General features: G+C 36.7%; 2 pseudogenes; one reads left to right on the top strand and one right to left on the bottom strand.

Moving 5' to 3' along the window:
• Positions 1-65,794: 65,794 nt before the first annotated feature.
• Positions 65,795-112,184, top strand: LOC149251587 (1-aminocyclopropane-1-carboxylate synthase 7-like; annotated as a pseudogene).
• A 2,001-nt stretch (positions 112,185-114,185) lies between these two features.
• LOC149251586 (65-kDa microtubule-associated protein 3-like) lies at positions 114,186-116,835 on the bottom strand (annotated as a pseudogene).
• Between the last annotated feature and the right edge of the window lie 27,344 nt (positions 116,836-144,179).

The following is a 144,179-nucleotide window of genomic DNA, read 5'->3' as shown; positions in this document are numbered from 1 at the left end:
CTACTCTGACATCTCTGGTTTTTCTGATGTTTGTGGGTGTCCTGATGCTGGAGTACTTGTTCCCTCGTCTTGTTCTTGAGGTGGTTCTACTAGGGGAGCACTAGTTTCCTGTGTGTGCCTTTGAGAAGTCTCTGTTGTAGAGGCACTAGGCTCTCGTGTTGGCCTTTGAGAAGATTCAGTTGGTACCTATTCAAAATAGTCTAGATCAAATCTCTTTTCTAAGTCTTTCATCACATTCTCTACCTCAACTTGATCACTATCAATTTCAACTAGAGTTCCTTCCCTCCATTCATCCATATTTTCATATTGTTCTATCTCAGGGATTTTGTGATGGATATAGGGTGAGAGCTTATGTTTCATTATCCTATCACAAATGAAACCTTGTGGGTCATATCTCCAAGCAGAGCTTTTCTTTAGACTCATTTTTGTTTCTATGATTTCTTCTGCTCTTTTCCCTGCTTCTCTATTGTTGCACACAAATGGACCTAAGTGATATTTAATCCTCAATTGGGCTTTCTTCTTTGCCTTAGTGAAATGAATTTGATCAGAGTTTAACATTTGCCTATAATATTCCAGGGCAAACAATCTCATAGGAACATACTTAGGCAGATTGAAAGGAGGGAGTTCACAACGATAGATTCGGATCTCAGTGTGATTTTGGTACAAGTACCAGTCACCTGTCTTGTACTGCTTTGATAGTTGAAAGATTCTCTTGATTTAATCACTAATCCTAGGAGGAGGACTTCCTGTAAGCATGGTGGTCACAGGGTGGACAAACTAGTCAATGAATTCATTTTATGAATAGGGAGAAGTATATGAGTAGTGGACTATGGAATTCCAAAGAATTCACTGATCTGGGATTACCCTTTGTATCAAGTTTACTTACATAGAATGGGAACTTGTCAGATTGATAGTAAAGGAAAAAGTGATATATGTCTATAGAATACTTGAATACCTTTCCATTTTCTAGCCTCATAAACTCATCATGGATTTTCTCAGCAATGAAAGAAACATAGATATTTGAGAGTAGGAGGCTAACCAGGGGTAAAAATGGACATTAAAACTAGAGTAAATTCATCCACATACTCACTAGTATTGAAACCCATGACTGCAGCTATCATATTGACTATATTTTTGCCTATCTCTGTGAATAAAGATGCCACATATGGAGGAGGATCTTTGGGTTGATGTTGTTAATCCATAAAAGCCTCGCAAAGGCGACTGAGTCCAAACTGGGACATTTTAGATCCTTTCTCTAGTAATTCCCCAAGGGAAATGGGGGTGAGGTCTTGAACAGGCTGAAACTGTAGTAGTTCATTGATTGAATCTGCAGTAATTGTGAAGAGAATAGTTTGATTGGGGGACATTATTGCTCTGAGGGTGGGATTATAATTGGCTTGAAATTGATGGATAATGTCAGGGAAAACGCGCATAGAGGGGAGCATGTACCTTGGGAGATTTGATTCCCAAATTCCTGTGGTATCAGAGCCATTCATGTAATTGTCCCGGCATTGACAAAATACTTTTAAGAAGCTTTTATTAGTTTCAAGGTCTTTTATTTGAAAATCTTTATCTGCTAAGGGTAGATAATCTAAATCTCTATGAGGAGTAGTGATAGGAGGTATATTGAGGGCCACGGGGGTTTCTATTTCTGGTTCTTATGGATTCAGATAGGAAAATGGGGTTTTCAAATAGAGTTTGTGAAAACAGAGGGTCTTGGGAGTCTTCAATCCTAAATTCCGCAACCGAATTGTAATGAATTTTGGGTTTTTAAATGTACTCACAGAGGAAATAAAGTATTTACAGTGTTTCTAGAAGGAAACTGGTAAATACCTATATTTAAATGATAGGTAGTGGAGTGCAGGTTCACTAGGTGCAAATAATGGACTGGAGCAGTGTCGAATTGCAAATTTCAGGGTGGATGACGGTTGGAGTACGAGTTGGTCGACTTCTACGTTCTGGTTGCATGCATGAGTTTTCAGAATAAGGATGGAAAACGGTTTTAACTTTGTTTTTATGCAAAGTCAAAGTTTTTGGCAGGTTCGTGATATGGATAGGTGGCGTCAGCAGGGAGGTGACATGACGTTTTGTGTTTAGTGGGAGGCGGTAAGCGGGTTTCATCGCACCGCTACTGGAGGGTAAGTGGTATTTAGGCGGGACCACGCGATTCCATACGCTGCTTGACATGTAGCAATGGTACAATTCATGAAATGACTCACCATCGCACGCTAAAAGTCGACCACAGAGGTCCATGCGATATGCGCGATGACAGTCGGATCTGCGGGATCCAATCGGACGATCGTTGGGGAGATGAAGTGACTAGCAAATACGAAGGGCGGGCCCGATATAAATTAAGGAAATTAATCATATCGGGGGTAATTCGATTGGTTATCGAGTTATTAATTAGTCTGAATGACGTAATTAATCCTCATTAAATGGTGGCGGGGTCGGGTTCTTAATTAACTACGGATTAGTTAATTAATCCCGTTTATTTTATGTGTTTTATGGTTATATTTAACTAAGGGGCGGGATATATAATGATTTAGGGTTCTGTAAAATAATATAATACAGGCGTGGGTAATTTTTTTTTATAGGGGAATTATATAATAAACATTAGTGGTTAATATGACAAAAATGAATGGGAAAGCGTTAAGTCCAATGTTTTCCAAAAGTGCTTCATCGTATAACATATTACTTAGGCTAAAGTGTACAAAAGCGCTTTTATGCAGATTTGTTTCAATTTCCCTAAGTAAAATAGGATTTTACTTAGGAAAAGTTTTATCAAAGGAATGAGTGATCTTATGGGGGGGCAATGTTGATGAAAGGGACTTAAGTACTTTAGGCATTTCCAATTATTGGGCCGAGGGTCCGGTCCCTCCAAAAGCCAGAGAAATGCTATGAGCCCCTCTAAATCTGGTAATTACCTTTAGTACTTAAGAAATTAGCGAATATCTTTAGGGGAATGGGTAGGGAAGTTAATTATTTTGACTTTGAATGTTGATGTTCCATTCCATGTGATACATGCCTTTTCTTAGTGATGAAAGTAAAAGATTTAAACATTTAAACTATCATTCACCACAAATTTATTGTGCAACCATCATCTACTTACCCTATCTACTTTATCCTAGCATTTTCACTTCTTTATTAGGGTGCACTTAGAATGGAAAATCCTTATCAAACGTTCTTTTCTTTCTTTTTACATGGTGATGCCTATCTAAGTCTACACTTATTACATCCAAGGGCTCAGATTAAACTGTTGAGCTCTTTTTTCACTCTACCTATCTAATTATATGCCAAGTTTGCACTGTTTGATCAGATCTTTATTCTCTATTTCTAAAACATGAAATTGAAAATATGAAATAACCAAGTTTAAAATGTTTGGTTACCATGGATTGTGGCATAGGTAACAAGTTGCACACAATCATTATTGGAAAAAGTAAAATAGTAGTGGCATTTGGTCTTGCATACTTTCCTGGTTTTTTATTTTTGTTGGGGTTCATTTTATTTCATTTTTTGACCTCTTTTTTATTCTTTTCACCCTTTTATTATTTTTCTAGGGTATATCCTCTTTACATTTTTTATTTTTTTTATTTTTTTATTTTTTATTTTTTATTTTTTACAAATGTGGAAAACCTTTGCAACAAGTAAAGGTATGAACATATTTCAGAGCTAAACCAATTCAATCGTGATATATGACACCTATTGGTATAGGGGCATAATAAAATCCAAGGGATAAAATAAAGGGATTAATATTATAAACTCTAGGTATATAAACCCTAAAATAAGCATCACTCACCATGTTTTACCATGGCTGATTTTCATATTGGGACAATCTTTGCCAGAATATGGCATTTGATCATGGTTGACCATCATTTATTTTCATATTGAGACAATCTTTGTCACAACATGACATTGGACCATGGTTGCACATGGTTGGCCACGATTATAAACAAGAGATTTATATTAAACACTAGGATTAATATTATAAACTTGATGAATAATATTATACCCTAGGAATATGAACCCTGAGATTGATAAACCCAAGGGATTGATATTATAAACTATTTGTAAAACCCCATGGTATTATAAACCCAAGGAAATAATATTAAATCTAAGGGATTAATATTAGAAACCTAAGGTTATAATAAATCCAAGGGATGGTAAAAACCCAATGGATTAATAGTAAAAGCCCAAGGGAATAATATTAAATGCAAGAAATAAATTTTATATACCCAAGTTATATAAACCTTAAGATAAATATTATAAACCCTAAAATAAACATGTTTGACAATGGTTAATCACACAAACCATTGATAAATATATGATAATAAAAAAAATTATTAAAAAAAACTATTACAATAAAATTATTATTATTATTAAATAAAAAATGGTAAAAATATTTTATTATTATTATAATTAATAAAAAATCTAATTAATATTTTTAGTAAATAATTAAATAACAAATAATAATAATAATTGCAGCGAGAGGTGCTCTACAGCCCAGTATGTGAGGGAGATGTTGTCATGTAACATAACATTACATTAAAAAATATTAAAAAAATATGAAGGATATGTTGTCATGTAACGTAACGTTACATTAAAAAAAGATATTAAAAAAATATGAGGGAGATGTTGTCATGTAACGTTACATCAAAAAAAAATATTATAAACTCAATTTTGAAAATGATATATATACAGTTTATAAAGAGATCAAAGGAAGCTGATGATTCAATCGGGCATATCTTGTAATAATAACCACATAAATATCGCACCATTTAGGTTTTCTTTTGTGTGATTTCTATACTAATAATAACCTGGTAAATTTATATTTTTAGGAGTTCAGGTTTTCGGTTGTATGATTTCTTATACTCTAATAATAATATTCAGGTAAATTTCAGGTTTTCTGTTCTATGAAGGTAAACTAAATATAATGGAAGGTGCTCAATAAAATTAGTAGGAGAGAGGGGAAACATTGAGTAGAATGTAATATTTAGGGTGGGGTGTGACCTGAAATATGGAGAGAGGTATAAATATAGATGGCAGGGGGAGAGACGAAAGAAGAGAAAGATAGAGAAATTTAGGGAGAGGCAGATAGAGTGAGACGAGGGAGAGGGAGGGAAAGAGAAAGAAGAAGTCGGGGAGGTAGATAGACACAAAATGGAAGGTAGAGAGAGGGAAGAAGAAAAAGTCTCACAGAGAAAGATACAGACATAGAAGTTAGATCTAGAAAATCATGAATACTTTAGATTTTCACTAAAATAGATGTATTAATTTTAATGTAGTTGTTTATTTCTAATCCTATTTGATCACATGCACTATATGCATTGATTTCAATGTAGATATCGATTTATAATTCTATTTAATACCTTACACTAGATGCATTGATTTCAATGTTGATGTTGATTTCTACTCCTATTTGATTACTTGCACATGATGCATTGGTTTCAGTGTAGATATTGATTCCTAATCCTATTTGATCACTTGCACTAGATGCATTGATTTCGGCATAGATTTTGATTTCTAATCATATTTAATACCTTACACTAGATGCATTGATTTCACCATAGATGTTGATTTCTACTCATATTTGATTGCTTTCATTAGATGCATTGGTTTCACTGTAGATATTGATTTCTACTCCTATTTGATTGCTTGCACAGGATGCATTGGTTTTAGTGTATATATTAATTTCTAATCCTATTTAATCGCTTGCACTAGATTCATTGATTTCAGTGTAGATGTGATTACTAATCATTTAATACCTTACACTAGATGCATTGATTTCAACATAGATGTTGATTTCTACTCATAATTGATTTCTTGCATTACATGCATTGGTTTCAATGTAAATATTGATTTCTAATCCTATTTGATTTCTTTCACTAGACGCATTGAGTTTTGTATAGATGTTGATTTCTAATCCTATTTGATTGTTTGCCCTACATGCATTGATTTTAGTGTAGATGTTGATTTCTGATTTGATGCAACAAGATGTATGATGTACATTAATTTCAAAGTAATTAGATTAATAATGTGCATTGATTTCAGTGTAAGTACATCTCTACCTCCTCCATCTATATCTCTATCTCCCATTGTCTCTCCTTCTCTATCTCTTTATCTCGGCCCCTAAACATACACTCTCTCTCTCTTTCTCTCTCGTTTGCTATATATATATATCCCTGCCTCCCTTTCCCCTCCCTCTCTCAATCTCTCCCCCTTCTCTCTCTCTAACATTTATCTCTCCATATAGATAGATATATATATATATATATATATATATATATATATATATATATATATATATATATATATATATATATATATATCTATATATATATCTATATATCTATATATATATATATATATATATATATATCTTCCTCCACCCATGTCTTTGACTTTCTCTTCTTCTTTCTCCCCCATCTATATCTGTATCTCCCATTGTCTCTCCTTCTCACCCCCAAAACACACACACTCTCTCTTAATGTAAGAACATAAAAATTATTCAACCATAAATACAACACTTGAATATTCATTCTAAACAAAATGTTCGCTTACCCAAAATGTTTGCTTCTTGAAACTATAAACTATTTATAATTGACTACATTCTTATTATTCCCATTTTCCATCATTCAACATTGTTAATTACTTTGCATTCAAATGCAGTAATAGAAAGTAACTACCATTGAAAACTATTTGTGGTTTAACACTCCATAAGTCACAATAATTGACTTTTGAGAAAAGTATTATTAATATTCGAGAGCAACAAAGACAAGGTATGTTGTTTATTAAAGTAGCTCAAGTTAAATATTTGAATGCTCTGTGATTCCAACTACTCTTTTCATATGATCGATATGAGAAAATGGAATACTAAAGGGTGTGATAATAGGAACAATAGAAGAAAATAGTTTCATATTGATTGCAATGAATATTGTTTGTAATTGACTATATTCTTAGTATTAACATTTTCTATCTATCAAAATTGTTACATTGACACTTTGCACTCAAAATTTGTATTTCATCATTTTTCATTATTCAAGTTACTAACAGTCTCTCTCATCCCAACAAACTGAGGTAACTAAGCAAATTTTAAATTAAATTGACCAAAACAATCTTAGACATATTTAGCATATTTAAAATGATCAAAATAATTAGATGTTCAGAAAATTTTGTATGACTGCACACGATTGAACCCAGTCTAGATCCATCTTAACACTGGATCTATCAAGCGTTGAGAGAGATCAAATCTTTTGAGGTGCAAACATTTGCACGTCAAGAGATTTGATCCTTCAGGGCGTTTGATAGATCCGGTGTTAAGATAGATCTAGGCTGGTAATAATAATAATAATAATTTATGGTATTAAATAATTATATAATTATATAATAATACTCACAATAATATTAAATAATTTAATTAAATAATAATACTTACTAAAAATATTTATTGATTAATTATTTAATTATATATTAATAATAAATAATGATTATTAAATAATTTATTTATTTATATTGAAAAACAAACAAAATAATAATTATTTATTTTTATATATTTTATAATAATAATTGATTAATAAATTTAAAAACCCTTGGGATTTTAATATTATAAATCTAAGTGATTATTAATATCATAAACCTAGGGCATCAAAAAACTTAAGGAATTTATATTATAAACCCTAGAAATACATTAATAAATCTAAGGGATTGTAAATATAAACTAAAGGGAATATTATTAAGCCCAAAGGATTAAAATTAAAAACCCAAGGGATTATAAACCCAAGTGATTAATATTATAAACCATAGGTATATAAACCTTAAAATAAACATGGTTAACCATGTTTTACCATGGTTGTCTTTCATATTGTGACAATCTTTGTTACAATATGACATTTGACCATAGTTGACTATTGTTGATTTTCGTATTGAAACAATTTTTGTCACAATGTAACATTGAATAGCATAAGGGCAATCTAAACCTATATATCAAATTTAAAATATTTAATAACATTTTTAAGTGTTATATTATATTTATGAAAAAGTCTAAAAAATAATGTTTATATTTTTATTAAAACCCTTACTATTTAGAAAATTAAATCAAAGTTTAATTGTAACTATCATTTTCATTAAATGTTTATAATTTGTATATTTAACAAAGAGCCTTGTTTGTGAACTTTGTATTTTGATGTAGTTATATATTTTTGCATTGGGTTTCATTGAAAAATAGATTTTGATAAATATATTTTTTTCAATGTCATATTACATTTATGGGGAAGGGTTTAAAAAATATGATCTCTTAAATTTTTTGTTATTATTCTTGCGACCAGGTCAGATGGTATTGATCCATTAGTTTAATCAAATATATGAAATATTTTTCAATTTAATAAAGTATAGTTTTATAAATTATTTTCTCTATTTTTAAAAATAATAATAATAAATATTAACTTATATTATTTTTTATTTAAACAAATTAATAATAATAAATATTAACGTATATTTTTGTTATTATTGGTTGTGAATTTAAAGATGTTATTGGGAAATACATATTAACAAATGTATTTGGTAGCTTGCAACATGATGGGAAAATAAAGTTATCGAGTTTAGGCTTCTGTGATCTATATCAAGTTAGAGAAAGATTTCGGCGAAAATCACATGGAATCTCATTTGTCGACGCGTTTCGAACCAACCAGTGTGGTTCATCGTCAGGACAAGTTGAAGAAACAGATCCAGCTTAGCATGTTAAATAGACTGAGCAGAGCCTCCAACGACTAGTTTGACCAACCGTAAATATTGACCAATGGACCGGGATCAAAACATTTCTAATAAAAAAGGAGAATAGTTTATTAATAAATAGTTAAAAATTATAGGTTAAATATTTTTAAAAGGAAAATTAGATGCAGAGGACCGCTTCTATGAATAAATTAAATGTGAATACGAGCTAAATGGGAGTAAAAATAACTAAATGAATAAAATAATAATAAAAATAATAAATAAATAATAATAAAAATAAATAACAATAAAATAAATAAATAACTAAATGAATAAAATAAAAATAAAAATATAAAATAAATAAATAAAAATAAAAATAAAATAAAACGATAAAATAAAATGTGAATACGAGTTAAATGGGAATAAAAATAACTAAATGAATAAAATAATAATAAAAATAATAAATAAATAATAACAAAATAAATAACAATAAAATAAGTAAATAACTAAATGAATAAAATAATAATAAAAATAATAAATAGATAATAATAAAAATAAAAACAAAATAAATAACAATAAAATAAATAAATAACTATAAATATATATATATATAGATATAATAAATTAAAAATAAATAAATAACTATAATATATATATATATAGATATAATAAATTAAAAATAAATAAATAAAAATAAAAAGATAAAATAAAATGTGAATACGAGTAAAATGGGAAAAAAATAACTAAATGATTAAAAATAAAATAAAAATACTAAATAAATAAATAATAATAAAAATAGTAACAAAATAAATAACAATGAAATAAATAAATAAATGAATAAAATAAATACAAATAAAATAAAATAAAAATAAAAAAAAAATTAATTAATTAATTAAAATAAAATAAATAAAAATAAAAATAAAAATAAATAAATAAATAAAAATAAAATAATAAATAGATAGAATAATAAATAAATAAAAATAATAATAAAATAAATAACAATAAATAAATAAATAAAAATAAAAATAAAAATAATAAAGGAAAAATTAGATGTATAGAGTAATGTATAAAATTAATTTTATTTAAAAATATTATAAAAATTGTGTGTTAATAAAGGTAATAAAGAAAATCAAAGGATTATAAGATAGATCTGAAATTAGTTAAAAATATAAGTAGTAAAGAATTATAAAGGATTAGTTATACGGAGGCCTTTAAATAAAATAATCAATAAAATAATAGGAATGGAAAAAAGGCATCAGAAGAAATAGGTTGCTATATACACGCTAAATAAATAAAATAAATAAATAAGTGAAAATAAAGATAAAAGAACACCAAAAAACCAAAGAGGACGACAAAACGACTAGGAAGAAAGGGCTGGGACCCAACACCTACTGACTTTCCAACCATCCTCTCTATTGAGATTGCTTGGTCTCTTTTCGATCTCAAGCGCTTCCTTGAATTTTCGATGATGGAAATGCGAAACCTTAGCAATGACACTGGCTTCTTCAATACAAACATGATGATTGGTTTTCTCACCATTTAGATCTCCTATGCTTCAGATTCGCGATTCGCTGCGTGCTCGGTAATCCTCTGATTAATGGAACGACCAGTCTCCCCAATATATGTTGTGGACATTTAGTTTATCATTTTTCTGGAAATATGTGAGCTTAATTTAATTAGATTATAGGCAAAGAGACATTTTTTAAGAATGTTTTGGCCGGAGCTGTGGAATAATCGCCAAAATAAGCTTCGTTGACCATCATTGTAATTCTTTGCATCTTCTTGATGGGATCCACACCACCTCACACAGTTACCTTCTCTTTCCTCACATCCACAACATACTCTCGCAAATATGTCGATCATCACGTCATGAACACATTTAGCAAAGTAAAAAAATAAAATGAATGTCAACTAGCAAACATCTTTTTTTGAGAAATTGTGATATATATTTTTTATAAGAGGAAAATTTGTAAAAAAAAAAATATGCGATATTTCGTCTAGTTAGACTCATTTATGTAATCCAATTAGCTTAACAGACTAAATATTCAACCTAATTCAAAATTGTTAATTCTTGAATTAAAGTAAAGAAATAGAGATATTCCTTTCATAAACAGTTAACCTAGGGTCAATTTTAGAGAGCACTTTAGAGACTCGGTCGCGATAATCCCGAAAGCCCATATTATTATTGAAAACAATCATCTGAATCTGCAATATTATAATTAATATCATAGATTAAAGTGCCATGTACGAGGTAGTCTAGTACTTATATGGTACCAGGTACAATGCAGAATTAATCGTAAATCCATCTAACTGAAGAGAAGGAAGTGGACCGTAGATTAAACATCCTTTTAACAAAATAAATTAACAAAAATCCAAATTTAAACCACTGTTACATCATAATTACATAGGTACATAGCTACGCCATCATGATAGCTACATCTTACTGGATTTGAGTGGTATATTACTTTGAGAGTTATCAAAACCCTGCAAGCTCAAACTGTCAGCACGACTTTGGTTGTTGAGTTTTATTTTGAACTGAATTGGCAGCATGAATTTGGTTGTCCAAAAAAACCTAAATAGCTATTAAAGGATAATAAATAATAAATAAACAAAATCACGCTAGCAATACGAAAAATAATTTGGTAATCAATTGAAAATGTATACAGAAAGATAAGGAGGGTTTGCCCGCTTTAAGAAAGAAAATATTCATGCAGATTAATACATTGTTGTCGCGGCTTGTATGGCGAAAAACAATACTCAAGGCAACTTTCACTCAAAATTTTAATAACTTGAGGGTTTGCCCGCTTTAAGAAAGAAAATATTCATGCAGATTAATACATTGTTGTCGCGGCTTGTATGGCGAAAAACAATACTGAAGGCAACTTTCACTCAAAATTTTAATAACTTCTAAAGCCTCTTGAACATAAAAAACTTAGACACTGCTTACAAGGTTGTAAGGCTTTAAGACGCGAACTTTGGGAGAACACTCTAAGCTTAAAACATTAAAGTACACTCTGAGAACACTTGTGTTTTTCTGTACCACCCAACCATATCAAAGGGAAACATTTTTCCTGGAACCCCCTAGCCTTATGAGCTCACAAACAGTGCCAAATTCAGAAATAGTAAGAAGCATTGGGAAAACTAAGTTATCTTATCTTCCTCTCACACCACTCAGTTTCCATCAACTAGGAAAATTTATTGAAATTCTTTATTAAGGAATTTAGTAGTCGTGTCAGAGGCATCTCCCTACTCTTCCTAGAATCCCCCTCCATGGGGAAAATTCTTTCAATATTTATAGTCATTGAGTGGAGCGACACCTCACCACCTTCATGCAAAAATTAACTTATATTTAATTTATTATAATTCATATTATTCACCACCCTCTCTAAGGTGGAAAGCTCTAATTTTTTCTTAATTATTTAATTACTTTAATAATCTAATATTCATTCCCGCACGTGTCCTTTCTCGAAAACTTTCTATTATTGATTTTTCAAAAAAAGGAATTAATATTTTAAAATAATTTTTATTCAAATGATCCTCTAAAGTGGGTAAATTGGAATTAATTCAAGTTAAAGTTTAACTTAGATTAATTCACCTCGTTGATGTACTCCCTTAAGTGATGTTTATTTTCAGTCAGATAATAGGGATTCCACACCCCTATTGTGCATCTCTCTCGGCTCGTTATGACTTCACACCCTTCCCCCCACCTAGGACTCCACCTACTAGTAGAATCAAGACTCCAAGACTTGATCTATTGCAAAGATCCAACACTCCACATCTTGATATTTCAAAAAGTTAGGATTTCATGCCCTAATATTTTCTATATATTCTAATCTATGCTTCTTTGAAGCTCCATGCTTTTCCTCAAGGTGCTAGTTGTGAACTCATATTCACATGATGATCTATTCGCAAGGTCTTGTTTCCCCATACCTGCATGCATCATAACCTTGTTTATTAAACACAACAACTAAAATTCATAATGATAATCAATCACATTTTAGCCAATTCAATCATATTTTATCCAACTGTATACATGACCTCCATGGTCATTTATTATTTGATAATCATAGTATACATGTCCTCCACATTCATTATTATATAAGCATCATTCTCCACAAGTCACCAAGTTCCCTGCCAATTCCTGCTAAATACATGGTTAAGCATACACAATCATGTAATTCAAAGATCATCAACAAGATTATTCTTAGTTAACTACTCCACATAGTAGTTTTTTTTCATGTGTCACAATCATAGACCATCATTCATGTTATGCACCAAATTCAAAATAGGATTCCAAAAGAGAAACATATTTGTATGCACTTAACCAAAATACACAACCATATATATTAACATAAGCATGCAAAAACCATGTGACCCATACTAGTTCTATAGTGTAAAAACATATACATAAGTCTGACATATATAATCTTTATACACTCCATCAAAATCACCCTCCAAATGTCACCAAAACTAATCAAGAAGGGACACCACAACATGCATGTAACTTGAAAAAAAGAAAATGTTGAAATCATAGGAATAAAAAAGTTTACCTCAACCGCTAGTCCATGTGGTTATACATAGTGACTCTCCTCCACATGATTGTTATGATGTAACACCCCTCCCTTGTGTACTACATTATTGTAAACCTAAGCTAAGTTAAAGCTAGGTGTGATATCCTCCCTTGTGTGTCAAATTTTGTAAACCTAAGCTGAGGAAAGCTAGGTGATATGTAATATAAAAAGAAAATGTGTTATTAAATAAATTAATAAAATAAATCACTTGGAGGGTGGAGCACCAAGAGAGAGGACATGCTTCCCAAATACCATGAGGAATGGGATAGAGATGAATCTTTCATGATAAGCTTCTAAATGTGATTTTAGATAATCTTAGATGGATTGGATATCCATTGGATGGATGGGAGATAAAGATCCATCGGACATAAAATCTTTGTGGGGGATAAAGGCAAGTTTTTATGTGGAGAAGCATCGTAGGAGATAAAGACGAGCTTTTTCAGATAAGACCTAAGCAAATGGAAAAATCCATAAAGCAGGATGCTGCTAATGGTAACTAAATCATGAATGGGGGTATTAAATACCCAGTGCATCGATCAATTAAGGACATTTGATCCTTGGCAAGCTCTTCAGCTCAGGGGGAATAAGAAGTGATTCATGGCTTGGTGGTGGTGCTCCTCCCTCCAAGTGAGATTTAGTTGGTGTCATTTGCATGGAATGTTTGTATGTTGACTCTTACTCTCTCTCTCTGTTATTGTTCCAATTTTCTTATGAGGTGTTTTCTTAGTTCTAAGAATATTTGAATGAATTACATGTGCTTGGATATTAATAGATTTAATGGTGTTTCCCTCTATTCGGATGAGATTTACTTGCATGGTATGTGTTTCATGTTTAATCCTTACTTGATAAGATGTTAAATCATACAACTCAATTATATGGATTGCTTAATTACTTCTTTGACGGAAATGATAGATGAAGTAATTCATGTGACTCACATATGAATGCATATGCATGTCAAGGTTATTATGATCATAATTACATTTGATGGGGAGTGATAGTATGATTGGTATTATGCAAAGGTTCATGCATGTGGAATAGTTATGCAAGAATGTCTCCCATAGAATTGTCGATGAATCACCACTATCTATGTCATGCATAAGGAAGCTTGATACTCTTGCATGCTGCATAGAGAACTGATGGTTCCATGTCGCATACGGGTATTAGGATTTTAATCGTTGTTCCTAACCTTATTAGCTATAGCAAAACTCAACATTTATTCCAATTATGCTGGGGCAGGGATATCAAAGAGTTCTAATAAATATATTCTATAATTTAACCCTTTGTCCTAGTTGCATCTTAATGACTAAGGGTTGATCTAAAGAGTATTGTAATCACTGTATCTGTAATGATTGAATTAATACACTTGTGATGGCCACTAAAACTCAGTTGTAAATGAAGAAATCTTTAATTTAATGGAGCCTAAGAGAGAAATTTCCAGGTAGGCTAAGGAGGTACATTACAAATGGTATCAGAGCATCAAGTTAAAACCTTGCGGCCTATGGACTCATCTATCTCCGTAAAGTTTATTGACAGATTTGATTAAAACATTTCTATAAGAACTATAACCCCAAAAGGGGAAAATTAAGCGTATGAAATTCATAATTACTTCTCACCAGCATAACCGTGGTTATTGAGGGATCAATAATTAATATAAATTTCACTTGTATATAATGTTTTTTTTAATATAATAAGGATCTTAATGGTTAATTGGTGACCTAATTGTGCATAATAAATTGTGCATGAGGAATAATTGAAATATTAAAGTGTTTAAAGAGGACAAAAGAATGAAGATCCAAACTATGCGTGAAGGCCAAGAGCCACTTAGAAAAGATCAGAATACACATACTTCCATGTACATTATCAAGGAGTCTTCTATGCATCAGGTTGTATACTGAACATGATTTCTAGAAAACACCTTGTGGGTAAAAAATTTAGATCAATACAACCACTTTTACCTCAAAAATATATCAACGTAAAGGTACATGGACTTATTAAAAATCAAATGGGATTTAATGAGCATGACCGAAGCTTTCTAGTTCCGTCAATGGGATGTGCAAACTACCAATCGCAATGGCAATGAACCGATTGGGTACTTCACCTAATCGTTTCCTAGTACGTACTTCATCATTGACTTTAGTAACTCATTATCAAGCCTGATTGCGCTTTGTCTTTAGTAAGCCTTAGTGTTTGACTGCGCATTGTATACCATAACATAATAATATATATTGATACTATATTGTTCCATTATTGGCTACGCGTTGTATTCGCCTAGTATACGATAAGGGGTTTCTTTTCCATCACACGCTGTAGTTTATGAAGCTATTAAAACAAATGTTTCTACCTCCTGAATATAACAGTGTTGATGCAAATGTAGTGTGTTTAAATTAATAGATTGGGGAAATCTAGAAACTTTGATCCCAAAGTTCAGTTGCGGTTGGTAAAGGACTCCGAGGAAATGCTGAGAAAAAAATCTACATGTGCAAACGTTGTATGGCGAACAGAAGATGAAGGGAGTTAACCCTCTATTCAAAAATGAAACGCCAAGCACCACCTAACTATGATCTATGCCAACTGAAATTATATCAAGAACTTGGCTCCTCCCATGTCACTTGGATATGATTAACAGTATAGGTTGTGCTAGGCATACGAGAATGGCAGAAGAATTCACCCAATAGCCAAACATATCACTACCAACGTTGGAAAGGGTAATCCATAACACGGGATCATAGATAAAAAAACCCAATAATATTATTCCCTGCAAGGATTAAGGAAAAGCCGTAAGACTTGGCAGGCAAGCCTCACATGTGAGATGACAACATTTTGGCTTATGAATATGGCAATGCTATCCATATAAAGTTGGTAAAGAAGAACGTATCACTGTAGTAATATAGTCTCAGACGGCTATTTATAATTTAATTTTGTTTGTTTAATTAGATGGGTACCTATCCGGTCGTGATAGGGTGATTATCTGCGGATAAGGATGATCACATATTGTGTCTTATCTCTGAGGCATGAATGGATAAGTATGGAAGATGGGATGATGCTTACCCTCACAGTCAAGAGTGTGATAATAGAGCGCATAAATAAACAAGCTATCCCGATTTCTAACCAAGTATATGTGGCTCCTTCACAAGATCTTGTGTTGCCTTGCAGAGAAAAATAAATGAGGGCAACAGGCGAGAAGATGCTCCAAATGGCAGTATGCCACTTCAGAAATAAATGGAAATGTAGTAAATGCTACAAAACCATTTTATTTCCTTAACTTTGGTACCCTGTGGAAGGTGATAGGATGTAGCAACTGATGCTCGAAATTTTCTAGTGCGATCTCATAGAGTTGGAAAAGTTCACCTGTTTCCAATTATTGTTACCAAGTTGAAGTTGTAAATTCTGATCCTATAACCTAATTATGGGATAAATTTACTTTTGTTATTATGTTAAATATGTTATCTGGAGTCTTCTATAAATATACAGTGGTTATGTTCATATCAATCAAATGTCTATCAATATTTGACAAATTCTGAATAGTAGATGTCATATTTATGGACTTTCAAGACATAACTATGTTAAATACTGAGTCTCGACTATTCTGATCATGGGTAATTTTGCATATTCCTGAAGATTGGCGTGGAGTTTGAAAAACTGTGAATTAAATCTGAATGTGTGTGAGGTTATCCATGCCATCTTCTGAGCAATTTACCTCTCATGGACAGTGCGTTGTGGATTGATTTCTTGTCATGAGGGCATGTGGAATAGACAACAGGTGTGTAATAGAGATTGACCAAAACTAATATGTGTTTGGTTCTAATATGTAATTTAATTACTCCCATGCATGCATGCTTGTACGGAGTGAGGTCACTTGAGTTCATGCTGATGCCATTGTCGATATAATTCAAGAGTGTGTTGTTGTGTTGATGGACTTCTATATTACTTGTTTTTCTGATCTGTGGTATCAAGTAAATATGGGAAGAAGAAATCGATCTTTTCGAAATGTCAACAATTGTTATTTTTCGATCCACCAAATCGCTCCCATTGATATTCAAAATCCTTCGACTCCTTAAAGGAAATTTAGGGGAAAAACAGTATCCTCACTTACTTTGTCAATGTAATATTTTGGGGATCAATAGATTCAGTTGAGCAAAGCGTAGAATCACTCGCACAACCTTCATGATGAATGATTTTCATTCAGTGGGTCTGTAAGGACTATAAGGTTCTATAATCTATCAAAACTGCAATGTATATGTTGATATTCTGGGCTTTGTTCATTCGTAACTAGCATCTATGCAAAACCAGTTTTGTTTTATTTTGGTTCTTTTCTTGAGACCGATGTGGGAGTTTCCAAAACCTATTGCCAGTAGCCCAGCATATCCTAAAGGCTACAGTGTTCAACTGATCCTCTCGATCCTCGTCACTTTTGAAGTAAGGCTCATGGTTATATTACTGATGATGATACTATCTTATGGCATTATATCACTGATGTCAATACTATCTTACGGTGTTATATTACTGGTGTCGATACTATATGCTAGATAGATATAATAATATTATGATGAAATGCCTACTAGTGTTGCTTAACTACTGCATTTAATTTTAGTAGACAATCAGCTTAGTCAGCGATTAACATTGTTAAAGCGCTGAGTTAACACTCTTCACATAATTATAGTTTGTCAGTCATATTATGATGAGACTAGAGATATTATTGCAAACTCACATGTGTTTTTCGTAGCCACAATAGGTTTATTTCAATTATTGACTTTTAAGCATCTTGTGTCATGCTAGAGCATGAAAGAACTTAGATTACTATTTCAATAACTGAGTTCTGGAGGATGCAGAAATACATGCTTAAATATCGGAAATATTGTGACAAAATAAATAAATAAATAACAAATGAAATTACAGCTAAAATTGGTGGAGAGGAACGACTTCGTTTTAAGCACCCGAGAAGATCGACGTTAAACCACCAATCATTATGTAGTTAACAATATTATGCAACAACAACCTACTTCTTATTGAAATAATAATGAGCATACATATGCATTGAAGAGCTTGTGAACAACATGTCAATGGCGAAGCATTGAGAGTTGGCACTATTAATAGTGTAGGACATATTTTTAATTTTTTATATATGAGGCAACATTGAATGTTATTATAAAGAGCATGTTAGAGTGTATAATAATTTATTTTGGAGTATAATTTGTCATATATATATATATATATATATATATATATGGGGAATCTATTTTAACATGTTATTAGATACCATGATCTATGCATTGGATATGCATATTGTACCTATAAGTAATTTTGTGTACCACAAACAAACCAAGGTAATTAATAATAAGCAAGCCCAAATAGTATGAAACTATGCAACTTAATAGCATACCTTAATGTATATGTCTAATAAGGTTCTGGGGAAATATCTAACCAATATGAACCCTTCCAAATTGGAAATGAAATTGAGACATGACGAACATACTTCTTAGCAAGAAAAATAAATTAAGTCTTAAAGTTTAATTGGGGAATAAAATAAAATTGGTACAATGGATATGTAGATCCTAAATAAGTCACCTAATGCTTGAAAGGAGGATTGTATAATAAAGAGTCCATAATTGTACCATCATATTATTCTTATGTAATGATACATATGCCCATGCATTGTCATGAAATGTATGTGTTACCATACTCTAGCTGAGTGGTCATTCAGATAAACATGTCTTAAAAATTATCATGCTTAATATCTGTGCATAGTAAAGAATCACATGAATTTACCATAATAGCATTGAAAGGAGAAAGTCCATGGTTGTGTCATTGTTTAAAGGTTGTGTAAGGATGCATATACCTATGCCTTGTCATGAATAGTTTTACATGTTGTTACCATAGTCTGGTTAAGTAGTCATTAAGATAAACATGTTGAAGAGGGACATTCTTAATATCCATGCATATTAATGAGTTATATGAATTTACCATGTAAGCACATGTCTGTGTAGTATTATAGACTGGTAAGAATAATGTCTTTATCAATTGGTTAATGATAGGATGGTCTTGGTGTCGTGCATGCATATAAAGAGTCTTGGGTCTAAATCAAGCTATACATGCATGAGCTTTTATATGCCAAAAATATTATAGCATGCAATAGGGAGAAAATGCCTTAAAAGTAATGTTGTTTGATTTTGTTAAAATTAACAACAAGTAATGCATATGGGTGGAATATATCATTATTTGAGTGGCATACTTACATTTGTTTCCTTCATGAATGCAAGAATCACAATTCTCATAAAACTAGACTATGATTATGATTAGAGATTAAACTATGCTCATCATGTTATAAAAACAACTTATAAATGGTATAATAGCTATAAAAGTATTATACCAAAGGATGGTGAGAGCATGTTATAGTATAAAGACTATATAAATGTAGAAATTGTGGTCAAATTAATCCTTTGATTAATGCATCTTCTTTCAATGTGACTCATTCTTCGATTGGAAGAAAGTATTATTAAGGCAAAACTTAACCTTAACAGGTTTCAATGGCATATGCATTTTTTTTGGATATGCATAATAGAACCTATAAGTATCCTTGAGTGCAAAACCATAGTAATTGATGAAGTAACACAAATGGTATGGACCACGGGGTCAATTAAATGATATTTAACAAATCTATTTAAATAGATTGATATCATAATTTGTACCAAGCAATTTTGAGAGGATCTCTTATTGGATTGCATTGATGAGGTGTCCCGACAAGATAAGGAAATGTTCCATGACTCAAACAAGAATTCATAAAATAGATAATTCATTTTTTGGTAAATAGTGATTTAATGTTAAGAATGAGCTAACATTTAAATACCCTCAAATCATAAACACTTACAACTACAAGGGATGTAGGATAGAAAGTAGTAAAAAATTTCATGCATAACTACACTGAATTATACATGGTCAATAGGTTGTTGAGGCATAAAAAGGGAAGAAGTAAAACATATGAGGTGAATTAATGATCTATGAGTTAATAGTATGCTTTAGAACATTAAGCAGAAGGTACGATTAAGATGAAAATATGCATGAACCCAATAATACATGATTGATATTGTGACCACATGACATCTGGAATTAATTTACACATGGCATAAAATTTTTCTTAATTACATAGATGAACCATGATAAATGAATGTTGGTATGAGATTAACATGATGGAAAAATGTGTGGATAAGGTTTATGTCATGCAGGTGATATCATGAGGATGGTATTATAAGTGGTACCACAATTGGACTATGTACAACAGTACATATGGGACCATATCACTACAAATGCTACAAGGTTGAAAAATGAAATGTGTATTAGTGTGTATAACATACCTTGTGTGCAAGTATGTAGTAGTCATTTGATGGATGTCTACCCAGGTAAACTATCCTAGAGGTTACCCAGAAGAAGGAAAGTAAGTATGGTATAAATAATTATTGTTAATCGCAGTTTGGCATACATACAAGATGAATATATATTGTGATGTGAAATACTTTTTTATGACCTTGCAGGCATATTAATGTGGAAAATATGCTAACTGATGTACTCTATGCAGAGAGGCTGTAAGAAGTAGGTGTTTAACAAGAACAAAAATACTTGAAAGAATGCAAGCACATAGCATGCATTCCTTAGATAAAACAACTATAAGCAATAGCTTCTTTAATAATATTAAGTAAAAAATTATGATATTTATGATAGTTAAACTTATGCATCTATAAATTCTCACAAATGGTTTGAAAAAAAAATGTTACAGGTAGCTATGAAAGGAGAGAACTCCCTGAGACTAATGTAGCTATGGAAGGAAATGCGCTGGGAGCACTCCTTATGACAGGTGGACATCAAAAAAATTGAATCAGATGGCAGAGCCATTAGAGCTATTGATTTAGAAACTAGTGACCTATGAGCGAGGACATGATGCAGTAATACATCGAGGACAATGTAAAATTTTAGGGGGGGAGTATGTAACACCCCTCCCTTGCGTACTACATTATTGTAAACCTGAGCTAATTTAAGTCTAGGTGTGATATCCTCCCTTGTGTACTACATTATTGTAAACTTAAGCCAAGTTAAAGCTAGGTGTGATATCCTCCCTTATGTGTCAAATGTTGTAAACCTAAGCTTAGGAAAGATAGGTTTGATACCCTCCTTTGTGGGTTAAACTATTCAAAACCTAAGCTGAGGAAAGCTAGGTGATATGTAATATGAAAATCAAACGTGTTATTAAATAAATTAATAAAATAAATCACTTGGATGGTGGAGCACCAAGAGAGAGGAGATGCTTGCCAAATCCAACGAGGAATGGAATAGAAATGAATATTTCATGATAAGCTTCTAGATGTGATCCTATACAAGCTTGGATGGATTGGACATCCATCAAATGGATGGGAGACAAAGAATCATCGAATATAAAATCTTTACGAGAGATAAAGGCAAGTTTTTTGTGGAAAGCGTCATGGGAGATAAAGATGAGATTTTCCAGATAAGACCTAGGAAAATGGAAAAATCCATAAAGTGGGATGCTACTAATGGTAACTAAATCATGAATGAGGGTATTAAATATCCAGTGCATCGATCAATTGAGGACAGTTGATCCTTGGCTATCTCTTCGGCTCAGGGGGAATCAAAAGTGATTCATGGTTGGGTGGTGGTGCTCCTCCCTACAAGTGAGATTTATTTGGTGTCATTTGCATGTAATGTTTGTACGTTGACTCTTACTCTCTCTATGTTACTCTTTGATTTTTCTTATGAGGTGTTTTCTTAGTTCTGAGAATATTTGAATGAATTACATGTGCTTGGATATTAATAGATTTAATGGTGTTTCCCTCTATTCGGATGAGATTTACTTGCATGGTATGTGTTTCATGTTTAATCCTTACTTGATAGGATGTTAAATCATACAACTCAGTTATATGGATTGCTTAATTACTTCTCTGATGGAAATGATGGATGGAATAATGCATGTGACTCACGTATGATTGCATATGCATGTCAAGGTTATTATGATCATATTTACATTTGATAAGGAGGGATATTATGCTTGGTATTATGCAAAGGTTCATGCATGTGGAACAGTTATGCAGGAATGTCTCCCATAGAATTGTCGATGATTCACCACTATCTATGTCATGCATAAGGAAGCTTGATACTCTTGCATGCTGCATAGAGAACTGATGGTGCCATGTCGCATATGGGTATTAGGATTTTAATCATTCTTCCTAGCCTTATTAGTTATAGAAAAACTCAACATTTATTCCAATTATGATGGGATAGGGATATCAAAGAGTTCTAATAATTGTATGCTATAATTTAACCCTTTGTCCTAGTTGTGTCTTAATGACTAAGGGCTGATCTAAAGAGTACTGTAATCACTGTATCTATAATGATTGATTTAATACACTTGTGATGGCCACTAAAACTCAACTGTAAATGAAGAAATCTTTAATTTAATGGAGCCTAAGGGTGAAATTTCCGAGTAGGCTAAGGAGGTTCATTACATAGGAGGTGGAGGTGGGGGTGGAGGAGAATTCATGGAAACAAGCAGTGGAAAAGGCTACTAGAGTTTATCAACTTCCCCTTCGAATGACCTCAGAAGCTCATCCATGTAGATGGGTTATGTCTACATGTTATCATGAACTTATTAATATAAGTGTAATCTAATACGAACTAAACTAATATAATTATCTATAATTTTAAACTAAGATTCAAATTTTTTGTGTATATATACCTGTTCTTTTTCACGCAAGCTATACACCCTCCATGTGTTACGAACTAAATTAATATAGATAATTATGTATAATTTGAAGCTAAGATAATATATATATATATACCTGGTATGTGTCACACAGGATATGTAACCTCCAAGTGTCACGGATGGCATCATGACACATACATTCATATGACAAATGATGGTCAATAGGTAGACTCATGAGATGTGAATCATCATATAATGGAACTGGCAGGTCACGAGGCAATAGTGGTGGTCGACACACCTCTCCACACAATGTGACATGCGCATTGGCCAATGTCATCCACATGTTATATGCAATGGTATGCTTGGTCTCAACACCGAGTTATCACGAATCATCCAACTCTGTTAGTAATACCACACTATGATACAGTAGTGGCAATAATCTTGGAGGTGGTGGTACATGCCCTAGGTCCCTATGAGCCCCGACATGATCATATCTACATCCCATATCAGGTCCATAAAACTCAGATCCGGTGTTGGTGTGATTCATCCTCATATGTAGCACAAACTCCTAATATATTCTTTGAAAATTAAATGGGGATCTAATCATGGTGGGGAAACTAGACCCAAGCTCGAATGAATTGATCATAAAATAAAGGGGTGGCATCAACATTCTTAAAATATTTGAGTAGAATTGGAACTCAATGTCTTGCATGGAATTCAAGAGGGATATCGAACAACTCACCATAAACATCAATGTCCTTGGTGGTGTATTTCACAAACTCCCAAGTACATGGGCCTCTAACCTCAATCCTCATAATCCTAAGTATGGAATATAGTAGGCGTCCCTATGGTTCTTCCCTATGGTTTGTCTCGATCAACCTATTAATGTTGTTCAACATCGAAGTAAAACCACACCTAGTAGGTGAGATAGAAGGGATTTAACCTAGCTCTCATTTGATCCATGTATATCGGCTCCTAATATTCTCTAGTGTGATATTGGTTATAGCATTGTCCCATGGAGGGATCAACGTTGCACTATGATCCTCAGCTTTGCCCTGATGAGGGTGTGCAAATCATAAACATAATTTAACATATATAATGTCAACTAAGAATAATAAGATATACATTAAATTCAAACACATCAATTGAAGATGAATTTAAAATTAAAGAAAATTTCAAGACATAAACACATAAAATCTAAAGAGGATTTAAAAATACACTTGTAGCAAGGGAAGATGGTCAATTATCTGTAACATGATCATCACAAAAATAGAAACAATGCCCATGAAACTCTAATTGATGTTGGAGCTAGGATCTACGAGTTAAACACACACTCTGGTTGGGCTACATGATATATGACGAGCCTAACCATATATAGCATATCCCCCACACTCTAAAAACTCACGTTTGGGGGTTGTATAGCATATGGCTCTGCATATTACATATAATACACATAACACACATAAACTAATCTAAGAAAAAAATGTTGACTAAACTATTGCATATAATACAAACCTATTACATATCATACATATAAACTAATCCAAGAAAAAAATGTTGACTTAGAAAGAATGTTGACAAGGAAACTATTTCTAAACTCAAGTAGAATAATCTAGCATGGAGTCCTAAACTTTAGAGTCCCCTTTTTATAATTTATAAACAAAAATATATATTTTCGTGTAAACACAATCGAAAGAAGTGATCAACTCTACCTACACGATTTTTCCCATTTCTAAATAGTGAATTTTATTCATAGAGAATAAATATGTAAATATATGTAAAAAATTAAACTTAAAAAATCGCAAAACTAATAAAATTTCACGCCAATCAAATACTCCATAAAGTTGTAAGTTTTTATAATGTTTTACTTTCACACATGACATGTACGTGGCTCTCACACATGACATGCACTAGGCGCAAGCACATGAAGACAATATTTCTAGTAGAATGCACTAAAAATGAAACAATATGGTACAAATTAGAAAAGAGTCAAAATGCTTTATTTACTTTAAATTTACTTTTCATCATGGATTTAATGTATGTAAATGATGCATTATTGAAACTTGAATACATACACACACACACACACACACACATATATAAGTTAGTTATGCTATGTTAAATGTTATATAAAACTATAGTTAAATGTCATAGTTATAGTTATATTATGTTATAGTTACATGTTATGCTATGTTATGTTATACGTTTATAGTTATGTTGTAGCGCTACAACCACCCTCAAAACTTTTGGCTCGCATTCAAATTTTGGAGCCTACCTTGGATCCTGCGATCGATCATCCTTGGTCACTTGTTGGTAAGCTGATGATTTCAAGCTACCCTCCTTGATCTAAACAGTTGTCTGTGTTCCCATATTTATGCCGCATGTGTCATCTTTGGGCATATGGGCGGTTGTTTGTCATGTAAATGGAATGTTGTTTTTATTCAAGAGAAAGTATGTGTGCATTAGTGGTTTTCATCACATAGACATGTTTCACACTCACTTCACACACTCTTGTCACGAAGGTTGTTGCATGAAGAAAAGTATGTTTTATGCATTCTGGATGGTCTACATTGTGTCACTAAGTGTCCCTGTGCAATCACAGTCAAGCCTTGTCAATGTTTACATATGTTTCACTGATCTCACACTTAGTCATCTTCCTGAAAAACCTAGCATCATCTAGCTTCCCAGATATGCACTTTTCTTCTACAACCATCAACCTTCCTCCCTTGCCTGTTGAAACCCAAAAGTGTGTAGAGAACCTAGCCAATAATACTCTCCAAAAATGCGCAGAGCAGACAGGAAACTAGCATTGTTAACTAGAAATGCGCAGAGAATTCTGGCTACACTGCACTCAAAAATCACGCAAAGGTGTCCTCCCAGGACCCCCATCCTGCAGTAGTGTCATATTATTCAAAAAATGTAGTGTTGTCCAAGCTTCCTAGTCTATCTTGGATGCAGAAACTGCGCAGATGGGCCTCCCAGGGCCTCATTCCAGCAACAATCATTATCCGTTGAAATTGTGTAGATCTACATCTCAGTGACTACAGGAAAAGGTGACATGCTAATATCACTCCCAAGGAGTTGAGGAGAAGCACCAAGAAACCAAGTGATGGAAAAGATCAGGACCATAAGAAAACTAAAGAGGACGCATGATCATCTAGAGGGTAAGTATGGTAAGTAAAGAACACCTTTCAAAGTGCACCCCTTAGTTAAGTTTGTAGGACTTCTTGTCATTATCATATCATCATGTCCTAACTAACATGCATGTGTGCAAATGCAAAGGTTCATTTCATGTGTTTCCTCTACATGTCTTTCTTTATTTTCGCTTGTTTGACCAACTGTCGTCTTCAGCATGTTGATTTTTATGTCATGCTTTTGACCTCATTCTTGTGATGTTGAAGGTTTTTTTGAGTTGTTTTCGCTATGTAGACATCTATCACACTCAAACACGATGTTATAAGTATTCTCGTGCAAGTTTCATCACATTCGTCCAAATGTCTATTCGAAGTATCACAATTTTCGCTCTCACCATTAGATAGTCCTAGAGTCAATCACACTGAGCATATCTTTTCTTGTTGGTTTGAGGTGTCTTGTCATCGAGTCATGTTGGGTGTGTGTTCACAAGGTCATATATTCATGAGTTCACTCACTCACACACTTAGTCATTTTTCTAAAACTCTATCGACTCGATCAACCTCCAACATTATACCTCCACTGAGTTGCACTGTGGAGTCTCTGCCCATAGTGCTCATGTAATGCTTCCCAAAATTGCACAAAGCTTTAGGTTGACTCCCAGGCGTCTGCACTATGCAATCCTCGAACAAACTTGACTGATTGTCACCCAGAATAGTACAAAAGTTTCTTAGCGATTCGTGTTAGGAAACCAGCTCACAAAAAGATAGAAAAGATAGATCAACGCCTTATAATTCAGCCTCTTCGAGGTGGAAACCTCCTTTACATTACACAAATAAAAAATTCTTGGATATAGAAATGCCTAAACCTCCCTTCTATATATAGGAGTCTAAGGGGTCACAATATAATCAAGCTGACATAACAGTGATAACATAAGGGCACAAAAATAACAATAGTGGGTTTCTATGGGGCATACTAATAACAATATGGGGACAATAGGGGCACAATAATAACAATAAGGGATACAATGATAATAGTACTGGGGGAATCACTAGTATTATAGGTGCCTAACATGCCCCTCTCCTTCTGAAAAGTGTTGTCCTCAATTCTTGAGTAGTTGGATGCTTTTGTATAAAATTCTCATCCTCCCATGTGGAATCTTCAATAGGTAAGTTCTTCCACTTGATGAGATACTCTGAAATTGATCGATTTCATATCTGTCGATTTCTTGTTTCTATGACTGCTTCTGGTTCCAATATGATTTTTCCTTCCTCGTCAAGTTCTGGTAATATTGTTTGAACTGGGAGCTTGTCACCTATAACCTTATTTAAACATGAATCATGGAAAACTGGTTGCACTCAGGAAGTTGCAGGAATCTCCAATTTGTATGCCATAGTACCAATCTTTTGAAACACCTTGTACGAACCATAATACTTTGGTGATAATTTATTATCCTTCTTAGCTTGATTGGGGGACATTTGTTTATATGGTTATAGCCGTTGGAATACCCAGTCACCTACATCATAACTTCTTTCCTTTCGATGTTGATCTACTTGTTGTTTCATTCTATTCTGCGCCAATGTGAGGTTATCCTTTAAGAGTTGGAGAACTTGTTGTCGATGCTCAATGTGATGTTCCATTGCTTGAACCTTAGAATTTTCTCTTAAATATGATGTGATGGATAGTGGATGATATCCATAAAGTGCCATAAATGGGTTCATTTTTGCTGCAGTATGGAAGGAAGTGTTATACCACCATTCAGCCAGGGGCAACCATTTGAACCATTGTGTCTGTTTATCAGATACAAAGCAATGAAGATATCCTTCCAAACATTTGTTTACCATCTTAGTTTTCCCATCAGATTGAGGATGGTAAGATGAGCTATGAGCTAACTGAGTACCAAGACAAGAAAATTATTTTGTCCAAAAAATTCCAATGAAAATGGGATCTCTGTCGCTTTCAATAATATTTGGGTTTCCATGTAGCTTTCGAATTGTTTCCATAAATGCAGTAGAAACTGTGTTGGCTTTAAATGGATGTGCTAATGCACAAAAGTGTGCATACTTGGTAACTCTATCAACTACCACCATGATGACACTCTTTCCTTCGAACTTGGGTAAACTTGTGATAAAATCCATTGAAACCTCCTCCCAACGTTGGCTTGGAATGGATAAAGGTTGTAATATACCTGAGGTCTTAATTGCTTCAACTATATTTTGTTGGAAAACCAAACATTCTGCCACAAACTTTTGAATATCTGATTTAAGGCCATCCCAAAAAGTTCCTTCTTAACCCTATGGTAAGTTTTTAAAAATCCTGAGTGCCCTCCTAAGGGAGAAGTGTGCAATTCCATAAGAATGTTTTGTTTGAGTTGGGCATTCTTATATAGGTATAAGCGATATCTGTACCATAAAGAATCATTTTTATAGCTAAATGTATCAGATGTACTGGGATCTTGTTGTAACTTTCAAATGAGTGCCCACACTTCTTCATCATTCTTCCATTCCTCCCTTGCTTCATTTATCCAATTTGGTTGGATAATAGAAATGGTGCACAACAATGCTCCCACATCCTCATCCTTTCTTGAGAGTGCATCTGCCACAACATTTTGCTTCCGTTTTTTGTATATGATTTAAAAGTCATAACCCAACATTTTTGTGACCCATTTCTGTTTCTCTTCAGAGGATAATCTTTGTTCTAAAAAGTATTTAATACTATCATGATCCGTTTTTACCTTGAAGTGTCTTCCCATTAGGTAGGGTCGCCATTTCTTAAGTTTATGTAGTATTTCCAACGTTTCCTTCTCATAAATAGCTTTGTGTAAATACTTTCCCTTGATTGGATGACTTTCGGAAGCAATGGATCTTTCATCTTGCATTAAAACAACACCAATTCCATTTCCTGAAGCATCACATTCCACAATAAAGGTTTTTGTGAAGTCCGGCGTAGCTAAGGCCGGTGCTTGGCACATTGCCTCTTTAAGATGTTCGAAGGCCTTTGTTTCTTCTAGAGTCCATGAAAATGCATCTTTATTCAATAATGTTGTGAGAGGTGCTACTATTCTACCATAATTCTTAACAAACTTGCGATAATACCCTGTCAACCGAAGAAATCCTTGCAAATGCTTTATGGATATGGGGATTTTCCATTCCTTAATGGCTTTAATTTTGCTAGGGTCTACCTTAACACCTTCATGAGATACAATATGACCCAGATATTCCACCTCTTGTACTCCAAAGAAAAATTTGGAGCTTTTTACATTTAATTGTTTCTCCTCCAATAGTTTGAGCACCCTGTCAACATGTTCAGCATGATCCTTCCAAGACTTGTTGTAGATTAGTATATCATCAAAAAATACTAACACAAATTTTCTAAGGAAGGGTTTGAAAATGGAATTCATCAAACCTTGAAATGTAGATGGTGCATTGGTAAGGCCAAAAGGCATGACCAAAAATTCATAATCACCCTCATGAGTTCTAAATGATGTTTTCAGAATCTCTTCAGTCTTCATTCTAATTTGATGATATCCTGAACGAAGATCCAACTTGGTGAAGTAAATTGATCCATGCAATTCATCCAATAATTCATCAATGACAGGAATGGGAAATTTATCCTTAATAGTGAGCTTTTTGAGTTCCCTATAATCTGGACACATGCGCCATGATCCATCCTTCTTTTGCACCAATACTACTGTGGTAGAGAAAGATGTTTGACTAGGTTGAATTATACCAGCCTCTAGCATTTCTACAACCATATGTTCAATTCCACTTTTTTGGGCATAGGGATATCTGTATGGCCTGATGTTTGGACGAACAATTACTGGAATCAAATGAATAGCATGATCATGATCATGAATAGGTGGGAGACCTTTAGGAGTCTCAAATACCTTGGAATGATCATCCAAGACTTTTTGGAGATCTAGAGAAATAGATGATTTCGATGTGGGAACCTCTAGCAAACATAATTGTGCAATTATACCTCATTGTTCCTTCTTTAGAAGATTTTTCATACTGTTAGAGCTGATTATCTTTCCTGGTTTCCCTGCAATACCCCTCAATTCAACTTCCTTTCCTTCCACATAAAATTTCATGAAAATTTCTTGAAAATTAAAAGATATTGTATCCAAGGATTGTAACCATTGGACTCCTAGAACAACATCAGCACCACCCATTGGAATGGAAAGCATTGGGCTATTCAATACATATTCTCCCATGGATAGCATGATATTATAGCACTTTCCAGAGCAATTTATGGTTCCTCCACTTGAAACCATCACTTGACACTTTGGTGTTGTATATAGGAAGCTTTCAATTCCTTTGCTATCTTACAATGAATAAAATTATGGGTACTTCCTGAATCAATCAACACTATTACCTTTTTCATCTCGATATGTCCTTCTATCTTGATAGTTTGAGGAGTGGTAATTCTAGCCAATGCATTACAAGATATGGTCTGATTCATTTCTTCTTCATCTAGGGTTTGTTCCTGGAGTATATCCTCTTCTTTTGACATTTCTTGTTCCTTTGCTTCCTCCTCTTCACAATTTATGTAGAATAATGTTTTCTCGACACACTTATGACCTTTAGTGTATTTTCTATCACAACTATACAAAACACTTTTTCTTTTTTTCTTCTAATTTTTGTGGTGTCAACCTTGTAGGTTGTGGAAGGTTAGGGGAAACAACACTTCCATCTTTATAGTTGTGAGTGGTAGGCTTCCTGGTTGCCATAAATTTACTTTCCATTTTTCTAGCTAACCTGAATGTCTTGTCTAATGAATCAAGTTCCCAATGGCGAACCTCATGTTGGATATTATCCTTTAAAGTCCCAATGAACACATCTATCCTATAATCCTCTGGAATATCTTTTACCCTTATGTTCAATTTTTGGAAGTCCTCAATGTTCTCCATCATTGAACCCTTTTATTTGAGATTTATCAATTGGCTAAAAAATGTTTTGCTTTTTGTATCCTGATAATGTGCTATCATTTATTCTGTAAAAATTTCCCAAGTGATAATTTTTTATGAGAGAAAAGCCATCGATACCATACAAACTGATTTGGTTCAAAATATAAAATTACAATACGTACCTTTTGTGTGTTTTGCACATTATGGAGATCGAAAAATTGCTCCATATGTAGTATCCATGTTCCGGGATCCTTGCCATCAAACTTCTTCATATCAATTTTTGGAACATGGTGGGTCTTCAATCCAACATTAGAGTCTATGAAATCATGATTAACATTTATTTTGTTCTTATCACGAGTTTCCTTTACTACCCTTTCAACATTAGTGACCATTTCTTGTAGCAACTTATTCAAATTCATCTTCAATTCTTCCATCTTATTGTCCATGCCACCCATCTTAGCTTCCACGCCATCCATCTTAGCTTCCATGTCGTCCATTTAACTTGCATGCCATTCATATTAGCTTTCACTCCATCCATACTAACTTGCATGCCATTCATATACGCCATTCATCTTGGCTTCATTTACCTTTAGTGAGAGTGAAATTTGTTGTACTTGGTCTTGTAATTTTGATATATCATGTTGCATTTCTTCCTCTTCTTCACAAGTCATGCTAGAGCTTTCAAGTTGCTTACTAGGTGTTTCCATTTTCTTTTCTCAGGGCATTAATTAATGCTAATAATTCTTCACTATTCCCTTTTAATTCCTTCAAACTAATGTTTCAAGTCAATCTTATGCAAAATTTAAAAACAAACTACACACCTTTTTTTCACTTTGTCAGAGCTCGATATTTAATCTGTTCTATCTCTGTAACTATGGATCTCGAATATCTGAAATCTCTTATTGCGGTATCCCTTTGAGTCCTCTTTCTAACCCCACAAGTCTGATAAATATTGGATTCTCCAAGGAAGAGTTATGCCAAATCTCCCACAGTGACCTGATTATAGACTAATTCATTAGAGCGAACTTGTACGACGTACCACGTGTCACTGTTTCAACCTTATTACCTAAACCTGATACACAAAAAACTAAAGCTTCTTCTATTTCTGAAACTTCTTACGAAATTTCAATCTGATGCTCGAAACAAAATTTATGACGATTTTCCCCAGGTCACCTGTTTGGAATGTAATTCGGGAGTCTGCGAAAACCCTAATTTCCTCACATCATATCTCCATAAATATAGTGATACAAGCTCTAAAATTTGGATCCAAGTTCAAAATGATTTATGATCAAATGGGATTTTTTTGTAGCTTCTGAAATGTCGTAGAGAGAAAATTATAGCGAAAATTCCACGATGACCTATTTGGAGCATCAAAACCCTAGAATCCAAAGCTCTAATACCAAATGTTAGGAAACTAGCTCACAAAAAGATAGAAAAGATAGATCAACGCCTTAGAATTCAGCCTCTTTGAGGAGGAAACCTCCTTTAAATTACACAAATGAACAATTTTTGGATGATACAAATAACTAAACCCCCCTTCTATATATAGGAGTCTAAGGGGTCACAATATAATCAAGCCAACATAACAGTAATAACATAAGGGAACAAAAATAACAGTAGTGGGTTTCTATGGGGCATACTAATAACAATATGGGGACAATAGGGGCACAATGATAACAATAAGGGATATAATGACAATAGAAATTGGGGAATCACTATTATTATAGGGGCCTAACAAGTCATCTCAATCTTCACTCCCTGCAAGAAAATTTATCAAGCCTCTCGCTGGTCAACTAGAGAGTTTAACCGGGCAGTGACCCCAAGATTCACTCCTCCAAAGAATTGCACAAAAGCTGCCAGCATGCTCACTTCTGCTGAATGAAGAAATTGCACAAACATGAAGGACAAGCGGTCGCTGCCTATCAGTGCACTGTCCTCTAAATTCACGCAATTCTATCAGCCAATCACCCTATTGGCCAGCCTACTGCTCCTCTTGAAAAATTGTGCAGTTTTCATGGGCTATCCTCTAGTTGCCCAACAACCTACTAAACCTAGAAATTGCGTAGAGATGTCCTACAGCTGGCCTCCAAAGTCTACGCAGTTTTGGAAATCAAGCCTCCACAACCCACTGCCAACCTCCTCGGAGAATCTGTGTTGTTTTCACTTCCAGTGTCCTCCCTGCAGCCTGCACTACCTCCCTGGAAAATTTGTGCAGATCTGCACTTCAGCCAAGCCAAATCCCACAGACAGTCACTACTAATATGGACTGCCCATCTCAACCTCCTAGTGGCCTCTCTGCAATTTCCCTTGACAATGCTCGGAACCTGCATCCCAACCTGAAATGTTCTTTGCGTAGTTTCAGAGCCTTGTCCTCTCTCCCGGCGACCTACACCCAAAAATGAATGATGGTGCATCATGGTAGAATAGGATATTTTTGGATTTGATGTTGTCTCATCATGATTGACTGCAGATACAGGTACATGGATGAGACATGGCGCATGACGAACATGATGAACAAGGAGCGCATGTTAGGAGACTTGTTCCCGAATGGACGAATACATGAAGTGTATCAAGTAGCAAGAGAACAATACACATGCATGCATGAACTATCAAGCAAACACCAAGACCATTGAAGACTCTAGACACCTTGCCATGCAGAGGTGAAGCTATGATACACCAAGAGCATACTCATCACTCAGCAACTCTGCAGCTAGACATGGACACCACCATCAACATGAACATACCAACACCATCGTGTTGAGTCATGTCATGAGTCATCTCAGCCACATCACTACTGTGGGCCATATTGTTGTAATCAATGTAATGTAACGTGGAAGTCCAATAGACCCACATGTAAATTTGAAGATTCATGTATGTCAAACAATCATGAGGGAAGTTGAACAATCACAAGGGTCAATTTCAACCTTGGCTATATATACGCATCATTTGTACATGCAAAGGACTTTTCACCTAGGCTCCTCACGCATAGCCTTGAGAGTTTCTAGTATTTTCATTGAGCGAATAGTGGCTCCAATGCCCCATTATCGGGGTTAGTGATGTAATGGTGTATGGCTGCGTCTTGGAACTTTCACTTAATTCATAAGCCTGTTAAGAGGCCAGCACGTTTTCATGCATGCATTGTATTTGTTTGTAAGACTATACTTTGGACGTTCGTAATGCATACCTCTTTAACCTGTATTAAGACAGTTAAACTATTTTGGTTGTTTTAGTGCATATGTTGTTGGAAATATGTTGTATCAATTGTTAACATTGCCTCTCCGTGTGGACTATTCCACGAGACACTCAACAGGTTCATTCTTGTAAACTTGTTATAAGGATTGTCGCACTCTTGTGGACAATTTTGTTGGGTGTTGTACATGCTTTTTTTTCACCTTATGTTTGTGATTGCCACATTTGTGTGGACTACTCCATTAGAAGTTGCACATGTCCTGTTGTGTTGTGTGTCTCTATGAGAGTTGGGACTATTCCCTTTCAACATGAGACTCACTTCCATCCTCTCCCTCCACAGTGAAAGAAATTTGCCACAAGAAACACTAAGCACTCACCATGCACATGAACCTCGTTGTTCGAAGACAAAGCAAACCACTCTCATATGCTAACAAGCAAGAGCTAAGGCAAATCTTTAAGTTAGTGGAAACCAGGCCATCACACTGGATGCAGGGACTCCTACACCAAACCGTGTGAGTTCTATTTGGGACTTCATACAGGGGAGATCGCCTGAATGTTAGCGGGTCCAACACTATTAACATTTATGGTGCTAGAAGGAGGGATAGATCACAAGCAAAGTCCTCACAATCTATTTTGAATGTCTGCATACTTATCATGACTAAACACAAAATTTCTCTTCCGGGGTGTATTTCTTATGGAAACGACTTTGAAATCTCAAAAGAGCTTTGGAATAACTTGTCATGTAAAACATATGATGGTGGAGGCCACGTAGCCTTGGTTAGATATGCGCTTGGCATTATAGGTTCCTGTGAAAGGCATGAAACCTTTGAATATTACATTACCTGTGTGTTGTTTACATACACACTTCGAGGGTACCCACTGTATTGGTGTGCCATGCTGCCCAAAAAATATATTCACTCTTTCCATCATCCAATCGCAGAGATAGACTATGATTTCAATCATTTTGACTGTAAAACACTATTTAAAAAAATGAAATTACGAAAAGAAACCGATGAATCCGTTGAAAAATTTTACATGTTCTTTCGTAATCTTGCATATCGATTTCCTGAAGATGAAATTGATTGGGAATTCCTCAATGAAATATTTAAGTATCTTCTTTACATATATGAAAATCTGCAATTCTTAGAATCATTCGAACCGCTCCTAGCATACCTTGGTGTTAGAGCTGCCAAATCTATGATGGACGAGGTCACTCTCACAAGTGAATGTCCATCCTCTTCTCATCAAATAGCTCTAGCTCTATAATGCGAGGTGGGAGAAGGTGCACGCACTGTTCAACTATAAAATCCTCCTACCCCACCTAGTCCTTATATCTATGCATATTTGGCTTGCAAACCTATTGGTTGTCATGTGGATTCGTTCCCTCGACCTTTATCCCCATGTTCCATTGATCCTCCAGATTGTACTACCATTTATTCTTCCATTCTGAACTCCACACTTGTTGTGAATGAGGATCAAGTTGTCAATGTAATTGTGTTGTGCAACCAACCTAAGTTATCATTAAAGATGAGTGTGTGTGGGAATCTAAAGAAGAACTCATGGTGAAGGATGACTCCCTTACATCTACACCTCATCTACTCTATCCTAACATCCCTTGTGATTCTACCACTTTTGATCTTCCCTGTGAAAATGCATTTCAAGGCGTTTCTACTTCCAATCCTTCACATCACACACTGGATGTCGGTCTGTCATTACATCCTGAAGAAGACACATCTTCCTCTTGAAATCCATCCCATCTGTCATTTCTGAAAATATAGAGGGTGAACATTCCTTCTTCTCATTACCCATCTGCACGTTTCATCAAATCATGAGGATTCCGATGAACATTCTAAATTTTTTATCGTGGTTGTCATGATCTCTGTACTTCTTCATTTGATCATGATGTTGATTCACTTGTTATTAATCTATCTAATCCACTAGTCTTCAATGATCTACCTATTGACGGAGTGGAAACCTCGCAGGCTGTGAAGGCACTTCAGCCAGGGCTGATGGTTATGTCAGGCCCTCCCTGTCTTGAGGTTAGTTCCACTTTAGATAAGAAAAATTTTAAAACACCCAAGGCTCCTCATCACTCTCTACGTCACATTGAAGATCAACCAAACACACAGATTTCACTTCCTCCACTAAAATCACATGATCCTATCATTTATGCACTAGAGGAATCATACATAGAAAGTACACTTACAAGGCATAAGTTGTCTCTCTTTATCATGTTTTTTTGTTTTTCATAGTCAAGAGAGTGTGCATGTTTACTGTCTGCACACAGTGTCTCATGACACCATGTCGAGTCTGCAAATTGTTTGTCTTGTGCATTCGCTCTTTTATTTTATGTAGATGTTTTATAACTCGGAGCTTGTTGGTCTTCGTTGATCAATCTTTCTAGTTTATTGGTTTACATGCATATTTTTCATGCCTTCTCCAACATGGGCCAGCCAATGCGCTGGTGGATGCATTATAAATATCACTTCACATGAGTAGGCCCATGCACTGATTAGCGTAGGAGTAGGAGTAGTATTTGCTTCTTGCTTTGCTTTGCTTTTTGGTTTCCAGGTATGTTTTCTTGTTTACTTGGTTTGGTTTGTTTGCTTTCTTTATTTTCTTACTTGCTTTGATTTCACGTTACTTCCTTTTCCTTTTTTATTTCTTTGCTTGCTTATACCCATAGATTAGCCTCTCGTGAAACCATGTTTGTCTCTCGAGACAAGATGGGAGAATCTAAGAGGACTTGTATAGCTATCAAAATCTGGTTATCTAATGCCCTCTCTCATTATGAAGAACATGTTGTCTTCACTCAATGATGCCTCGATGGAAAATATGTTCTTTTCAGAGTGAGTCTTGGTGAAAACACAAAGCTTGCATTGTTAACTAGTACTGCCTACTCTAATCGATTCTTTTGGGTTAACCCTTGTCAGCTCAGTCAAGTAGAGTAAGGTGAGGGGGAAAAACCTTAACAAATATGTCATAGGTATATATAACATACTTCTCTGAAGGAACAACCTCTACTACTTTCAATAAGTCAGGAACCATTAATGTTTTGAGTGATTAGAATAGGAATTAACTAGATAGTGTGAGGATATTTGTAAATGCTCTCAAATGTAGGAGAACATGGGTGATTAATGATGATGAGAGAGTTAGAAATCATTTGTAAGTCTTGGACTAGAAAGTGGTTTCATGATTCAAGGAGCTAGAGAGGATTCTTAGGGATAAGTAAGAGTCAGAAGTGGACTTAGAGGATATTTAGGATTCAGTTTAGTAGATTTAGGATCTGAACCAGAATTAGTTCAACAAAACCTTTTGTATAAATGTAAGCCTAAAAGGCATAAAGAGAAGTAGTTAGAGGAGTAGATAGAGAGTAGTTAGAGAACTCAATCAATCATATTGTAAGTTACGAGTAGGAGAAGGAAGGTCACTAATCAGAAAGTCAGGCCAGAGAGAGAGACTCTAGTGTAAATACTTGTTTATTAATACAAAGAACTTGATTCTGAGTTCATGTGTGTGTATTTAGCAATTGAGACATATATTGTGTATGATTTTGAGTTATTCTACATAACTTAGGTTGCAGGTGCAGAATCAGAGGCGAAATACAGAGAAAAGTAACAAAAAAACTTCCAACTATGGTTGGGTATAATTTGTTGAGGAAGCTCCACAGTTGTGATTGTGGGTAGAGTTGTCTTAGAAATAACAATTCCAGCAAAAGAAGTGTTGGGTAGAATTGTTATTCAGCAAGAGGTTCGGGAAGAGAACCATAGAGCTTGTGTTACTTCTTTGTACACATCAAAAATTCAGGAGGAACATTTTAGTGTTATAGTGAAGGAGGAGGAGCATAAAGGCACAAGTGGAATTAAGTTAAGGGGAGAGTTGTGGTAGAACAACAAAGGACCAGAACCCTGAAGAGAGCCGAGTCTACATAAAGACATTGAAGAAACGGCATAAAACCAAAGTAAAGAGTAGCGAGGGTAAAGAGTGTACAGAAGCTTGATCATTGTTGAAGTCCCACAATTGATCTTGGCTATCGATCGCAAAAGTCAATGCTCATGTCACAGTCAACTGCAGGATTAAGTGAGTTGATAACCTGTGTGCTAGTTGAAGGGTTACAGATCATAGGATTTAAGAGCCTCATCATCCAATGAATATCATGCCATAAAAAGATCGAACGTTAAATTCAAGGGCGGAACTGAACTTCTATAGATCTAGGGCTTATAATTATCATCAGCTCTGTAAAAGCGTTAAAGGTCGTGCAAGTGATCCACCTGACATCGTTGTGGACCGTCAGATCAAGAAAATCTTGATCAATTGTTATAAAGCATCCGGTTAGCTTGTTGATCACGAAAAGATATCAACCATCAGTTTCAAGCTAAGATCGATGGTGGAGGAAGATAGCGATAAGGAAATTGGAGAAGGCGGACCCGAGAACGTTATAGGTGTGGCTTTAAATTTATTTGAAGTCCAATTGTGTTATCATGTTGTCACGTGTCGCATGCAATAGGTGATGAACTCACATGATGGTTTGATGTGATATTGTGATAGCCATTGATCTAGTGAATGAAATCAATGGTGGGGAAGGGCAATCACATATCACAAGTTGGGAGTTCTGAAGGCATGGTCTATTGAGTTGAAAGGTTTCGCGATAAAGGATGAGATGGCATGTATAGTTGGGTTTGGTTAACATGCACGGTTATAGAATTAACCGAACTTTCCATAAAGGATGAAGGGTTGAGTTATAAAGTCTCGATAGAAAGATTAATGAAGGGATAGACTATAGAAAGTCTAATAAAATGTCTCCGCATGAGAATAAATGAAGGGGCCCTAAAACTTAAGAAATGAAGGTTTGACCAAGCAGGTCAATGAGATTCCTTAGATGAATGAGATTATGCATATTGTGGGTAGTGGGTTTTGCCTGTGTCAGAGTGGTATTAGAGCTCTAACTAAAGCAGAATTGTACAGAATACAAGTGTAATTGCAAAAGAAAAAGGAGATTAAGTTATTTGAATCTGATAAGTAGAAGGCATGAGATAAGATGAGAGTAACTGATACTCTTAAGAAGACATTGCAGAAGCATAAAGAAGACACAATGATGTTTGTTTTCTTGAAGAATGTGGAGGTTCACTCAAATGTGAAGAATGGATGGAGACTGCTTGTGAAGCCATGCAGTGGCAGTGAGCTTGAAGAATCCAAATGAAGGTTGGACAGAGAGGATAAGAAGTGTTCTCAGAAGGAAGCTAAGAAGAAAGCTTTTGAAAGCTTGGAAATAATCTTTGGTTTGAATAACATTGATATGCAGGTGACAGCAAAGGAGGCTGAGAAGATTGCAGCAACCTAGAGCAAGGAGCACTCAATTGGTTTCATAGGAAAGAACCAGAGAAATGTTAAAAGACTGAGATCAGAGGAGAGAAGCTTAGTGAGGCATATGTAGCAAGAAGGAGACCTGTTACTACAGAGGTATTGTTGCAGCTCACAAAGGCAATTCCACAAAGGATGTGGGTAGAATTTCTAATGGATGAAGAAAGCTGGTAAGCGTTTTTGAGTGAAAGAAGAGGTGGTCAGAACCAAGTACTTCATTGTGATTGAAATACAAGAGGACAGTTGTGTTCTTAGAAGATGTAGATGATTTGAAGCCTAGAAGGAGTAGAGAAAAGTGCTCAAAGAGGTTCGAGAGAATAGAGAACCAAGTGCTTGCCAAAATACCAAGTACAAAGGAAAGCTTGGTGAGGTAAGTGGGAGCAAGGAGGACTTGTTGTTTCAGAGGCTTTAATGCAGATCATAGTAAGTGAGTGAGGAAATCATGAATATAGAGAAGAATATGACTACTGATAGTCATAACAGAGATAACAGAGGTTCTGAGGAAGACCACAGTAGAAGAAAAGTGAAGAAGGAGGATGCCAAGGAAAATGGAAAGAGGATGAGTCAAGAGGAGTGTGACAAGGAGATTGTTGAGATGAAAGAACAACTCAGTGTATTAAGGATGATACTAGAGGGAAACCAAAGACAAGGTTGGGCCTTGAGGAAAAATCTAGTGAAGTGGCATAAGTTACAGAGAAGGCTATGGCAAAGGCAAGTGAAGAGCCTGGTTGAAGAACTTAGAAAGGCTGAGTTGGAAATGGAAGTGTCCATTTGTGAAGCAAAACAGGGTGAAGTTCTCGGTAAAGATGAAGACTAGAGATCTGTGGAAGATCTTATGAATCATATGAAGGATTCAGAACAACAAGGAGATATGATGACTAAAGCATCAAGTGAGACCATAGGGTCTTATGTTTTTAAGACTAATAGTTTGTTTATGATTGCAAGTATTGCAGGAGAAAAGAAACCTTTTGAAGATGTCTCCAAAATAGATGAAGATCTAGAAGTAAAAGGTGACAAAGAAAATTTCTTAGAAGAGGAATAATTTGACAAGATACAGCAGGAAGATTCTATGGATGAGTTACTCAATGAGTGAAGACAGTCATTTAAAGTTGTCATAGAGTTAGAAGATCGGGATCTTATTCTGATGAAGAATGAAGGAATATTGTCTCGGAGAGGTAATCTAATGAATTTGATTAATGTTTTTGATGAAGAAAAAATGCAAGAGAATATTAATGCAGATGATGAGATAAGGATAGCTCTGGAAGAAGGGTTACAGAGGAAACAACAACAAAAAAGTGAAGGTAACCAACAGAAGATTAAAGGAAAATTTAAAGAAGAGACTATATTAGCTGAAAACATAGTAAAGGATCATCATTCCATCATGATGATAGGCACAGTGGAGATAACTAGGGAAACTGTTGAGGTAGTCAAAAAAGAATAAGGACTAAACTCTGATCAAAGGATCAATGAATGGGAGATAGAACTGGAGCTATTGGAGAAATGGTTGAAAGCACCAGTAGGGAAGAAAGAACCTTATTAATATTGCAAAGGATATGCAAGAGAGGAAGAGGAAAGAGACTAGCAAAGAAGGGAGTTGGAAAAGAAGAGGATATATACTCAGGATAGATTGCTGAAAAAGGAAGACACGGAAATTGTCGTGAATGGAAATCATAAGGAAAAGGAGATGGTAATGAAAGTTTAGCAAATTGATATTACAGAAGGAGGAGTTCATTATTGTGAACTAGAGTAGAGAGATATCATTCAAACAGATGATACGGAGGAGAGTTTAAATCAAGATACTGATGTGTTGACAAAACAACTGAAGGAGAAATCAGAGAAGCATACTAAGATGTTGCCAAAAAAGGAAAGAGTAATGAGGCCTTATATTTTTAATTATTATAATTGTCTTATGATTATAGGATTTGTTGAAAATGAGACAGACATGCTTCAAATTGAGGAGTCAGTTTTAGAACTGAAGAAGACTGGAAGTTACCAGGACAGACATGCTTATGAGGAAAAAGAAAAGCATGAAGATACTATGCTTGAAGAAGTTAAATTGATTTTTAGAATAAATCAAGAAAGTGAAGGAAGATTACTGAGGGTTGTCAAGGAAGAAGAAGGAAAATATGTTGGGACTGATGAACAACATAGTGATGTATTTGAGGGGAATCAAGTATAAAGGAAATTGGAGGAAAATGTACTTTTTGAAAGTAAATTTACAGATATTGAACAGAGGTTGTTTGGAAAACAGCAAGAGGGTAAGCATGAAAGGGTTGTAGTAAGTGTTATACTCCTATACCAATAAATGTCATATTTCATGATTGACTTGTTGAGCTCTGTAATATGTTCATTCCTTTCCTTGTTGCAAAGGTTTTCCATATTACCAAAAAATGTAAAAAATGTAAAGAAGGTATGCTCTAAAAGAAAAATCAAAGGGTAAAAAGAATAAAATGGTCAAAAAAGCGAAAGAAATGAACCCCAAACAAAGAAATATCGGGAAAGTGTGCAAGTCTAAATGCCACTACTATTTCATTTTCTGCAATAAGAAATTGTGTGTTGCTCGTTAACTCATGCCATAATTGATGAAGAGTCAAACAGCTTAAACTTGGGTCATTCATATTTGAGTTTCATGTTTTAGAGATAAAGACTAAAATCTAACCAAACTGTTTAATATTGGCAGATAAGTTGATAGGTAGAGTAAATAAAAACGAGCTCAACAGTTTAATTTGAGCTCTTGGATGTAATAAGTGCAGACTTAAGTGGGCTTGCCAGGCAAAGAAAAGAAGATTGATAAGGGCTTGTCAGTCTAAGTGCACCCAAAGAAAGAAGAAAAAATGCTTGGCCAAAGTAGGCAAGGTAGCTAGATGGTGTTGCAGAATGATACTTGTGATAGATAATGTCTTTAAATGTGTTAATCTTTATCTCTATTGCAAGTGTCAGGCAAACATTATACTTGATGCAGCTCAAGCAAGACAAGGTTAAATAACTAACTCCCCTTCTTGCATTTCCCTAATCATTCACTAATTCCCCCTAAAGTATCAAGATCAGTGCCTAATATCCATCAAATATTCATTGCATTTCATAAATTTTTTCCTAAGTAAGATCCTGTTTTACTTAGAAATAATGCATGATATCACCTCAAAACCCCTTTTTCAATCCTAAGCCTAAGTTTAACTACAACAGTCAACTGCTTTTATAACTTGGCTCTTTCCATTTCGTAAATCATATTGACCTTAACTTTTAGTATTAAATCCCATATAAAAGTAACCCTTCCCGTAATATTTAATTATGTGTAAAGCCCCAATATTATACTTATCCCGCCCTGGTCGAAAAACTCTATTTAAAGGGAATTAATGAATTAATCCGTAGGTCATTAAGAACCCTCCTCGCCGTGTGACAAAGGAATTAGTTAACCCCCAGTTAACTAATAACCATTTCCCCGACCAATCAAAATAGCCCCGAAACAATTAAAACACGTTTTATCATGTCGGGCCCGCTGCATTAACTCTCCGCCATGTTCCCTGCCAGTCCGTCTTCCAATCTCCGCCTTCACATCCAATGGTCGATAACAATATCACGACCCCCCTTTTGACCACGCATTAACTCGTGATCGCCGGCAGTTTTCCGCCCGTACCAAATCCACGTGTCACGCAGCCGATGTGCTCGCTCGCCCTCCGTCCAAAACCACCCAGCCCCAAAAGCGGTGCGAGCAAACCGCTTACCACCCTCCGCTGACGTCAGTCTAATTCCGCCTACGTCATCCACCCAATGAAATCCAAAAAATCCCGCCAAACCTTCATTTTGTCAAATAAAACTGATAAAATGTCATTTTTGCTATAGTTTGTTGCATACCGCGCTCTTATGCAAGCAACGTCCTGCTCCAGTTTTTCAGCTGCCACCTGACCAGAAAGACTATAGCGAAGAAGCTCCGCAGCCTGTCAGCCAACCTGCTACTGTACGGTTTCCTTCTTTAACACAGTCGGTGTTGCCATGAAGAGTTCCCAAACCATCTGTTGGTCTATTTTTCCTCAGAAGGCCCGAATTCCAGTTTCAATATACAAAGAACTAAAGATAGAAACCCCTTTTTTCGCCCCTCGACGCTCCTCACACCTGAGGAAACTTCAGAAGCATGAATTACCAGAGAAAAGTGGTGAGAAGACACGTTAGCAGTTTTGTAAATTTACCCTTGGTGAAATGTAAAATTTGAGCTATTTACCAGAACACGATGGACAGAGATGAACAGGGTAAGCAGGTCGAAGTGTATCAGACCAGGGTTAAAGAGTATCCGTAAAGACAGGGAAGCCAGCACAGAGTGACTGAAGAAGACAACTACAAGCCGAATCCTAGGGCCTGCCTCTAGCACATTCAACAAAAACAGGACCAGCACAACATTAGTTTATCTTTTCCCTATTTTCAAGACTAGTTGTTTCTATTTACTTGTAAAACTATTTTTAGTCATCCTAGATATTATCTCACTATGTTATGAGATATTTGTTGTATAATTTTCTTCATAAATACCCCCTCAATTGGAGTATTGTGGGTGTGGATTCCTAGACTTTGTTGTAATATTTATTTTTTTGGAATAAAGAGCTGTTGGAATCAATTGTTGCATGGATTACTAGATGAAGAATTGAAGCAGAGGACCTGTCACAGACTTCTTGAATCAACCACCAGATCAATAAGTCCTCTATATCTTGTGTTTTAAAGTTTTCTTAGTTTATTATATCATCTGTGTTTCACAATCTGAATGATAAAGAAAAGATTAATTTCAGAATATGCTTGATTGCACTCTGTTTTCAGTAATTATTGTTCTCTGTGTTTTCTTCAGAATTAGGATAAGCAGTGAAATCTTAATTGCTCATGTTTCCTAATTCTTTCATGTTGATTATTTGCTAAAGAATACTTAACTGCTCCTTATCAGCAATCATCCAATTTCCCTCTTTAAATAGGTTGAAGAATCCTTAGCTACCCTTCACCCAATTTGAACCCATTCCATCTGTTTCAAGTCTTTATTTGTTCCTTGTTTGACTACCTCGCTCTGTGAAGCCATCCTCTATTAAGAAACCCAATCCAGAGAGCCAACTTCCTTTACTCCATTAGCCCAATGGCCTGAACTACTCAATCTTACATCTCTGCTCTATTGAATCTCACCATTCAAACTCAAACAAAACTCTTGAACTTCATAACTAGCCTAATACCTTTCAAAACAAAGCTAAATCATAAAGAGAGAGCCCTCTCTGGATACAGATTAGCTAGATTTTGTATCTAAAAGATTGGTTTGTGGTTACCTCAAGCTCCTGTCCCTTTCTTACAACTTTTCGGAGAACCTGAGTGATAACATCAATGGCGACTCCACTGGGGACCTGAATAATTTGTTTGTTACTACTGTTTTCTATATAAGCTACAAACGGAGCCTGGAGTTAGCCAGGTAGCCTTTGAAATGCTTTTTCTTTGCGGTTGCAAAAGTAAATGAATGTTGCTTCAGTCTATCTCTGGTCTAGCTTATAGAATGAACATCTGGTTCCAAATACTTGATCAGTTCCTCTTTTCAAAAAAGTCTTTAAGAAATTTCAAATCCCATATCTAAAGCCTCTTAAAGAAATCATGGAAGTTGTTTTGAAAATTCATAAAAACAAAATAATCATATAATAATAAAAAATTTGGTTCCCTGGAGAACTAACTTTTTCTTCAGAATTGTTTTACAGGTTTAGATATGATCTATGATGGTCGACAGGGCTTAGACACACAAAGGTTAAAATCATCCACCTGGCGACTCCACATCAATTTCACAACTAAGACTCCACTGAAGGGACGAACCTGAAAGAACAATACAAAAAGATCAGGCTTTTAACTTGGATTGTTATCCAAGACCTTATGTTCTTTCTAAATTGATAGATTTTTCCAATGTATATTGTATTTTAGAAAAATTTCAGATTGATTTTTGAGTATTTTCTTTTGAAAATTGTAAATATATATCATCCTTTTGAATCTTATGATGATCACTTTTCAATCAAGAAGCCTCAAATACTCAAGACTCCACTACTAAAAGAATCCAGAGTTGTTGAGAACCTATGGTAACCCAATTTTAGCATTAAGTGTCTTCAAGATGAATTTAACAAATCAACGCAGGTATGCTCCTTTGGACAGGTCAAAGGTTCCAGGTTTTCCAAACCCTTTGCCCAAATTTGATTGGTCAAAAAATATTCCATTGTTTAAAGATGAAATAGGAGATGATGTTGCTTTACATTTATTAAAATTTCATATGCACATTCAAAAGTTTAAACTCAAATTCCATGAAGATTGTCTTATGAAAATATTTATGGTAACTTTAGAAGAAAAAGCTATATCTTGGTATGAAAATTTACCAACCTCTAGCATATGTTCTTTAAAGCAGTTTCATGCTAAATTTCATGAAAAATACAAGGAAAGGTATTCATCTCTATTGCTAATTCAAAACTGTTGTGACAATTTTCAAAGTTTTATTCAATATCTTTAAAATTACTATGATGATGATGATGATCAGTTCATCGATCATGAAATATTAGAGGTTTTAGAGAAAATCCTTTTCAAAAAGTGGAAGCCTTGCTTGAATTATCTTCCTCTCAGAAATAAAAAAATAATGTATGTTGTTCAGAAACCCATGAAGTTTCCCCAAAGGAAAAAATTCTTGCAGCACTACAAACTGATCAGAATAAAGAAGAAATGCAGTTCCCTGAAATTGCTCAAATATAAAATAGCAATGAAAACCAAAAACAGTCCAGAGATCTGGAGGTAGAGGCAATAGAGCTTAAAAATATTGAACCACAAGACCATCTTCAACAAGTAGTGGTTTCTTCAGAGATTAAAAACCAGTCAAAACTATTTTATGAAAACCATGTCACAAATTTTCTTTCCTTGCATGCAAATGAAATGGGAAAACATACTTTGATAGATCATGATCTTTCATCTAAAATCAATGAGAGTTTGCCACTCCCTTGCAAGCTTCTATATGACAAAGACAATGACGAGGATATTCCTATTGTATGTGATAAGGTTGTTATATTTGATGAAGATCAAGAGTGTTCAGAGCACTTGGATATAGTGGAGAATAAAGACGAGAAACGATTGACCAATCACTTAAATCAAGCAGCAGTTTGGAATGAGGTTTTATTCCTGATACCAATCATCCAGAAGATCTTATATGGCAGGACTACCATTATCCTTTAGTCAATATATTGCAGCCATAAGTGCAAGAAGAGATTAAGAATCATGAAGAAATTTCTGCTAATTCCAACTACCATAGATCAAAAGATAGATTTATAAAGCAATATGTGGAGGAGAAAGCTCTTGATCTAATGTGTGCGTTTGATGACATTACTTCTTTTTATTATTTGCCCAAATATGATCAATATGATGATAATTATGTTCTTCAAGTCCAAACTAACTTTACAGAGCAATTAGAGGCTAGTTTGGGGAATAAGGACATCTCGTTTCACCAACTTGAGAATAGTGATCAGCTTGTTCATTTCAGCTATGAAAGTGAGGAAGAAAATGCAGAAAATTTGGAAATAAGTGTAACTTCTTTACCCCTTTGTTTTGAATAATTTCAATTTTTAAAGGAAATGTGGTGTAAAATTTTTAAAGAAAAGGAGGAGCGGCTTGTAGAAATCTATGAAGTTCCATTTGGACCTACATGTAATAAGTCCAAGCAATCCTTCCAAGTTATTTATGATCCAATAGCTGATAGGTTGGATGATGAAAGAAATCATAATTTTTCTCCATTAACAAACTATGAGAGTAAAAATCAAGATAATAATGGTTTCACCAGCTAGACATTTCAATCAATAGGAGTATCATCATAATGCTCATCTGAAAGTCTGCAGGGTAATAAAGATAAAAGCGATTTTTCAATTTCATGGCATGTAAGCCATACACAATAGATGTACAGTTGTTTGAATCAGTTCAAGAAAAGTGTATATATTTTACAAGATCCTTTTGCACAGTTTCTAGATCCAACAAAGGAGATCAGGAATTTACTTATCTTCTCAAAGGTTAACAAAGCTATATTTGATTGCAAGATGTCAATTGTAAACACCAACAAGCACAAGCAACAAAAGTCACCAATGTATATGATGCTTGAGTGGTTGCATTGGTTGTTTGATTTTACCTAACCAGTAGTCCGAAAACTGATTAGAGTAAGTAGGTAGGATTTTAGTTTGATTTAATTCAGTTTCAGTAGATTATGAAATAAATCCTAAAAGATTTGAATCTAATCAAAAGGCCTTAAGGTCTTGATGATTTACTAATTTGGTTTGAGGATTGCAACACCTTTTAGTTTCAGGTCAGATCTCAAGTTGTGCAGGAAAAGGGTAGAAATATTTTTTGATAAAAAGACCAAGACTGAAGATTCCTACCTAGGTTACAAGGTGCTCAAGTGGGATTCAAGTAGGAAGAATAAAGGTTTGGTGTTGATTGGATAGTAACTTGCTGAAGTTGAAGCCCGAAGAGAAGGCCCTAACCTTCACAAGAATTACTGTCATACATACAATAAAGCAACCAGAAAAAGGGGATTTCAGAGCACAGTCAAAGTTACCCAGAAGGCCATCTGACTTGATGTTCTTGACTTTCTACTAGGGAAAGCCATCCCCAAGTGGAGCCACTGTTATACTCCTATACCAATAGATGTCATATTTCATGATTGACTTGTTGAGCTCTGTAATATGTTCATTCCTTTCTTTTTTGCAAAGATTTTCCATATTATCAAAAAATCAAAAAATGTAAAAAATGTAAAAATTATATGCCTTAAAAGAAAAATCAAAGGGTAAAAAAAATAAAATGGTCAAGAAAGTGAAAGAAATGAACCCCCAAAAAAATAAAGACCAAGAAAGTGTGCAAGTCTAAATGCCACTACTATTTCATTTTCTGTAATAAACAATTGTGTGCTGCTCATTAACTCATGCCACAATTGATGAAAAGTCAAATAGTTTAAACTTGGGTCATTCATATTTGAATTTTAGAGATAGAGAATAAATGTTATGCTCTTAACCTGCAAAGCGATACCCAAACAGAGAATTTGCGAAGAAAAGATACCGAGAACACAAAATATGCGAAGAAAAGATACCCAGAGCACAGAATAGCAATGATTTTATTATCCAGAGAGAAATGTTCACAGGCCTCTTCGAGGGGGCAACCTCCAATAGAGCAGGGCTCGATTACAAAACAAGACACAATACTCCTCGCAGGGAGTCTCTATCCTTTATATATGACTCATACATGCAATACCACGAGCCAATATCGTGGATTTTATTAATACCATCTATCTAATACTACCGCCCATTTACCATCTAACTAATACTTCCGCCCATTTGCAACTAACTGTGGTCCCGTCATTAATTGCGGGTTAACCACTTACAATTATTGATATGGGCTTTATTGACTCTTGACTATGACGTGATCCCATGACATAAATAAGGGGGTTAGGGTGGGAGCCTAACATGCCCTCCCCCTTAAGACTAGCCTTGTCCTCAAGGCTGAAGCTGCGGAAATTGCTGAAGAATAGCGGCTGGTTCCCAAGTTGCATCTTCCGGCGAGGTGTCTTTCCATTTGACTAGGACCTCCTTAATCACGCGGCCACGCAGGTGCTTGTCTCGTGTGTCTAGAACCTGTTCAGGTTGAAGCCAGATTGATCCTTCTTCATCCAATTCAGGTAGACTGGTTTGAACTCAGCAATTGTTCCCAATCACTTTCTTGAGGCACGATACATGGAAAACTGGGTGGATTTTTGCTGTAGGTGGCAAAGCCAGCCTGTAAGCCACTTCTCCAATGCGCTGAAGTACTTGATATGGTCCGTAGAATTTTGGAGAGAGATTTTGACAGCCCTTGTCTTTGAGTGATGTTTGCTTATATGGTTGTAGCTTCAAAAAGACCTGATCCCCTTCTTGAAATTGGCGCTCTGAGCGATGTTGGTCAGCCTGTTGCTTCATACGGTTCTGAGCTTGATGAAGATTCTCGCGCAAGTGGGCCAGCATGGTTGCACGGTGTTGTAAGAGTTGATCCACTGCTTGTACTTTGGAGCACCCCGTGAGATAAGAAGTAGGGGACGATGGAAGTTGTCCATATACTGCTTCATAGGGAGTCATTTTGGTGGTGGCATGATAGTTGGTGTTATACCACCATTCCGCCAGAGGTAACCACTGTGCCCAAAGGTGTTGTTTTTCTGAAGTGAAACACCTCAGGTAGGTTTCTAGGCATTTGTTGACGGCTTCGGTTTGACCATCTGTTTGCGGATGATATGAAGTACTGAGTTTGAGTTGAGTGCCTTGTAGTCTGAAGAGCTCCTGCCAAAAATTACTGGTGAAGATTGGGTCGCGGTCGGACACAATCGAAGTGGGCATGCCATGCAATTTGAAGATTTGATCCATGAAAGTTTGAGCAACCAAAGTAGGTGTGAATGGTTGGGGTAGAGCACAGAAATGGGCATACTTCGATAGTCGGTCCACAACCACCATGATGACTGATTTGTTCCCAGACTTTGGAAGACCTGTAATGAAATCCATGGAGACCTCCATCCAAATTGACGCCGGAATGGGCAATGGTTGTAATGTGCCTGGTGTGTTGACGGTTTCCCCCTTGTGGCGTTGACAGACGTCACATTCTGCTACAAAAGTGAGGATGTCCTGTTTCATGCCGGTCCAAAAAAATGATCTTCTGGTGCGAGCGTATGTCTTCTGAAAGCCCGAATGTCCTGCAATGGGAGAGGAGTGCAATTCTGCCAAAATGCGACTTTTGAGGGTGGATGTTGGTGATATGACGACTCTGTCCTTGTAGCGAAGAATATCATTCTGCCACGAGTAGCCCTTGCTGGAATTAGGATCTGCCTGTAATTGAGAAATGAGTTGGGAGAGCTCAGGATGTGAAAACCATTCCCCGCGAGCCTCTTCAATCCAGTCTGGAATGGGGAGGGATATTGCGAGCAGAGTACTTTCCTCCTCAAATTGGCGTGACAATGCATCTGCTACCCTGTTGTCTTTCCCTTTCTTGTAAATGATCTCATAATCATAACCCAGCATTTTGGCTAACCATTTATTTTGTTGGGGGGAAGATAGGCGTTGCTCCAAAAAATATTTAAGACTGTGATGATCTGTGCGGATTTGGAAACGTCGCCCCAACAAGTAAGGTCGCCAGGTCTCAACTGCATGTAAGATGGCCATCATTTCCTTCTCATAGGTAGATTGGCCCAAGTTCTTCCCACTTAGTTGTTGGCTGGTGAAGGCCAATGGTCGCCCTTCCTGCATTAAGACTGCTCCAATACCTGTTCCCGAAGCATCAGATTCAATGACAAATGTTTTGGTGAAGTCTGGTAGTGCTAAGACCGGAGTGGAACACATGGCGGTTTTGAGAGCGGTAAATGCCTGTTGTGCTTCTTCGTTCCAGAAGAAGGAATTTTTCTTGAGAAGTTGCGTCAGGGGCTTCGCTATGCGGCCATAGTTGCGGACAAATTTACGATAATAGCCTGTGAGACCCAAAAATCCTCTCAAGCTTTTCAAGGTCTTAGGTTGAGGCCATTCTTGCATCGCCTGGATCTTTTTGGGATCAGCCTTGACACCTTCACGGCCCACAATGTGGCCTAAATACTCAACTTCTTCCATGCCAAATGCAAACTTAGACATTTTTACAAATAGTTCATGCTTGCTGAGCAGTTGCAAGAGGATATCTACATGCTTAAGATGTGCCGCCCAAGTGCCACTATAGATGAGGATGTCATCGAAGAAGACTAGGACAAATTTTCTGAGATATGGTCTGAGGAGGTGATTCATAAGGCTCTGAAAAGTAGAGGGGGCATTACAGAGACCAAATGGCATGACCAAGAACTCATAATGGCCTTCATGAGTTCTGAAAGCTGTCTTGGGAATGTCAACTTCCTTCATGCGAATTTGGTGGTAGCCTGAGCGAAGATCCAATTTAGTGAAGAATTGAGCCCCATTGAGTTCGTCCAGCAAATCGTCAACCACTGGGATGGGAAATTTATCTTTGATTGTTAACTTATTGAGGGCCCTGAAGTCTGGACACATCCGCCACTCCCCATCTTTCTTGAGGACCATGACGACTGGAGATGAGTAAGGACTAATACTAGGACGAATGACACCTGCTTCCAACAATTCCTTGATGATTTTTTCTATTTCATTCTTTTGGGTGAACGGATGTCTGTATGGCCGCACATTTGGGGGTTGGGCCCCTGGGACCAATGTGATGCTATGATCATGTTCCCCTCGCGAGGGTGGAAGTTCATGAGGTTTGTCAAAGACCGTCCGATGTTTATTCAAAATCTGTTGCATCTCAGGATGAATTGGCGAAGACATGGTATCTACTACCTGGATGGCATTAAATTGAGCTACTACTCCATGATGGCCCTTTTTTAACAATTTTTCCATACGATGCGAGCTTATGATAGAAGGGGCTCCCGCTTGTAGCCCACGGAGGGTATGTGTGTAGTCATTCTGCTTAAAACTCATATATAACTCCTGGAAATCCATTGTGATTGGCCCAAGAGTGCGGAGCCATTCCGCACCTAGGACAATGTCGCAACCCCCCATGTGTATTGCAAACATGTGGGTTTTCAATTGATAATCCCCCATTTGAATTTTGACATTTTCACAGCGACCTTCACATTTCATTGTTCCTCCATCTGCAATCTGGACTTGGAAGTTAGAAACTGCTCGTACATAACAATGTGCTGCTTCAGTGATCTTTTGGTGGATGAAATTATGGGTACTTCCACTATCAATCAAAACTATTACTGGCCGATGTTTAAGAAAACCCCTGATTTTGAGAGTTTGAGGTGAAGAAATTCCTGCCAATGCATGTAGCGAAATCATTGGTTCATCAGATACCATCTCCTGTTGGTTATCTTCTTCGGTCGCCTCTGGTTCCTCAAGTGGTGGATCTTCCTCGGTGGAGCTGTAGTCAGTGGCATCTATTTGAAAAAACTTGTGCTCTTTGCATTTATGACCCGGGGAATATTTTTCATCACGGTAGTAACATAGTCCTTGCTTCCTTCTTTCGGCCATTTCTGCAGGTGACACCTTTTGAATCTTAAGTGTTTGGGTCATATTGGGAGCCTGTGAGGGACGACCTTTAGCGGGAAAGTTGGGGCGGCTGGACTAAGCTGCTAATGCCCGTTCCACCTTACGGGCTACCTGGCAAGCCTCGTTCCATGTGGGGGGATGGTGGAGTAGAATCTGAGCTTTGATGGCTTCTTTAAGACCGCTGATAAAGCATTCCATGTAGAATTCATCTGTGAGACCCTTAGTGCGGAAGGCTAAGGCTTCAAAAGCGGTAATATATTCATCCACTGTACCCATCTGTCGGAGCTTAGTGAGACGCCCCAAAAAAGAGTCTTCATGTTCAAAGCGATTTCGAAGAGCTTTGGTAAATTGGCCCCAATTCTTAAATTGTCCATTGCAACGCTGATACCATTCCTTCCATTGCCATCGTTCACTGTCCAAGTACATGGTGCCCACCATAAGCTTAGTCCCCTCATCTATGATATGATTCAATTGAAAATACTGCTCCATTTGTGCTAGCCATGCGGACGTGTGAGAACCGTCAAATTTATGCATATCCAACTTGGGAGGTCTCTGATTGGGTGGTGGATGGGTGTGCCAGACGTGAGGAGAGTGGCTAGACTCCCCCTCATGGTATTCATGACCCTTATACGCCTCCTCGTGGGCTGGCTCCTTGCCCTTGTCCTGTAGTAGGCAATCTAATCCTTTAAGATGATTTTCGATCCTTTCCACCATAGAGTGGAGGGAGTGCACCTCTTCTTCTAGTTTTTCTACCCTTTCATTGGCCATTGCTTGAGCGCGAGTTTCTACCATACACCCGTCTGACGAAAATTTGGGACCGCCAAAAAATTTTTACTAAGAATTGAATGGTACCACCTTGCTCAGCTCGTCGTCCTGATTCTGATGGGCTAGGTCACCAATAAGCGCCCTGGAAGATCTCAGACTTTTTTTTTTTTTTTTTGAAAACTCCTAACGGAGTTTTACTCCTTTCTGATCAATACTGCAGTCGCCAAATCCTCAAAATGTCAATGCCACCAAAAGTCCTGCGAAAATTATATCCAGGTATAGGAACCCTTTCCCACTACTCCGATCTGGCGAATCTGGGAGATCTGAATGGTGGAACAACTGCTGCTGCTGATCTGGAATGTCCGATCTGGCGAATCTGGGAGATCTGAATGGTGGAACAACTGCTGCTGCTGATCTGGAATGTCCGATCTGGTGGATCTGAGAGATCTGAATGGTGGAACAACTGCTGCCGCTGATCTGGAGATGATGTGTGATCCCTCGAGAGAAAGGGAACTATGGTCTTGGGGAGTGTCAGGTGCTACAGATCGCAATATACGTAAGGGTCTGACAGTAGTACTCGGCCCAATGTTTCAGGGCTCTAACTAAGGAGGATCGACCGTACCCTTAGCCGTACAACCCGACTACCCTATCGTACGGGCGAGTAATCTCTCCGAGTGCTGTTCTCGGTGTACTGTAACCACAAGACGGCCGAAGTTTTTATCTATGGCGAGGTTTCAAGGGAGCTAGGGGGCTTCCTATATACCCCGAGGGTACGTGGAAGACAGTCCGTGCGCGGTTCTGTCTAATGCGCTACTACTCGAAGGGGTACCCACAGGGGTTACAAGGGAGTCCAACAGACGTGACCACCTCTTGTATTTCCTGCGTGCATGCCTCCCCAAATCCGCAGGTTTATGCGCTTAACGACAGATCCCGTGGTTTAAAGACGCCGGAACACGTCTCTAGCCTAAAAAAATTTTGCTAAAATTTGGAGATCCCACCGAGCCCTGGAAAGTGCTCTGATACCACTTGTTATGCTCTTAACCTGCAAAGCGATACCCAAACAGAGAATTTGCGAAGAAAAGATACCGAGAACACAAAATATGCGAAGAAAAGATACCTAGAGCACAGAATAGCAATGATTTTATTATCCAGAGAGAAATGTTCACAGGCCTCTTCGAGGGGGCAACCTCCAATAGAGTAGGGCTCGATTACAAAACAAGACACAATACTCCTCGCAGGGAGTCTCTATCCTTTATATATGACTCATACATGCAATACCACGAGCCAATATCGTGGATTTTATTAATACCATCTATCTAATACTACCGCCCATTTACCATCTAACTAATACTTCCGCCCATTTGCAACTAACTATGGTCCCGTCATTAATTGCGGGTTAACCACTTACAATTATTGATATGGGCTTTATTGACTCTTGACTATGACGTGATCCCATGACATAAATAAGGGGGTTAGGGTGGGACCCTAACAATAAAATCTGACCAAACTGTTTAATCTTGGCAAATAAGTAGATAGGTAGAGTAAATAAAAAGGAGCTGAACAATTTAATCTGAGCCCTTGGATGTAATAAGTGCAGACTTAGGTAGGCTTGCCAGGCAAAGAAAAGAAGATTGATAAGGGCTTTCCAGTCTAAGTGCACCCAAATAAAGAAGAAAAAATTCTAGGCCAATCTAAGCAGGGTAGGTAGAAGGTGTTGCAGAATGATACTTCTGATAGATTATGTCTCTAAATGTGTTAATCTCTATCTCTATCGCAAGTGCCAGGAAAAAATTATACTTGATGCAGCTCAAGCAAGACGAGGTTAAATAACTAACTCCCCTTCATGCTTTTATACTTGATGCAGCTCAAGCAAGACGAGGTTAAATAACTAACTCCCCTTCATGCTTTTCCCTAATCATTCACTAATTCCCCCTAAAGTATCAAGATCAGTGCTTAATATCCATCAAATATTCATTTCATTTCATAAAGTTTTTCCTAAGTAAGATCCTATTTTACTTAGAAATAATGCATGATATCACCTCAAAACCCCTTTTTTCATCCTAAGCCTAAGTTTAACTACAACAGTCAACTGTTTTTATAACTTGGTGCTTTCCATTTCATAAATCATATTGACCTTAACTTTTAGTATTAAATCCCATATAAAAGTAACCCGTCCCATAATATTTAATTATGTGTAAAGCCCCGATATTATACTTATCCCACCCCAGTCGAATACGACCATAAAATGTTGTTTAAAGGGAGTTTATGAATTAACCCGTAGTTCATTGAGAACCCTCCCCGTCGTGCGACAAAGGAATTAGTTAACCCTCGGTTAACTAATAACCATTTCCCCGACCAATCAAAATAGCCCCAAAACGATTAAAACACGTTTTATCGTGCCGAGCCCACTGCATTAACTCTCTGCGATGTTCCCTGCCCGCCCGCCGTCTCATCTCCGCCTTCACATCCAACGGTCAATAAAAATATCACGACCCCCCTTTTGACCACACGTTAACACGCGATCGCTAGTTATTTTTCACCCGTATCAAATCCACATGTCACGTAGCCGATGTGCTCGCTCGCCCTCCATCCAAAACCAACAGTAAGAAGATCAAGGAGCAGTGGAAAGAGAAAGATAGTAGCAGACTGTGAAAGCATAACTAATGGAGAAAAGCAACATAAAGTGTGGGAACCTGGAGAAAAACAACAAACAACATCAACAACCAAAGGAAAATTACAGAACAAAGTATGGGATCCAAGGAGACAAAGGACAAAATCACATGATCAAGAGATCATGATTATTTTAACCTTGGGAGTCTAATGCAGGAGCATTCAGCTCAAAAATCTCATCATAGTCTAGTTAACTTAGGGGTCTCAAGTTTTCAAGGAAGTTGGATTCTTATGTATGTAACCATTAATGTCTTCAGTGATTAGAATAGGAATTAACTATATAGTGTGAGGATATTTGTAAATGCTCTCGGGAGAACATGGGTAATTAATGATGATGAGAGAGCTAGAAATCATTTGTAAGTCTTGGACTAGAAAGTGGTTTCATGATTCGAGGAGCTAGAGAGGATTCTTAGGGATAAGTAAGAGTCAAAAGTGGACTTAGAGGATATTTAGGATTTAGTTCAGTAGATTTAAGATCTGAACTAGAATTAATTCAACAGAACCTTTTGTATAAATGTAAGCCTAAAAGGCATAAAGAGAAGTAGTTAGAGGAGTAGATAGAGAGTAGTTAGAGAAGTCAATCAATCACATTGTAAGCCTACGGCAGGAGAAGAAAGGCCATTGATCAGAAAATCAGGCCAGAGAGAGAGACTCTTCTGTAAATACTTGTTTATTAATACACTGGACAACTCAATTCTTATTTCATGTGTGTGTATTGAGCAATTGAGACATATATTGTGTATGATTTTGAGTTATTCTGCATAACATAGGTTGCAGGTGCTGAATTAGAGGTGAAATACAGAGAAGAGTAACAGAAAAACTTCCAACTGCAGTTGGGTAGAAGTTGTTGAGGCAACTCCACAGTTGCGATTGTGGGTAGAGTTGTCTTAGAGATAACAATTCCAGCAAAAGAAGTGTTGGGTAGAATTGTTAGTTAGCAAGAGGTTCAAGGAGAGAACCATAGAGCTTGTGTTACGACTTTATACACATCGACAGTTCAGGAGGAAGCCTTTAGTGTTATAGCAAAGGAGGAGGAGCATAAAGGCATGAGAGGAATTAATTTAAGGGGAGAGTTGTGGCAGAAAAGTGAAGGACCAGAACCCTGAAGAAAGCCGAGTCTACAAAAAGACATTGAAAAAACGGCATAAAACTAAAATAAAGAGCAGTGGGGGTAGAGAGTGTACGGAAGCCTGATCGTTGTTTAAGTCCCACAATTGATCTTGGTTGTCGATGGCAAAAGTCAATGCTCATGTCACAGTCAACTGCGAGATTAAGTGAATTAATAACCTGCGTGCTAGTTGAAGGGCCACAAATCATAGGATTTAAGAGCCTCGTCATCCAACGGATATTGGTCTGTAAAGAGATTGAACGTTAACTGCAAGGGCAGACCTGAACTTCCATAGGTCGAGGACTTATAATTCTCATTGGCTCCGTAAAAGCATTAAATTTCATGCAAGTGATCCACCCGATGTCCCTGTGGACCGTCGGATCAAGTGGATCTTGATCAACGGTTATAAAGCATCGGGTTAGTTTGTTGATTGGGAAAAGATATCAACCGTTGGATTCAAGGTAAGATCGACAAGGGAGGAAGATCACAATAAGGAAATTGGAGAAGGCGGACACAAGAAGGTTATAGGCGCAACTTTAAATTAATTTGAAGTCTGGTTGTGTTGTTGCATGTCGCATGTGATAGGCAATGAACTCACATGATGGTTTGATGCGATATTGCGACAACCGTTGATCTATTGAATGAAATCAACAATGGGGAAGGGTAATCTCATATCACAAGTCGAGAATTCTGAAGGCATGATCTATTGAGTTGAAAGGTTTCACGATAAAGGATGAGCTGGCACGTATAATGAGGTTTGGTTAACATGCATGGTTATAGAATTAACCGAAGTTGGCATAAAGGATGGAGGGTTGAGTTATAAAGTCCCAATAGAAAGATTAATGAAGGGCTAGACTATAGAAATTCTAATAAAATGTCTTCGCATGAAATTAAATGAAGGGGCCTTAAACCTTAAGAAATGGGTTTTTCTTGCGTCACTACGAGAAAAGGTGACATGTTGAGATCACTCCCAAGGAGTTGAGTAGAAGGACCAAGGAACCAAGTGATGGAAAAGATGAGGACTGCATGCAAACTCCGTCAGATGCATGACCATCTGGAGGGTAAGTATAGTAAGTAAAGAACACCTTTCAAAGTACACCTCTTAGTTAAGTTTGCAGGACTACTTGTCATTGTCATATCATCCTTTCCTGAGTAACATGCATGTGTGCAAACGCAAAGGGTTATTACATGTGTTTCCTATACATGTCTTGCTTTATTTTCTCCTGTTTGACCACCTTTTGTCTTCAACATGTTGATTGTTATGTCATGATTAGGATCTCGTTCTAGTGATGTTTAAGGTTGTGTTTGAGTTGAGTTTTCTATGTAAACATCTATCGCACTCATACACGATGTTATAAGTACTATCGTGCAAGTGTCATCAAAGTCATCTGAATGTCTATCCGAAGTATCGCACTTGTCGCTCTCACCATTAGACAGTCCCGCAGTCAGTCACACTGATCATATGTTGTCTTGTTGGTTTGAGGTGTCTTGTCACCGAGTCATGTTGAGTGTGTGTTTGCAAGGTCATGTATTCATGAATTCACTCATTCACACACTTGTCATTTTACTTTGTCAACCAGATCACCCTCCAACAATCGAACCTCCACTAAGTTGCACTGCACAGTCTCAGCCCGTAGTGATCATGTACTCCTGCCCATAATTGTGCAGAGCTTAAGGATCCTCCCAGGCAGTCTGCACTATGCAATCCTGGAATCAACCCAACTGAGTGTCACCCAGAACAATGTGGAAATTTCTCAACAAGTCATCTCAATCTGTGCTGCCCACAAGAAAATTTATCAAGCTTCTTGCTGGTCAATCGAAGAGTTTGACTAGTCAGTGACCCCAGGCTTCACTCCTCCACAAAAATTTCACAGAAGTTGTGAGCATGCTCATTGCCGCTGATTGAAGAAATTGTGTGGACATGAAGAACATGTGCCCACTTCCTGTCACTGCACTATCCTATAATTCATGCAGTTTTGTCATTCAATCACCCCGTCAGTCAGCTTGTTGCTCCTCCTGAAAACTGCACAGTTTTCATGGGTTGACCTCCAGCTGCCTGACACCCCTCTCATCCTAGAAACTACGCAGAGATGTCATGCAGACTAGCTTCCCAATTCTGTGCAATTTGGGCTAGGGAGCTCCCGCAACCCACTGCCAGACTCCTTGGAGAATCTGTGCATATTTCTCTACCAGTGTCCTCCCTATTTCCTGCACTTCCTCCCTAAAAGATTTGTGGAGATCTTCCCTTCAGCTGAGCTAGATCTCGCAAATAGTCATTTCAGATTTGAACTACCCATCTCAGCCTCCGAGTGGCCTCTACGCAATTTTTCGTGATAGTTCACAGAGCCCGCATCCCAATCTAAAATGTGATCTACACAGTTTCAGAGCCTTGTCCTCTCTCCTGATCCCCTGCACCCAAAAATAAAAGATGATGCATCATGGTAGACTAAGAGATTTTTGGATTTGATGTCACCTCATCATGAGTAATTGTAGATATAGGTACATGGATGAGACATGGCTCGACGACGAATGAGATGAACAAGGAGTGCATGCTATGATACTTGTTCGTGAACAAACGAACACACGAAGTGTACCAAGTAGCAAGCGAAGGAGACACATGCGAATGCATGAACTATCAAGAGAACATCAAAGACTCTACACACCTTGCCATGCAGAAGTGAAGCTATGATACACCAAGAGCACACTCATCACTCAGCAGCACTGCGGCTCAACATGGACACCACCATTAGCATGAACATACCAACACTATCGTGTCGAGTCATGTCATGAGTCATCTCGGCCACATCACTACTTGTGGCCATATTGTTGTAATCAGTTTAATGTAACGGGGAAGTCCAAGAGACCCACATGTAAAGTTGAAGAGTCATGTAAGTCAAATAGTGATGAGGTAAGTTGAACAATCACAAGGCTCAGTTTCACCCTTGGCTATATATACCTGTCATTTCTACATGCAAAATACTTTTCACCTAGTCTCCTCACACATATCCTTGAGAGTCTGTAGTCTTTTCTTTGAGGAGCGAGAAGTGGCTCCAATGCCCCACTATCAGGGTTAGTGATGTAATGTTGTACAAATGTGTCTTGGAACTTTCAATTAATTCAGAAGCATGTTAACATGCCAGCACATTTTCATACATGTATTGTATTTGTTTGTAAGACTATTCTTTGGATGCTTGTAATGCATGTTTCTTTAACCTGTATTAAGACAGTTGAACTATTTCGATTGTTTTAGTGCATATGTTGTTGGAAATGTGTTATATCAGTTGCTAAGGTTGTCTCGCTTGTGTGGACTATTCTGCCAAACACTTGACGCATTCATTCTTGTAAACTTGTTATAACGATCGTAACACTCGTGTGGACTATTCCACTAGGTGTTCTACATGTTATATGTTCAACTTGTGTTTGTGACTGCCCCATTTGTGTAGACTACTCTGCCGGAAGTTGCACATGTCTTATTGTTTTGTGGGTCTCTAGCAGAGTTGGGACTATTCCTTTTCAACCCGAGACTCACTTCCACCCTCTCCCTCTGCAATGAAATAAATTTGACACAAGCGACACTAAGCACTCACCAGGCTTGTGAACCTTGTTGTTCGAAGACAAAGAAAACCACTCTCATGTGCTGACAAGAAAGAACCAAGGAAAATCGTTAAGATAATGGCAACCAAACCATCATACCGGATGGGACTCCTACACCAAATGGTGTGAGATCTAGTTGGGACTTCATACTGGGGAGATCCCCTGAATGTTGGTGGGTCCAGCACTGTCAACAAGTTATTTATAGCTATATTACATAGTTAAAAATATAATTATATATTTAACTTTATGTTATATAGTATGTTATATAGTTGTATAATTGTGTATATAGTTGTGCTATATATGTGTGTGTAAAGTAGTTATAGAAATATGTTTTATTATATGTTATATATAGTTATGTGATGTTATAGTTATAATAGTTAAATACATATAATTATAGAGTTATATTATGAACTACAATATAGTTATGTTACAAGCTATATATATATATATATATATATATATATATATATTATAGTTTGTGGAGTTCTAATTCAAATAATATTTTATTATGCAATTAACTTTTTAAAGATAATTGTATTATATTTATTATTAAAAAATATTTAAAATATATATTAATTTAAATTTAAAATTAAAAAAAAAAAAAGAAATAAAACTTTGTATTTGATAAATAGAGGTTCACTATGAGCAACCATATTTATTATGTCAATATTAAGCTCCTAATTTGTTTATTTATTGGTTTTAGTTTGGTGTTTTATGGTTTGTAGTGTTTGTGGCATATTTTTTTGTCAAATTTGTTAAAACTTCAAGGCATAAATGATTGCAAAATAAAGTTTTTACCATTCAAAATCAGAAAGAAAAAAATCATAATAAACATGTTACTATTACAATTATTAAAAACTTATACCATGAAATGAAAATAAAATTAAAACCTAAATTATCTAGATTTTTTGTGGTTTCCAAGGGTTCTCTTGGTCCTTTTGTGGTTTTCAAGGATTTTCTTAGTGGTTTTCGTGGTTTTTGTATGATGGATTTTTATTTCAAATTTATTTATTTATTTATTCGAAAAAAAAAATCAAATAGAGAAAAACTGATAGGAAACCTACCTTGGCCTTTCGATGATGGTTGCTTTGATCTCTGAGGATGTTGGTGGGAACGTTGTGTAGCTAGATCGAGGTTCTCCATCTCCCAAACCCTTGTTCAGCTTTAAAAACCTTGTTCAAGTTGCTTTTTGCCTCGAGGTCTGTAGAAAATAACTTTCACAAATAGAGGTCATGGATTTTAATGACAAATAGAGGCTTGATTAAGCCCTAAATCTCATTCTAGCCTATAGCTTGATCAAACCCTATAGCTTGATCAAGCCCTAGAGCTTGATTGATCTTATAACTAAATCAATTTCATGTGTTAACTCAGGTTACATAGGAGCTCGACCGAGGATTTATTTAAAGGCTTGATCAAGTTATCTCTAAGCCCTTGAGCAGATCAATCGAGTGCTTAAAAAATGTTCAATCAAGCTGTTAAAATGACTCGATCGAGCTCCCTCTTTTCACGAAATGTGTCCTTTATTTGTCAAAAAGTGTAACCCCACTCTATGCATAGACACGATTACTACTAAAATATTCTACAATATTTTGTGGAAGTTAGATCCATACCATCTGATAAATTATTGATAATTAATTTTTTTAAAAATGATCCCTATTAAAAAATAGACATGCCTATCCACATAATTACTATTTAGTGGACACTAAAAATGATCACAAAAATATATATATGACATAAAATACAAACCAACACAATGACATTAGTAATTGTGGATGATATACATCAATCAACGTCATTTCCCCCCTTTTATTAACCTATGTATCCGCATGATGACATCTCATATTGATAATTTGCATGGTAATTTCATAATTCTATTATGTAAATGTCAAAATGAAAACATGGATTTAGAGATGCAAGATAGTATGTGCTTGACATCTCATCCATAGATGTAGAGGAGACAATAGAAATATGCGTACATCTTTTATTTATAATCATAAGATCACTAATAGAGCCATATAATATAAATTGAATGGCTGGTAAACACCCAAAGGAATCTATCCATAATAAACATCAAAACAATTACCTCATTATACATCTCACATTACTAAAATTTTAAAAAATCATAAAAACTAACATAATTATAAGTTTATTTTAAATTATTATTTTTCTTATGTTGAGAAGTATTCCCTAACCCACTATAGAAAAGAAGTGATTCTATGTTATGTAAACAAATTAATAAAATAATAACAATAACCCAAAGTTAAAATAAAAATAACTTCCAACCAAAACCATGAAAATATAATTTTTACCTTTATTATTATTATTTTAATTAATTTTTAGTAATTTATTTGTTGATTAATAAAATATTGTAACACATTTTGAAAATCTTAAAATTGTATATGGTTATGTGAATATCTTAGCAATTATAATTTTTAATATTAATTATATTAACATGATTAATTTTATATATATATATATATATATATATATAACCATATATATATATATATATATATATATATATATATATATATATAACTACTCTAGATCTATTTTAACTCAGATCAATTAAAGTGCCAAGAGGATCAAAATTTTCAATGTGAAAATATCTTTTTTTAATCCAAAATTTAAGAGATTTGATCCCTCTCTACCCTTGATAGATCCAAAGTTAAGATGGATATAAGTTGGTTTAATTATAAATGTAAAAAGACCCTTGATTTTTAGCAATTTTTAGTAAAATTGTCTTTTTGTTCCATGTTATAAATGGTCTTTTTAGGACCATTTTCTGGTAATGGAGATTTATACAACTTTATCATGTAGAATTTTAATTTTTAAATAGACTTTGTTATATTACCATGGGCCAATACCATTGTTTATCAATACCACATCCCAAAAAATCATATTTATATATACTACCATGAAATATTTTATGGAAGTTAATTCTCTACCATCTACTTAATAGTGATTGATAATTAAATTAAAATTATAAAAATCATATTCCAAAACAAACATATCTCTTAACATAAATATTTGAGGAAAGACTCTTATTTCAACTTAAGGTGGATGAGGATCTGTTGACTTTTTTCATTTTTTAATTAATAGCCTTATTTGATTCCCAAGGGAATATGCTCAACATATGGTTAGTCTTAATGATTATCAATGGTTGTAATGTGTTATAGATTTTGTTAGGTTGCATTGATTTTTAATAAATTAAAAAATTTAGATTCGTGTCAACTTTCCCACCAATTTCCTAGGGATTTGAGATTATTCCAATTCTAATAAGTTCAAATTCTAATTAGATGGAGAAATTAATATATAGGAAAATTTTATTTGGCAAAATAGTCCATTTTTAAATAAGATGTGTAGTCCTTTTTTTTAGCCTCATGCCTTTCCATAATATATATACATCAAATCCGTTTCACCCATTAATTTGATTATGCTAACAGAGATATCACTAAGTGTTTTCTCCGTATATGATTGAATCTGATTAAGAAAAGCAACAAATACGTTTTCCAACTTGCCTCAATAGTCCATCTCTCGTCAGTTTTGACGGGTACACACTGCACTTAATTTCAAATTCCAAGTCTGACCACATGTGTGTTTTAAACTGTCAAGAATGTACGCTAGTTATGATTTTCCAACTGCATGGCAACCAATATATCCCATGCTATCGGGCCATAAATGAACGGCGGCTTTATATGCCCACCGTTCGATTTTGCTGAGGCCGAAATCGAACGGTGGGCTTATACAGCCGCCGTTCATTTATGGCCGGATAGACTGGGAAATATGGCTCGCCCAACTGCATGGTGGACATTTAATATGGTGACACTTCGGGGAATTTTCCCACCTTTGAAGATAGAGAGGGAATAGAATTCTATCTAGTCTCATTGGAATATTGTCTTTTCTCTACATTGAATATAGAGAGGAATTAGAATTCTATCAGAGTATTGTCTTTTCTCTAGGTTGAATATAGAGGGAATTGAATATAGAGAGGGAATAGATAGAAAATATTGCCTTTTCTCTACGTTGAAGATAGAGAGGCAACATAATATAGGGAGAGAATAGATAGAAAATTCAAATTCCAAGTCTGCCCACGTGTGTTTTCAACTTTTGAGAAAGTACACTTGTTATGATTGTCCAACTGCATGGTGGACATGTGTGTTTTCAACTTTCGAGAATGTACGCTTGTTATGATTGTCCAATTGCATGGTGGACATTTAATATGGTGTAAACTTCGGGGAATTTTCCCACCATTGAATATAGAAAGGGGATATTATTCTATCCGAATATTGTCTTTTCTCTACGTTGAATATATAAGGGGATATAATTCTATCTTGTGTGTCGTCTATAGATGTTATAAATTTGTTTGTTTGAAATGTGATAAGGAAAAAATTAAAAAAATAAAATGGTGGAGTGTTTAAATGGTTTTATGAGGTAGAAATGAAATTTTTGTTTTATATGGTGGAAATGAAAACTTTTAAAACATAAGATGTTTTTCCAAACCTTATAAAAAAATTAAAATGCTAGAATGTTTGGATGGTTTTATAGAGTGTAAATGAAAACTTTTGTTTTATATGGTGGAAATGAAAAGTTTTGAGGCACATAAGATGGGTGTTTTTTAAGACTACACTTTCTATTTTATCATTGAAATTTTGTGTAACATTGTTTTAAAAGTCGGTTATTTAACTGGGTCGTTCGCACGTCCATCTGTTGAAACTCTGCTGAATTTGACTTTTCAAATGCATGTATATTTCCAATGTCTAGCCTTTGTTTAATTGTTGGCTCTCTTGATCTTCAAATTTCCAGCTATCAAACATTAGATATTAATTTCTCTGCACGACACTCATGACATTATAAATGCAAAGGCTCCCCTTCCATCCACACAAACACGTCGCTTCTAAAAGCTATAATCGTCGCTTCTTCTTTATTCTTCATTTAAAAACAAAGGAATCGCCCAAAGCGGCTAATTGGGATATACTTTCCATAGAGCCAATGAGAATTGTAAATTGAGATTCTCGAGTAAAGATATAGATGGAGAACCCAACTTCACAACAAAAACAACAAACTCCTAAGCGATTGCCCGCAAGGGGAGCTCAACTTTCATCATTAGCAACGTCTAAAGCCCATGGGGAAGACTCTCCTTACTTTGATGGCTAGAAGGAGTATGATGCTAATCCCTACCATCCAAGAAGCAATCCATTTGGAATCATCCAAATGTGCTTGACAGAGAATCAGGTAGATAACATCACATATTTATTCATAAATTTATATCATTTCTCACACACATTTGTGCTGGAAAACAACTTTGAGTGCATCGAATTGGATGATACTTAACATGTTTGAAATTACATGCAGTTGTCATTCGATTTGTTGGAGAGTGTAACATATCCATTAAAAAGAACGTAAGAGGAATCTTTTACGACATGTCTCTAATGAGTGTAAGAGGAATATTTCATTCTTTGGTGAGTGCATAAAAGAGAGTGTAATGTATTATTAAAAGAGAGAGAGGGAGTTACATAGATCCATGAGAATCATCAAGGAGAGAGGTGTGAAGTGATTGAGGAGATGAAGGTGACTTGTAATTCCCTTTTAATAATAATATCATAGTCTCATAAAAGATAATAATAATATTAATAATGTTAATAATATTGAGGATTAAGTCGGGGTTGAACTATTAGAATTGATTAATGATAATTTAAGTGATTTTCCTTCAACTATTCTTGATTACCCATTGGTTGAAGGTCATTTACTATTTCTGGAAAATCATACTTGAGATGCTAGACATGACTTTCTATTTTTAGAAAGTCACTCCAGAATTGTCAAAAATGAGATTTTATTAAGAAAATTCATCCCTAAGCCACCCATGAGTAGTATTTCTCTTCCGGAGAATAGGTATTTTGCATCCCTATTACATACATCTTCATGCCTTAGTAGATTGAGGACTTTGCACCCTGATCTACTCCAAGGATCCAAGATTCCACACCTTGATCTTTTAAATATTTAGGACTCCGCATCCCAATCCTTTTATTATATATCCAAGACTCCATGTCTTTATGCTTCATGGATTTAGGACTCCATGCCCTAATTCTTTTATTATAGATCCAAGACTCCATGTCTTTATCTTTCATGGATTTAGGACTCCGCACCCTAATTTCCATGGCATATCATCTACTATACTTTGAAACTTCATGCTTCACCTTAAAGTACTGACTGTGAGCTCATACCCATCTAGTGGTTCGTTGGTAGGGCCTTGTTCCAAGACCTGCACACATCACAATCTCATGTATTAATGGAATCAAATGAATTTCATAATTAACTTATTCACATTTTACCAACGATTGTGTATGACTTCCACAGTCATTTTGGTTATGGAGAAATGACTTCCACAACCATTTATAATTTGAACATCCTTGGTTTGCAAATAACCACGTCCCCTGTTACTTCCTGATCAATAAAATATTAAGCCGATATAATCATAAAAATCATGATTCATGACTTCCACAATCATTTATAATTTGAGCATCCTTGTTTGCAAATAACCATGTCCCCTACCACATCTTGCTCAATACAAGATTAAGCATATATAATCATACAAATCATGTATCATCCATAAATCATAATTAACCATATGCTCCACATAACCATGATCATCTTGGATATATGTGTCTCAATCCTAGATCACCATACATGTCATACACCTATGTCCAAATTAGGATACTTAAAGAGAAAACATCGATAATATGCTCTTAACTAAAATCAGTTCTTATACACACAACCATAGATATTATCATAAGCACATAGCAACCAGGTGACCCAAACTAGGTCTATAGCATATAAGCATGCACATAAGTCTATCATGTGTAATCTTATATCATTACATCAAAATCACCCTCTCTAAGTGTCACCAAACTAACCTTGGGACACTACACAACCGGTGACAACATCTCCAATCATGAATGTGATCTGAAATGTCAGTAGATGTTAGGTCCCTATAATACTAGTGATTACCCCATTACTATTGTAGTTGTATCTCTTATTAATATTGTTGTGCCCCTATTGTTCCCATATTGTTATTATTGTGCCCCATAGAATCCCTCTATTGTTATTTTTGTGTCTTTATATTATTATTTTTAGGTCGGCTGGGTTATATTGTGACTCCTTAGACTCCTATATATAGAAAGGAGGTTTTTTCATTTGAATCATCAAATAATCATTCATTTGTGTAATGTAAAGGAGGTTCCCCCTCGAAGAGGCTGAATTCTAAGGCGTTGATCTATCTTTTCTATCTTTTTGTGAGCTGGTTTCATAACATTTGGTATTGGAGCTTTGGATTCTAGGGTTTTGCTACTCCAAATAGGTCATTATGGAATTTTCACTATAACTTTTTTCTGCAACGTTTTAGAAGCGAAAAAAAAAAAAAAACCAAAAAACAAAAAACAAAAAAAAAAAAAAACAAAAACAAAAACAAAAACAAAAAAAAGCAAAAACAAAAACAAAACAAAAAACAAAAAAACAAAAACAAAAACAAAAAAACAAAAAAACTCGTTTGAGACGAAATCGGACTGAACCTTAGGTCTGAATTTCAGATCTTTTCGCGCTATATTTACGGAGATATGATCTGAGGAATTTGGTATTTTTGCAGACTTCTGAATTACATTCCAAAGAGGTGACCTGGGGAAATCATCATAACTTTCCCTCTGAGCATCGAATTGAAATTTCGTAAGAAGGTACAGAAAGAGGACGAACTTTAGTTTCTTGTATATATTTCTTAGAGCCAAAGGTCGAAACAAGGACACGTGGCATGTCGTACAAGTTCGTTATACTGAACTGGTCTATAATCAGGTTACTGTGGGAGATTTGGCATAACTCTTCCTTGGAGAATCCAATTTGGATCAGACTGGTGGCATTGGAAAGAGGACATAGAGTGCTACTGCAAGTCAAAATTTCAGAACTAGATGATCTGAAATTACAGAGATACATCAAAGGCAATATCGAGCTCCTACAAAGTGAAAAAAGGTGTGTAGATTTTTTAAAATTTTTGCTTAAGCTTGGTTTGAAAAATTATTTTGAAGGAATTCAAAGGGCATAGTAGAGAATTATTATCAGTAACTGATTCCCCGTGGAAAGAAAATGCAAACACCTAGTAAGCAACCTGAAAGCTCTAACATGACTTATGAATAAAAGGAAGAAATGCAACATGATATATCAAAATTACGAGACCAAGTGCAACAAATGTCACTCGCACAAAAAGTAACAGAATCTAAGATGGATGGTTTAAAGAAAGATGTAGAAGCTAAGATGAATGATGTGGAAGCTAAGATGGATGATTTGAAGATAGATTTAACAAATTTTCTACAAGAAATACTTACTAATGGTGAAATGGTAGTAAAGGAAACTCATGATGCAAACAAAAGAAATGTTAACCATGATTTCATAGACTCTAATGTTGGATCGAAGACCCACCATATTCCAAAAATTGATATGAGGAAGTTTAATGGCAAGGATCCCGCAACATTGATATTACAGATGGAGCAATTTTTCGATCTCAATAATGTGCAAAACAAACAAAAGGTACATATTGAAACTTTATATTTGGAACCAAATCATTTTGTATGGTATCAATGGCGTTACTCTAGTAAACAAATTATCACTTGGGCAATTTTTACGGAAGAATTGAGAGCAAATTATGAGGATACAAAAAGCAATACTTTTTTTAGCTAATTGATAAGTATCAAACAAAAGGGTTCAATAATGGAGCACATTGAGGAGTTCCAAAAATTGAAGATAAGGGTAAAAAATATTCCATAGGAGCATAGGATTGATGTATTCATAGGGACTTTAGAAGATAATATCCAACATGATGTTCGCCTTTGGGAACCTGATTCATTAGAGAAGGCATTTAGGTTACCAAGAAAAATGGAAAGCAAAATTATGGCAACCGGGAAGCATACCACTCACAACTATCAAGATGGAAGTGTTGTTGCCCCTAGTCTTCCACAACCTATAAGGTTGACACCACAAAAATTGGAAGAAAAAAGAGCAAAAGGGCTTTGTTATAGTTGTGATAACAAATACATTAAAGGCCATATGTGTGTTGAGAAGAAATTATTCTACATAGATTGTGAAGAGGAAGAAGGAAAGGAGCAAGAAAGGTCAAAAGAAGAGGATATACTCTAGGAACAAGCCTAGATAAAAAATAAATGAATCCGACCATATCTTGTAGTGCATTGGCTGGAATTACCACTCCTCAAACCATCAAGATAGAAGGACAAATCAAGAAGAAAAAGGTAATAGTGTTGATTGATTCAGGAAGTGCCCACAATTTTATTCATTGTAAGGTAGCAAAAGAATTGAATTTCTTCCTATATCCAGCACCAGAGTGTCAAGTGATGGTTGCAAATGGAGGAATGATAAATTGCTCTAGAAAATGCCATAATATCAAGCTATCCATGGGAGAATATGTATTGACTATCCCAATTCATTCCATTCCAACGGGAGGTGATGATGTTGTACTAGGAGTCCAATGGCTACAATCCTTCGGTACAATAGATTTTAATTTTCAAGAACTTTTCATGAATTTTTCTGTAGAAGGAAAGGAAGTTGAATTAAGGGGTATTGCAGGGAAACTAGGAAAGATAATCAGCTCTAACGGTATGACAAAGCTTCTAAAAAAGGAACAAAGAGGTGTAATTGCACAATTATGTTTGCTAGATGTTTCCACATCGAAATCATCTATTTCTCCATATCTCCAAAAAGTCTTGGACAATCATTCCAAGGTATTTGAGACTCCCAAAGGCCTCCCACCTATTCGTGATGATGATCATGCTATTCATCTGATTCTAGGAAGTGTTCCTCCAAACATCAGGCCATACAGATATCCCTATGCCCAAAAGAGTGAATTTGAACGTATGGTTGCAGAAATGCTAGAGGCTGGTATAATTCAACATAGTCAAAGTTCTTTCTCTACTTCAGTAAGATTGGTGCACAAGAAGGATGGATCATGGCACATGTGTCCAGATTATAGGGAGCTCAATAAGCTCACTATTAAAGATAAGTTTCCCATTCTTGTCATTGATGAATTACTGGATGAATTGCATGGATCAATTTACTTCACCAAGTTGGATCTTCATTCAGGATATCATCAAATCAAAATGAAGACTGAAGACATTCTGAAAACAGCATTTAGAACTCATGAGGGTCATTATGAATTTTTGTTCATGCCTTTTGGCCTTACCAATGCACCTTCTACATTTCAAGGTTTGATGAATTCCATTTTCAAACCCTTCCTTAGAAAATTTGTGTTAGTATTTTTTGATGATATACTATTCTACAGCAAGTCTTGGAAAAATCATGTTGAACATGTTGATAGGGTGCTACAACTATTTGAGGAGAAACAATTATATGCAAAAGGATCCAAATGTTTCTTTGGAGTACAAGAGGTGGAATATCTAGGTCATATTGTATCTCATGAAGGAGTTAAGGTAGACCCTAGAAAAATTAAAGCCATTAAGGAATGGAAAATCCCCACATCCATAAAGCATCTGTGAGGATTTCTCAGGTTGACAGGGTATTATCACAAGTTTGTTAAGAATTATGGGAGAATAGCAGCACCTCTAACAACATTATTGAAGAAAGATGCATTTTCATGGACTCCGGAAGCAACTAAGGCCTTTGAACATCTTAAAGAGGCAATGTGCCAAGCACCGGTCTTAGCTACGCCAGACTTCACAAAAACCTTTATTGTGGAATGTGATGCTTCAGGAAATGGAATTGGTGTTGTTTTAATGCAAGATGAAAGACCCATTACTTTTGAAAGTCGTCCAATCGAGGGAAATTTTTTCACACAAAGCTATTTATGAGAAGGAAATGTTGGCAATACTACATGCACTTAAGGAATGGAAACTCTACCTAATGGGAAGACACTTCAAGGTAAAAATGGATCATGATAGCCTTAAATACTTTTTAGAAAAAAGATTATCCTCTGAAGAGAAACAAAAGTGGGTCACAAAGATGTTGGCTTGTGACTTAGAAATCATCTACAAAAAAGGGAAGCAAAATGTGGTGGTAGATGCACTCTCAAGAAAGGATGAGGATGTGGAAGCATTGTTGTGCGCTATTTCTATTATCCAACTGGATTTGATAAACGAAGCAAGGGAGGAATGGAAGAATGATGAGGAAGTGTGGGTACTTATTCAAAAGTTACAACAAGATTCCAGTACATCTGATACATTTAGCTGGCAAAATGATTCGTTGTGGTACAAAGATTGCTTATACCTCTGTAAGAATTCCCAACTCAAAAAAAATATTCTTATGGAATTGCACACTTCTCCCTTAGGAGGGCACTCAGGATTTTTAAAAACTTACCACAGGGTTAAGAAGGATTTTTTTTGGGATGGCCTTAAAATTGATATTCAAAAGTTTGTGGCAGAATGTTGGTTTTCCAACAAAATAAAGTTGAAACAATTAAGACCCCTGGTCTATTACAACCTTTATCCATTCCAAGCCAACGTTGGGAGGAGGTTTCAATGGATTTTATCACAGGTTTACCCAAGTCTGAGGGAAAGAGTGTCATCATGGTGGTAGTTGACAGACTTACCAAGTATGCACACTTTTGTGCATTATCACATCCATTTAAAGCTAGTACAGTTTCTACTGCATTTATGGAAACAATTAAAAAGCTACATGGAAACCCAAATATTATTGTAAGTGACAGAGATCCCATTTTCACTGGAAATTTTTTGATAGAATTATTTTCTTGTCTCGGTACTCAATTAACTCATAGCTCATCTTATCATCCTCAATCTGATGGGCAAACTGAGATAGTAAACAAATGCTTGGAAGGATATCTTCATTGCTTTGTATCTGATAAACAAACACAATTGGTCAAATGGTTGCCTCTGGCTGAATGGTGGTATAACACTTCCTTCCATACAACAACAAAAATGACCCAATTTATGGCACTTTATGGATATCAACCACCATCCATCACATCATATTGAAGAGAAAATTCTAAGGTTCAAGCAGTGGAACATCACATCGAGCATCAAAAGCAATTTCTCCAACTCTTAAAGGATAACCTCGTGTTGGCGCATAATAGAATGAAACAATAGCATATCAATATCGCAGCGAAAGAAGTTTTGATGTAGGTGATTGGGCATTCCTACAGCTACAACCATATAAACAAATGTCCCTCAAGCAAGCTAAGAAGGATAATAAATTATCACCAAAGTATTATGGTTCGTACAAGGTTTTGCAAAAGATTGGTACTATGGCATACAAATTGGAGCTTCCTGCAGCTTCTCGAGTGCACCCAATTTTCCATTTTCCATGTTTAAAGAAGTTTATAGGCGACAAGCTCCCCGTTCAAACAATATTGCCAGAACTTGACGAGGTAGGAAAAATTATATTATAACCGGAAGCAGTCACATAAACAAGAACTCAACAGCTACAAAATCGATCAATTTCGGAGTATCTCATCAAGTGGAAGAACTTATCCGCTGAAGATTCCACATGGGAGGATGGGAATTTTATATAGAAGCATCCATAACTACTCAAGCATTGAGGACAACACTTTTTTGAAGGAGAGGGGCATGTTAGGTCCCTATAATACTAGTGATTACCCCATTACTATTGTAGTTGTATCCCTTATTAATATTTTTGTGCCCCTATTGTCCCCATAATGTTATTACTGTGCCCCATAGAATCCCTCTATTGTTATTTTTGTGCCTTTATATTATTATTGTTAGGTCGGCTGGGTTATATTGTGACTCCTTAGAATCCTATATATAGAAAGGAGGTTTTGTCATATGAATCATCAAAGAATCATTCATTTATGTAATGTAAAGGAGGTTGCCCCCTCGAAGAGGCTAAATTCTAAGGTGTTGATCTATCTTTTATATCTTTTTTTGAGTTGGTTTCATAACAGTAGAGTCTGATTGTTTGAAGTTAGTAAATAGTTCTGTTCCAGTTTCATATATGATGGGAAACAGGAAATGTGTGAGGGAGGTAGTGGATAAATTGTTAAAGTTGTGAAACGACGCTCTAAGTAATTCAATATACCATTTAGCTATGAGACCCATAAGTGTTCGTTGGAAAAGACAGAGTCAAATGGAATCATCATTAAGTGAATTGGATGAACACCACAGATGATATGTCATAACATGCGCTGACAAGTCTTATCCAGGATTCCCATTGAACTTTGGGATATCATAAGTTAACTTAGTGGGAATAATTGGCCACCATGGAAAATGAGTTGTTACGCAGTAATTTGTCACCGTTGGTCACCATCCCTATCGCCCCATTTCCATACATTGGAGGACGCATTCCGGGACCTGTGAGCACTGACATAACCCAAAAACACTTGCATTATGTTCCCCTGAGTATGTACTTCATGTTCCCTGAAGACACCTTCTGCAAATTATCCCTGGAAAGTACTCTTTTTCCATTGGCGCAGGTCCATAGTATCTTACCCGCGCCAATCACTGAGATCCTCAAAAGATGGCGCGACCATTGGCGCTCTGTCACAGAACAACACCCGTGCCAGCCCAGTTTGGTAATGATTTTTGCCAAAAGCACGCCCTTCTGCTTTTTCCCTTCAGATCACGAAGCCTTTTGAGGGAAAAATCCAGTTGATAGAGGTCGAGAGTCATCATTTATCCTTGACATCTATCCACAGTGGCTTTTTCAGAGATAATGCCAATCCACAATGGGTGTCCTGGTTCATCGAATCTTTCTACCTTCTCCATCTATAAATATTTTTCCTCATGCATTAGACAAGCTAGTGCTAGTTGTTGAGCTGTTGAGTTCTTGGAGGAAGGCTAGTTGTGGTTATGCTGCCGGAGAGGAGGTACATTGCAAGACACATATAGTTGCTCGCCCAGCCAGAGGAGAGGTTCAACGTCAGAACCTTGGTTGTAACTTTTCCTGTCTATTATTAATTAATGAACGACTGTTATTATAGTTCCAATCTCATCGTCTATTATAGTGATGTTTGATTTATTTCCTTTCTGACTGAAATATAGTTGTGCTTTAGTGGATTTTATGCTTGTATCTGGTTCTTCCTTTGCATGTGCGGGTGTCCGTTTGCAAGGATCGCAAAGATTGTGACCCGCTGGAGCGAGGGAGCAGGAATACCAACCCTGCTTCGACTATAGCGTTGGATTCCAGGTTGGTCCACTTAATTCACTTTTAGTGTGCAACTAGGAACTTGCGTGGCAGCGTGAATCGATTGTGGCTAGTTCTGTTTTAGGCTAGTGGGATCGCCTCTGTCCGCAGAGGGGATTTACCTATCCAACAATTTGGCGACTCCACTGGGGAGAAGCTATTTGGAGTTTGTCTTGCATGTTAATTTTCTCTTGCTTGCTTGAGTGAATGAGCTTTCTGGGTCAGTTTTGAGATTATTCTTTACTGTTTGATCCATCTGAGCACTGTCAGCCCGACCTGGTGTCGTGTTATTTATTTTTTTTTTAGCCGGCGAGCTTAGTTGGCGTGGTTTTTACTCTGACAGTCGCGCCAGTTGGCGCATGTTGCTCAACAGCAACTCGCGCCAATCCTCTGGTAGCGCAAGTTGCAGGCTGACAGTTGCGCCAGCCCTGTCAATTTTGCCTGTGTGTTGGTTTGAAGCTCTTTCAACTCAGATTTTTATCTTTTTATACCTCTTACAGCCTCTGGAAGCGTGTTGAACCTCTGCTTGACTGGTTTTACCCTTTATCCTTCAGTTGTTTGCTTATTTCTATTGATTTCCGTCTCAGCCCTAGAACATCTAGTGGCTTTGCATGTCTAGCCTTCTGTGGGAAGTTTTGGTCTTTTGATTTTCCAGTCAACTTGTTGGTTGTGCTCCGCACCTATCCAGTGGTTTGTTAAAGCTTGGTCTTCTATGCTCTGGGTGATTCACTTCTAGCCTCTTTGGATTTTACTCGACTTCATTTGAACTTAGATTACATGGTTCATTGAAAGTCTTTGTGTTTTTCCTTGCTTGCATAGTTCATTTTGGTGTTTCAGAATTGGTTCTATTTCATTGAGTGAACTTGGATTGTGTATACTTCTGCATATCTCTTAAGATTTGTTTAAGTGCATCATGCCATCTTAAAGGAAAGAAAAACAAAATATCTTTTGCATCATATTAGTTAGCGTTTATTGTTATTTGTTGCTATTAAAAAGAAAAAGACAAAATTTCATTTCTTGTTATTAGCTGCATTAGGATCTTTGTTGTTTGCTGAGTGATCATTTCGTTTGTGTAAAGATCTCAACCCTCCTGTAGATAGAATTCATCGAATGAAATGGTATAGTTTTGGCATATAGTTTGCATTTAAGAAGTTTTTGAGATATCACATACGGTAGGACCAAAAAACTGAAACATAATTGAAGATAAACTTTAAAATAAACTCAATGAACATAACAACGCATTGGAACATAACGAAAATACTCTAGAGGTCTAGGTTAGAGACGTGTTCCGGCGTCTTTAAACCTGGTAGCTTACCGTTGAGTGGTTGGGTGATTCCTCCACTGTGAAACGATAGGTGCCAATATGGACTGAGCTCCCACGTACCGTCGCGTATATACGGGAGACCCCACTAGGCTATTATCCTTTATGCATAGGAAGTCGAGTCTGCCGCCTTACAAGCTGTAATGCACTGAACACAGCATTCGGGAAGATTGACTGCAGTACGGGAAGTCCTTGGTTTTCATCTGATTGCCGAGGTGTAGAAGCAGTTTTATGGATTGTTTGGTAAACCTTTTACCTAGAGTCTCCAGAGTAGTCACTTTTGATCCTTTTCGGACTCCCTAAAAGAAAAGGTGTCTGTGAGCGTCTTGTCACTTCGTGCTCATTAAATATTTGAAGGAGACTAGAGTCATCTTTTATCCTTTTCTCGACTCTTAAAATATGAAAAGGTCAAGTTCAGTGTCTTAAAATTTATTGTCCACGATAACATCTACCCAATTAGATTTTGTTTGCGTTAGCTTGAGTAAGATTATTTCTCGTTCAATGGCAGCCTTCCCGGCGCCCACTGGCCAAGGTGTTCCTCCTGATGGAAACCCTCGTCCATTTCCTTCTGTTGGAAATGTCGGTGTTCAGTATATCGCAACATTGTCTTTGCCTGGGTTGACCATTGGTTTACCCGTATGGTTGTTTTCAAACTCGGTGGTCTCGAGTGTGATAACTCCTGTTCCGCCACCACCTCCTCCACCCGAACAACACCATGTTGATTCTAAGGTGGACCCCTCCCCTTCTTCGCCTATTGCTGCGTCCTCATCTTCTACTTCGCCTGGTGAAACTTTGGATTTCAGTAACCAGGTGGCTAAGAAGAAGAAGAAGAAGACCAAAAAGAAAAGTCTCCTAAGGGAAAGGTCGCATCTACCACGAAAATATCTGAAGTAGAACCACCTTCTGCTCCTCCGCGGAAGGCTAAGTCTCCTTGTCGATTATGCAAGGAGGACCATTTTCTTTCTGATTGTCCTGTTATTCCCAGGATCCTAGATATATGGTCCCGTGACCCGACTCGCCCCTTGTCGTCGCAGATTGACAATACCTTATCAATTGGTAAGAGAAAAGGGAAGGTTCGTTTCTCTTGTCGACTTTGTGAAGGTAATCATCTCCTTCGCCTTTGTCCACTTATGGATGAAGCCTCCCGTCTTTTGGAAAGTCTGTCAGCTCCCTTACCCCAACTACCTACTGGATATCAGCGTCTTTTTGCAACCGCAGATCATCTCTCTGCTAACCAAGTGATCAAGCATGATTCCTCTTTGATCCAGCCTTCTCTTCCCGAACCTAGCTGTGCTCAGCCTGTTCCAGACCAGTCCCTGGTCGGAACGAGTGTTGATTTACATTCATCATCTATGCACCACTTTATCATCAAGGATGAACCATCTGAATCCAAACCAAACGAAAGTCTAAAGGTCCAGATTACAGTTGACCCGGTCTTTCAAAAGGTCCAGATGACAGTTGACCCAGTTTTCCTTTCGGAAGTTCCATCCTCAGATGATATTACATCTGAATCCAAACCAAACGAAAGTCCAAAGGTCCAGATGACAGTTGACCCGGTCTTTCAAAAGTTCCAGATTACAAGTGACCCGGTTTTGCCTTCAGAAGTTCCATCCTCAGATGCTATTATCACTGCAAAGAATGAAGACCCCACCGTCCAAATTCTATTCATCAACATAGACTCTAATGATCAAGTGAGCATCCCTCTCATTCCTTCGCAACAGGAAGAAAGTCCCTTAGAATCATATCCGGCCGTTTATCCAGTCCCACCTCCAAGCAACCTAGTTGTTTCCTTCAATTGGGATCAACTAGGCAATCCTCGGTTACCAGCCTCCATACCATTTCGAATTATAGTCCAAGTCTACCGAATGGTTATGGCCGGTACAATTATTGATGAGGGATCTCCTGTGAGTATCCTTTCTTCAACAACTTGGGAGGCACTTGGTTCGCCACTGCTTCTGCCTGAGATGAGAAACCTTACAGGTTTCCATCGAGAAACCACTCGACCTTTAGGAATTCTTCCCAATGTACCTATCACATTAGAAGGGAAGACCGTTCAAATGGGCGTCATGGTAGTCCAAGGTCCGTTAGATTACAATTTACTCCTTGGACGAGACTATATTTATCGCATACGTGCAATTGTGTCCTCACTCTTCAGAGTGATGTGTTTTCCGCACGAAGGAAGGACGATCAGGATCGTAGACCAAATTTCGTTTCCCGGTTCGCACTTCACATATAGTCATCTACCATTCCTAAATGCTCTTATTTCCACAGGAAATGCCTCAACATCCACTCTGTCATTCTGATGACGGCACCTGACCCGGGCGCGTGACTGAAGCCCGGGGGGCATGCATCCTCCTTCAAAATCGCGTCTTTCCAAGTGAACCTTCATTCCATCCACTCCGTGAATGCCATGAAGCTTGGGGGGCATGTACCTCGATTTGCATTATCATGCTGGAGGCATGCAAATTTATAGCAAGCATAGTTTTTCGTTTCAAGCTTGTGTAAACATGAAACCGAATCCAAGCAAAGTTCTCCATGGTTCAAGCTTGTGTAAAAATGAACCCATACCTGATTTACATCTCGTGATTGCCTTTTATCTGCTAAATTCTGCTAGATGAGCCTTGGTTGTTTCATTCCATCGCCACCATCTCTTCGGCCGATCATATGCTTTCACCTGGTTGTTTATCCTTTCCTGAGGAACCGCAGCGATGAGTGGTCTTATTAGCCAGCCTCTTGACCATTACATGTTTCGAGCAAGTTCCACCATTACCGGAACCAGTTGCTACCCTTTATACCACTCGTTCCTTCAGGACGAGTCGCCTTTACGCTCTTTTCTGACTCGTAAAATATGAAAAGATTGCCGAGTATTTTTCCTTTTTGACTCGTTAAAGAGAATAAAATGGAGGTCTGCTTTCAGCTCTTTTTCTGACCATTTAAAAACGAAAAGATTGCCGAGTTTTCCCTCTTGACTCGTTAAACGTTAATAAGGGGCGGTCGTTTTAAGTTCTTTTTGTCGACCGTTAAAACATAAAAAGATTACCGGGTTTTTGTCGTTTCAAACTCGTTAATGGTTACGAAACGACGTGATTTTGACCGCTTTTTTACTTTTTCAGGTCGAAATCACTATTTATGAAAAGTACTCCTCGATCGTAATGGTCGGGCGGTTCTTTTGGGCATTATTTTATACTTTTTCGGGCCCGAGAGACACAACTTTACGAAAAAGGACACCCCTGGAGTTTCCTTTTCTGCTGTCTTTTCAAACTCTCTAAACATGAAAAGACGCCGAGTTCTTCCTTTGTCAGACTCGTTAAAACCTGATGACATCGGATTTTGTCGAAATGACACACCACAAGCATATGCTATCCCCATAAAGCTTGTTAAAAATAACTGGGGTACTCGCCAGAAATGGTGGGGGAAAAGAAAATTTTGGAACCATAATTATTATCGTGTCGGTAGTATGTCGCTCTTGAACATGGCACTTTTCTGCTTTCGTGTCCAGGGTGGGGATATCTCATCTTGTATTTTTTCACTTGCTTCCATGGACTTGGGTACCCTATTTGACCTCTCATCCGCTCATAGCCTCGTCATCATGACCTTTGATACATTGACGTCAAATACTGCCAATTCCATTAATGTGCCGCCGATATGTTCAAGAGAAGTTGACCTCTGCAAAGAAACAACCTCCCTCTGATAGTTCGTACAATCTTGATTCACAACATTATCTCTCTGTCTCGTGTCGATGATGTGGGAAACATTATGGCCCACCTTCGATCAAGGTCACTTCCTGTCGACTTCAGCTCATTATCCAGGAAGCTGATCTAGAGACTCCTTTCCGGTGCCTTGGAGCCTGCATGCCTCAATGGCAGGTTCTTCGTGTTCGACGTGAGGTTTTCATCATTGGCCTCCGATCGAATGATTCTACGGGTGTTCGACTTCAGATCATTAATTCGCACGCCGTAGATTGTACCTATGGTACCTTGAGGGCCATTGTCATTATTGGTGGTACCTCTCGCGTCTGTTAACAGTTTTCACTATTGACTGGTAATCAGACGATGTTCATGCATGTTCGACTTCAGCTCATATATTCACATGCTTGAACTTGTACTCTTGTTCGGGTCGAGATGGAGCGCAAGACCCTGGATTGTGTCTGTTGTAATCCAGGCGTGATTCTTGATACATGACTCATTCACTGGATGGCTGCGACCATACCTGAGTCAATTCATTGATCCTAACCAGATGGCTGCGTCCATACTATGGATCTAGATTATTTATGTACTCATACCATACCACGTACATCATGTAATTGAACTATCAGTCGTGTCTCTTAATGCAGATCCTCGGCGACAGCTATATATGTGTTCTTGTGTGTTCTTGTAAAGCATTTCACCCCTCTCTCTACCTCTCGGACTTCATGCTTTAGGGGGCATCTGTTACGCAGTAATTTGTCACCGTTGGTCACCATCCCTATCGCCTCGTTTCCATACATTGGAGGACGCATTCCGGGACCTGTGAGTAGTGACATAACCCAAAAACACTTGCATTATGTTCCCCTGAGTATGTACTTCATGTTCCCTGAAGACACCTTCTGCAAATTATCCCTGGAAAGTACTCTTTTTCCATTGGCGCAGGTCCATAGTATCTTACCCGCGCCAATCACTGAGATCCTCAAAAGATGGAGCGACCATTGGTGCTCTGTCACAGAACAACACCCGCGCCAGCCCAGTTTGGTAATGATTTTTGCCAAAAGCACGCCCTTCTGCTTTTTCCCTTCAGATCACGAAGCCTTTTGAGGGAAAAATCCAGTTGATAGAGGTCGAGAGTCATCATTTATCCTTGACATCTATCCACAGTGGCTTTTTCAGAGATAATGCCAATCCACAATGGGTGTCCTGGTTCATCGAATCTTTCTACCTTCTCCATCTATAAATATTTGTCCTCATGCATTAGACAAGCTAGTGCTAGTTGTTGAGTTGTTGAGTTCTTGGAGGAATGCTAGTTGTGGTTATGCTGCCGGAGAGGAGGTACATTGCAAGACACATATAGTTGCTCGCCCAGCCAGAGGAGAGGTTCAACGTCAGAACCTTGGTTGTAACTTTTCCTGTCTATTATTAATTAATGAACGACTGTTATTATAGTTCCAATCTCATCGTCTATTATAGTGATGTTTGATTTATTTCCTTTCTGACTGAAATATAGTTGTGCTTTAGTGGATTTTATGCTTGTATCTGGTTCTTCCTTTGCATGTGCGGGTGTCCGTTTGTAAGGATCGCAAAGATTGTGACCTGCTGGAGCGAGGGAGCGGGAATACCAACCCTGCTTCGACTATAGCGTTGGATTCCAGGTTGGTCAACTTAATTCACTTTTAGTGTGCAACTAGGAACTTGCGTGGCAACGTGAATCGATTGTGGCTAGTTCTGTTTTAGGCTAGTGGGATCGCCTCTGTCCGCAAAGGGGATTTACCTATCCAACATGAGTGATGGGATCGTTAGTAAGCCAAGTTAAATCTGACAGTTTAAGAGTATCCAAAAAAGGCAACTTCCTATTAAATCCCAAGGGAGAATGACCTCAATATGAAGGGATAGACTAGGACATAGGCACTTGCATTCATGGATAAGGAGGGTTCTGATAATAAGGAGAACCTGGTTAGTATAATATGGAGGGTTTTGATAATAAGGAGAACCTGGTTAGTAGAATACGGAGGGTTGTGATAACCAGCATACAAATGGGTTTGTTTCCCTACCCCAGGATGGCGATAAAGTTGTTAGAATCGTTGGGTTTGGATTTACTAGCCTTGAAAAGGCACTTGATGTTGTCCATATTTTTTCCTGATCAAGGTTTTCATTTCCCCTCGTATGGGTTCGATTGATACTGCGTCAAATTTTGAAGAATTTAACCTACTGAAACTTAAGGAGTGCCTTTTGTGAGTGATTGTGAAGGCGAGGGACCTTGTACAGGTTGACTAATCAAGATCTTTGGGGTACCAGGTACCATTGGAATAGGCTATAAAGGTTAGTGCACATATATTTGAGCTTGTTGAGGTGTTGACGGATAGGTAGGAATTTGCGATGAAGATGGTATAGTTTGAGGATTCAACAATAGATCCCAATATGAACTAGGTTGTATGGGTAAAGTAGGTTGCTAAACACTGGAAGCCATTCTAGGATGAGGAGGACTATAACTAGGTAGATAACCATATTGACTTATAACAACAACAGGTTTCCCCCTTGACATAGGAGGAGGGGATGATGGAGGCAACTACGATCTAAATGGAGGGTATCCAACATACAGAGGGTTGGGTTATTGAGGGTAGCTTTGCCTGCTAATATAAGGACCATCTTATTGCTCTATTTTAGGTGTGGATGGAGGAAGAGGAGCTTACTGTGTAGAATTCATAAGATAAGTACCATAGATTATTCTTAAACTGGATGTCATGGGAGAGGTCCAAGGACTGGAAGCCACCCTAGAAAAGGTACCAGACAATGACTGAGAGCCAAGCGGGATGGGCGGGCCACCATACAAATGAGCTTATGGTGATGTTACAAACATAGAATCAGGATGTGACACTTGATGTCTCGACCATAATGGTGGGCACATGCTAGGAGTTTGAATCAATTATAGTCATGGTTAACAATCCCAATGAATAAGGCTGTGAGAAATCCATAGGTAGGCCCAAATAATCAGGTAAAGGAGATTGTATTTGAGGTTGAGGAGACGGAAGAGGATTGGTTTAATAAAAATAAAGTCCTTCACAATGAAAAGGAGTAGAAGGACAAGGCTCTTCTTGAGGGATCTCTTTAATATCTATAAGTCGATATGGAAGAGGCTGACCATCAAGCCCACGATATATTGGTTCTATCTGAGACAAAGGAAGAGAGCAGGAAGGTCCCAAAGACTTAGGTAAAGATGTTTGAGGCTCCTCAGGTTCAATAACCTCAGGAAACAAAGTTTATCACTCAGGGATATTAGATTCAATGACCTTAGGTAACAAAGTTTCAAGGAATTTTGTTTTAATTGTGTCAGTGTCACGAACAAGAACAAATGTAATCTCAGGTTCGAAACTCAAAGGGGCAGATAATTCTAGCTAATCAATATCGGATGGAGGGCAAGACGTAGTTCTCGATGTTCTCAATTCTTTAGTTTGCGCTTTCCTATGTCTAGGACGATGGTTAGGGCTACCCTTTGGAGCAAGTGGAGGTTTATTTTTCATTCTATGTGAATGACAAGGAGGGGGATTTTGTTCTTCCATGTTGGGCAATAGATTTTACTATCACAAAAAGAAATGATTAGAAAATAGGGTAATCTAGGCATAAAGGATTACCAAGCAGTTGTTAACTACAATATACACCTTGGTGAACCAAGGACTTAACGTATGGAAGCCAATCTCCCCGAATGTTGTGTTCGGTGTATCATAGAATACAATGCGACAAACTCAGTTACGTATGGATGGATAGAAACCTATTGGGGACTCTCAAAATATACGCAATGATACGTGGGAGTGAAATTCGTAATAATATTGTCTAATGCATAATCGTTTGATGAGAGTGTTCCCATATACTTTACGTGCGTGAGTGCCACTAATATACCTGAAGGTACATGGAGAACAGTCTTATACACTCACATACGTGGAATGGGATTTCACCCCTAGGATGCAACGCTGGAAAACAATGACATCTCCTACATTTAACAATGTTGGAACACGTCTCTAGCCTAGACCTATAAATGTTTGTGTTAATGTTACAAATTATCCTTAGGTTGATTCAATAAATTTCACTGTTTATCTTTGATTATGTTTCAGTTTTAAGGCTCACCACGAACGTCACTTGAATATCCTAAAATTAAAATCTAGCATGAAAAAATAGAAATCCTTTCTCTTTCAATGAAAATCTAGGTAAGTAAGGGAAAAAACAATCAAGATGCAACACACAATATGAAGAAAATAGGATGCAAGATGCAATTTTTTTTCCAACGCAATTGTTCCTATGCTAATGCACATGCAAAAGCCTAAATTTCAATGCAAGTTTTTTCTTTTCACCACACTTAATTTTCAAGATGAAGACAACTAAGATGCAAAATGTTCAATTATTAATTCAATCACACTTTTCACAATGAAGACTAGAAAAAAAATTCATCCAAGTGACTAGCAACCAAAAGAAAACAATTTGTTAGCAACAAAGTGATAAGAACAAAAAAAATCAAAACCAATTCTTACCAAAGGAAAACAACACAAATGCAAACGAGGCGAAGGCTTTAGAGAGACCACAACACACTTAAGACTCAGGGAAGTTCAATTGGAAGTAGGCTCACCAAAGATGAGCTCAAGAACCAAGGCAAAATTCATGTAAAAAAGGGGCCATTGTTGGTGCTGAAGAGGCACCAGTGCGTTGCAACACTGGTACAGAGTGGGCCAGGGTGAGGGGAAATTCTCTGTTAAAGACACATGGGGTGTGTTTGGTCTCGGAAAGAGAATCATGGCACGAAAATTGCAAAAACGGCTTAATGAAATCATTTCCTAGGTATATTCTTGGTTGGATGATACAAGAAAGGTTTGTCAAGGAGGTAATCAAACACAATGGATGAGGATACCATGAAGGGAATGCTTCATTCCCCAGTATGTTCTCCAATTTTTTATATGGGATTTACAATTATGGACAAAAGTATAATCCCTAGGTCGGTAGCTAACCTAGAACAACAGAGAGACACGGAACAAAATTCTTTTACTTAAAGTAAATAGATGATGGAGTGAGGCCTACATGGAAACTCCAATTCCAGCTCCGAGTGCCAAAATTATAACCCGTGTAGTCATATAACACAAGCCAAGAAACTACGAGATCTATGCAGTATCATCTAAGGACTACATTCAATAGATCGACATGGTATTGAAATAAGTGAAATAACAACATTACATATAGGAAAACAATGATTTCTTTCATTAATATAAATAGAAGGAGATTACAACCATAATTAGTAGTTGATCTTGTATAGAATAGCTCCTCCAAGTTGTTGACTTGTCCTTTCCTTGTCACAATATGCACCTCCAATCACCCTAAATGCATGAGTTGATGACCACTCACTACAACAACATAAGGGCATAATCACTCTTCAAAATCCAACCCCAAACCACATAGAAGGTTGGGAATATATAGAGAAGTAAGGTAAGTTGGATGTTCTTATCCAATTACGAATCTAACATAAGAGATCCAACTTTAATGGAGGGATACAATCAATGGATAAGTGACAAAAACCCCAAAGTAGGGAAGGATAGGATCCAAATGTTTTATTCAAGGTAAGTAGTTGTAACAACTTCCGGAAACTCCTAGAAGGAGAAGCTTCTAGAATCCCGATCATTCTCACGGATTTCTAGAACTAATGAATGTGCAATGGGGAGAAACCTTCCAGTGACCAACGCAAGCCATAGTGGAGCAACCTACTAGTGAATGCACCCTAGTAGGCTTACAAGGAGTGTTGGTCCTCAAATTGGCTCAGATGAAGTAGTTTAGGGCTGAAACTCTGGAAATTTAAAGGTACATGCTTAGGGATTTGTGCAAAATGGTCACAAGGTGGCATAGAATGTTCAATGATCCCATTAGGAGGCTCACTGATCGTATGTGAAAAAATGGATTATAACGGAATGCCCCCTAAAGCGCAAAGTCAGAGATGATGACTGATGACTAAAGTGTTTTACCTTATGACAAGTTGGGTTCAAGGACAGCTGAAGTGCTTCATCTATTACAACACATTTACAACATGAGATCTTTGTTTGCTGAGGGAGGCATACCCATACTCATCTCATAAGCCTTCTAGTGGTAAGATAACATAATTATGGACTTAGCAAGGGCTATTTTTCCGCATAATTGGTTTCTTGTATACACATTGTTATTGGCTGCAACTGGAAGTGGAACAATTTTGGTTGGATTCCAAACCTCTTAGGCTGGATGAATTTGTCCAGTCAAGCTAAATTTGTCTAGTCCAAATCCACAAGCATCTACTTTTAGAAAAAATTGAAGGAAAATGTAACAAAGTCTAATTTAAGGTTTTTAAATTCTATATTCCATATTTATGAATCCTTCAAAAGTTTCTTGAAATCCCCAACGACTTTTAGGGTGAACATAGTTATGCACATGTATCACTATAATAAATAAGTGATAAATTATGTCTTTTTTGGTCAATATTCATCCTTTCAATTTATGAATTATTATTTTAATTGTGAATTTATTTCAATTTAACTAGTTAAAATGGAATATTTATTTTTTTATTAGTATTTTTCTTAATAATATCAATAATAATTTGTGTGTTTGTAGTGGCATATGGCCAATGGGCTTGTCGATGATATATATAACTGTAAATTATAAATAAATAAATAAACGCCAATACATTAAACAACCTAAATTTAATATAACAATTATTATTTCAAGCCAAAGTACAACTTTTCCAATTTAAAAATCATATTGACATCTCTTTCCACCTTTTGGGGCAATTGCTAGTATTATAACCATCCTAGATCCATCTTCACTTTGGATCTATCAAAGGTCCAGAGGTATCAAATCTCTCAACATGCAAACCTATTTTTTCGAATGCAAAACTTGGATAAGATGAATATAGTATAGTTTATATATATATATGAACAAATTCTTAACCATAGAGATTTATGTTATTTTATCATAAAAAATTTCAATGTGTAAATAGACTTTATTATAATACCATGGGCTATCAATACCACATCCCAAAAAACCATATTTATATATATTATTATAAATATTCTAGAATATAAAATATTTTAAGATTATATCTTTATCATTTACCTACCTAATAATAAGTGATAATTAAATTAATATTATTAAAACCATATTCCAAAATAAACATAATTATTAATATAAATATTTAAATTAAAAACAAAGTAGTATTACAATTTTCAATAAAAGACCGTATCCATATAAATGTTATTTAATTTTCACTTTCAAAACCCATGGGCCATTGCTTTTAAATTATATGGCTTCGTATTATATAATAAAAAGTATTCAATAAAGCTTTTCATTTCTCAATTTAAACTATATAAAGAACTATGATTTTCCATATTATTTTTTGTGTGTATATAAGACACCAAATCTGTTTTACGGATTCATTTGATTATACTAACAGAGATATGACTAAGCCTCTTCTCTGTATACGATGGAATCTGATTAATAATAAAAAACGAATACGGCTGCCAACTTGCCTCAATGGTCCATCACTCGTGAGTTTTGACGGGCATGCTTAATTTCAAATTCCAAGTCTGACGATAGTTATGAGTCCAACTGCATGGCGGATATTTAATATATTGTCAACTTCGGCGAATTTTCTGTATGTGGATTACAGAGAAGAATAAAATTCTATTGACTCTCGCACGGGAATTTTGTCCAACTTTAAAAGTCGATGATTTCAGTGGGCTGTTCGCAGGTTTATCCGTTTTTCAACAGTCTCAGCTGAATTTGACTTTGAAATGCATGCATTTGTGGAATTTCAGGTCTTTGCTTAATTGCTGTCTTTTTTGATCTTCAAATCTCCAGCCGTCATATATTTGACATTGAGTTCTCTACACGGCATTCATGACACTAGAAATGTAATCGTTCCCCTTCCATCCACACAAACACGGCCCTTGTAAAAGCTATAATGGCCCCTTGTTGTGCATATTTCATTCGAAAACAAAGGAATCACCAGCTGGTAATTGGGATATACTTTGTAAAAGCTATAATCGTCCCTTGTTGTGCATATTTCATTCGAAAACAAAGGAATCACCTAGGGCTGGTAATTGGGATATACTTTCCATAGAGCCAACAAGAATTGCAAATTGAGATTTTCATGTAAAGATATCTATGGACATTGAGATTTTCATGTAAAGATATCTATGGACAGCTCAACATCACAACTGCAACAACAAGCCCCTAAGAGTTTGTCTGCAAGAGGTGTAAGTGTGTTAGAAAACTTGCACAGATGAATCTCGCTAGTAAAGGTTGAACACACAGTTTTGCAGAGCAAAAACATTAAAAGAAAATCGAAAGAAAAAAGAATGATTCATTAGAAAATAGGTTACAATGCTCATGATATAGCGTTACTGGGTGAAGATCCTAAGGTAATGCACCATAGTGGTGATCAATGAGAAGACTCAACACTTACAACAAGTTCCGGAGAGAACTAGCCAGTTGCAGAGTGAAAAAAGGAGCGGAGTAAATCATGCAGAAGAACTAACCAGTTGCGGAGTTAAAGGAGGAGTAAATCATGTAGAAGGAATCTTGCATGTAGTCCCATGATCTAACTAAGAGTTCGCATATAGGTGTGTAGTAGTTCCAACACCCCCCCTGAACACCACTATGGGGAAAAATAGAAAATGGGCCCTGGAAACTAACGCCAAAGGTCACCCCAAAAAACAGTGCAACTAGTACTAAAATTGAGGAAAGAGGGAAAACCTTGTGGGAAAACCCCCCCTCAAAATACAATGTAATCAAAATAAAGAGGAAGAAAAGACAGTTGCTAAGCAACTGTGTCCTTCACTCCAAGACGATTGCGTAGAAAGAAAAACTTCTACTCAGTGAATGACTTGGTGAAGATGTCTGCAGTCTGTTTTGCTGAAGGACAGAACTACAAATCAATGACCCGATCATGTACTAAGTTTCTGATGTAGTGCATATGGATCTCTATGTGCTTCGTTCACTGCCGCTGTACTAGATCCCTACAAAATTTGAGAGTGCTCTGGTTGTCACACCAGATAAAAATGGGCTGGTGGAACTGGACGCCCAACTCAGTGAGGAAGCGTTGTAGCCACAAAGCCTGCGTGGTGATGTTGACTACTCCTCTGTATTCGGCCTCAGCTGAAGAGAGAGCAATAGCAGCTTGCTTCTGGCTCGACCAACAGATGGGTCCAGATCCTAGTCTGATTGAATATCTGGAGGTGGACTTGCGATCAATGTTGTCTCCCGCCCAATCAGAATCTGTGAAGCCAAGGAGATTCAATGCAGCGTCTGCTGCATAGTGAATGCCGAAGGTGATGGTGCCCTACACATATCGGAGGATGCGCTTGGTATCATTCCAGTGTAGCTCATGCAGCTCCTGCATGTATCTGGAAACTGCCCCTATTGCATATGAGAGATCTGGTCTGGAGTGGGTGAGGTACAATAAACTCCCCACTAGCTGTCGGTAGAGAGTGCTGTCAACTAATGGAGTGTCACCTCCATCCTCAAGGCGGACCCTAGACAGAAAAGGAGTCGGTGCTGGCTTGCAGTCATTTATGCGAAATCTCTCGAGGAGATCTCGTGCATACTTAGCCTGAGAGAGTTTGATGTCTGTGGCATCCTGGTTGATCTCAAGACCAAGAAAGAAGTGTAATGGACCCATGTCTGTCATCAAGAACCTATCATGCAAGGCTCTCTTGACTGTAGCAATGGTTGAAGCCGAGCTGCCGGTGATTAAGAGATCATCCACATACAAAACTAAGATAAGAAGAGAATCATGTGTCCTAAGCATGTAAACATTCGGATCAGACTTACATCTTTCAAAGTTTTGCGATAAGAGAAAAGAATCCATCTTCGCATACCAAGCTCTCGAGGCCTGCTTAAGGCAGTAAAGAGATTTCTTCAGTCTGCAAACCAAGGATGAACCTGAATGAAACCATGTGGCTGCTCCATGTAGATCTCCTCAGATAGGTCCCCATGAAGAAAGACATTCTTCACATCCATCTGATGTACTTCCCACCCCTGGACAGCCAGAATGGCAAGTGTAAGGCGTATGGAATCCAACTTTTCTACTGAAGCAAAGGTCTCGTCATAATCAATGCCATGCACTTGTTTGCAGTCTTTGGCTACTAGCCTTGCTTTCCGTCTAGTGACTTGCCCATCAGTAGCACTCTTGGTCCTGTAGACCCATTTTCATTGGAAAAGTTTCCTTCCTGAAGAAAGGGGGACCAGATCCCAGGTTTGGTTCTCGAGGAGGGAGTTATACTCCTCTGTGGCAGACACCCAAGATGGATGCCCAACGACGTTAGCATAAGACTGTGGATCAAAAGATTGAACCAAATGACAATGCCAGGATGGCAATGGTTCAGTGGCAGTGAGGACAAGAGGAGGCTCAATAAACTCTATGCTAGTCCTCTACAGATTAGAATTATCCCCCATAAGACCATTTCTAGCAGCTGGGTGGTCTTGTGCATATATCTCACGTAAGCTCCTTGTTCTCTGATTTATGACAAGGGAATATGATTCATTGCTGGAAGCCCGATCTGGGCTTGGATGTGGATCATCATTTGCATGCACTAGATTTGTATCTGAAGACTCTGTCTCTGCATCTGCATGCTCTACCTCGGCATCTCCATGCTCTGTATGTGCATCTGAGTGTACTGAGTCATCATCTCAGGCATGAGGTAGATAAAAGGTGTCTACATGCGGCGATTAAGGTGCATGCGAGAGACTTTCCTCAAATTTGACACTTCACTTAATGATGAGCTTGTCCGTAGAGGGAATCAGGAGTCGGTATCCCTTCACACCATGAAGGTATCCAACAAAGATGCACTCAATGCTCTGTGGATCAAGAGCTTTCCTCTTTTTAGAGGGGATCCTGGCCCATGCTCGGGAGCCGAAACACGAAAGTGGGTGACCTCTAGTTTAGTGCTGCTCCAAGCCTCAAAGGGGGTCTGATCCTTGACAGACCTATGAGGAGATATGTTCTGGATGTAGTTAGCACAATTAAGTGCTTCAGCCGATAGCTTATGAGGCAGTGACTTAGAATGCAACATGCAGAAAGCCATCTCTTTGAGAGATCAGTTCTTTCTCTCAACAACTCCGTTCTACTGCGAAGTGTATGGAACTGTGTACTGCAACTGTATACCGGACTGAAGGCAAAGGTTCTGAAGTGTTATGTTAACATATTCCCTCCCATTTTCTGTACGGAGGGCTTTGATCTTTCTCTCTGACTGTGTCTCAACTAGTGCTTTGAAATCTTCAAAGTGCGCAAAAACTTCAGATTTGGCCCTGAGAAGATACACCCAAGTATACCGTGAGAAATCATCAATAAATGTAAGCACATACCTTGCTTTGTTGATGGAAGGATGAGGAAAAAGCCCCATGAGATCACTATGGATCAAATCTAGAGGAGAGGATGCTTTGTGAGTCTTGCCGGTGTCAAACTTTTCTCTGGGATGTTTGCTAAGGACACATCCTTCACAAACTCCTTTGGAGAAACTGATATTTGGCAAGCCTTCCAAAATCTCATTCTTGCTTAGCTGCTGCATATACCTATAATTTAAGTGACCAAATCTCTCGTGCCAAAGCCTACTACTATCATCAGCATGTCTAAGCAATAAGGAGGATTCATATTCAATAAATTCAGAAAATGTATACAGACTGGCTCCATTGTTTACCTCACCAGTTGCAATTTTGGAGCCGCTATGTAGATCATATATGTTCACTACATCTGGAGTGAATTCCACTCTCTTTCCGGTGCCGGAATGAGTGATCTGATAAACTGAAAGCAGGTTTACCGAAAGTTTTGGAGCATGAAGCACATCTTCAAAGCTTCCGTGTAAAAGTTCCACTCTACCTTTTCCGGTGACTTCAATAGGTGAGTCATCTCCCATGAGGATGGGAGATCCTTTGCATGCATCCAGAGAGGAATAGAATTCCTTTGCAGCAACCATATGATGTGATGCACCAGAATCTATAATCCATGCATCAGGAGAAGAATTAATTGCAACTAAAGCATGAAAATCGTTACCTTTCCCGTGTGGCGGATCCTCAATTTTCTTCTTGGCGCCCCGAGGGATGTGGTCCCCAAGGTTGTGATTTTGAAGGATTTCTTCCATTTGGTCAATTTGTTTCTTCATGCAAGAGGATTCTGAATGGAATCCTCTTTGACAGTAGGTGCATCTATTTCCTTTCTTCCCTTTCTCATTTCTTGAGCTGGAGGAGTCATTGAATGGCTTGGTGTACCCTTCCTTCTTTGGATGGGAATGTGTTTTTCCCTTGTCTTTTTGCTACTGATTTTTCTGATTTGAATCAGATCTATGATTTTTATTGCGGCTGCCATCATGCACAGCAAGTTCATGCGCTTTTGGAGGTTTGATTTTCCCCATGCCAATGAGTTTATCTTGCTCAAAAATAAGGGACCCCATAAATTCTTTGAGAGAAGGCATAGTGTAGGATTTACCTGTTGCGAGCCTTACTGAATGAAATGTAGACACAAAGACGAAGTATTCCGGTTTGAGCTTTGACATAATAGAGAGAACTTGGTGACTCTCCTCCTTCGATTTTTCAATTCCACAACCAACAATGTAAACTTTGAAATGGGAACTATAAACTCAAAACGGGAACTCTGGCCCAAAAACCCCAAAAAAACATCAAAAAACAGTGCTAAAAACGAAAAGTGTGTATACTGGAACGATGTGTTTTTTTTTAGGTGCCAATTTTGAACGTGTTTTAAAAATGGCGGTGACTACGAAATTTACTACGAAATTTTCGTGCAAAATATAGCTTCAAAACGAAAGTGATACTAATGGAATAACGTTTTTTTTTTAGGGTCAATTTTCAAACTTTTTAAAAAATGCTAATAAAACCAATTTTTTATGTCTCAAACAATGTTAATTTTTAAGGAAAAAACACATTAATGATTCTGGTAGAATATCATTTTTCTTTCCTAAGTATAAATTTAACATGTTTTCAACCACACCATGCTAGATACAAAAGAAATTGAAATTTTTTCAACTATAAAATTAAAAAACCATTACATTATGAACAAAGTATATCACTCAATGAAATCAAAAGTCTTTATTTGTATACTGAATAAAACAGACATTATATCTCTAATTTGATATTGCATTGTAGATATTTAAACAATAAAATTTATCATACTTAAGACATAATCCAACAACATAAAAATGCTTCATAACTTCTCATTTAACAACATATGGAAAACATTAATTTTATTTGAAGATATGATGCATACATCAGTTATATAATCTGTCTTAAACAATTATTCAAAATCACTCATATTTTCTTGCACACCATCACAATTCACATCTTCAGATGAGTGACTGGATGCTGACGAAGATGTTCCATATTCTTCTCTTTCGTCAACTAGTGCCCCATCTGTGTCCACATGCATGCCCAACATTCCAGGTTTCAAAAGTCTTCTAGATCTACGACTGGTTTCAGCTGACTCCCATGTCAACACTATTCCTTCTGGTAACAACCTTTTCAGAATCTCTATTGTCTTGAAGCGAAGAGTTCCTCTCTTTGTTAAATTGAAGTCATAAACAAGTATGTCAACATCCTCCAATTGTAATATGTTTGTGCGGCGGCGATTTATATTTGTACCCTTTCTTTTTCTTTTTCCACCATTTTTTTTGTCAACTACCATCTCTGGCTTATACACACCATTGAATGGGTGTGTATTTGTAGCATACCAATGTACTTCAACACTTGTAACATCCTCATTTTCTATAAAGACCTTTATAACTTTAGCAACCCAAAATGGATAGCCTTTGGGATCTCCATCTGCTAGCACTGAAATCATGCAACCCTCCTTAATATCATGTACTGAACCCCTATAAAGGTCTTCCATGGCTTCACGTTGTGCACGAGATCTTCTGGAACCAATATACATCTCTCTTTCCATTGCCTATGAAGAATTAATAATACCTTGAGTTTGTTGTTGTTCAACAATGTTTACTTCCTCTTGTTCATTCAACACATTTTGTGGCCAAATAAATGGATTTTTCAAAGGTATATCTTCATTGGTTGTTGTTGAAATGATATCACTTTGATTATTGAAAAATGACTCCCACCAAACTGAATCAGCAATGTCAAAGTACTCATATGTATATCTAATACATTTTTTAATTTCTTTTAGGCAATCAGAATAATTTATATGTCTATTATGTCTGCGTGCATTCTGAACTTCACCAACTGATTGTAATAAAAATATTTTTGATGCAAATATTGGACAATCTGGAATGAACTTCAAAAATTGCAAACATGATGACGGTGCCCATTCTGTAGTAGTTGAAAACTTCTTGCCCCATATTAGTGTTTTCCCATCAATTTTTTTTATACGAAATTGATGTTGGAAGCTAATATTATTAAGTTGTTCAATGCATTTCCCCTCACCATATGATCCTAGAATAAACCTTCGCATGTCAACAGTTTCTTCCAACACTTCAAAAGCAGGCTCTGGCATGTATGATTTCTTAATACATTCAATTAGTGATGGCAAGCTCCCAACTTCCTTCCTCCTCAATGTGACTGAAAAACGACTGAACATCTGATCAATATGGTCATGAGTGTGCCCAACAAGAAGGAAACCAACCTTTACCTTTTGAAAAATTCTCAATTCAACAAGCATGTTCAGATACCCAAAAACAACCTGATTTTTGTTTTCACGGCAAGTGTTGTCCAATTGTAGATACAAAACTTCAGGAAGATTACCAGACCAATGAGAAGTCACATCACGAATTATGGTTATGGTCAGATTTGCATCATTATGAATATTTGGAGCTGTGAAGTACACCCTTGGCAACATTTTCCCATTGAAGACCATACAACCGACCAAGTGAAACTGAATAAAATTTTCCTCTTGTAGATTTTTGGGTGTGCGAACAAAATGTGGTAAAAGTGTTTTCTTCTGGTCCATACCATCAATTATCAAACCCAAATATTTATTTGGATTATCATAACACTTCTTTCGATGCTTGTACAACTTCTTCCTTTCATTTGTTTGTTGTTCGTGATGCTCCTGAAGTTCTTTGACAATTAAATCTACACAACATAAAAGAAATTCATTAAGAAATATGTTTTCATAGTTGATGACTATACAATTTTGAAAGTAAAAGTTATGAACACTTACCTCTTTCTGAGCCTTCACATTTGTCCCTTTTTTATTTAAGAGAAGCACATGTACTGCAAATCCCCATCCTTGTCTTCTTAGGAATACGAACATTATTGAATTCTTTCTTCCATATCTTCACAAAATATTGATATGTAATAAATTGGCCCTGTCCCTCAGCACTTTCTGCATATTCCTTGTATAAGTTGTAGATTTCTCGTCTTGAAAAATTATCTGGAATATGTATTGTCTCTCTATTTGGCATACACTCTCCATGCTTTGAAAAGAAATCTTTCATCCATGACATTGCAGTATTTGATAATGGCCCAAACTGTCTTTTATAACGTACTTCTGAATAAAATGTGGGATCCTTTTCCAAATTTTCTTGAATTCTCGAGAGACGAAGATTCCCAATTGAATGAAACATTTTGAAATCTTTTCTACACAATAATAAATTCCTAATATGATAATCATAACCTGACAATGTAGATTGCATGCAGCCAACTAAATATGAGTTTTGCATGCTTTTATTCATTGACAAATATCTCTTCCTGCTTTCTAATGAAAATGTGAAATCCATACATTTCAAGCAATTTTTTGGCAACATTCATTTGAAATGAGAGCGCTGATAGAACTTCTTCTCGTCAGATATTCTGCTCTACCCCTTGTATAACTAGAATAGTTTGCATTGATACGAAAAGGTCTGCTCCTACTCCTCGATACAATATTTCTTGGCAACATCTCCATCATTGGATCATCACTGCTGCTCTCATCCTGTTCTTCATCACTGCTGCTCTCATAGTCCTTAGAATCAGGACTAAGAGGAGATTGTGATACTCCAATCTTTTGAAAATCATCATCCCGCGCTTCATCACTGCTGCTCTCATAGTCCTTAGAATCAGGACTAAGAGGAGATTGTGATACTCCAATATTTTGAAAATCATCATCCCGCGCTTCATCACTGCTGCTCTCATAGTCCTTAGAATCAGGATTAAGAGGACATTGTGATACTCCAATCTTTTGAAAATCATCATCCCGCGCTTCATCACTGCTGCTCTCATAGTCCTTAGAATCAGGACTAAGAGGACATTGTGATACTCCAATCTTTTGAAAATCATCATCCCGCGCTTCATCACTGCTGCTCTCATAGTCCTTAGAATCAGGACTAACTCGACACTTTGACACTCCATTCTTTTGAAAATCATCATCCCGCGCTTCATCATCGCTGCTCTCATAGTCCTTAGAATTAGGACTAACTGGACACTTTGACACTCCATTCTTTTGAAATTCATTATCACACTCATCATCACTGCTGCTCTCATAGTCCTTAGAATCAGGACTAACTGGACACTTTGACACTCCATTCTTTTGAAAATCATCATCCCGCGCTTCATAACCGCTGCTCTCATAGTCCTTAGAATTAGGACTAAGTGGACACCGTGACACTCCATTATTTTGAAATTCGCCATCATGCATGTCAAAACTGCTGCTCTCATAGTCTTCAGAATTAGGACTGAGTGGACACCATGACCCTCCATTCTTTTGAACTTCACCATCACGCTCTTCAAAACTGTCAGGCCAGGGTAACTCCAGAATGGGCAGAAGAAATTGATTGATTATTTCATTAGACAGCTATTGTTTATATACATAAAATGGACGGATCAGTTCATCTTCTTGATGACTGTTCACATTCCAGGTTACCCAACCATTGAATATTAGGTGTGAACATTCCCCCCCTTAATCTGAAGGGATGTTGGTGAGTCTAAGCATCATTCTGAATCTTTCAAGCTTTTCTCTTCCAAGCGCTTTGGTGAAGATGTCTGCAATTTGCTCATTTGTGGAACAATGACGGAGATGGATTGTTTTGGCCTCAACATGATGTCAGATCAGATGATATTTAGTATTGATGTGCTTAGTACGATCATGGAACTTTGGGTTCTTGGCCAACTTTATTGCAGAGGTGTTATCAATCATGAGTGGAGTTGATTGTACTTGTTTTGCCTGCAAATCTTCAAGAATTTTCCTGAGCCACACAATTTCTTTCGTTGCTTCAGCTGCTGCCACGTATTCTGCTTCTGTTGTGGAATCTGCTAGAACTGATTGTTTGCGTGATCTCCAGGAGACAGCTCCTGATCCAAGACTCATAGCATATCCTGAAGTAGATACCCCAGTTTCTTTGTCTCCATCGAAGTCTGAATCAGAGTATCCAATCAAGCTGAAGTCGTCCACCTGTGTATACTTGATTCCAAGGTCTTGAGTTCCCTTCAAGTACCTTAGAACTCTTTTTGCAGCAGACCAGTGTCCCTCACAAGGCTTTTGCATAAACCTGGAGAGGATTCCAATAGCAAATGAAATGTCTGGTCTGGTAGTAGTGAGGTAGATGAGACTTCCTACAAGCTATCTATACTTTGTTGCATACTCAAATTCCTTTCCTTCAATAGATGTGAGCTTCAAGTTTTGTTCCACTGGAGTAGAAATAGGATTGCACTCTGTGATGCCAAATCTTTTTAACAAATCTCCAATGTATTTCTTTTGAGAAAGAAATATGGATTTTGGATGTTGGGTTACTTCAATGCCAAGATAGTAATGAACATAGCCCAAATCAGTCATTTCAAAACTTTTTCCTAATTCTTTCTTTACGGATGCAATATAGCTTTCATTGTTCCCTGTCATTAAAAGATCATCTACATATACCACAAGATATACAACTGTTTTGCCAACTTTCTTGACAAATAAAGTTGCATCATCAAGATCAAAATGTTTGAAGTTGAGTTTCAGAAGATGCTTAGTTAGTTTTTCATACCAGGCTCATGGTGCTTGTTTGAGGCCATACAAGGACTTCACAAGTTTGCATACTTTGTGTTCATGTCCTTTCACAACAAATCCTTCAGGCTGGGACATAAAAACATTCTCTTTTAGATCTCCGTTCAAGAATGCAGTTTTTACATCCATTTGATGGACTTTCCAATCGTTCTGAGCAGCTAGTGCAAAGAGTGTCCGGATGGTGGCCCATTTTGCTGTGGGGGCAAAATTTTCCTCATAATCGACCCCTTCCTTCTGTGCAAAACATTTTGCCACAAGCCTAGCTTTGTGCTTGTCAAGTGAGCCATCAGCTTTGTACATGTTCTTGTAGACCCATTTGCAGCCAATTGGTTTGGTTCCAAATGGAGGATCAACCAGCTTCCAAGTGCCATTCTTTATGAGGGCATCATACTCCTTCTACATCGCTTCTTTCCATTCATCATGAGAAGCAGCTTCTTTGAAGGAAGTTGGTTCAAAATCTGTAGACAAGTTCAATTCACAATCATAAGTAACATCCATATCAACAAGTGAATTAGAGTTATCTACATCACCTCCATCTTGTCGGTTTGTATTTTTGGTTCCTGTTTTTCCAATTTCATCAGGATGAACACTTTCAAGTGTCTTTGTCAGCCACTTTGGGGGACCTTTCTGAGATGATCCAGGCTGCTCTGTTGATTGAGTTGGGACTGAATCAAGATTGAGTCTCCCAATTCTATCAATTACATCACTTAAAGCATCATCCGTTGTTGGAGTTTCATGTAGGGGAGATTGTTCTTCAGAAGAAGATTCCACATGTTGTTCTAGTATAGGAATCCCCCCTTCAAGATGTGGAATCTGATTATCAAATTCTTGAAATGATTTCGTTTTTGCGAATCTATCCAAGCGATCAAGTTTCCACTCAACAACACTGTCAGATTTGGATGATTCAAGAAAAATGACATCTCTAGATACAACAAACTTTTTATTTACTTCATCATAGAGACGGTATGCTTTAGAGGTGTTTGAATACCCCAGGAAGATACACTTACGACTTCTAGCACCAAGTTTGTTTCTATGTACCTTTGGTATTAAAGCATAACAGGTGGGACCAAAAATCCTGAGATGTTTTACCGAAGGAACATGTCCATACCACAATTCATAAGGAGTCTTGTTTCTTATAGCACTAGATGGACATTTATTATTTATATATGCAGCACATAGAACAGCATCAGCCCAAAACATTATCTTTACATTTTTGAAGAAAAGCATGGATCGTACCATATTCAAGATTGTTCTATTCATTCTTTCTGCTACACCATTCTGTTGGGGATTATAAGGTACAGTTGTTTGATGTTTGATCCCATGTTGGCGAAGATAGTTTTCAAATTCATTTGATGTATATTCTTTTCCATTATCAGTGCGAATAGACCCAATATGAGATTGTGCATCATTTTCAATCCACTTATGAAAATTCTTGAATGTTTGAAAAGCATCAGATTTGTTCTTCAATAAATAAACCCAACACATTCTGGTGTAATCATCAATAAATGTCATGATATATTTATTTCCATTTGCAGAAGGAACAGGCATTGGACCACATAAATCTGAATGAATGAGTTCAAGCTTCCTATGTGCTCTTGAATGTGAATCATGAAAAGACTGTTCGCTATGCTTTCCTAGAATGCAAGCATCACATTGCTTATGTTTTCTAGGAATTGTAGGCAAACCAGCAACACCATTTTTCTTTAATAAGTGGAGACTGTCATAGTTTAAATGTCCAAATCTAGCATGCCATAATAAATGTGATGGAAGTGTACCTTCTTTATGATGAGAAATATATGAGAAATGTTGTGCATGAACAGAGTTTCCTTGCAGTTTAAGAAGTCTTTCTTCTTCTATTCCCCTCATGACAAGTGCGTGGTCAGATGCCTTTCTTACCTCAAGCTTTCCATCAAATATATGAATGGAGTGACCTTGCTGGCGGATGTGGACCAAGGACAGCAAGTTTCTATTGAGCTGTGGGAGATATAGAACATGATCCAGAAGAAAGTCTGGAATACCAGGCAGTTTAAGCCTGATTGTGCCAAGCCCTGATGGCTTGATTTTTGACTGATCTGCAAAGTATACTGCTCCATCAACATTGTCAGTGAAATATTCAAAAAAATCTTTCCTATGAGTCATATGACAGGTTGCTCCTGAATCAAGCAACCAATCATTTTTCGAAGAAGCAAGTGAAGCATTAAACAAATCTTCATTTACTCCAATGTTACATTGTGCCTCAATATAGTGAGCGGATTCAGGTGCTTTACCTTTGTCTGTGTCATCAGTTTTATCTTTCTGCTGATTTCTTCTCTGTTCAATTTTGTCCCATGGTAGCTTGCATGTAGAAGCATCATGTGATCCATTTCGTTTGCAGCGAATGCAATGAAGATCTGCCTTTTCTGCTTGAGAATGTCTGCCCCCCCTGCCTCTGAAGTATCTTCCTCTTCCTCTTCGTCCACCTCTTCCTCTTGTAGAATCTTGAGCAGGATGCTTTTCTTTATGAGCAAGGCAAACAGTCTCTTTAGAAGATTCAGGGACTGTCTTCTTTCCAAAGGCTTTCTCTCTTTCAGCAAACTTTTTCACAAGAGAGTCAAAGGTTATATCTTTAAGATTTCCATTTGCTTGTAATGACTCAAGATAATTGGAGTAGGCAGGATAGAGTGCTTTGAGAAAGGCAATAAGAGAGATATCCAGCTCAACCTTAGTGGATTTAATATCATGCATTATAGACTTTATTTCAGATGCAAGAGCAAGAGGATCATTATTTTTCAGTTCAAGAGTGAAGAGTTTAATCATGAGCTGAACAACTTCAAGTGCATAATGTGAATCATAGAGTTCTTTCAGCTTTTGTAAAGCTTCAAAGGCAGTGGAATAGGATGAAATATGACATCTTACTTCTTCATTTACAGATGCTACGATCAATGCATAGGCTTTGTTGTTCTTGTTTTCCAAAATGACAAGTTCTTTATCTGATGTAGGCTGCACAGGGTCTTTGCCTTCTTCTCCGACACACACTCCTTTCCACAACTCATTGTAGATGAGGGTGTGTTTTACCATCCGAGACCATTCAGAATAGTTCTTCTTGCCAGTGAGAACTATTCCTACCATAGAAATGATTGAATGCATTCTGTAAAAAAATACTTCTGCTAAAAAAACTTCTGCTGATAAGAAATTTCTGCTGATAAAAAAACTTTTACTGATGTACAGTGAAATTGTACTCAAAAAAGGGCAAATACTTTACTGTTTCTTCAAAGCCCTCCAAAGATCCTCACCATATTACATATTTATAGACTACGCATTCAAAACTCAAATGCTGGTTGATATATATATGCTGTTCAAAACACTGACTGGTTAATATATATATGTCAAGATACTTTCACAAATAATGCTTTTAGCCGCTAGCACTTTTTTTGTTACATGGCAATCAACTCAAATTTTCACAACTCTATATATGACCAGACTTTTAAAAGAGGCAAAATATTATTCAGTCCAACGCAACAAAATAACGATAAATTAAAATGGTGTATAAAATGTCAATGTCGCTTGTTCAAGTCTCACCCCAACCATTACTGTCTCGAGCATCCAAGAGTTGAAAGTTCATGAATGCTTTTCAGACTTACAGGAAAGCAACCACCTGGTAAGCGAGCTCCACAACTAATGTAACCATGTGTCCACCAGCACATTTACTAGCGCATTGGTCTCACATCTCTTCCGCCAGCTTCGACATGTACACGCTCTCGCTCTCCATATCCTCCTACTGTGATCCACTGAGATTTCCAATACGACGCAGAGGCAAATATAAACATTGGGCTTGCCTTTTCGCAACCAACATTGCTGACAGTGTAAATTTCTTCATTTATTTGAGAGATTCAGGGGTTTGAGGCTCTTGAAGCAATGGAGGAGGATCACTACCAGGTATTAGGATTACAGTCAGGCCGAGAGGGTTTAAAGCTTTCAGTGGTCGAGATACGCAAGGCCTACAGAGCCCGAGCCCTTGTTTGCCAACCCACAAAAGGCCCGACGACCCCAACGCGGCTGCCCTCTTCCAGAAGATACAAACCGCCTACGAGCTTCTCACTAACAGAATGGGAATACAAGGCGTGTAATCGTTCGGAGGAGATCAAGGGATTGTCCTGCAATACGTTTTTCACAAAGATATCCCCCCAATGTTCTAGCTAAACAATTGAGGCGATTGTATGTTCAACGTTTGAAAGGGATGGGGATGTGGTAATGGTGGAGAATGAATGAGATGACAAAAGACACGGCTAGGAGTGCGTTCAACGGTAACCAGTATATCAAATAATGCAGGTGTTCAAACCGGGCAGTGCGCAGTCTCAGGAGTTCATGTTAGTCAGAGAGCGCAGAGATACCATGTCAGAGGAATATCAGACAGAGGTAGAGCAGCGTAGGACAGAGCTGCACAGTGCTCAGGACAGAGGCAGGAGTTACAACTATTTTTTTTTTTAGAACCTGGGACCTGTGCTCTGATACCATGTCAGGCCAGGGTAACTCCAGAATGGGCAGAAGAAATTGATTGATTATTTCATTAGACAACTATTGTTTATATACATAAAATGGACGGATCAGTTCATCTTCTTGATGACTGTTCATGTTCCAGGTTACCCAACCGTTGAAGATTAGGTGTGAACAAAAACTGCTACTCTCATAGTCCTCAGAATTAGGACTAAGTGGACATCGTGACACTCCATTCTTTTGAACTTCACGATCATGCTCTTCATCACCGCTGCTTTCATAGTCCTTAGAATCGGGACTAAGTGGAAGAACTGACTTTCTATTCATAGTGGAAGAATTCCCGCTATATTCATCAATATGAATAGAGTTGTTACGCGATGAAGATGTTGATGGTGTATAAACCGAAACTTCACCATCAGAACAATCCATCCCTTTCAAATAGAAGATGTTGAATGATACAAATGGAGTCTCCTAAGAATATTATATAGCTTAAAGAATGAAATATTCCCTCCAAAATTATTCCCTCCAAAAAATTTCGCGAAAATATTTCCCTCCAAAAGTTTGTTAGATTTATTTACCTTTATTATTTTATTCTACAATTCATTGAAAAACATAAACTAATTTTTTTTATGAAATCAATCACTGAAATTCAAATTGTAAACTACAACTTCTATATTAATTATTCTAATAGTTAAAGTATATAATATTTACTAAACAACTAATTTTTTTTTTTAATTTTTATAATATATTCTAAAACAAATTAATCCCACATTCAATCCATTGTAAAATAACTCTACAATATTCGCTCTATAATAATTTAAAACAAATTATCCCACATTAATCGTACAGAAAAACATCTTCGTATTTTCACTTATATATTAAATTTCGTTATCACTATTACTTACCTCACATCCAGGTTTTCTGAAGTTCGTTGAAAGACGTGAATTTGTGGAGCAGCTATATTGCTATCAACAACATATTCAACGAAGAATTATCGCAATCGAAAAGTAAGTTCAATTTTTTTTTCAAAATTTTCATATTAAATTAATTTAATGTCGAAGAAGATTTATTTTTTTTTTTTTATTTTTCCAAGCCAAAATAACAATTATGTCAATCGTGAGCATGGTGGGCCCAATCAAACTCAATCACCCAATAACCGTGGGTAGGTCGTCGTCGTGCCCCCTTCCCCCAACCCATTACCGATCTTTCCCATCCACCCATGCCCTCTTCCCCCTTCTACCCTACCCATGCGCCAGCCCTTGCCACCCCCAACTCACCCACCCACGCACCCTTTCCCCAACTCTTCCTTCCCTACCCCACAACTCTCCTCCCCATAAGCCCACCCCCTAACTCCCATTCCCCTCCAATCGCAACTCCTCCCGCCCTTCCTTAACGCCGGCCCCATGGGCCCCACCCCCTAACTCCTTCCCCGTGCCCACTTACCCCCCCCTTCTGCCCCTACCCCCCACCTACCCTACCCCACCCCCCCCCACCCCCCCTACCACCCTACCCTATCCCCCCCCCCCCACGCCCCCAATCCTACCCCCCCCACCCCTACCCCCCCGCCCTAACCCATTCCCCGCCCCCTATCCCACCCCATCCCCACCCGGCCCACCTGCCCTACCCCGCCCACCGGCCCACCCTGCCCCTCCCCCTCCCCCGCCCCTCCCCGACCCTACCCGCCCACCCCGCCCCTCCCCCTCCCCCTCCCCCGCCCCTCCCCGGCCCCCTCCGCCTCCCCCTCCGCCCGCGTAGGGCCACCCCTGGGCCGCCCCGCCCCGCCCGATCGGCGGCGCGTCGATTCCGGGAATCGACCCACCGCCGGTCGGGCGGGGCGGGGCGGGCCGGGGGTGGCCTTGCGCGGGCAGAGGGGGAGGCGGAGGGGGCCGGGGAGGGGCGGGGGAAGGGGAGGGGGAGGGGCGGTGAAGGGGGCGGGGGAGGGGGAGGGGGAGGGGGCCGGGGAGGGGGAGGCGGAGGGGGAGGGGTGGCGGGGTGGGGCGGGTGTTCGGGGTCGGGCGGGGTGGCGGGGGGGCCGGGGAGGGCGGGGTAAGGCCGGGTGGGGGGCGGGGGGTGGGGCGGGGTGGGCGGGTGGGTCGGGGGGGCCGGGTGGGCGGGTGGGCCGGGTCGGCCGGGTAGGCCGGGGGGCTGGGTGGGCCGGGTGGGCGGGGTAGGGGGGTGGGCGGGTGGGGGGTCGAGCGGGTGGGCTGGGTGGGCCGGGTGGGGATGGGGTGGGATAGGGGGCGGGGGGGGTGGGGTAGGGGGGGGTAGGTTAGGGGGAATGGTGGGGTAGGGGTAGGGTTGGGGGGATGGGGGGGTAGGATAGGGGGCAGGGGTGTGGGGGGACGGTAGGGGGTGGGGTGAGGGGCGGGGAGGGGGGAAGCTTAGGGGGTTGTGGGGGGCGCGTGGGTAGGGGCTCGCCCATACTTGCCTAAATGTTTACTTATCTTCATTATCCCTCACATGACCTCTCGCTCGCCCATCGACCCGCCTGCCCGTTAGAGGTGGCTGGGCAATTCTGATTATACAAATAAAAAATTTATGGTATATTTTTGTTATTAATTTAAGTTAATATTTTTTTTATTTACTAATTTATGTGTTTTTTTTTAGGAAAATGGCATCAAGGAAAATTTCTGTGAATCTTTCTGGACCAAAGAGTCTTAAAGGTGTATCTTCAAAAAACATTGGTGAACAAACTCCACCTGAGCTCATGCCTACACATATTTCAAGTGCTTCAAGTGATAAGAAGCTAATCTCAGATTGGAAAAGTTCAAAAGAGGTGAAATTTCCATCAAGAGTCTGGTATGTGAAAGAAAGAGAGAGCACAACTGTGAATATATATCTATACATTGATATACCCCAAAATAATGAAAATTTGGAGGTGATGGGAAGAGTCATAGATATGTGTTCGGTACCAAACACTGAAGTTGTTTACGTACTTACAAAAGCTCCCAAGTCACATGAAAGGATTAAATACCGACTATCATATTCATTATATGACACGAGAGAGGTATCTACAAAGTTGTGTAAGCAAATCGTAAGTGAGATGACACAAAACATCGTAAGTATTGTTATTTGTATTTTTATTTTGCGTTTTGAAAGTGTCTCGCTATATTTTTTTAACTTTGTTTATATTAACATATGATATTTTGTTTGGCAGAATTTTGTTGAAAGCTGTTCAATTAGGTTGGGAAGCATTCATTACATAGAGAATGATATCATGAAAGTTGTCAGCCATTTTTACTCAGTGTCAGAAGAAGATATGGAAAACATGGAAAATGTAGTAATTGATGATGCTACAAAACTACATCCAAAGAATCAGAAAAAAAGGCCTCTGGTGGATATATCTAGCAAGGGTAAACAAGTCACTTTTGAGGATGATGAAGTTGAAATTGACAATGAAGCATATGTTTTCATTACTGAAGATGACATTGGAACTGAAGAAGGTCGTAAAAGACTAAAAGTAACAATGCCCAAGAATAGATCTCTTGAGAATGTTATGACGAAAAAAAGTAGGGTTGAAGATCTTGAAGTAGTCATTACCAGCAGTCAAGAACCTAGTGAAACTTCAAAAGAAAGCAGAGAAATCATTACACCAGGAGCTGATTTAGATGATGGCATAATCAAAACAAAACAAAATGCCATTCGACAGAATTTGACAAAGAGAAACTTAATTGATGGTGGTCGTACATTTCAGTTAAATGTCAGACAAACCTATAAGGCAAGTGAAGGACAATGCCAATATCAAATCAGAAAGCCACATCATCTGCATGTTCACAACTTGAAGACATTGATGAGGTACAATCCATATGCTCATGTGGTTAGTTATGTGCTTCTTGTTGATCCACTTCAAGTTCCCAACAAAGAAGCATTTGATAAGTCAAAATGTTTTGAATACAATTATTATGTGCTTGGGGGGAACCATTCTGTTGAAGCTCAAAGACAATTGATGGAGTAATATCCTAATAACCCACGTTTTGAAACAATGAAATGTGTCATTTATGTTGATTTAAATGAAACAGAAGCAAAGTTAGTGGCATTGGATCATAATTCAGATAATGAATATAGGATGTCTATGACATTGATCCAAAAGGTTAGATTTATTCATAGTGAATTCCTAGAAAAATGTGGTGGGGATAAGATAAATATTACTGCAGATTTCCGAAAGGAATGTTGTATGGAAATAGGCTATCAAATTGAAGAGAAAACCAATTCAAAAGGTGGAAAAGACAGCAAATATAGCGATTTATTCAGAGGTATTGATAACATTTTCCAATTGGCATTTAGAACTGGAGATATTTGGAATTTGATTGATGACTTTTTTAGCATGTGGGAAGACATTGGCATTAAAAACCAGAGGGTCAAAAAGTCTAAGCCATTGATATGTAGCAACAATAAATCAGCTCCTGAACTGAAGCAACTTCCAGACGATATGACCATCACGCCTTGCAGGGCGATGCAAGGAGTGAAAGATGAAAAAATTGTCAAAACAATATTATCTCGTGTGAGATCAGGGGAATTATCATTGGAAGAAATGTCTGAAGAATTTCAAAAGTAAGTTTGCTGAATTATTTTTACTTATTTCCAGGATTATAGTTATCTTTTAAATAAAACATGTTGTTATTGGTAGTATTTGTTATATATATCATTATATTAACTTTTTCTTACTTTATCTATGCAGTCACAAAGTTTACATGAAAATTCAGGAACAAATGGTTAAACTATTGAATGAAGATAGTTGGGATGATGTTGTACGCAACTATCCAGATTCAAGTTCTACATCAACATTAAAAGCTTTTTATCTTGCATTTAAAAAGGTAACTTGATTTATACATTCAGTTTTAATCATCTGTGTACTATTTTTAATTTAAAACTTACACATACATTTGTTTGTTTGGTAAAAGATGAAGAAAGAAGATAATGGAGCACCAGACAGTTTCAAGACTTTTATTGAAAAAATAAAGATTGAAAGACTGAGAAAGCAACGTATTAAGAATGTTGTACTTGATCCAACTCTTAATCATTTCATTTGGAATGGGCTAGACACTATTCAATATCAAGTAATACAAGGCGACTGTGAAGACATTGCTAAACTCGTACCAAAAAGGGATTATGCCCTGGTTATTGCAGATATTCCCCATGGTTTCAATATTCCAAACATTTACTATGATAGTGACCCTTATACTTATCAAGCTTTTAATAAAGTGGTGGCGGGATTTATGGAAGTGACGTCATCACCATTATGGAGATTTGTGACATTTCATTCAGACACACAATTGGCAATGGTATTGTCAAGCTTCAAGGGGAAAACAAATTCAAGGATGCAGCTTACATGGTAAGATGTTTAAAGGTATATTTGATTAATGTTGAAAAATCTATTTATGTACAAGTTAATTGAACTTTTACTATTTTATGTTACAGGAAAAAGTCAAATCTTCTTAACAATGAAGATCAACAATTTATAAATGACTGTGAGTTCATTCATATTGATAGTTGGGCAAAAGATGATAGCCATATGTCTATGATTTTTAATCGGCTAGAGAGAAAGAGTCATAGCCAAATACTGACTTATGATGCTGTTGTGAGAAAACTAACATATGAAGACAAAGAAACGAAAGGAGAGATAGTTAACATTTATCAGAAACCACAATTATTGATTAACTATCTTATAGACATATGTTCAAATGAAGGAGATTGGGTTCTGGATTTATTTTCTGGCTCAGGTAGGTTTTGCCACATGGAATTGAATTTCAATATGTTCTTTTTTTTAATTAATATGTCATTGTACTAATTTACTTCATTATTTTTTTGTGCTTGATAATTAGGTACAACACTAGCATGCTGCCTTCAAAAAGGAAGAAATTGCATTGCAATTGAGAAAGATCCATTACAATGCAATTTCATTCAGCAAAGAATTAATGCTCTTCAATTTCTTCCAGATGAAATGCAAGAAATTGGGTTGAGGAAAGAGGACTTTAATGAATCACGTGTTGCAAAAAAGGCAAAGGAACCCCAACCACCATTACATGGAATGTTTGGAAAGACATATATTGGGAGATTTGCAGACATAAAAGACCCATTAGAAGAGGAAATTGCGCAAAAGGAAGCAGAAAATATTGTGGAAGATGACAATGATGAAACTCTAGAGGATGAAGAGTTTGGATTATGTGACATTGTTGATTAAATTTAAGTTATACCTGGAAATCAAGCTTTGCAATGTTTTGACTCTGACATTTCATGAAAAGAATAATCAATGAATTAAAGTTGTTATGTGTTCAATATTTGTAATTTGTGATTTTCGCATTGATTTTTAAGTTAATTATTATTTTTTGAAAAAAAAGTTGTTATTATTATTTTTTTGACATGAAATTCATAAAAAAAACTATTATTTGACCATTTTTAGTTAATATTTTTGTTTAAAAATTGTGATTTTGACATGTTAATTCTAGCAAAAACTTATCAAAACGTTTAGTTTTTTTGTTATATTTATGTTAAAAATGGTTATTTTTATGTCCATTGTTAAAAAATGTTGTTTTTTAGAAACAATTATTTCATGTGGATTGAAAAATTAATTAAGGATGTATAAATATGTAGATTATCTAAAATTCAAACTATCGACTTTCTAATTTAAAAACGCAAAACAATAATAACCCCCCTAAAAAAAAAAAATTAAGATAGAGAACAAGAAAATATGAATAAAATGACGACTTCAAAAACTATCAAATTTAGAAAATAATTTTTTACATTTCACACACTAGAAAATTAAAAGTCAAAAAATAGGTCTTTTAAAAAAAGGGTGTGATGCAGAATACTCACTTTTTAAAATCAGCATGAAAATCACTACCATTCTAAAACTTGATTTCATCCTTGAACATGAAAAAAAATTAAAGTTCCAAAAACCATGTTCTAAAAAAACATGTGTATTCTGCATCACCACTTTTGAAAATCGGGTCATTTTTTTGCTATCTCTACGAAACGGGTAACAGTATCAGTTCCCGTTTCAAAGTTTACATTGTTAACCCTGGAGTTGCAGCAATAGATCATTATATTTGGTGAAGAAGTCTTGAATTCTGTCATAGTTCCGTGGATCCAATGAGAGAAACTCCACTTCGAGCAGATGTCCTTTCATCTCATCCTGTTTTCCATAGAGATCTTCAACCTTTTTCCAAATCTCATGGGGAGTATTGTAGGCAGATAGATGAAACTACAACTTTGGAGAGATGCACATGCATATGGATCCGTGGGCCTCATCCATATGGTTGAGGTACTTGGATTTCTCTATGGCTGAAGTGGGTTCCACTTCTGTAGCCATGGTAATCCTGTAAAACACTTTATGATGAAGGTATCGAGCCATTTGGTCCTTCCATTCGTGATAGTTGTACGGTGTTAGGATAGATGCTTTAGGAAACTCCATTTTTCTGTCGATCTTCGATCTCCAAGATGTAATACCTGCAAAATAAAGTACTGGTGTGCCTTTTATCTAGCAACCTGTGGGCTCTGATACGATGTAAATGTGTTAAAAAACCTGCAGAGATGAATCTAGCTAGTAAAGGTTGAACACATAGCTTTGTAGAGTAAAAACACTAAAAGAAAATCGAAAGAAGAAAAGAATGATTCATTAGAAAATAGGCTACAATGCTCATGATATAACATTACTGGGTGAAGATCCCAAGCTAATGCACCATAGTTGTGATCAATGAGAAGACTCAACACCTACAACGAGTTTCGGAGAGAACTAGCGAGTTGCGGAGTGAAAGAAGGAATAAATCAGGGAGTAAATCATGTAGAAGAACTAACCAGTTGCGGAGTTAAAGGATGAGAAAATCAATGAGTAAATCATGCAGAAGGAATCTTGCATGTAGTCCCATGCTCTAACTAAGAGTCCGCATGTAGGTGTGTAGTAGTTCCAACAAGGCGACCCCGTCTTTCATCGTTGGCGACGTCTAATGCCCATGGGAAGACTCTCCTTACTTTGATGGCTAGAAGGAGTATGACGATAATCCCTACCATACAACAAAAAACCCATCTGGAGTTATCCAAATGGGCTTAGCAGAGAATCAGGTAGATAACATAACATCTCTATTGATATTCTATCATTTCTTACAAACACATCTGCTGGAAAATATTTAGAAAGTTTGAAATTACATGCAGCGGTCATTCGATTTGCTGGAAAGTTGGTTACTTGCCCATCTAAAGGCATCGATCAGCGCCGAGCAGGGCGTGTCAAGTTTTAAGGAAATTTCTCTCTGTCAAGGTTACCATGGCCTCCTTGATTGCAAAAAGGTACAAAATTGTAACTCGTTTACAAACTTCACATGTTCCCAACTGAGCTTGAATTTCTTTCCTGTTAATCAAACCGTACATGTGAAATGGGAGCTTGTAAAAAAATGTAATTAACTGAATGTCAGTGTCCCTGCAACGAAGTTAATTCTTGTTGACTAACTATGGTGAACGGTTGACACAGGAAATTGCTATGTTTATGGAAGAAGTTGGAGGAAGAAAAGCGATATTTGAAAGAGATAGAATTGTTCTCACTGCAGGAGCAACTGTAGCCCACGAGGTCTTGACATTCTGTCTAGCTGATCCTAGGGAAGCCTTTCTAGTACCAACGGCAGATTACCTAGGGTAAGCCGTGATAATGAAATATGATTTTAGTGCTACCATGCTGGTATAAAATTATGGATGTATGTTGTCACAAAATATTTCTCTTCAACGCCACATTACACCATAAAAATGGAAAAATATTTTGAATTGTCCCTTCAATAATTATTGCGTGGTAGCATTTCAAAAGCATGACTGAATGAACGATTTTGTTTATGCAATTTTGACAGAGACCTAAAATGGCAGACAAGGGTCGAGCTCATACTTGTCCACTGTAGCAGTGATAACGATTTCCAGATAACGGTACCTGCCCTTGAAGCAGCATATTAGCAAGCCATGGCTCAGAATATACAAGTGAAGGGCCTTTTGATAACAAATCCTTCAAGCCCATTAGGGGCGACTATGCAGGCTACCACTCTAAGAAAGTTGCTTTCTTTTGTGTCAGAGAAGAACACTCACCTTGTTTGCGATGAGATCTATTCGGGATCGGTCTTTTCAACTCCAGAATTCACAAGCATTGCAAAGATTTTGGCCACTAAAAATATTCCCCACAGAGATAGTGTTCACATTGTTTACAGTCTATCAAAAGACCTAGGACTATCGGGCTTCCGAGTTGGAGTAATTTACTCTTACAACGATATGGTGGTTATGGCTGCTCGTAGAATGTCTAATTTCTCATTGGTTTCTTCACAGAGGCAACACCTTGTCGCTTCAATGCTATCAGACATGGAAATTGTAAGAAAATATTTAGCAGAGAATAGTAAGAGGCTAAGAAACAGACACAAAATGTTTGTCTCTGGATTGCGTGAAGCCGACATCGATTGCCTAAAGAGCAACGTAGGTTTGTTCTATTGGGTGGATCTCAGACATCTTCTGCAATCCCGTAACCAAGAAGGAGAGATTATACTTTGGCAAATAATCTTAAAAGAGATTGGGTTGAATGTTTCTTACGGTTCTTCTTGTCATTGCAGTGAGCCCGGGTGGTTTAGGTTTTGCTTTGCGAATATGACCGATCAGACGGTGCAAGAATCCTTAAATCTGATTGAGTTCTTTATATGTCGCAGGAGATCGAATGAGGAGGGGACATATCAGAAAAACCAATTGCATGCAAATGACGTTAAGCAGAAATTCCGTTGGATCAAGCATACTCGCTCATTGATGCTTATTGTTAGCTCATTGAGGCTTATTGTTTGGTGAGATGGACGTCCATTCCAAGAGATGCCTATGGCTACAAGAAGTAACATCTTTTCATTTGATTTTTAATGTAATCCTAATACGGCTACCCATTGGTGGGTTACCTAGTCTATGATGAATTGTATGACGATGTCATTGCTACTCTTCTTTAGATTTTTTTGTAAGAAGATGTCATCGCTACTCTTCTTTAGATTTTTTTTTGTAAGATTTAAAACTAGCAATTGTCCCAAAAGGTACAAAGAGAGGTCGATAGACTTATGAAGTTGGAATTGTTGAATTTCTATAAAAGATTAAAAAGTACAAGTATTTTTCTAAAAAATATTAAAAATAAAAAATAATGAATATTGGAAACCACATAACATCTACAATCTAAATTATATATATATATATTAAAATCTATATTGTATTGCCAATTTGGGTATTGGTTGACTTTTACACAAACATATGCTTCCACAATTGTAACTCTTCTCCAACATTGATTCATATTCTTTGTGAAACTTGCCACACTAGTGCAGTGCAATAAGAAATATTCTAAAGAAAGGTTGAGAAATCTTTATTTATATATAAATATATATTTTTAATATGTTTTGAATTGATTTAAAAATGAGCAGTTTGTATCAAATCTATGTGTGTTTGGACAGTGAAGACCATTGTCACTATGAAGCTCTGACAAACTGTATAATTCATACAGTTGGGCAATACTTCTTAAGAAAATGCTCTGAACTTTGCATGGTCTTTCCATAAAATTGACTGCACCAAAAATGAGATCCATAGATTTAGAGAAGCCTACACCAGTGATTAAGAAAATCAAATCATGAAACTCTTCAAGAAATTCCATTTCTAATTTTTCATTTTTCAATTCCGGTAGTGACATGTAGTATATTTCCTTTAGGTTGGCATCTCCTCACATATCACCTTAAGAGAGGATTGAGAGAGTCTAAAGTTCAACAATTGTTTTTGTGGAATTAATCTACCTACCACATTTTAGATCACTTAATGGCTCTATATATGCGCATTGCAGGTTTCACTTCACTTTCATATAAAATTATTTACATCAATATTTACATCCTTATCGATGTCATCTCAGGACTAAGTAAAAAATTAATGACATCGATATTTTCATCCTTATCGATGTTATCTCAGGACTAAGTACTATGGTTAGTATAGTAAAATTCAGTGCATGTTTCAAAAAACATGCCTCTGATGGAGAGGAATAAACAATGAAATATAAATTTAATTTTTATTAAATGCAATTCCAATTTTGAGGAAAGGGCTCTGGTATGAAATGCTACCAACATTTACCAGACCTACATATATACTTAAAGTGAAAGCATCGGCCCTCTCACTAGCAAGCATCAATGACTATTCATCATTTAAATTTTCTCTAAAATCATGAATATCAATTGCAATGAGACGTTGTACCAAACCGACTAATTAATTTTTGCTTAAAGTCCACCATGATCAAATCTTTTGGTTCTTGTAGGAAGGAAGACCCATAGAGGCAATCATTGTGAGCATAAGCAAAATCCAGGAAAACAATTAAGGGTTTCGCTTGTGGAACCTAGCCACAGAGACGATTGTTTCTTAGATTCATATGCTTCAAATGCTTCAGACCCAACATATGCCCTGGAATTTTCCTTTTGAAACCGTTCCATGATATATCCAACCATCTCAACTCCTTCAGCTCGCCCATGGGCCTCAGTATCTTGTCCACCATCCGATTTATTGAGAAATCTAGGCGCTCAATTTTCTTTAACATGGAGATCGAAGTTGGAACGCCGCTCTTCAAATGATTAACTGATAAGTCCAGCAACTTGATGATGCTATCCATTGATCTTCAAGATTCTCCCTGTGATCTCGTTGTTGGCCAAATTTATGAACTCTAGGAATCCCCCTAGGGATGGGCAAGAATATGAGATATTGTCACTGAAGCGTTTCTCTATAGACCCATACAATTTATTTGAATGAAGATCAAGAACTGAGATGGAATCAGGCAAGGAAACCTTAGAGAGATACATTCATCTTCTCTCTGCATCTAGCAGCGGGGGCAAAGTAACATCGAGGTCTTCCTCTCAGAGTGATAAATTTAGGGAGCTTGCTAACAGCTGCCTCTGCCCTCTTAGCACGCTTCAAGGTAAGGTGTGCACCCCTGCTTGCATTGTACCGGTTTTCATCTTGTCAAAGTTATCAATATCCACACGCTTGTGTCGTAATGAGGAAAATTTTGACAACAAAATTCCACTATCTCTAGTTCTTGTCTTCCTTACCTTGTTATAATATTCAAGCCAACTCTCTTCTTCACAGGCAACTAACCATTTTTCAATTCTTTCCAAGATTTCTTCCCTACTAAATGCTTCTTCTTTAGTCTTTGCAATTTGCTCTTCAATGCTCTCAAAAAGCTCGGAAGGGTCAACTAACCTTGTGAACAAATAAAAGGAAAGAAAATAAGTATCACCTAACAGATAGGAATTACTCCAATAATTTTATCAAAGATATGTTCTCCCTACAATAAATTATTATTATTTAAGTATATACCATGAAAAGAGATTACCAGAATTGAGCAGTAAAAGAAACAATACCCAAGAGAACTTACAAGAATCCATGGAGGCAATTGACTTGTCCAGCGTAGTATTAGTTTCAACAATGAAATGTGTTCTGCTATAAATTTCTTCTAACTCTGTTCGCTTCTTAAGAACAAGCTCCTGGATCTTACTTCCTTTTAGCTCCTCAATTCTTGAAACCTCTCCTTCAACTTGTATCATCATAAGTTGACTAAGAATCTAAACAAACAAGCTGGCTCGCACCACATCAATATGCATAAATACTGCATGCATGCATGCAGAGGATCATCCAAATTTCTCAAGCCTACATGGTTAATAAATTCCATAGACAGGGCATTCGGAGAACATATTTTATGCTCTAAAGCTGCAATGTTGTAGGTGACATTCTGGAACATCTGTTGCTCTTCCATAGGGGTGTTCATTAGATTCCAAAGATCCAGCATAGTCGTGGCCAAATCTTGAAGCTGGAGATATGAAAATATCAAAAGAATTAGCCAAATGCACCACATTATGTTGCAATATAGATTAGGGTAATAGCAACCAACAAAACAAGCGGTAAACAAATTGCATGGGCAATCTCATGAAAATAACCTTTTGCATTCGTTTCTTTTTTTCTTCTCGCAATGTTTGAATTGCCGCAGCCAACCTATCAACAATGTCATTACTATTGCTCTTGGATTGTTCAGACTCATCCAAGCTTGGATTCACATCTGTTACCGTATGTACAAAATCCAAGCCAAGGACAGAGCATAATCCATGGATTGTGTTGACAAATTTGATGACTTTGTAGAGATGCTCACCCTACATAAAAAACGAATGGCAAAAGAACAGAGCAGATACACAAAAATACTTACAAAACAAAGGCGAAAGGACAGATCACAAATTCAAAAGACATATCCACAGATTACAAATAAACAAGGGGTTTAGACACTTGAATTAATTGAGAAAATTAAAACTATTTAAAAATTAAAGGAACTATGATAGATTTGTTAGCAAAACTCAAACCCCATTAAAATCATAAATGTGTAAAATTAGGTCCTCATGAATTTCATCTCTATGCATGAGACGAAACCCATCCCACAGTAATACAACACGCTGCACTGGATCCATCAAGCTTGATCTTTTCAAAGCAATTTATACAGCAATACACATCTTATCACTGTTTTCTTACCAATTTTTTTGTAAGCTTGAACTTGTTTTCTTGCTATAATTTTTTGGTTTTTTGGAACATAGCTAATACGGTTAAACCCATAAAATACCCTAATAGACTCTGTAAATCCTAACTCTCTTTAGGGTTATCCCACATTGCAGCTATTAGAAAAAGCATAAGACAAAATAAAATAGTGAAGCAGTGGTAATTCTTAGCTTTTCTCTTTGAAGCGATTGAAGTTGCTTTTGGTATTCTTCAAAATTCCTAAGAGATAGATCATTTTTTTCCATTGAAATGGCAGACGGACTAAGCTCTACACATCCCGAAATTTCATTTGAAATCTTCTGAATCTGCATTTTAACATCCCAAATTTGTTGAATCTGTTTCTCTTTTCTCCGATGCATTTGTTCCAACATAGGAGTTATCGCTTGCAGCTGCTCCTTCAGGCTCCTTGCTCTTCTGTCTCCCTAAAATGGAGCAGGTAAAACTAATATCAGATTCTTGTAAGATTTAAAATTCAAAACGAAACCATAATATAAACTGGAAAGGCATATTTTCGGTCTTGTTATTTTAACCTGTTTAGGCATGGTAGGGCAAACTCCGAGGGTAGAAAAAATGGATGCGAGCTCTGCTTCGTAACCGGCAATAGCCTGGTGAATTTGAACCCGTGATCGATCTACTTTCCGTTTGTAAACTTCCAAGCATTCTTGTTCAAGCTGGAGCAACATTTTATCTCTTTCCTCGTCCAGCTCACCCATTTCATCCCATATTAACTGAAATTGCATAGATTTTTAGCCACCAAACCACTATACAATCCATAGCATATTTTTCATGGTTTGCTAAAATAAATATAAGAAACATTAAACATTACCTAGAGCTCATAAAGAAGAGATCCACAAGTTGTCTCCAGTTGCAAAAATTGATTGTTCTGCAAGCTCGACATTCTGAACGTATGCCCTACACTAGAGACACTTTGATTATGGTAAATGGAACCTTGGAACAAACCATAAATTATGAAATTAAAAGAGGATTCCTCTTCCAACAGAAATTGGAAGCATTATGGTAGTAGGTCGTGGAAGAGCCTGAAAACATTATTGCAACAGGTCATGGAGGAGAACAACAATAGCAGAAAGCGGAAAGAGGAGGAACAAAAATGGGATGCAGTTTTGGTTAAACAAGATGCCAGTTGGAGTTGGACGTTGTCGTGGAAGAGCCCGGAAACATTGCAGCAGGTCATGGAAGAGAACAAGAAGAGCAGAAAGCAGAAAGAGGAGGAACATAAATGGAAAGCCGTTTTGGTTAAACCAGATGCCAATTCGAGTTGCACACCAGATGTCAATCATATGCCAGTTGGAGTTGCATGCGAGATATCATTCACAGAAAGAAAAGGTAAATGAAAAAACTCATTCAAAGAAAGGCGTATTGGCTTAATTACTTTATTCTTCGTAATTAATTAATTAAATTCTTTTAATTAATTGAAAAGTTTGTATCTTAATCACTCAACTTGCTTTCATGTCTAAAAGTTTGAAACAATTGTGTTCTATACCAATTGGGACAATTCTTTGCATTACCCTCGCAATACGGTAACTTCCTGTGAAGAAGAGCTGCAGTGAGGAAAGAGCGTAGACCTTCAATTAACAACGACAATGTAAGAAAAACTAAGTTTGTTGAGATATTGTTGTTCTGTTTAAGAATTTTTTTAACGCTTAAATAGGTTTAATAAGTTCAATTTTTTTCGAAATTTTTGGGCACTCTCATGTAGAGTTTAGATATCCAAATTGTAATTTTTAAAATCTCTTCTTGAAATTCAAACAAATCTATCAAGATATTTAGTTAAAATAATTTCGAGGATTTAAAATAATTAAATTAGTCCTATAGGGAAAAAATGATAATAAATATAAATAAATTTATATCGACAAAATTGAACTCGACTTGTGGTTAGAAGAACAATGGGTATATTGGGCTAAAAGAACAATTGGTATATTTTTGAAAATATGATTTTTTTAGATTTTAATAATAAATATTAATATTACATATAAATATAAATATATATGTGTTTGATTTTATGGATAATTTAGGTAAGACAAAATTGAAAAGTACCATAGTATAAGGGTAATATAAATTTATATGTCAAATTTAAAATATACTAGCACAATTACATTAAAAAATATTAATATAGTTGATATAGTCAAAATTTAATTTGTATCTACCACAAAAGCTATTAATAAATATATGATAATAGAAATAATATTAAAAAAATATATTATAATAAAAATAATTAAATAATTGTCCGCATGGGGTAGCTCAAGTGGTAATTGCCGTGGAAATGAAGTCCCACTGAACCGGAGATCTTGGGTTCGATTCTTGTGCTACCCTCCCCGAAAATGGGGTGAATAACGAACATGTAATAACTCGAAAATGAGAGAGTCCTACCAAACTTACAAAAAAAAAAAAAAAAAATTAAAATTTTAATTTAAATAATAATATTAAAAACTAAATACTTTAAAAACAATAAATAGTTCAATAATATTGAATAATTCAATAATTTAATTAAATAATAATACTAATGATGAAGATGATGATTAATGTCTACTAAGATCAATATGTTCAATCACACCACACCTTAAGAGAGAAGCGATCTGGGATGGGTGATCTCACGAGAAGTCCTCGTTACCCGGTGCAAGCCCCGGAAGTGATGATTGACACTATGTGATTCATTTCACTAGTTTCAATCCCACTTCTTCACCCCTATGAGCATCACCCAATGCAATGAGTGCTAAGTCAACTATTCAAAAATTATGAGAAATTAGTCAGTTACAACTACCTCTCATGGAAATGGTCATAGATAAATGACTTAGTTAACGCACTTGAATCCCAAAAATGATATTTAATATAATGCACTCCGAAAACCCCAATACTTAATTCAATTCATATATCTTTGAAAATATGATTTTTCATAGATTTCAATAATAAATATTAATATTACATATAAATATAAATATATATGTGTTTGATATGGACAATTTAGGTAACACAAGATTGAAATGCACCATAGTATGAGGGCAACATAAATTTATATGTAGCATCTTCAGAGAAAAACTTACTCCAGCGGAAGTGATTGCTATCCAAAGCTCAGCCATTCTGTCTAGTATCCCGGAACCTGAAGAATCACGGAACTCAGCCCCCAGAAAGGAAGAGCGAATCAGGGAAGGAATTCCATGGGCCTACTTCGACGGGGCAGCTCAAAACAACAATACTGGTGCTGGAATCTCCATTCATATAAGCCCCTCTCACTCTCTAAAAGCCGCTGTGGGATTAGGACCCGGAACAAACAACTTTGCTGAACTGTCCGCCCTCAAACTACTTTTATGCTGGCTCATAAACAGAAATATTTTCACAGTACAGATCTTTGGTGATTCTTTGAATGTAATAAACTGGGTCAATGGGAAATATAGATGTCAAAATTATATGCTGAGGCCGCTTCTGGAAGAGATTCAAAACTTAAAACTCCATTTTAATGTTTTCTCCATTGATCATATTTACAGGGACAGGAATGAAGAGGCAGATAGGCTTTCTAAAGAGGGTTTGCAGCTCGCTGTGGATTCGTGGAGGATAACTGAACAGATGCATGATCAGATCCGTGTGTCGGATCTCCCTCCTCACACTTAAATTTTTCTTAAAATATCAGATGTTTCAGTTTTTTGGGTTTATAGACAGTCTACTTATATCCGTTTTTGTTCGGTCAAATGTAAACATTGCTGGTTTCTATTTCCTGTTTCGGGACTGCTTTTCTGGAAACAAACATTTGCAAAACAGGGAGATCAGTGGGTTGTTTTCCTTTTTAAAAGGAGGCCCACGTTTTATTTTGTCATGTTCCAAAATTTTTGACAGAGTTGTCTATAAAAGGCAACGTCACAGCGCTGTAAGTAAGCGAGAAAGAGTTTATTTCTTTTTGGTTTGGCTTGGTGATTCTAAGGGGAGTATGTCTCTCTCCTTGAGGACTGATGATGGTCTCAAGATCACAGAAGTTTCTGGAATGTTAACTCATGTGCTTGTAACTTTTTTATTCCTTATAAAAAAGTTCGTTTTTTTCCTCGGAAAAAAAAAAAAAAAAAAAAAACATAAATTTATATGTCAGATTTAAAATATACTAGCACAACCACATTAAAAATATTAATATGATTGCTATAGCCAAAATTTAATTTGTATCTACCACACAAACCATTAAAAAATATATGATAATAAAAATAATATTACAAAAAGAACTACTATAATAAAAATATTATTATTGTTATAAATAATAAAAATAATAGAATAATTTTTTAAAAATTAATTTAAATAATAATATTAAAAATTAAATAGGGTACAAAAATTGATGAAGGTTTCGAGGAAGTGATGAGGGTGAGAGCAGCCAGGGTTCGAGTTTGGGTTCACGGGTAGTGCCTGGTAGACCTACAAACCCTGGAAGCAGGAGCGGTTGGAGTTTGGGCTCGCCCTGCCAGATATGCATCTCCACGGACTGCAACAGGGAAGAGGCAAAACGGCAATGGAGCAGGCTGACAGAGGAATGAGTCGGATGGTAGGGGGAGATATCCCCTCCTACTGAAGTGTTGCCACAGGTGAGAGGAGCTTTCAGGGCACAGCTGGTAGAAATGGGAATCGTGGGAAGGGTTTACCTATACTAGGAGTGAAATGGCAGGTTGGGCTCGAAGGAAAATACTTGCCCAGAGCAAACAAAAAACCCATATTTGTAATACCTAATAACAAGCTGGAGGAATACAGAGGATATATGAAGGACCACGCCCTGATTTGCAAGTTTATTGGGGTCATGCCAACTGAGAAGGAATATCTAGCAATGATGGTAGCCAAAGGGGCATATCAACATCAAGTTGGGTCAAAAGGGTTCTTCTCAGTTATTTTTCTAACCTAGAACACAAGGAGAGGATATTTGAAGATGGACCATATTTCTTCAACAATGCAGGCCTATTCATGCGATATTAGGAGGAGTGCTATAACTTAGATCAAGAGAAGCTACTGGGGGCACCCATCCGGGTTTGACTCTTGGGCCTGCCAATGGACTTCTGAGACCCGTAAATACTGGAAGGAATAGGAAACTCAATTGGCACTTTTTTCAAAATGGAAAACTCGACAGGAAAGGGTAGGTATACTTCCTATGCAAGAATCTATGTTTACATGAATATCAAAGAGCCATTACTAGACTACATATAGCTAGAATACCATGATGAGGTATGGCAGCAAACCCTAGATTACGAGCATATCCCACTCAGATGAAGGCGATGCCATGAATACGGGCACCTGTACCGAGCTTGCCTGCTAAACAACCCAAAAAATCAGTTGTGAGGAAAGAAGACAGGAGAGGCGATGGGTAAAGAGGATGGAGACAGTTTCCAGGAAGTTCACATAAAGAGAAGAAATCACAAATCAGCAAGGAACAAGAAGGCACACCAAAACACGATAGAGCAACGAAACCTCAATAGATTTGCTACCCTTCAAATGGATGAGATGGGGGAGACGATCGGGGAAGTCACTAAGGCAATGGAAGACACTCAACAAGAAGAGAATGATGATAGTAAAACAAAGAGACAAGAAGTAAATGAAAAAGGAAGAGAGGAGAATAACATGCAAATGGTGGAGCAAAATCCAATGGAAATCGACTCCCAGAAAGAAGACCTTAGTGTGGAAGAGAAAGTGATGAAACGACTGCTACAGGAGTGGAGACATCTAGATGAACGCTTCATTCCAGAGGACCAAAAGAAACTCTATAAAGAAACCTTTCAACAATACAAGATAAAACAAGGATCGGCTATAATAGTCTAACCAGAACACTTAGGATCCCATGGTGGACAAGGGCAAGATCAGGGAGCCCTAGGAAAGTGGGGAAAGAAAAGGGGAAGAAGGCCTATGAATGAGTCCATACAGATGGTGGGGGAACTATTAGTAAACTCGGGGAGAGTGGTGCCACTATCAACGGTATTTCAACACCCCCCAAAATTGTTGAAATGATTATTGCAACCTGGAATATAAGAGGCCTCAATAGGAGATTCAAACATAGATACCTCAAAGAGAGATTGAAAAAATATCGACCTAGTATTATGATCCTTCAGGAAACAAAAATTAGCAAAAGAAATTTGAAAGAGATTATGGAAAACTACAAACCCCAATACCAAGTCATTGGACAGGATGCAAATGGCAGTGCAAGAGGATTGGCCATCATTTGGAACCCAGGAGAAATATGGTTCGAAAACTGGGTCAGCATTCCCGAATTCTATCTGGAAGATTTAGGGTCATTCTATCCAAAGATTAGGTGTTACTCATAGGAGTATACAGACCCCATATACCAAAAGAAAGAAGGGTTTTTCTATAGAACCTTGTGAAAATGAGAAGCCTGTACCCAGAGGATTTGTGGGTGGTGGGAGGTGATTTTTACATGATTAGCTCACTGGCAAAAAAAAGGGCTGGCATGAGGAGAATGGACACAGATATGTAACTCTTTAGGGACAATATAGCAGAGCAAAGACTAGTCGACATCCCAACCAAAAAAAGGGTGCACACCTGGAACAATAGAAGAGGAGGGAACAACCAAATCGCATCCAGATTAAATAGATTCCTAATCTCGGAATAAGTAATTAGTAGAGATATATTTATTGAAGCATCGATTCTTCCTAGAATGGGCTCAGACCACTGGTCGATCTAGTAGGAAGTGGATCTAAAAGCCAGCCCGAAAAAATGAGTTGAAGTTTTTTGGCTCAGAGACCCATACCTCATTAAAAAAATCGAGCTTTGGTTGACATAGAGCGAGAAACAGGGGAGGAATTTCATTCATACGTTCCAACTAAAACTCAAAGAAATTAAACAAAAAATAAGGAAATGGAACAAAGAAGACTTCAAACACATCATGAAGGATCAACAACAATTAAATCAAAATATGATGGAAGTGCAACAAAAAATTATACTGGAAGGGAGATCGGATGAGACAGTAGCAGAAGAGGGAAGAATCATCCACTAGCTGGAGGGAAGGCATAAGCAAGAAGAGATTCTATGGAAACAAAAGTCGAGGGTGAATTGGTTAAGAGAAGGGAAGCGGAACACCCGGTTCTTCCACAAGGCGATGATCCAACACTGTCAGAGCAACATAATATTCTCACTCAAAGATGATGAGGGGAATTAGAGTACGCAACACGAGGAGATGGAGGGAATCCTCGTAAACCACTTTAGAGACCTCTTAACAGAACCTCAATAAGATAGAATGGAAGCAACGTAAAGAATCGCTCAACACATTCCCCAGAAAGTCACTCAAGAGAAAAATTTAGCTTTGATGAGACCAACAATGCTCGAGGAAGTGGAAGAAATACTCAAAGGAATGAAAAAAATAAGGCCCCAGGCTCGGATGGGTTCACAGTTGAATTTTTCCAAGCTACTTAACCGTTCATGGGAAAAGACATCCTAGAGGTTGTGGAGGAATCAAGACGAAACCAAAAGGTATGGCCTGGTCTAAGCTCCACCTTTATTACTCTCATCCCTAAAACTTCTAATTCAGAAGACCCGTAGGGATTCAGACCCATTGCCCTGTGCAATGTCATCTATAAAATTATAGCTACTCTTATAGTCAAGCAGCTAAAGCCTCTTCTCCCAAATATTATCTCCCCAGAACAAACAAGCTTTGTTGAAGGAAGGCAAATCCTAGATGGGCTAGTCACCTCCCAAGAAGTGGTCCACTCCCTCAAGGCTAAGAAGGTCGCATGCATGCTGGTGAAGTTGGATCTCTCAAAGGCTTATGATCGATTGAGCTGGGAGTACCTAAGGAGTATCCTGAGGGCTTATGGTTTTAACCCCAAATGGATTAACTGGACAAGCGCTATGATATCCACCCTTGTATTCTCTATATTACTAAACAGGACTCCTACCCAAACATTCAATCCCACTTGGGGTCTGCGACAAGGTGATCCCTTGTCTCCTTTCCTGTTTATTATTGCTGCAGAAGGATTTGGCAGATACATCAAGAAGGAAGCTCAGGAGTCTAGAATCAAAGGATTAAGGATATGGGGGGAATTACCTTGTGATAACACACCAACAATTAACGAATGATATCATGCTCTTCTGCCAAGTATCTCTCAGTGAAGCCCGAAGAATTAAAGAAATCCTGAACGCTTTTATGCAGGCATCTGGAACGCAAATCAACAATGAAAAATCATGTACCTTCTTCTTCAACACCCAAGGGAACGTAAAATCCTTTTTGGACAAGATTATGGGATTCAGTATAGGTAATCTCCCCACAAAGTCCCTGGGAATGCCCATATCGAAAAATCCCCTAAAAATGGCAGGGTGGCAACAAACCATCCAAAATATCCAGGGAAGGTTGGGAAACTGAGATTTCTGATCCCTAAACCTAGCCATTAGAATAGTTCTCCTAAAAGCAGTACTGCAATTAATTCCTATCTACCAGTTATCAGGTATGGCAGCCCTAAGGGGGCCTGCACCATAATTTTGGATATCTTTAAAAAATTCCTATGGGGAGGGGCACAACAAAAAAAGAAAAAAAAAAACGAGCTCTTATATCTTGGCAGGGATTGATAAAGAAAAAGATGGAAGGAGGGCTTGGCCTAAGAGATCCCTATACCTTAAACCAAGTAATGGGAGGAGAACTATGGTGGAGATGGCTAGGGGGTGGAGAGGACCTATGGAAACAAACTTGGACAAGAAGGTACAATATGCCAGAGAGACCTGAAGAAATCCTACAATACAAAGACCTACCCAAGGGCTTAGCCATATGGAACTTAGTAAGACAAAACTGTGATCTGAAATGGCAGAGCAGCTAGATTCTAGCAGGATTCATGGCAGCAAAGAGAAAGACTTATAGACAGGCAAGGCCTATAATATATTTATTGATTTACCAATGATAGAAATATACAATATGTTGAACAATTCTGTACCGAAGTGCAAGGGACAGGAAACTAGAGAAAATGGAAAAAGATAGAAGAATGGGGCCAGGGTATGGAGACAAAGCTATGGACATAGTTCAACAAAGAAATGAGAAAAAGACAAATAACAATTAGGATGGACCTAGATATCCTAAGATGGGGACACTCAACAAAAGGAACTTGCACCATCAAAGAAGCTTACAAGCTAAAAGCAGAACAAGAACAAGATGACCAAGCACTACTCTGGAAAAAAATTTGGAAGGGAGGATAGTGGCCTAAGGTAGCCCATTTCCTATGGCTAGTATGTAAAGGGAGAATCCTTACCTGGGACCAGCTACAAAAGAAAGGAATGCAAGGTTTGTCCTTTTGTTGGATGTGTGGGAAAGATAGAGAGGACATAGAGAATATGATGAATTCATGCCCATTTGTGAAGTAGAAGTGGGGCCAACTACAAGGAGTCTTCAGAAGGATGGATAGGAACTGTCATAGCATAAAGGAAACAATCTTGTTATGGCACAAAAACATCTTCGCAAGACATGTCCTAAATTGAGCTTGGGGGCTAGCCTTGGGATTCAACCTACAGGAAATTTGGAAAGAACGGAATAGCAGAATTTTCGAAAACAAAACCTCAACACAAGATTAGGTGTGGGAAGGAATAGTAAAAAAACATCAAGGAAATGATTCTAGCATAACAATGGAGCCCATAAGACTTGCAAGTTCCTCCTCAGGAAGAAAGAATACTTCGCCGACTGAACTTAAGCATGGAAATGGTAGCCCCTAATGCTAGGAAAACAAGAAGGATGAATATCGATTCCTCGATGCTCTTCACTTTACCGATAGAATGATTCATCAAGATGAACTTTGACGGGGCCTCAAAAGGTAACCCGGGAGTAGCAGGATTAGGTGGCATATTCCAAGATACCCAAGTGAATGCGCGGCTCATATATGTAGACTTGTGTGGGATCGAAAGTAACAATGAGGTAGAATTCGTAGCAGCTGAACATGAACTTCTAATTGTTGTAAGAATGGGATACATAAATGTGGTGGTGGACGGAGATTCCAGCTTGGTCATAAACACTGTGAGGAAACTCAACAATGGCACATCATGGCACAAACTAAGCCAAAGTTGGAGGACAACTCACCTCATCCAGGAAATTGGGGAGTTCATACACAAGTTCAATTATCTAATGGTTAGACATGTAAGAAGGGAAGGGAACAAAGCTGTAGATTTCTTGGTCAACTGGGGCTACAATCAGCAACATGGCCCAATTGAAAAATTATGACCAATACAGCCCAGGGATGATAGACTTAAAGCCCTGGATGACATCCTTCGAGAAGATCCCCAAAATAGCCAGGAAATTCAAAATCCAAATAACAGTGCCCCGCGATCTGGGTGCATGATTGAGGAAGGAGAGGACAATCGACAGATATGGTAGTTATAAAGTTTAAAGGCAGGGTACCACCCATCTCCCCCACACGCTCATGGAGATGGGTGTTGTGGCCTCCCACATGAAATCTAATAGAGGAGATGGGAGAAGTGGCATGCATGGCTAGGATGGAGAAGGGGGTGAGGTGGCTAACATAGGACGAGTGATGTGACAAAGCAAGGTAGAATGGGAATATGAAGGAATTCGAGACAAAGAGAAGAGTATTGTTGAGATTATAGGTGGATGAAGGAGCGCGGGTGCAATTCAGTGGAGCTACCAACAACAATTTTGGCAAAGCGTTCCTGGGTATGTATCTTGGTCTTTCAAGCCCCTTATTATGGCAACGTTGTTGATTTATGGCTGGGGGGTTTGGGAGATGACATGGGAGGGAAATTGGGGAGATAGCTTGGGACACCAGTGTAAGTTGGGCGTGATGGTGATTGGGCTTGGGCTGGAGGTGAGAGCCATGAGCGAGACCTGGGGTTGGGAACAAGAGACCCCTCCTATGAGTGAGAGAGATAGTCGGTACCCCAATGCAGTTGGTGAGGCTGAGGCTAAGTATGAGAGATGACCAAGGGAGGGGAAGAGAAGTAAGGAAGCTCTTCCAGGCAGAGGAGTGATGTAGCAACACTAGGTAGAGGGGTGGGGGAAGGCACCGTGACTAGGAGTGATGGTAAATCGACTGGATGGGCTGGCTGTGAGAGTCGTGAGTGTTAACTGGGTCTGGCACCATGAAACCACTCCTAAGTGAAGTCGAGAGAATCATTATTATCATGTGGGTGGTGAGGCAAACGAAAGGCACGAGCGCAAGAAAAGAGAGTGGCAGAAGAGTGGCGCAGCTACACTAAGCAGAGAAGTGGCACAACATTTCATGGCAGAGGGGTACTCAGGCAGAGGAAATTGTGCTTGTTTGCATGAGGGGTGGGGCACCAGTATCAAGCCAGAGAGGCTTGAGACAACGGACCGAGAGCTAGTTCATTTAACTTGTGAACAGGCAAGGAATACAGAAGAGATGGCCCGACCTGCATGTGGAACAGGACACGAGAGAAGCGGGAGGGAGTCGACTCGAGCCACAAACCCAAGTACTTCAAAACCTAGATGTGGGAGGAAGCTTGTAGAATGCCTCATTGGTGAAGCGACGACAACTTACAGAGAAGGAACAGATGCAGGTATCCATAAGCTTCTGGACGAATTGGAGGGGAAAATAAAATAGGAGGATGATTTCGAAGAGGAGATGGAAAATTAGCAGGTAGTAATCCCAGATCTCAAGAATACCAGGGGCAGACTCACCCAGTTTAAACAGACCCTCTATATGTATTGCCTCATGAAGAGCCTTATGGGGAAGGAAATGGAGAAAATTTCAGTGGGTATGGCTATGACCCTCCACGACATGCCCAATTACAAAAAATACTTGCAGACGATCCAATTCCAGCTACACAAGCAGGACATCCACCTAGAAAGAATCCAAAGGCACATCCCTTGTATCATTGAGCTAGCTGATACGCCTGGTGACTCAACCATTGACCCGGCTCCGGTTGAGTCTGCCTCAGAAGGAGAATAGGATTAGTGAGTTTCTTGGGTGTTTTTTTGTTTCTTGCAAGTAGCATTTACTTTTAAAGATGCATGCTTATGATAGATAGACATATAAACTCTTATCATGATACTGATACGTATATAGCTTGGTTAGAACGATTGATACTAGATTGTTTTTGGATGGCTTACAATGAGGATAGGTGGCCAACAAACTTGGTTTCCCATTGACCAAGTTGAGGCCACCTGTCTCATATATGTGGTGTAAAATTGCTTTTATAAATAGAAAAAGAAGGTTCTGTCAAGCTCAACAAAAAAAAAAATATTAAATATTAAATATTTAAAAATAATAAATAATTTAATAATTTAATTAAATAATAATACTAATGATGATGATGATGATTATTAATGTCTACTAAGATCAATATGGTCAATCACACCTTAAGAGAGAAGCGTTAATTGAGATTTTTTAAAATTTTATTTCTATGATAAAAAAGGAGTGAAAGAAACATTCTAAGGTCACTATAGCTTTGTTGATTGAACAAGTCAAGGAGGTTGGTAGTGGCGCAAATATTTTGGAAATGAGAATGGATGTGAGTAAGGGTGGGAAAATCCAAGAGAAAGTGTTTTTCATCTTCGACTCTCTTAGTATCACAGAGGAGACATATTCTTTCGTCTCAAGGTATCTTGGGAATAGACAAACATTCAATATCACTCTGGAGTTCATGAGAATTAGTTCTAATCCTTGCAATATTCATTCTCTTCTTAGCACTGGTTAAGACAGAAAGGTAATTATGGTTAGAAAGTGTGGGGTTGATTACCTCCTTATAGTATCTTAACTTTCTTTTCCCCTCTAACTCCTTATCACTCCACAACTTATCCTTAAATTTAGAAGTAATGATGTTTTTAATATTATCCTTGTTCCCCGAGATGATCTCCTCCTTTATCTCCCAATGGTCGAGCCAGATTTTGGCATCTTTATGCCACACTCGCTTGAGCGTAAGTTGGTTCTGGCTCAAGTTAGAAGTAATTTTATGGAGTCTCTTGGCTTCCATGTTGTACAACTTCTTCTTATACATCAAATACCTAAACATAGTTGTGCATTCAATGGGGGAAATATAAGCTTCAATCAAGAGAATAGGGTAGGCGGTTTTTCCTTTAATCTTAAGGTTGCAAGTTATGAATTGCTTTTGGATCATTTCAATATTTCTCCATGAATCTCTAGATAGACTCCAACCCCACACCTCACATTCATATAAAATAACAAGGGTGATAAGAGTCTCGAAGAGGAACTTTTTCTTACTCCAAACTCAAAAGCAAGTCATCTTACAATTGTTTTCAAGCTCATAGTAAGTTTTCCTACCTCCTATAATCCTTTTCTCAATGTTATATTTCCAGTTGAGTTAATGGTGGATGTCAATACCTAAATATTTGTAAGAAGAAACATTCTCTAAGTAACTGTTGTCATAAATGAAATTATCATTGGCGACTTTTTTGGATTTAAAAATCATAACTTTAGTCTTGTCAGTATTAATAGTCATACCCATCTTGGAACAATAATCATAGAGGATTTCAAGCGTCTTGTCAAGATTGTCACAACTCCTAGCAAGATATTGTTACTAAAATCATTTATTAATTAATAATGAAAATTATATATTAACAATAAATAATGAAAATTAATTAATTAATTTTTTATATTAAAAAATAAACCTAATAATAATTATTTAACTATTTTTTAATAATAAATAATTGATTAATAAATTTTATAAACCCTTGGGATTAATATTATAAATGTAAGCGAGTATTAATATCATAAACCCAGGGCGTCAATAAACCCAAGGAATTTATATTATAAACCTTAGGAATATGAACCCTTACATTTATAAACCCAAGGGATTGATAATATAAACCCAAGGAAACAATATTAAACCCAAAGGATTAACACTAAAAAGCCAAGGGATTATAAACCCAGGGGAGTAATATTAAATCCAAGGGATAAACCAAAGGGATTAATATTATAAACCCTAGGTATATAAACCCTAAGATAAATACTATAAACCCTAAAATAAACATGTCTGGCCATGTTTTACCATGGTTGATTTTGATATTAAGACAATCTTTGTCACTATGTGGCATTTGACCATGGTTGACCATTGTTTATTTTCATATTGAGACAATCTTTGTCACAATGTGACATTGGACCATGGTTGCACATGGTTGACCATGATTTTAAACAAGAGATTTATATTAAACACTAGCATTAATATTATAAACTTGATAAATAATATTATACCCTAGGAATATGAACCCTAAGATTGATAAACCTAAGGGATCAATATTATAAACTATTTCTAAAACCCCATGGTATTATAAACCCAAGGAAATAATATTAAAACCAAAAAAAAAATTATATTCCCAAGTTATATAAACCCTAAGATAAATATTATAAAGCCTAAAATAAACATGTTTGACAATGGTTAATCAGACAAACCATGGATAAATATATGATAATAAAATATTATTAAAAAAAACTATAACAATAAAAATATTATTATTATTATCATTATAATAATAATTAAATAAAAAATTATAAATTTATTTTATTATTATTATAATTAATTAAAAAAAAATATTTTTATTAAATAATTAGATAACAAATAATAATAATAATAAATAATAAAGATATTAAATAATTAATTAATTAAATAATATTAAATAATAATACTAATAATAATATTAAATAATGATACTAACAATAATATTAAATACCCCGGATGCGGGTGCCAACACGCTAGCCAGGGACGGGCCACATGCCGAGCATGTGCCGCCCCGTGTTAATTTAAGGCAGTCACTACACACTGCCGCCAAGGAATGAAGACTGGTTATACGAGCCCTACGCATTCAATGCCGCACAGGGTGAAGAGTTGTTGTTGCAGAGAGCAGTTATGGCGGGTTACTTTCGAGAGAATGTTGGAAGGATTAAGAGGGGCAAAGGATCACTGCAGGCTCATTCGCAAGGTGAGGGTTGTATGGTGCTGGCTCTGGAGAAATTCTGTCTGGTGGGCGTTCGTCCCCTTCAAGCTTCAGCTACTGCTGTTGCAGATAGCCAGCACGAAGCGATGGAACAATTTCAGTGGGAACTCCCGGTTGAGCGCTATTCATTTGAATTCGGTCCCGGATCTGCCAGGAGAGGTCTCAATTGCGCAGGGGGGCGACTCACGCTGGAGAATTATTCCTCAGACGCTCCGCTCCTCACTTCAAGCGTTAAGGCAAAAATGGTCCGTCCAAGACAAAGATTGCTTAGCAGGCTCTGCTCTGCTCGTGGAGGCTCTTCACGCAACCCTGTCGCAGAATCTCATCACCATTGCTGTTGTCGTTATTGCCATAGGAGATCTAGGGCCAATCCCTTACAGGTCAGCCAATTTATGGATTCAGGCAATCCCAGTGCTGGACCGCCCCCGCTGCCAGCGTTTGGTACTGCCGTTTTCACTCTGGGCGGCTCAAGAAATAACGCTCGTATCAATGCACATATATCAGTTCTATTCATGGAGGACTCTCAGGATGGGGAGGGAGGCTCAGGCAGCAAGGAGGTGCCCTCAGAGGACCAACCGGAAACTATTGAGGAAGAACCAGTGGGAGTTCTGGAGCAGATTCCCTCCCAACCTCGCGAGAATAAGGCGTCGACCTCCAAAAAGGCTGAAGTGGACGAATGGGAAGGCCGCCCTGAAGGATATGGGTGGTGCCGAATCCTCGAGGAGAAGCCTGAGGAATAGCAACCCTCGGCAAGCTCCGTCTTCATCTTCTTTTGCTCAGGTCCGGTATCAGTTCTCTGTTTTCATCTGCGTCAGGTATAGGCCAAGAATCTCTGTCTGGGTCTTTTTAGTTTTTACTTATGTTAATGGTTATCATAGTCCTGCTAGTTTTTACTTATGTTAGTGGTTGTCATAGTTAATGATCCTCTGTCACCCCTGCGTGGGTATTTTTCGGTTTTTGTTTGGAAGCCCCTGCGTGGGTTACTGATGCAAGAAGTGAGTACAGTTTGGAATTTTGGCATGTGCTGGAAGAGAGTAAGTCTGGTTACGAAGCCCCTGCGCGAGCCTATTCTGAGTCGTGAACTGCCATAGTTGGCCTTGGGCCACATGTCATTCTGAATGTAATGTTTTACTGTACATATTTTAATAGAATAGTATAGCTTTAACGAGAAAAAAAAAACAATAATATTAAATAATTTAATTAAATAATAATACTAGCAATAATATTGTTACTAAAAATATTTATTGATTAATAGTTTAATTATATATTAATAATAAATAATGATTATTAAATAATATATTTATTTATATTAAAAAACAAACAAAATAATAATTATTTAATTTATTTATTTTCATAATAATAATTGGTTAATAAATTTAAAATCCCTTGGGATTTTAATATTATAAATGTAAGTGGTTATTAATATTATAAATCTAGGGTATCAATAAACCAAATAAATTTATACTATAAACTCAAAAAATACATTAATAAATCTAAGGGATTGAAAATATAAAGTAAAGGGAATACTATTAAACCTAAAGGATTAATACTAAAACTCAAGGGACAAACTCAAGTGATTAATATTATAAACCGTAAGTATATAAACGTTAAAATAAACATGGTTGACCATATTTTATCACGGTTGACTTTTATATTGAGACAATCTTTGTCACAATGTGACATTTGAACATAGTTGACTATTGTTGATTTTCTTTTTGAGACAATCTTTGTCACAATGTGACATTGGATAGCATAAAGACAACCTAAACCTATATATCAAATTTAAAATATATAATAAAAAAAATTAATGTTACATCATATTTATGAAAAAAAAAATTAAAAATAGTCTTTATGTTTTTATTAAAATCCTTTAGAAAATTAAAATTAAAATTTAGTTATAACTCTCAGTGTCATTAAATTTTTATAATTAACGAGGAACCTTGTTTGTGGACTTTGTATTTTGGTGAAGTTATATATATTTTTCCATTTGGTATCACTGAAAATTAGTTTTTGATATACATTTTTTTTCAATATCATATTACATTTATGGGCAAGGGTTTAAAAACTAACAATTGTCCCAAAATGTACAAAGAGAGGCCGATAGACTTATGAAGTTGGAATTGCTGAATTTCCATGAATGATTAAAAATTACAAGTATTTTTCAAAAAAATATTAAAAATTGAAAATAATGAATATTGGAAAGCAAAGAACATCTACTGTCTATATATATATATATATATATATATATATATATATATATATATATATATATATAATAAAATCTCTATTGTATTGTCAATTTGTCAATTTGGTTAACTTTTATAAAAACATATGCTTCCACAATTGTAACTCTTCTCCAACATTGATTCATATTCTTCGTGAAACCTGCCACATTAGTGCAATGTAATAAGAAATATTGTAAAGAAAGGTTGAGGGAGGAATAGCCCGAGAACATATGCTAGATACAACCTACAACCGTGAATTGCATATGAATAGTCTGAGAACATATGCCAAATACAACCTACAACCGCCAATTGAATATGAATAGTCCAAGAACATATTATAAATGATGAATTCTTCAAACATCAGAAACTATAGCCCATAACTTGACAAAAATCCAGAATGCATAGAATGTTGAAATTGCCAACAAAACTTCCTAATAGTTGAGATAAATAATTTTCAGTTTGCATGGTTCTACCTGTGTATTTACAATATCCTCATAACCAATATTTATATCTGCAACCAGAACCTGTCAATCACCAAAAACCTTAGCTGGGGTAGGTATTCTTAACCTTATTATATATAATCAACAAACATGAATAATATTCAGTGACAACTTGTCAATCTTATATATTTACACTTAATTGTATTCTAACCTTAAAAATCACCACCAATTGTTCATCTTCTGTTCGTGCCATAGAATGCAGTAGCTTGTGCAACAGTTTTACTGGAGCATGGTAGTCATAATGTTTTCCATACTACACTTTGGAATCTCATTGATCATCAGAAACTATACAAATAGATTTTATTCATCCTAACATTAATGTAAGACAAAATACTTTAGCTCTATGAACCCTCAGGGAAAATATACATGGCAAACCTTTGTCCTCCAAATAATCATAAAAGATGTGGATTGCTATTGAAATGGTCAATGAACCACAACATATTAGTAGAGAGAAATCTATTCAACAACATTCTCTGAAACAGTTCTGTTTCTGAATTTACTATCTAGGAAACCAGCCCTACACAGTTGAAGTAACAGAACATTCTCTATGACAAGAAAAGAAACTTTGAGAACTTTGACTGACATGTAGCTTTAGTTAAGAAAGAGGCAGTACATTATGAATTCTCATTGTGAGCAACTGCAGCCAAGAAGATGAAATGCCAATGTTGTTCACATTATTTGAATAGACAGAAAATTCCTATCTTCTCTTCTCTGATGGGATTTTAAACTCCCGTTGAAGTTTCTCTATTTTTATTCAAAAAAATAAATATTACATATATTATGGGATACACGAAGACAAAACCCAATATTACCGTAATACCATTTTTGTTCAAGTTTCCATATTAATACATTTCTTGAAAATGATTCAATCAGCAACCAAAGAGGTCTCCAAAAACTAGTTTCATAAGCTTCTGTATTTAACTTACTATTGTTTTTACTGTATGTAGTCACAATCCCGCTTCATAAGCTCTCCTAACTTGCATGTAAGTCTTTGAGATGCATAGTGCTTTTCATTTAAATCTACCAATGACCTAATCATATAAAATAGCATTTTTAGCCAACCTAATTGTTAAGCCATGTGCCTGTTTTGTGAGCCCTTTAATTAGATTTGTTGTTTTATGCACCCCAGAGGTTGTCAATTCAAAATCTACCTCGGATAGGAGCAGATGCTTCATATCAGTACAAACTCAAGAGAGGATAAAAATTAAATGCTAATAAGCAAACGGGATATAGGCAAATAGAAAACACAATTGGAGCATTTTGTAATAATTTTTCACATCCATAGAATAGCTAGTGTATTATAAGCTTTGGAGATGACTTTTGCACATCCCTTATTGCAAATTTGGTATGCAGTACATTCTAGTTCAATTGACCTATTTTGGTCATCGGTCAATATTAATATAATTTCATTTCAATTCTGAAACTTCAGAGTTTGTGGCCATGATTTGGTATTCTGGATCTCTTTTATTTGTTTCAGGTGATTTATACCTCTTTATGAGCAGCCAAGTCCTTTCCTATTTTATATCACCTTTGTATTCTCACGTTGCATTAGAAACTTTCCTCCAATATCATTGTGCTTTTCATAACAATTGTTGAATTGTGTTTATCAGAAATCTCTTTATTTTTATTGTTGGATACTCACTCATAGAATGTCTTCACCTTGATGCCAGAAGTTTTATTATTTATGTTTAACAAGTTACAAAACACACAATTTCCTTCATGTACCGCTTTCCTTAATGAATTAAAGTGAAATACCAAAACAAATAAAAGTTAATGTACATAACATTCACTTCCATTTAGTGAGCTATTATTTTAATAATGAAGTGTAATTTTGATCCATTTTTAGGTACTCAGCTCACTACTCATGATCCATTGCATCTATATGTAGTGTAGTTATACACTACACCATTCATTGTATACATCAAGTTGAATGATCATCTTTATAAAAAGGTTTAACATGCTTGCGAACACTTCTCAAATCTATGTATTTTAAAGGAAACAATGGCTGGAACCCTAACTACCTTCCCGAGCTGTGCAAAGCTTCAAAGAAAAGGAAGTAGGGGAAGGAAAAAAGCTACGCTATAGTGACAGGCAGGAAAAGAGAAGGGAAAATCCACTTGCTATGTCTGGTAACGATCAGATGGCAAGAGCGCAGAGCGCCAGTAACCTGTGGAAGACTGAAGGTCTTATGAATAAGCTAGGGGGGGAGATTTGGTCTCAAAAGACAATCTCATGGTCAGGTGGATGACTAGCTACAAAATCAGAGCTGACCTCTCCCTGTGAAGTTACTTACTAAAAAGCAACTCAGGTATGAGGTACCATCCTAAGACTGTGTTGATATTTTGAACAGAGATAGTAGAGTACTGGAAGCAAGGGGTTCCTAAGAGAGTGGTTAATATGTATATGTTTACAGAGGAACCCTGATGCATATGCTTTTTTTACAAAGTATGATTAATCATAGGAATTTTAGGAAATGCCACTGTCGTGATAAGACTTTTTCACTGTGAATTTAAATATATTATTGGTAAGAACTCAGTTCAGCCAACCCTTAAAATCTGTGGAAAGTTAGTTAATTTTGAAGAGCAGTATTACAGTTTTTTTTTTTTTTATAGTAAACTTCGAAAGAAAATGACACCTAGATCTATTTCTTGTTTTTTAGCCAAAAGAACGGGAGAATAACTGTTAAACTTGTAAGAAGAAAATTGTTGCTACCTGTTAAATGCAGGAATACAAATGAGCATAATATAGAGAAAATAGAATATTGCATAGGATAGAACTTTATATTTAACAAAGTAAATTCCCTTGCATAACCATTCGAAGACTGTTAGTAAACCTCTGAGAACAAGAAAATTCAAGATTGCTTGCAACGAATTAAAAATCTAGAATTGCCGCGAGTGCGTAGTGGGAGATGTTGAGTTTTAGAAAATTCAGAAAACAGATCGAATTCAACCAATTCTAGGGTTTGTAGGCAAGTAACCTACACCGTCGTTCAAGAGTATTCCGAGGGATGAAACCCTCTAGATATAACCTCCTTCAAAACAAATGGCGGCAGAGGATGAAATCAACAAGGTTAGGCAACCGAAGGACCATGAAAACCCTAACCCTGTAACAGGGAATCCTCGAAAACTAAATGCAAAGACTTCTGTAGAAAATGGAGTAAAATTGAAAGCCAGTATTTAACATTTCCAAGCAAACTGAGGCAGCCAAATATCGTGATGGTCGAGGCCGCAAATCAGCTAGAAAGAAACTAACGTTGTTGCAAATAAATCATAAAGGAAAACAAATTGCACAGTTTACTTAATGTTAATATGCAAGCGGATAGTAACGCCAAACCCCAGAATAACTAAGATAACAACAGTAAAGCGATACATGAGCAATTATCTTACTAGCATGAAACAATATATCTATTTATAAGCAGAGAAATTAGCACAGTGAGTAAACGAGAGGGATTCCATTCATTTCAAGCAACCGCCAGAGTTTAGATGGACCCAGTAGCAAAAAATACAGAGTTCGTGGAAGAATCAACACCCTTAATCATCAAAATTTACAGAAGTAACCCCAGAAGGAAAATCCAAGCATCAACTTAGGAACTCCACTAAACCCTACCAAACAACGATGGATTTCCGAAAAGAACAGAGCCGAGAAAACAATAACAAGCACAGGACGTCAAGACCCATTTAACTAATGTTGTAATCCCTCCAGCGGTGACACCAAACTGGAACAATTCTCTTACCGGGAAGCCATAGAGACTGCTATAGAAAGAGCACTTCACCACCAAGCGTACCCAGGAACCTTGGAACAGTAATCCTTCTACCTATAATGCATATACACACAGAGAAAATGATTAGCGCATCTGGAAAACGTTTAAACAATAATTCATGCGGAAAACATAGACAAATAAACCGAACATCATTCTGGGGGTATTCGTGGAGGATCCGTACCTGTTGGAACCCCAGCCGAAGCTATACCATATTATTATGTTCCTCAGCAGCATCCAGAGACACAGGTTGCACCTTTTGGAATGATTGTTGGAAAGCCAGTGGATCTTGCAATGTATGCTCAACAACCCCACCCTCGTGTTGCTTATATGCCGTGGAAAATGTGGCCACAACAACAAATGCCAAAGCAGTCCAGTAGCCCATCCTCTGGCAGTTAGGTGCTTTGAGTTGTTTTCTGAAGGTAGATGGTATTCGTGCACCGAAGAAATCATTGGGTGTGGCACTTCCTCACAGAGTACTGCCAAAAAGGTAGCCACTGTAAACGGATCCATCGTTTTGGAGAGACCCCGAGGGCCAAAAAAATAATGCATGAGAACCAAATGTCGGGGGAGATCCTGGAACTCCAACGTAAAAGACTCCGGCATAAAACTGGTGTGCACAGATGTCAAGTGGGGGAGTAGAAAGGTGATGCAGAATCTATGCACAGATGTCAAGCAGGACTATAGCCACATGTCAAGTAGGAAACCATATGTCTCAACGAGAATGAAAGTGTTAACAACTGTGTTGATGTATAGGAAGGCCCATCGGCCTAAATATGATATCTCGATATTTAATTTATGTGTTAAATTAGGTAAAACAGTATTACGCTGACCACCTATTAGTTTAGTCAATAGATGAAAAATTTTACAATTTAATAAAATATAATTTTTAAATTATCTTTTTATTTTAAAAATAATAATAATAAATATTAACATATATTATTTTTCTATTTTAAAATAATAATAATAATAATAAATATTAACTTATATTTATATTTTTTTATTATTGGCTATGAATTGGATATTTATATGGGAAATACATTGTAACAAATGTATTTGTTGGCTTGCAATATAATGGGAGAATAAAATTACATTAATGGTGAAATAAATGTTGTTGGACATCTAGTTTATCATTCGTCTGGAAATTTGTCAGCCTAATTTAATTAGACTATAGGCAAAGAGACATTTTTTAAGAATGTTTTGGCCGGAGCTGTGGAATAATCTCTGAAATAAGCTTCGTTCACCATCATTGTAATTCTTTGTGTCTTCTTGATGACCACTTCAGACAGTTACCTTCTCCTGCCTCGCATCCACAACATATTCGGGCAAATCTGTCGATCATCACGTCATAAACACATTTAGCAAAAATAAAAAAATAAATAAAAATAAAAAATAGCAACTAGCAAACATCATTTTTTTGGGACAAATTGTGATATATATTTTTTATAAGAGGAAAATTTGTAAAAATATAAATATGCGATATTTCGTCTAGTTAGACTCATTTATCTAATCCAATAAGTTTAACAAATATTTAACCTAATTCAAAATTGTTAATTCTCGAATATTCCTTTCATAAACAGTTAACCTAGCGTCAATTTTAGAGAGCACTTCAGCGATAATCCTGGCAGCCCATATGATCATTGAAAACAATCATCTGAATCTGCAATATTGTAATTAATATCATAAATTAAAGTGCCATGTACCGGGTAATCCAGTACTTATATGGTATCAGGGCCACATAAGCAGGTTCAGTGCAGAATTAATCGTAAATCCATCTAACTCAAGAGAAGGAAGCGAATTCTAGGTTAAACATCCTTTCAACAAAATAAATTAACCAAAATCCAAATTTAAACCACGGTTACATCATAATTACATAGGTACGTAGCTACGTCATCATTTTAGCTACGTATTACAGGATTTGAGTGGTATATTACTGTGAGAATTATCAAAATCCCGCGAGCTCAAACTGTCAGCACGACTTTGGTTGTCGAGCTTTATTTTAAATATAAACTGGCGGCATGAATTTGGTTGTCCAAACAAACATAAAGAGCTAACAACAAAGAGCTATTAAAGCATAATAAACAAAATCAACACAGAAAGATAAAGAGGGTTTTAACCGCTTTAAGAAAGAAAATATGCATGCAAATTAATACCTTGTCACATCTTGTATGCAGAAAAACAATACTGAAGGCAACTTTCACTAGAATTTTAATAACTTCTAATAGAACATTAGGGTTCGCGGCTTCTTGAACATAAACAACTTAGGCATTGCTTACAAGACTGTAAGGCTTTAAGACGTGAACTCTAGGAGAACACTCTAACATTAAAACATTAAATTACACTCTGATATCTTATTTTTGGTTTAATTAATATTATCACTTTTACTGGATATAAATATTTTTTATATTTAACGTAAAGCGTTGTTTTCTTAATTTGTTTTTTCTATACTTGTCATTATATTTTTCCAAATTTATATTATGGTTGATTTTTGTATCATGTTATACATTGTCTTCTAATATTTATATTTATTCACATGAATACAAATATTTTTTCACAGTGTCTTCTAATATTTATATTTATATTTTGATTTAGGATAATTTTTTAATTTAAAATAAATTTATACTAGAGAATCCTTCTTACAAATAAACATTTTATTTATTAAAAAAATTAATATTGGAGTACTCTGTTTTTATAATTTAATTTGTACACCCATTTACTATAATTTATTTATGAATGTTAGTCTATACATATATATTGGCATATGTGTTATATGGAAAACTCCTTTATTTCTAAATGAATATCCCATGGATGCCTAAAGTATGTAATATAACAATAGATAGATTGTTCATTGTCTATTTCTCGATCTACTACCCCAAACCCTTTTGCATTAAGGAAATGTAAAGTGAGAAAACTAGCTTATACCTTTATGTGAAGGTTGTGCATATGATCTTGACCAATATGGTTGTTGAAGATGGTGCTGCAGACCCTAAAGATTGTCATTCATCTCATAATAATTGTGTCCCTCACACAATGAATATAAGGCACTTTGATCCTACCTTTCCTAGCAATAAGAAAGTTAGATATATTTTAGATCTAACCTCGATTGCTCAAGGAAATACAAATTAGAATACATAATGTACTAAACATGATAATTGAATGGGGAAATAATGAGATGTATATTAAAATGACAAACTAAAAGAGTTATAACTTTAGCACCGCTGCAACTTTTCTTGATGCTTCAACTCCTCGACACTCTTCATTGGATCATACCCATAAGCGAGGCTAACTCTGAATGCAAGTTGGATACAAGAAGAGCTCTCCAAGGTCTTGCATCATGTAGTTGTACATATTCTCTCTCTCCTTCTCCCTTTCGAATAGTTTAATTAAGTAGACTTGTTGAGGATGAATATATAACCTTAGGTATTGATGAAATTTGAGTCTGGAATGAGTTCCCAATTCCATTAGATAATGTAATACATTATGAACCAACACGTTGGAAATGATCAAAGTTCAATGAATAAAAATCCACTGAGGGATAAACCTCCTTTATTTTAAATATGAGTTAAAATGACATGATATATCCTACCAGGTGGTCGACCTAACTAGAACTAATAAGCTAGTAATAAACTCTTATCTCAATATTAACATAGGGGCTTTAGTGCCTTAACATAACCCCCCTTTTTGAATTATTTGAAGGTTTTCCTTAAGAATTGTAAAAGTGACTTTGTTCTTCTCCATATGTGACTCTATTTCCTTTAATTTGAACTTATCTTGTAAAATATATGAGTATTGGACATTGGATATCCATAAACGGCCTAAAATGATGACATTTTAGTCTATGTGTGATAACTATTACGATACCACCATTTTGTCACATAAAGCCACTTCATCCCTTAAGATTTCTTCTTTGAAGAATAACATTATAGATAACTCGCTAGACATTTTTTAATTATTTATGTTTAACCATTTGTTTGTGGATGATATGCTAAACTCATATAACTAATGTTGTTCCACTTATTTTCAATAATTATTTTCAAAAACATATTATGAATTTTGGATCTTTGATACTCATTTTTACTTTAAGAAAACTATGAATTCTATAAATTTCCTTTATGAATGATTTTTCCACTCAGCTTATTTTATATGTACTTTGAATTCCATAATAATGTGCATATTTAGGAGTCTATCAATGGCCACAAAAAATGGTATCTTCACCTTCTTACTTTTGTAACACTATAATGATGTCCAATGATATCTCTTCCCATCATTCATGAGGTATGTGTAATGTTTGAAGTAACTATGGAGATATTATTATCTCTCCTTTATTTATTTGGAAAACCTAACATTCTCTTTAATTAAGTTTAAATATATTTCTTCATTCCTTTACCTAAAACATCAATGTAAATTGGATAATTAAAATATATTTCATCCATCTTAATGCTTTTAGAGTGGAAAAATTACAGGAATTAACTTGTAGATTCATTTTTACTTGCAAGTCCTAGATTTGAGAATTGGGGTTTGAAACTTCTTGAAAGAATCTTGAGGAATTAAGCAAAAAACCTTGCCTTGTTCTAGACATCCTCGTGCTTATTTACACTTAAATATATTTTCAATAAATGCATGAAAGACATCAACAAGAGTTGGTATGTAAAAGTTATGCCTCTTGGATGTTGAGCTTCCAATTTATCCAACATGATTCGAGAGGGTGCCATGTCAACCCCAATACTCATGCAAAAGAGGATAACAATGTGTGGTCTATTAAGAGGTCCATATAATGGTAAAAGTTGTAACTATATTTTGGAGTTGAAGGTGTCAAAACTGATCCCTAGTTAGCTATCAAATTAGGTTAAAATAGAGCCATTAGGAGAAAGCATTCCAATATATTGTATTGTATCTTGTTACATAATAGAGTGGAGCAATTGGGATGGAGGAAGTTATTGTTTTGTAGTAGCTTAACGAGAGACATCCTTCTCCTTTGTACTTGCACCTTTCCATTGTAGGGAGAAAAGAGAGAAAAGTAACCTCACCTTCCACCTAGATCTTACCCTCTAAGAGTTTCCAAGGGAAAATAATTGTGTTCATTGTGGATGGTATGTGATTTTGTTTGTTGTTCTATATTTTCCTCATTGTATCTATTTCATGCATAAGAGAAAATTTTGTAATTGATAGATCTAGAATATAAAGGAATTTTACCTTCATAGTATAGATTTATGTTTATTATATCACACATGTTGCAATGAATTGTCCATTTGAATATCCATGGAAATTTATAGCTACAAAAGAAATAATTTTAGTTATATGATATGTTCTCAGGAACCCTACATGTTCTACCATCATAAAGTGATGGACCTACTTTAATATTTGTTGCTTAATCTTTAATTGTGGGTATAAAAATATTTTACCCTTGTACCAAAGTATTTCTTATTTCCACTCTCAATGTTCCATTGAGTTCATCCCTTTCTTTATACATTGGATTTTTTTTTAGTACTACTGAATTCTTTCCATCCATGGTGAGCTTCTTCCAACCACACAAGAATAGAAGATGTAGGAAAATATAAATTTAAGGTTTCTTCTTTTCTAGAAAGAGAAATTATTATTATATTTTTCTTCCCTATTTTGAAGATTATTTCAAAATCAAACACATGCATTTTTGCTATCCATTTTTGTTACTCTTCTCATGAAAATATTTTCTCCAAGAAGTAATTTAGACTACCATGATATATATTGACCTTAAGGTGCCTTGCAATGAAATATTTACACCATATTATTTTTGCATGTAGGATTTCTTCTATTTCTTTTTCATGTATAGATTTCATAAAATCTTTTTCTTTAAATTGCATTGTTTCAAAATCTAATGTTCTCCCTACTTGTGCCAAGATTATTCCAATTCCTTGTTATGATGCATTAGAATCTACTATTTTTTTTCCAAAATTAGATTTTCCAATATTAATGTAGAAGACATGAGATCCTTTAAGAGAGAATACCAAAATAGTCTTATTATTCCCTACAAATGAATTTTCCTTGAAGAGAGGTGTGAGTGGACTTACATGCGTGAATAATTCTGAACAAATTCATGATAATATCTTATAAATCCCAAAAAAACGTGTAAGGCTTTTGATGTTATTTGAAATAAGAAATCTGTAATAGCATGGATATTATGAGGGTCTATCTTAACTCCTTCAATTGAAATGACCCACGTTCTTTACTTCTTGCGTCCCAAAAATATATTTGGTTATTTTTACATAAAAGTTATTACTCTAAATAACTCTAAGAACTTTCTTTTTTATGAGAAATATATGTATCTTCCATAAGAGGAATATACATCTTTTGATCTTTGAAATGCTACTCATACTCAACAATAACGCCTAAATCCATTACAACAAAGCTCATTTTATCACTCATGGGAATTTAAGCTCACTATAGAGAATAAGAATCATTTTTTCTAACCATTAAAGATAAACCCAGTTTATGATCATTTATAGAACTTTATCCACATTTTTAATTTTATTTTCCCATGACTTGCTATAGATAAGTATATCATCAAAGAAAACCAACACAATTTTTCTGTGATAGAGCTACAAATTTTGTTCATAGGATTTGAAAAGTAGTAGGACCATTAATCATCCTTAATGCGTGACCATGAATTTATAGTGTCCTTCATCTTTGCGAAAATCTATTTTGGGAATGTGTCCTTCACATGTTTAAGATCAAGCTTTGCAAAACAAGCCACTTGATGTTACACATGGCTAAAAATTATAAATAATGGATAGCCATCGTTGACTATAGTTGGCCATATTCACCTTGGTAGACTATGGTTGACCATGATTAACATGGTAGCTAATCATCTTGAACATCAGGGAAAATTTTAAGAACCTC

Source organism: Pinus tabuliformis, chromosome 7 (assembly GCF_031772625.1).
Source record: "Pinus tabuliformis cultivar Carrire ecotype Pingquan chromosome 7, CPIR1, whole genome shotgun sequence".
Taxonomy (NCBI): Eukaryota; Viridiplantae; Streptophyta; class Pinopsida; order Pinales; family Pinaceae; genus Pinus; species Pinus tabuliformis.
Note: the sequence above shows the minus strand (reverse complement) of the source record. Positions and strands in the feature narration are given on the sequence as shown.